General features: G+C 53.1%; 5 protein-coding genes across 10 annotated transcripts in view; 3 read left to right on the forward strand and 2 right to left on the reverse strand.

Annotated features, from left to right (window-relative positions):
- The window catches only part of LOC148816676 (zona pellucida-like domain-containing protein 1), a 12582-nt gene extending 171 nt beyond the window's left edge, over positions 1-12411 (reverse strand). Inside the window, exons 1-15 of the mRNA XM_088940143.1 lie at positions 12232-12411; positions 11374-11563; positions 9537-9603; positions 9355-9362; positions 9174-9287; positions 8803-9029; positions 6967-7154; positions 6811-6883; positions 6039-6136; positions 5810-5890; positions 5155-5317; positions 4165-4273; positions 3259-3294; positions 2579-2726; positions 2346-2485 (exon numbers count right to left, since the gene is read on the reverse strand). Coding sequence (XP_088796269.1) covers positions 2346-2485; positions 2579-2726; positions 3259-3294; positions 4165-4273; positions 5155-5317; positions 5810-5890; positions 6039-6136; positions 6811-6883; positions 6967-7154; positions 8803-9029; positions 9174-9287; positions 9355-9362; positions 9537-9603; positions 11374-11563; positions 12232-12411 — 1822 coding nt within the window. The remainder of the gene's footprint in view (positions 1-2345; positions 2486-2578; positions 2727-3258; positions 3295-4164; positions 4274-5154; positions 5318-5809; positions 5891-6038; positions 6137-6810; positions 6884-6966; positions 7155-8802; positions 9030-9173; positions 9288-9354; positions 9363-9536; positions 9604-11373; positions 11564-12231) is intronic.
- A 2067-nt stretch (positions 12412-14478) lies between these two features.
- Positions 14479-16609, reverse strand: btg4 (BTG anti-proliferation factor 4). Its single transcript, XM_088940032.1, has 4 exons — positions 16437-16609; positions 15751-15888; positions 14861-15071; positions 14479-14655 (listed from the first exon to the last, which is right to left on the reverse strand). The coding sequence occupies exons 1-4, from the start codon at positions 16607-16609 to the stop codon at positions 14479-14481; spliced, it is 699 nt and encodes a 232-aa protein (XP_088796158.1).
- An 11170-nt stretch (positions 16610-27779) lies between these two features.
- hoatz (HOATZ cilia and flagella associated protein) lies at positions 27780-43373 on the forward strand. Of its 4 annotated transcripts, none has more exons than XM_088939575.1 (6): positions 27780-28027; positions 30527-30565; positions 30657-30727; positions 37619-37678; positions 38550-38602; positions 41316-43373. In XM_088939575.1, the coding sequence occupies exons 1-6, from the start codon at positions 27832-27834 to the stop codon at positions 41383-41385; spliced, it is 489 nt and encodes a 162-aa protein (XP_088795701.1). In that variant the 5' UTR covers positions 27780-27831; the 3' UTR covers positions 41386-43373. The 4 variants fall into 4 exon arrangements, with proteins under 4 accessions (XP_088795701.1, XP_088795700.1, XP_088795703.1 ...); XM_088939574.1 differs by lacking the exon at positions 41316-43373 and adding an exon at positions 41140-41301; XM_088939577.1 differs by lacking the exon at positions 37619-37678.
- Positions 43270-52607, forward strand: layna (layilin a). 2 transcript variants are annotated; one of them, XM_088939571.1, is made up of 8 exons: positions 43833-44105; positions 44684-44704; positions 45749-46046; positions 46428-46585; positions 48439-48483; positions 49583-49669; positions 51283-51385; positions 51504-52607. In XM_088939571.1, exons 1-8 carry the CDS (start codon positions 44030-44032, stop codon positions 51868-51870), a joined length of 1155 nt encoding a protein of 384 aa, XP_088795697.1. In that variant the 5' UTR covers positions 43833-44029; the 3' UTR covers positions 51871-52607. The 2 variants fall into 2 exon arrangements, with proteins under 2 accessions (XP_088795699.1, XP_088795697.1); XM_088939573.1 differs by lacking the exon at positions 44684-44704 and having other exon boundaries at positions 43270-44105.
- A 3349-nt stretch (positions 52608-55956) lies between these two features.
- On the forward strand, positions 55957-105988 carry LOC148816680 (serine/threonine-protein kinase SIK2-like). Of its 2 annotated transcripts, XM_088939578.1 has the most exons (15): positions 55957-56473; positions 67981-68097; positions 70834-70897; positions 85284-85445; positions 92173-92297; positions 93201-93324; positions 94896-95128; positions 96174-96326; positions 96470-96628; positions 99281-99512; positions 99597-99881; positions 101409-101557; positions 102577-102690; positions 103263-103354; positions 103739-105988. In XM_088939578.1, the coding sequence occupies exons 1-15, from the start codon at positions 56336-56338 to the stop codon at positions 104328-104330; spliced, it is 2739 nt and encodes a 912-aa protein (XP_088795704.1). In that variant the 5' UTR covers positions 55957-56335; the 3' UTR covers positions 104331-105988. The 2 variants fall into 2 exon arrangements, with proteins under 2 accessions (XP_088795704.1, XP_088795705.1); XM_088939579.1 differs by lacking the exons at positions 55957-56473; positions 67981-68097; positions 70834-70897 and adding an exon at positions 87341-87427 and having other exon boundaries at positions 85393-85445.
- The last annotated feature ends 19572 nt before the right edge of the window (positions 105989-125560 follow it).

The raw sequence follows: 125560 nt of genomic DNA on the forward strand, positions 1-125560 counted from the left end.
AAGCATGAGAGACCGGTTTTGTGGGATTTAGCAATGACGGCTCCGTTATGAACAGTTACACGTGCAATCAGTTCCACTGCTTAAAACTGTACGTCCGCACGTAGCGCTACAGGTCTAATATGACGATTGTGCTATCGCGTGATCACTTGAAGTACGCGAGCATTCTCGTAATTACGAGATAAGGAACAAGTAATAGGTTTATGAAGGCTCCACGGCCGAAACGTTGCGTTTTGTTTCGTTCCTTTGCATGCTGACGCAGCTACCCACCTGAACTATTACGAGATAAGGGCGAGGATGTGTTTCCGTACTTACTGTGTGTGTTCCAAACTCCAGAAAAAAAAATGTTTTACATGATTTCTTTACCACATAAACAGACAGACTGCGTTTCCACCCTGGCCGCTCAGGCTCAACCCAGTTTGATAACCGGCGGGCAGGTTCCGTGACTACTTACAGTTACCCGAAACACGCGTCTCAAACTACAGGTGCAGGACCGAGTGTCTTCTGGAGTTTAATCCAACCTGAGAAGTCGATTAGACCCAATTATTTATATATATATTATCATCTCCATATTAAATAATATATTTTAGCATATGCAGGATTTTCTCTTGAAACCATTCACTTGAAGTACAGTAATGAATGAAACACCACTGAACCTAATTAGAGGTGCTGCGATTTTGCAGTTGACTACATCATTTGAACACCTACATAACTCTGCGTTCAAGGGAAACAAAAAAAGGAAGCCAATTGTTTTGAGATCTCCGACATCTGTTAGTGTGACCCCCCTCTCCCCTCCGGTGAAGTCTGTGCTTAATTTCTGCCTTCCTCGCGAGATCTCAGGGTCGTCCGCGAGAATCGTGCTCTAAAATGCGTTTGCTTTGCTGGGCGGCTTCGCTATGGGGATCACTCTTATTAAAAAAAAACTCTTCAGAGTTTACCAGCTGCGTTAGATCATGAGTAATGACTCGACGAGTCCTCTCCTTCACGCTCGGCCTTCGGGGGGGGGAGGGAGAGTTGTGTCCGAATGGTTTCGGGGGGGGAGGATCGCAGGTTCGGAACCTGACACGCTCTTTGCGTGACACGAGATGTTTTACACCGCAGCTCGACTCTCGACCGGCCCGACGGCCACACTTTCAGCACGAAACCCGATCCGGCGGCAGGCGGTACTTCTACACTTGACAAGGGTTGAATTCCAGTGAGATGAGTACTCAAAGACGCCCGAGGTTGCTTTGATTGTGGTGAATTTCCATTGTTTGTGTCTCACGTTTCCATGTAATATTTCTATTACATTTTCTCAGCGTATTACCGCACCTCTCTGTGCATTTACCACAGTTTACCGCACCTCTCTTTGCTCTGACCAAAAGAGAAAGACAGCAGGTGAGAAATAAATCCCTCATGACGCAAACTAGACGAAACGATAAAAATAACGTTCATTTTATAAGGATCCTCTGCACATGACATAAAACAAGATCTTTATTACAGGTGTAGCAGGAGAGATCAGCAGTTGTACACAGTTTACACACAGAGCCACAAGCCTGGAGGAAAAGCTTGTCCTTCAGCCCAGAAATCTTCAGCCCAGATTTCCAATAAACCTACAAACGGGGGAGCTGATCATTAGGATAACTGCCTTCAGGATTGCCAGCTTCACGTTGGCCCACATCCCTTCACTGGACGCAGAAATACTCCACCATTTGCAGCGAGAGCACACCCCTTTTCCTGATGTGCAGGCTTCCGCGTACCCCTTTTCCAGCTCAGCAGAGTTCTTTGCTAAACACCCTCCAGCCTATCTCCTGCTCTGTGGGTTTGAAAGCGTCAAGCGGGGTAGTGAAATCTTCGGGCGAGCACTGGCCACCTCCGAGCTGCGCTTGCTGAAGTCTGCCCCTCTCGAAGAGATCCCAGCCCCAAAGCCTGGCGGGACTGCGGCGCCTTTTTCTCCTCCTCCTGCTGTGTCTAGCATCTGTGCAACCCACCCATTTTACACCGTGACCTATTCTCTACTTATTAGAAAGAGACCCCCTTGAACCCAATAAACGTACAGGGCCTGTAATCATTCGGCGTCATACAATAGTTGCCTTGTCCCTAATTCATTTTTCCCCCCTTTCTTTCCCAAAAGTCAAAAATTGTTAGAAAGAAAGAAAATAATAACTAATTCTGGTGTGCAAAGGGAAAGGTGGACAGTAAGATCCAGAAGCCCGGTTCCATGCTGATGTCTACATTCCGAAGGAATAGTTGTGAAAAAGCAGACAGGAGAAAGATGAGAGCAGGGCTCCCACAGCAGGGCAGTACGAGCGATTTCCTGTGCAGGGCCGGGCGCTTGTGGACACGGTCCAGGAGAAACACTCTCTCACCTCCCGCAAGTTCAGTGTCCGCGCATAGACCTGTGAGCACGAAAGGGTCAGAAGCCCACGTTTCTCTGATGGACGAGAGCCAGCGTCTTGCAAAGCCTGGGGGTGGCTCGGGGCTGCCGCGGGGGGGGGGGTCTGATTTCCTGTCCAGTGAGAGCAGAGGGGGGGGGAAGCTGGAGCGGTCTCGGGTTCGAGAAGGTGGGTCCGGGCCCCCAGGCTGGGCCCCGGGCCCTCACTTGAAGCCGCGGAGCCGGGTGTATTTCTTCAGCGCGAACCAGCTGCCCAGGACCAGGACCACCACCCCCAGGGCGGACAACAGGACCCCCACCACCGTCCCGGTGATGTCGAAGTGACCGCCTGCCGGCTGCGCTGCGTCCTGGCTCACTGGGGGGGGGGGATACGGGACACCTCGGACTCAGTGGAACACACCCGGGGATACGGCTGGACTGTGCAACAGCCTCTCGCTCGCCCCCCGCGGGACCTCCTGTCCCCCACACTCTCGGGAACCGACCCGTCTGCCCTTTCTAGACTTTTTAGTGTGCACCCAGGACTCACTCGACACGTGTCGTGTTCAGGGCTTTCTCGGTCACGTCTCCGAATCTGCAGCGGGGACGTGAATTCGAAAGCAATGACATGCCTGTGGCTGGAAGGTTGCCAGTTCAAATCCCGTAGCCCTACTCTGTTGGGCCCCTGCGCAAGGCCCTGAACCCCAGCTGCTCCAGGGGTGCCGTATAAATGGCTGACCCTGCGCTGTGACCCTAAGCTTCTCTCTCCCTGTCTGTGTGTCTCATGGAGAGCGAGCTGGGGTCTGCGAAAAGACACATTCCTAATGCAAGAAATTGGATGTGTCCAATAAAGTGATCTCTCTATCTCTTCTAATAATTGTGGCCCTGAACGGCCACAAGGATCCTCTTACCTTGAGGCTGGGAAGAGGGCTGATCGACAGCGTCTGCTGCAACCAGGAGAGAGAGAGAGAGAGAGAGAAGAGAGCAGGTCAGGTGTTTAATAGTGACTTCTTCAGCACAGACTCATCTCCTCTTACCCGCTCCATCCCAGCAACTATATAAACCTCTCAGAGTGACCAGTGGAGCACAGTGCAATGTGTCAGCTCTGAAGCTACTTTGCTAGTGTAGATAAGCCAGCAGCCGTATCACCCTGCAGCTCCCAGCTGGCAGCCCCCCTGGAGCTCAGCAGGTGTGAGCCTGGCCAGTACCTGGATGGGAGACTCCTGGGAAAGCTAAGGCTAACTGCTGTTGGTGGGGCTAGTAGGGGGTGCGCATCGAGGTCCTGACTATCTGTGGTCTTTAAAAATGCCAGGGCATTTCTTGAAAAGAGTCGGGGTGTTACCCCGCTGCCCTGGCCAAATTTCCCCCTGGCCTTTACCAATCATGGCCTCCTAATAATCCCCATCTCTGAACTGGTTATTATTATTATTATTATTATTATTATTATTATTATTATTATTATAACTATAGCAGTTGGAATCATATCCATGATTGCATTCATGTTCTCCACTGACAGGCTGAAGGAGCTTGAACCCTGTTCGCAGCTCCTATGTCTCTGCTGCCTTTTCAGCCACAAAAACATGCTTAACAACCTGCCCGGCCTTGATGCATTGAAGAAACAGTACCCCAGATTCTGCAGGAGTGTTAGAACAGCGGATCTGTGCAAAAGCTTTTGTAAGCACACAGTCTCATAGATCCAACCCGTAAGCACATTGCAGAAAACAGGAATAACGGCAAACACAGTTCTCGCAGGAATGCTATGGTCGAATTTAACCAGCTTCCACCAAGGCCAAACTCTGAGGTTCTGAAGCTCGTACCGCGGTCCGTGACGTAGAGGGGGCCCGAGGAGACTGTGACAGAGTTTTGAGTTTCGGTCCCGAACGCTTCAGCTGCCCTCCTCTTCCTCCCGTTCCCACTGTTGCAGGTCTGCGACACAGAGGGAGAGAGAGACAGAGCTGCTGTCACCACCTGGCCGACGGCATGACAGCCACAGGACAGCAGGGGGCAGCAGAGCACAGCACGGCTCTGCCTCCTGAGGAAAACACTGAGTGATAAGATCACTTTATTGGCCCTATACAATTTCTTGCATTAGGAATTTGTCTTTTCGCAGACCCCAGCTTGCTCTCCATGAGACAGACAGACAGGGAGAGAGCCTGGGGTCAGAGAACAGGGTCAGCCATTTATACAGCGCCCCTGGAGCAGTTGGGGTTAAGGGCCTTGCTCAGGGGCCCAACGGAGTAGGATTCCTCTGCCGGCTGCAGGATTCGAACCGGCAACCTTCCAGCCACAGGGGCAGATCCTGAGCCACAGAACCACCACACCGCCCCTGTGTGGGCCTTACTGAGCATTTTATTAATCAGGAACAAGTACAGGTTTATTCCATGGTGAAAAGAAACACAGTGTTTCGGCTTTCTTTTCTTCTCTTTTCACCATGGAATAAACCTCTACAGCCTACGCATGCTGACACAGCTTCCTGCTTTATTAATCAGCCTCTCTACTATTAGCGTCTGCTTTTCTGTGACAGGATGGAGTGGCAGTAATACACGAGAATATCAGGCTTCTGTCCGGGCTGCACACTGTTCAAGGGCATTTCCAGATCAATTGTGGAGCTGCCCAGCTTGATATGCTGTCCTGCTGCAAAGCATTAGTTTTTTGGGGATGGAATTTCCCATGAATACAGGGGCAGGGCTGGCACAGGGGCTGGGCTGCTGCAGCTGGCGGAGGCGCGGTCACGCGGGCCTGAGAGCGTGGCCCCCAGCGTGGCCCCCAGGGGCCTGGAGGAAGAGAAGGGGGCGTGAGGGGCTCACCGAGAGCAGCTGCTGGCAGGTGCTGGGCTCGCAGAGACGCGTCACGCAGTGCAGGTACACGGTGGAGTTCAGCTGCTCCCTGAAGCGGAAGGCGTCGAAGAGGAAGCGCGAGCTCTGGCTCGCGCCGTTCGCCAGGACCGTCGTCTTGGCGTCTTTGGTGCACCTGGAAAACACGCGAGCCGTTCAGGGCGGTCCTGCCCCGAGGAGGCGAGGTGCCTCAGCGAGACGTGCCTGGCGAAGTCTGCACCGCTTCGCCGAGTTTATCACTACTGTCGGCAATCTGTCACTTCCCAGCGGCGCACAATCCCACCGCTAACACCAAAATCCTCCAGGGCCGGAGCTCAACGGGCCTAGTTTAGCAAGCATGATCCTTGTAGTTGAAGCAGCTGAATTTATCGGGGGTTTTTTTTTTTTAGAAAATAACACTTCTTTTGGGAAATGAACAGTATTCTGTGCACGCAAAGACAGTTTGAATGATAAAACTGAACTTGCGCGAAAGCAGAACTGTGGGAAGAGATCACTCTCAGACACGGAAGAGAACACGTTCCACTGGAAGCTTGCCCAGTGACCACAGTTAAAGAGTCAGCTGTATCGCGTCTGTGTCCTGTCCCACGACTGCTGTCCCGCCTCTGTGCCCGAGTCCCGGCTGGCCTACCCGATGAAGAAGGTGTGCTTCACAGTCGTCGTGCCGAAAGGCGAGGGAGTGGCGAAACAGTGGTCGAGCAGCACATTGAAGCTGGAAAGAGAAGAATGAAAATTACAGGCAAGGGCAGGTGCTCGAGAAGACCTCACCAGCTCAAACCCATCGTCCCCGGTTTCTTCGCCAGCAGGCTAACAGGACACCCCTGCCCAGGGTCCGAGCTGAGATCAGGAGGATCCCTTACTTGCCGGTGAGGTTTCTAGCGCCCACTTCCACGTAGATTTTGGTCCTCAGCTGAATGCCGGTGTCTGGGACGACCAGCTGAGAGGTGTAGGTGGAGTCCTGGTGTGAAGACATGAAAGGGAGACCCTGGCAGTGAAGGCAGCAGGACTCGGCAGTGGCACATGTGAACAGTGGCAGAACAGGGCTGTGTGTGGCAGTGGAGCCAAGAGTCACGCCTACCTCTGTGAGTTACACCTGGATGATGCTCCGGTCCTCTCCCCACACACCAGCTCTCAGTGGGGGGGAGAGCAGAGTAATGAAGCCAGTTCAGAGATGGGTTTTATTAAGAGCCCATGATTGGGAAAGGCCAGGGGGAAATTTGGCCAGGACATTGGGGTAACACCCCAACTCTTTTCGAGAAACACCCTGGGATTTTTATGACCCCAGAGAGTCAGGACCTCGGTTTTACGTTTCATCCGAAGGACGGCGCCTTTTTACAGTACAGTGTCCCCGTTGCTATACTGGGGCATTAGGACCCACACAAACCACAGGGTGAGCGCCCCCTACTGGCCCCACTAACACCTCTCCCAGCAGCAGCCTTAGCTATCCCAGGAGTCTCCCATCCAGGTACTGGCCAGGCTCACACCTGCTGAGCTCCAGGGGGGCTGCCAGCTGGGAGCTGCAGGGTGACATGGCTGATAAGGGTGATACAGCTTTACCATTCTTAAAGTCTAAAGCCAACAGCAGCAGCAGCAGCAGCGACACAGGCTGCACCCTTGGGTGTCAACACTCACATTGTAGATCTTCAAGCTCAGGGTGCTGATGAAGGAGCCGTTGTTGCCGTTGATCGCTGCCGAGACGGAGGACCTGCGGGAGAGCAGGAGAGAGCCGGTGAGGGCGAGGGGAGGGCCGGGGCAGGACGCTGGGCGGGGTGGCCGGCTAGCACTCACGTGATGAGCGGCACGTTCTCCAGCAGGTACTCCAGGGGGTAGCGGCAGTTGAAACGGTAGAACAGGTCGGTGGAGTAGGTGATGATGCCCTCGGAGGTGTCGGAGTTGTCGATGTAGCCCGTGACCAGGACGGACTGGACGTTGGAGAACTGGGTGAAGGGCCCCGTCCCCGGTCCCTCGTCCACCACCTGCAGGCGAACAGGGAAGGCGAGACCCCCTGAGCGGCGCTGGTGGAGCCCTGGGTCTCCTTCCTGTTTCTGCCCCGGACGCTGACGCCAAGGCAGGCGCCAGTTACAACCATTTTGGCCTGCCAGGTAGATACATCTGTTCTGACCAGACTATCCTATTCTCCTCCCCACATGTCCGGATGGCGCCTGGGCTGGGCACCATCTGAGTTGGATGCTGCATCATTGCCATGGATCCCAGAGGGACATCGTGGATATAGCTATCGTTTAAGAGGATTTTGCTGGTCTACAAAGATCTGCATGGAGTACTGGCACACAGAAGGACATGATGGAAGGCTTATTACTCCACATTAAGTACTTTTTTTTAATTGTATAATGTTAGCATGCCCAGAGGGGTAGGGCAGCCAGTTGACCTTGGACCCCTAGAGGTTTCTTTCTCTCCTTACAGGGGAGTGTTTGGGTAAAGTTGGCGGTAACGCCTTTAGTTACAGGGCCCATAGCTTATGGAACAGTCTCCCACCCCATGTTCGGGACGCCGAGTCAATCTCAGTATTCAAATCCAGACTGAAGACCTATTACTTCAGCCTAGCCTGCACACACCTTACATCATAGCCTGCTGCAACCATGGCTGCTGGTGCTGCTGTACATGCCATTGTGTGTCTCTATCTTGGCCCACCAGGTAGATACATCTGTTCTGACCAGACTATCCTATTCTCCTCCCCACATGTCCGGATGGCGCCTGGGCTGGGCACCATCTGAGTTGGATGCTGCATCACTGCCATGGATCCAAGAGGGACATCCTGGATATAGCTATCGTTTAGGAGGATCTTGCTGGTCTACAGAGATCTGCATGGAGTACTGACATACAGAAGACATGATGGATGGATGAATTAATACCCCCATTAATTGTATAATGTTAGCATGCCCAGAGGGGTTGGGCAGCCAGTTGACCTTGGACCCCTAGAGGTTTCTTTTCTCCTTACAGAGGGGTTTTTGGTTCCTCTCCTCTGATGTCTTCTGGTTTTTTCTCATTCTGGATTGTAACGTCATGTACTGTCACACAACTTTGTTTAGCGCCCTGGGGCAACCTTGTTGTGGAAGTGAATTGAATGTAACTTTGTCCACGCGCGAGGGACGCAGACATGCTCATATGAGCATCTCCCTCACCGTGTGGGCAGAGCTTTTCCCTGGAACTTGCAGAAGGAGAGAAAAGTCGAACGGCACTTTCACGTCCCCCCCCGCAGCGGTTATGGTGGTAATCGACACGTCGCGTTTGCCGTTGTGCTGTGTCTTCCCTGCTGTTACCTTGCCTTACTGCGCAGGTTCACAGGCTGCACTGCGCTCTGCTGCCAAGAGCCAAGGTTCGGGCGCGTTTCTGCACCCCTGAGCCCTGCTGCGACCCGACCTTCTCCGACGTTAACGACTAAACCGCCCTCCTGCTCCTCAGCTGACCTCGGGCAGCTCATCCCCGGGACCAACCAGGTTCGAGAGAGACCAGCGACTTTAAAATTTGCATGGATCGGATTTCTGAAGGTCAACCCCTGCGGATTGTCAAGTCAGACATGGGATGGGATCCCGAGAGGACCGGGAACCCCAGACGGGCCCCCACTCCCACCCCCACCCCCCTCAGAGGGTCACAGAGCCCACTTGCCTGGAAGGTGGTCCTGCAGGTGTTGTCCAGGCTGCTGTTGACCGGCAGGCGGTAGCGGATGACGGGGGGGCTGACACTGGTGTCCACGGTGCCATTGCACTGCGAGTTGTTGTGCTGGCTGTTGAGGGCGAGGCGCTGGGGGTCCAGGCCGGCGTACAGGGCGGTGCACAGGTTCACCGTCAGGCTGATGACCTGGGGCCCGCAGTCCACCGTCAGGTCCGCGTTCACTGGGGGCCACCAGGGGGCAGCGTGAGCACGGGCGGGGAAAAGAGAAGACGCCCCCCCCCCCCCCAACTGCTTCTAAAAGCCACCTGCTGGTGGGGGAACACGCTCAGCGTGAAGGAAAGGGGGAAACGAGGGGCCCGACTCACCCGGGATCCGGTCGTAATCAGAGGAGCAGTTGTACTGAGCCGCCATGACGGGGCCCAGGAGCGCGACCACGAGAGCAAAGCACCGTGGGAGCATCTTGACTCTCCGGAGAGCAGCTGTCGGAGAGGGAGAGAGAGAGAGAGACAGACAGCACTCGCACGGAGCAGACCTGGAGGTGCCGACCACCGGACCTGCACGCGGCCAGCGACTCAGCGTCTCGGCACACCGGTGAATTAACGAGCCACTAATTGAGCCGCTTAACGAGCCGGTCTGGAGATAATCTTGCGGTTGGGATTGGAATTGCATGATCAAAGCCAGAGCTGGCCCCGATGCTCCGAGCTCGGATGGTGTTACTACTGGATTACCGCAGCAGTGGTCCTACGTGGCCGTACCTGCAGTCCCAGGTCCTGTAGGTCACCAGCCGCAGAAGACCTGGACACAAGACAGCAAAGACAAGGCAAGAGGGGTGAGAGCACTGGGAGACAACAGCCGTCTCTCTCGGAGGCTGGGGTTTTAAAGCAGCTCAGCGCCTCCTGACCCAAACGCTCCCCCTGAAACCACCATCCTCACAAGGGTCCTCTCCTCGTGACCCCCGCAGGGGGAGCAAAGGAACAAGGCGAGGTTCAGAAACACGACGGCCAATTTCTCACTTTTCCAACCCATCGATATGCACATAAGGAACAAGCAGAGGTTTATTCCGTGCTGAAAAGGAAAGAGACGCAACGTTTCGGCTGTGGAGCCTTCTTCAGCAGGGAATCAACCTCTACTTGTTCCTCTGCAGCCTGCGCGGGCTGACGCAGCCCCCTACGAGAACATCTGTATATGTAAATGACAGCTATGCAACCAAACTCAACACAACTATAATATCTTTTAACCCAACACCCGATGTTATAGAGAGCGACTTGCCTGCCCCGCTGTCCAGTGGTCAGTAGTGTCGTCTCGCTGCACTGCGTGGAGGACTGAGAGAGTCTTGTGCAGTGGGACAGTGGCACGGGTATTTATAATGTCCCAGTGGGGGGGGGGGGGGGTGGCACCTGGAGCCCAACAGGAATTCCCTTCACAAAACCAGGAGGTGTCAGTTACAGCACTCCAGGATAGCAGCTCTTCCCCAAGTGCCTTCCCCGATCTGTCCTTTCATTCCAGGCTTGTTGAGAACAAGAGACAGCCAGCGCAGTGATATGTCGTGACCGCAGGGCTGATATCACAAAGCCTAATGAATGAATGTGACCGAAGCATCGCATCACCGCAGCTGAAAGGACTCCACAGTGAGTCACAGCGCTGTCGGGCACGGGGGACCGACAGCAGGAGCCATCCGCGTGCTATCAATCAATCAACGAGAAGTTATATAAAACACCCGCACATTTCATCAAAAATGCACAATCCAGCTCGTATGTTCGAGATCACAGATTCGGATTAACTTATCCATTTCAAAATTTAGTTCGATCAGACTTTATTGATCCCGAAGGGACACTGAGGTGTTACAGCAGACCAGCCTGAGACGAGCAAAAACCGACGTCAGAACAGATGAAAAATTAAAACAAGTACAGCAAGACAAAATAAATATACAGTGAGGCGTGTGCAAAATATGCTCATAGTCACTGTAAAACAATAAAAGATGTGCAAAATGTGCATAGGTATATACAGGTTGAGTGTCCAAAAAGTACAATAGTGCAACATGCGGTCCATAGATGAGCAGATGAAGGGCTAACAGTCCTAGCCTAGGGCAGCGTTATACACCCTGACGGCCGCCGGGAGGAGAGACCTGAGGAAACGCTCCCTTGAACAAGACTGAAATGTTAGTTAATCCAGTGTAAGATTGGCATTGCTTTGCGTTTTTCCCCCACAAAGGCTGAGGTCTCGTACCCAGCCATGCCTGCTTGAGAACACGTTACAGCACGGGCTCCTCACCAGGGGGCGACTGTGTGTCAGAGCCTCGTTTCAGGCCCCAGACTCGTTTATCCAGCCGAGTCGATGCAGAAAGAGCAACGATCAGAAGCGTCACTGCCAGATTGCCTTCTGCACACCAGTGTGTGATCAGCGCTCAGTAGAGTCCTTGCTCAGAAGTAGCCATGCATGAAGTCCAAGCGTGCGTCGGCCGCAAAGGAAGCAGAAATGGTCGATTTCATCCCGGAAAGACAGGAAACCAATGAAGGCTCCACAGCCGAAACGTTGTTTCTTTTCTCCTCCGGAATAAACCTTTACTTGTCCCTTTGTGGCCATGTATGGGCCATCCCAAGCGGCTCGGCTGGCTGAGCTCTATTACTGAACTCTGTCGTCGGATTCGGGTCTGGGTCACGGGATTCCCAGAGCAGCGACACACAAGGGGCAGCTGGGAGTGGCTGGCCTCGTTTCTCTCTCGCCCTGGGGCCTCCCGAGCTCTCGTGGGCTGGCACTACTGCTCGTGAGGGACGGTCAGTCAGCGAGGGGCCGGGTGGCCAGGAACACGTTTAAGGACGAGAGGCTTAGCCGAAACCTCCTCATTCCCCTGCGCGTGGGAGGTTTCCGGACCAAGACGCGAGCACAGTTGGCGCTTCCAAATGGAACAGGTACAACAAAACGGGACAAATTTCCTATATTTCACTATAGCCAAAGCTTCTGCCCCACCGTGAGCTCTAGTTGTGTGGCTTACTGGAGCTCTAGGCCCAGCCCATACGGCAGCTCGAACCTGGATTTCTGCACAGGCTGTACGACTGCAGGAATCTCGCAGAGCAACAGCAAGGGCACGAGTCAAGGCAGTGCCGATCTTCCACACCTGTATACTAGCTTGAAAAAAGGCACTCGGATGTACCTTCATGTGTTGAAATTGCACTGCACGCAAGCAACTGGTTCGGCTTGATGGTCACTGTTTCTGGGAAGGCACACGGGCCTCAGGTTGGAAAACTGGCTATGGCCGAGATGCACCATGGGAGATTCATGGCGATTCTTCCACTTGGTGCCAAAAGGACACTTGTGTCTCCAGGGGATTAAGCACTAACAGGAATGGGATGATACACTGAGTTCCCCAAAACAATGTCATTGCTAACCCCCCCCCCACACACACACACACACACACACACACACACACGAGAACCTCCTGCGACACCAGAACTGCGCCATGCTTGTCCTCGGATCAGCTTTCGCTAGAGGGGGGCATCTATCCCTGGAGATGAGCAAGGGTGTGTGGCTGGAAATACAGGGCAACATCTCGTACTGGTCGGTGCCGAAAAGCCTTCGGTGAAGCAAGAAGGCGATGTTCAACATACCGCCATCGCCATTTTAACCATTCTGGGTCTTTTTGTGTTGCTGGGACTACTTAGGAACTACAGGAACCATGTGAAAAGCAGGGTGTGATGTGTGGTTGGATGCATTTATCAAGATCTGGTTGGTTGAATAGCAATCATCAGAAACACCACTGCGATACTGCTTTCTGCACACTGCCTGTGCAGTGACGGCGTGTGCGTAGTAGATTCCAGAGAATCTACTTGGAGAGGTGAGATGGGGGCTGTGGGTGTCCTTATTCTGGGAGAGAAGGGCAAAAGAGGCTACCAAAACTCAAGCCCAAGAAAAACCCATAGCAAACTGGACTGTGGCTCTACCGTGAAAAAGACAATGTATTGACTGCCCCTTAAGTCATCTCTCAGTTTAACAAGAAGCTTGCACAGAAAAACAAATCTTGCCCTATTTGTACTAAGGATCATTTCCATGGGATCTTGCTGGCCGGTGGGAGGGGGTACTGTAGGTTGCACCACACTTGGAAGAGGAATGGTTTACTGGACTGCACCTCTCCAGGATCACTGTTATAAATCCCATTGCATCAGGGCCTGCAAAACCACAGACTTCAGCCTCCGTCTAGTACTCCAGCCCCACGAGCAATTTCTCAGCAGACAATAGTGGCAGAAACTCAATGCATTTATGGAGTAACTAAGGGCAACCGTGCCGATCCAAAACAGGGACCGGGCTATGAAAGAAAATACTCTGGGAATACCGTCCAAGGAGGAAGAACAAGACAACAGCCCATTCTGCAGGAAAAATCAATTGATAGGTCTTGACCTGGGGGTCTTACACCTTATCTGGATAAGCACTAGGGCGGGACGTATAATTTCTCCAGAATAATACATGTTCCATGCCAAGAAGGTGGGTGTACAGTGGAAACAAAGCAGAACCCTCTTGGCTATGAGGAGTACAATAGCGTGCTTCCCTTAAGCTACTGGAAGTTAGAATTCTATATGTACTGGAGATATTCAGCTTGCACGTTATTGCGTCGGTTAAGTCAGGAGGGAATGTTTCAAGTTAAGGGATTTGGCATGTCTGGGTTGCAAGAGAGTTACACAGTACTCATTACCCCAGGAGGACTGAAGACATGGAATCTGCCACAGGCCCCGGCTGAGCCCGCTCTCCCCACTAGGACCCTGGCAGCAGTGGGGTGCCAACCCGGTGAACCCCCACTTCTATCCCGCTGAGCTCCAAGAGCTCTCCCCCTAGTCTGAAATTAAAGACACCAGAGTCACTGCACCTAAGTGCCCTTCAGGCAGGCATCTTCCCCATCAGCTGTGACAAGACACCATAAAAATACCAGCCATAACCCACCAAGATGTAAAACTCTGTCCAGCTGAACAATGGCACCCTCCAGTGGGGAGGCAAAACAGGCAGGCGCTAAAGTCTTCAGATGCTAATTTCCAATGCTTCTGAACCACAAACTGCAAGCCTTTTAACTCCCAACATAGCGCTTTCCTGGACACTCCACTCAGAGCGCTTTACAGGTCATGGGGATCCCCTCCACCACCACCAGTGTGCAGCCCCACCTGGATGATGCTCCAGTCCTCTCCCCACACACCAGCTCTCAGTGGGGAGGAGAGCAGAGGGATGAAGCCAGTTCAGAGGGGGATTATTAGGAGGCCATGAGGAAATTTGGCCAGGACACCGGGGTAACACCCCTACTCTTTTCAAGAAACACCCTGGGATTTTTAATGACAAGGGAGTCAGGACCTCAAATAAATAGCTCACTCGAAGGGCAGCTCAGATCTGGTCTCGTAACTTGTCAAGTACTGGGAGAGCAAGGTCATACCAACAAGCCATGCCGAAATGCATATTAAAAGGCTTTTATTTTGAAAACTCATTTTCAAGTTCACATTTCCCAGGAAGTATCTAAAAACTCACAACATTCAGTCACAAAAATAATAAAACATTAAAAGTGCTATGTAAAGAGATTTAAAAGACGACTGACACACAGGCCACACAGTGGCGGTTGAGTGAGCTACAGCTCTAGCGCTGCGAAGATGCCCAGGTTCGAGTGCAGAAGGGGGGGGTGGGAAAACCAGCCAGCCCGGACTAGGAACGGTTCTTGCTGACCCAGTGGTACCGGTCCACACGCGGCTCGGAGAACCCCGACGAGGGCCTGTAGCTCTTGTGGGCTTTGTGAGGAGGGTAGTAGCCATCTCCCTGGTAGGCCTTCCTCTTGGGATAAGGGGCCCAGGGCTGAGCAGGAGGTGGACCGAAGTCTCCAGCCTGCAACACAGCAGAGCAGACCGATAAGGCAAGGAACACAAGAATCAGGCCACACCCCCACTGCATGGTGGGCCAGGCCTACCTAACCGCACCCCCGCGTCAAGAAGTTGAGGCTTGTACACAGCCAGCTTGTCTCAGAGGATACCAGCCACCAGACGCCCTGCACCCAGTCACACAGTCCAAACCTTGGCCCTGGGCTTCTCACCTGGTAGATGCTGTTGGGGTTGCTGACCGTGGGGATGGTTTTGGGCTGGGAGACGCTGGTGCTGCTGGTCCCCTCCTCGTCGGAGGAGGTGCCGGAGTAGTAATCAGAGGTGGCCCTCTCCACGGCACTGTTGATCCGCTGGGAGAGCTGCTGGTTCTCGCCTTGGCCTTTTAGCACGGCCACGCTGATGGGCTCGTTCTTCTCCCCATACCTGGTCAATCAGGGAGCCGGTGACACCCCAGGGCTGCACACTAAGGCCCCCCCCCCCCCCACCAGGATCACACATCTGCTTCAATCTACATTGTAGAATGGCCAGCAGCCATATCACCCTGCAGCTCCCAGCTGGCAGCCCCCCCTGGAGCTCAGCAGGTGTGAGCCTGGCCAGTACCTGGATGGGAGACTCCTGGGAAAGCTAAGGCTGCTGCTGGAAGAGGTGTTAGTGGGGCCAGTAGGGGGCGCTCACCCTGTGTTCCATGTGGGTCCCAATGCCCCAGTATAGCAATGGGGACACTATACTGTAAAAAGGTCTCATCCAAAGGATGCTGCATAAAACAGAGTCCTGACTCTGTGGTCATTAAAAATCCCAGGGCGTTCCTTGAAAAGAGTAGGGGTGTTACCCCAGTGTCCTGGCCAAATTTCCCCCTGGTCTTTCCCAGTCATAGCCTCCTAATAATTCCCATCTCTGAACTGGCTTCATCACTCTGCTCGCCTCCCCACTGAGAGCTGGTGTGTGGGGAGAGGACTGGAGCATCATCCAGGTGGGGCTGCACACTGGTGGTGGTGGTGGAGGAGGGGATCCCCATTAGCTGTAAAGAGCTTTGAGTGGGGTGTCCAGAAGAGCACTACAGAAGAGACTAAAGAGCCTTCTGCCCTTCCCTGGAGACACTCACCTGCAGCTCACCTCCCCAGGGTCCACCCAGACTGTCATCTCCCGGGGCAGCCCCAGCTCCTCGTAGTCCACGTCGCTCTGCTGACAGGCCCGCTCCAGCAGGGGGTCCCTCAGCTGCGCTTTGTTCATCCGGAGACACCTGCAGGCAAACACAACCATCAGAGAGGCAGGAGCCCATCCATGTCCAATTTCAATCAAGACCTTTGTCTTTTCACAAATACTGTGAAGTTCTCCTCTCTTGTGCATATACAGTATCATACAGAAAAAAAAACACATCTAGATAGGTAAGCCAATAGATTTACCATGCATGATTAGTGCATGTCATTTGAAATTGTTCAGACATTAAGATAATGTAAAGAACGTAAGTCATCAACGTCACAGGATTCTGCAAGACAACCTGTGGAAAATGGAGGGCAGAGGAATTTCTGCCTCCTCCTTCCCTTCGAGGCCACCATTACCTCATAACAGACAGAGCCAGACTGCCTGCTTCCTTGACTGGGACCTCAAGTTCTGCAAACACCCATCCCATGGACAGGAAAAGTGCTGTGTATGTAATGAAGTCAGCAGTCAGGGCTCGTAACCAGTCCTGAAACTGGGCCCAGAAAGCCTTAGCAAACTGGCAGGCCCACAGGAGATGGGGGGTCCCAGTCTCCTCCTCACCACAGCGAGGGCCGGGAGAGAGCTTACCGGAAGGCCTGGCCCCTGGCGGCGCACTCCGGGTACCAGTGGTTCTTGTAGGTTTCAAACAAGATCGCCGTCAGCTCCAGGGCGAGCTTTTCGGAGCGGCGTTTTTCCAGCTTCCCGCGTTTCTTGGCTAGCCTGGTGATGAAGAAAACGGTGGCGGCGATCTCCTCCTTCATCGGTCGTCTAAAACGTTTTACGAAATAAAAACGGTTCACCGAAAGACCGCACACGTCACCGCCCAGCAGCCGGACTGCACGATCCACTTCTACGGTATAAGAAACCAGCGCACTTGGGGGGGAAAAAAGAAGCAGCAGTATTTTGTCTTTAATTAAAACTATCGTACAGAATATTTTCCCCCCACTATTTTCTTTTTGCTGCACTGTTTAATTTAAACGGTGAAATTGTACCGCACTCGAACACCAAATTCACTTTTTCTTTTCTATATAATACGTTATGATACCGCTTCTACACCAACAGCCCGTCCTGCGCCAGTATATAGGTCTGGGGGGGGGGGGGCGGTTCAGGATAGTTACTGACCGGTGTGTGAACAGGTGCGCGGCATGAACTTATCACAACTTAAATGATCTGAAATCGCACCAAAGTCTAAAAACGCCCTCAAATACGCCTCCAACTGCCTTAAATAAAATGGGTGATCATTGAAATAAATTATTCAATTGAGGGTGCTGTCTGGGGGCGTGTAGTTCCCGAAGTCTCACGTGGAAATACAGACTCCTGCGCGACTGCACTGCTCACAGCAGGCGCCGACATGTATTTCACTGACAGAAACTTGAAGAAGTCTGTGCAGACGAAGAGACTCTCGGGGACCCCGCTCTGAAGCACGTCGTGCTATTGGAATGGGCCGCTAGGGGGCGCTGTTTTCTGCAGGCTTGTTGGTCGCTGGAGTCCTGCGGCGCAGCACGAATATTAAACACATCGTAACCGAAGGGGTTCAGGCAGAAACTGACTGGCTGCACGGAGATCCTGATTTAATTCTGGGGCGTGTGAAACACGTGGTGATGACTCTTGAAACAGCTCGCACACAAGGACAGTAACACCCTCCCATCCCTAGAACTATAATAGTCAGCCCCGCTCTAACCGGCGATAACAGGCTGTACCGTGTTCGTTGTTATGAATGTCATGTCTCCCTTAATATGTTTGCAGGAGAACATGCTTATTTTGGCTTCTGTGTCTTAAGAAAACGATGTTTCAAAATGCAGGAATACGGGAAATGCATTGGATGGATTGCAATTCAATTCAAAATAATTTATTCGTCCCCGGACGGCAATCTGAGCAGTGAGCCGTGTTAAGTAATTAAAATAACATTACTCAGAAAAAAAATATATATAGGTACATAAATTAAAACAGCCTGCAGACCATAAAAATGATTGAAAGTCACAGTGTGTAGTATTTAGGAAGGTGTTAAAGTGCATGCGCATTTGTTGAAGGGGCTCTATCCAATACACATCATATTGATCAAACTTCTTTCTGCTCAGTGTTTGCAATCCCACTGGCCTCTGGAACAAAGCTAAATGTCCTTTTCCTCGTCTTGCACTGCGGCAGCGAAACCGTCTTCCTGAAGGCAGAAGCTCAGCAGACTGGTGAAGGATGCGGGGGTCTCCAGTGATGCCACGGGCCGTCCTCGGGGTCTGCTGGCCATAGAGCTGTGCCAGGGGTCCCGAAGGCTCACCACTGAGTTTAGAGCTGAGATTTACAACATTTCGAAGACAGTGTTTGTCTTTTTGACTGAGTGAAGTGAAGCCACACATGCAGCAGCCAGCAGCCATATCACCCTGCAACTCACAACAGGCAACCCTCTGAAGCTCAGCAGGTGTGAGCCTGGCCAGTACCTGGATGGGAGACCTCCTGGGAAACTATGGTTGCTGCTGGAAGAGGTGTTAGTGGGGCCAGCAGGGGGTGCTCACCCTGTGGTCCATGTTGGGTCCATGTTCCATGATGGGGACACTACACTGTAAACAGGCGCCGTCCTTCGAATGAGACGTAAAACCGAGGTCCTGACTCTCTGTGGTCGTTAAAAATCCCAGCACGTTTCTTGAAAAGAGTAGTGGTCAAATTTCCCATTATTTCCCTAATAATCCCCATCTCTGAACTGGCTTCACCACTCTGCTCTCCTCCCCACTGAGAGCTGGTGTGTGGGGAGAGGACTGGAGCATCATCCAGGTGGGGCTGCACACTGGTGGGGGGGGAGGGGATCCCCATGACCTGTAAAGCGCTTTGAGTGGAGTGTCCAGAAAAGCGCGATATAAGTGTAAGCAATTATTATTATTATTATTAATTATACAGGAAAAAAGCTCAAATACTTTCAATAAAAGAGCTATAGAAATGCGAAAGAATTCTTTTTTGGACTCCAAAAGAATCTCTGCCCTCCACCAGCGCGAAACACAGGCTCTTGTTGCCAACGGGCCTAAGGATGTACCTGCCTGGTGTTTAGCAAACGTTCAAAGGAAGGTATCTGTCTGCCGGGGCTTTGATCTCTGTGACACGCTGTCGAAGCTGCAAGTTCGAACAGGCCGAAGCGCTGCTCAAAACAAAGGCCCGGCAACCTCCCAGCTGGGCAACACCTAGCAACAGGGAGAGGGCAGCTCTTCGGCTGCAGGTACAGGGAGGCTGGCCAGCCAGGCGACTGCGTCGTGGGCGTCTTGAGCAGGATATGTTGCACTCTGGCCAGCGAAAGGAATGGTAACTAGTAACGATCTGACAGTGGTTTTCCCAAGAGCGGGAATGTTATCCGTCACCCATGTTAGAGGATGGAGTGAATATTGGCCCTCAACAGTTTCTGCTGCTTTCAAATCCTGGGAACTTCGAAGGTGGACAAACCCCCTTTCTTTTTCTTCAAAACCCATATTTAAGCTTGGGTTTGAGTCTTGGCTGCATCTCCACTCCCAGAATGCTGGTGTCGCAGTGTTGTGACATTACAGTTAACTGCCCAGGACCTCGAGTCCTCTCTCTCTCTCCTTCATAATTCCTGACTTTTTTTTTTATAATAATAACGTCACTTTATTAGCCCTATACAATTTCTTGTATTAGGAATTTGTCTTTTCGCAGACCCCAGCTTGCTCTCCATGAGACACACAGGCAGGGAGAGAAGCTTGGGGTCAGAGCGCAGGGTCAGCCATTGTACAGCACCCCCTGGAGCAGCTGGGGTTAAGGGTCTTGCTCAGGGGCCCAACGGAGTAGGATTCCTCTGCCGGCTGTGGGATTTGAACCGGCAACCTCCCCCCCGCTCCGGCCCTGGGTTCGAGACAGGCCTGCCATCCCGCCTGCTGGCCTGTCCGCGCCGGGGCTGTGCTACAGGGCTTCTTTTCTGTGCAAAACTCAACCCACAATGAAAACGGGGAGCCATGTCTTTGCAGCTCCGCCTCTCCTTCCACTGTTACACAACAAGCGAGCGCTGTGCTTTGCCAAGCGACGCGAAAACAAGCCAGTGCATTCTTAATACACAATGCACTACCATAATCAATATTGATCCACGCAGCAGACAGGGGCTGTGTCCTTCCAGTGTTTAACCGGGTTCAGCCATTAAGAACAGCAGATCCGGGAACTGACCAGCAGTTGCGCTATACAGGTGGCGAAGGCCTTGTCAACAAACCCTACGTTACACAATCACACAGTCCATCTCACGGCAGCACAAAAGCTCCCGACGTTTGTTTGTTTGTTTTCTTGCGCTCAAAGCCTGACCTCAGCCAGTGCCCGGACACGGGCCCGGCCTTCTCTGGGATCTGTGGGTCCAGTGCGTCCGGATCGGGGGATGGAAGAGGAGTGCGGGGTCCCAGGGGACGCGGGGTTAAGAGCTAGTGACTGTGTGCAGGCCGGCGTCGCCCCGCAGTCACAGAGCGAGAGAGAGATTAAGTCATGGGCTGCTGGTAGGCCTGGTTGGTTGGTTGGTTGGTTTGTTTGTTTTTTCTGATGTGCGGGCATGTCCAGGCATGACCCGGAAAAAGAAAAGAGCCTTTGAACAAGCGCGGTTTCTCTGGAAACCCCAGGCCAACATAGCCGCTGGCCGTCTGCAGGCGCGGCTGTCCTCCTCCGCCCGCGGCGGAACCATCTAGAACACCCGCTCCGGCGTCACGGCGAGGTCTCTTCGGTCGCCGCGTCACTGGAGGCCATCGTTCTTCCTCTCTCTCTTTTGTTTTTTTTCTCTTTTGCCCCCTCCCCCCCCCCCCCGGGAGGACGTGAGGAGGCGGCTTTGGCAGCTAGTGAAAACCCGGGACGGTTTGGGCCTCCTGCCCGCCGAGGTAAGACGCGGCACGCTGGGGGGCGTCTGGCGCTCAGCGTGAGACGGACACGGTCGGCTCGGGGAGCGCCGGCTGAAGAGTTTTGACTCCTCTGTCGCTAGTTAGGGTCGGGTCACTCAGTACGCGAGAGGACAGCGCTGAGGTCGCCAATGTCACGGTCCCTACCGCCGGCTCCATCCCCTATTATTTAACGGCGGAAGAGTTAAATAGAAGACTTAAGAGTTTGTGTCGCTGGTGTTCGCTTTTGGGCCGTTGTGGAACTGCGTGTTATTTCTGAACAAAACCACAGGAGCTCCTTTCGGCCTTTCGTCTCACTGTCCCTTGCCCCCCGACCCCTGACCCCCGACCCCTGACCCCTGACCGGCCAGCCAGCTAGCTTCTAGTGCCCCTGGAGCTACAGCGCCACGAGAAACCGTTCCCCTCTTCACCAGCACTGCAGCCCTGCCCGAACCCAACGGTGTCTGCCGCTCGGCTTGTGTGTGGGCACGGGGATCTGGGCCTGGATGGCGGACCGGCGCCGAGGGCACACTGCGGCTGTGCCCGTGACGCCTTCACACCTGCCCCGTCCCAGAGCCGACCTCGACATCAGCTGCCCCTGAGCCGGGCACCGCGGATACACTTTTCCAGCACCGTGTTGATTATATACACATTGTCAGTGTGTTGAATTTCTCTCCGCAGTTTACTGCAAGCTGCCGTAATCACGGGGTTATTGAGGAGCATAGCCTGTGGCTGGCGGAAAGGCGCCAGTGTTGATGCTGTTTGTCTCTGCCAGCGCTGCCTGGGAGGGTCGGGGCCCCGGTGGTACCCCGATTGTAAGGGCCCGCCCCTCTTTATAGGACAAGCCGATCGCTCGGGGCCCCAAGAGCCTGGGTTCTGCCCGGACTCCCACAATGCCCTCCCTGATCGGACCCTCAGCTGAATTGCAGGAAGGGGGATCTGCAGGGTGGACGGTCTGCACGCAGACGAGAGACCACAAAGGACACTCTCGCACCGTGGGCCAAAGTCATCTCTGGTACAGAAGACAGTATCTAATTTCTCTGTGGATGAAAAATGTAGTTAGTTGTTGTTGTCATTTCCAATTATAATCTCACAACATTAAACTGTTTTCTCTAACCAAGTTATTATATTTGAATGTTGTGTCACTACTACTACTGCTACTCTACTGTTGCTGCTGCTACTACTCCTACTACTAGTGCTGCTACTACTACTTATACTGCTACTACTACTGCTATTCCTACTGCTGCTACTACTACTGCTACTCCTACTACTTATACTGCTACTACTACTGCTACTCCTACTGCTCCTACTACTACTACTGCTGCTGCTGCTACTACTACTGCTACTCCTACTGCTCCTACTACTACTACTACTGCTGCTGCTACTACTACTGCTACTACTACTTCTGCTGCTACTACTACTACTATTACAGCTACTATTACTGCTGCTAATAGTCCTACTCCTACTACTCCTAGGCTCACACCTAAAGAAGGCTTCACAGACTAAACCTTGTGTTCTCTCTTCTCTTTTCAGCTGGAATAAACCTATTACTTGTTCCTTTACTCCTACTACTGCTACTACTATTACAGCTACTATTACTGCTGCTACTATGACTGCTACCAGTGCAGCTACTGCTGATACTGGTACTGCTACTATTACTGCTGCTACTACTAGTGCTACTCCTACTACTGTTACTACTCCTACTGCTACTCCTACTACTACCAGTGCTACTACAACTACTCCTACTACTGCAACTACTCCTACTACTATTACAGCTGCTACTATGACTGCTACTACTGCTGCTGCTGATACTTGTGCCATTTTTACGGCTACCTCTACTACAGCTGCTACTATTACTGTTGCTGTTGTCCTGGCTGCTACTACTAACAACAACAACAATAATGATGATAAACACTCCTCATCACTCCACAGTTTTCTTTCCCCGTGACGGGAGAATCGACGGCTCTCGCTGCAGGGAGGCAGGTCTGTACGGGCTGAATCCGGTGGTCTCTCTCCCCGCCAGCCCGCCTGCCCGCCCCTGTGCCGCGGCCCCCGGTCCCGCCGCGCCTGGCGCGGGATTCGAAAGTCTGTTGAGACGCGACGCCGCCGCGCTCCGTCGCTATAAAGCCTGCGCGCCCCGGGCACCCTCCTGCCGGCCCTGCGCCCTGGGGCGGGCTCGGAGCCCAGTCGGAGCCCAGTCGGAGCCAGGTGTGTATCGTCCACTTCTCTTCTCCTCTCTCTGCCGGTGCGATCGATTTCTTTTTTTCAGAATGCACGAGAGCGTAGGCAAACGTTTACACGACTTCTTCAGGGAACAGGAAAAGTCATTTACGCAGTTTCATTTTTCTGTATTTTATTTTATTTATCTTTTTTTGTATTTGGTTCTGTCTGTTTGGTAAAAGCAACCTCGGACCGTAAAGTGAACACTATCTTTTATACGCGGGGCATTATAGAGCTGAAAAGATGAACCACGAGCGTTATTCGCCTGGAGGCTGCTTTTATAATCGAATTAGAAACTAAGGCGCGTTTAAAAGAATGAATTTTCGGCCGAAGTGACTCGTGGAGACGGCATGTCGTCGTTTTATTTTTATGGAGAGGTCTTGCCACTGCTGCTCCTGACTTGTGATCCAAACGTTTGTTACGCAAAACCGTATTGTGTGCAAGACGGAAAACGACGTGAACCTAAAAAAAGAAGTGTGTGTGTGTGTGTTGGGGGGACGACAACATTTTACCATCCTCAGGACGAGGATGCAGACCGCGCAAGAGGCTGTCTGGGCGACGGCTCCCAGCCCTCGCGATCCCCGGGCTCCACCTGGGCTCCGTGACGTCACGGCGGCAGGTCCATGACTACCCCTGTACACACAGGCGCTCCGGGAGACGCCGGAGGGACGCGAGTCGCGCCGTCTCTGCTCCTCGGACGTTTCCAAAGCCTCTCTCCCCCCAGTCTCCCACTGTAAAACAGAAAGCTGTCTCTGGGGGGGAGCTGGTAAGTATTTTAATCACTTCAGCAAAATGAGGAGGCTGGGGGGGATTTTTAGCGCGTTCATATACGTGGTTCTCCGGTTGTGAGATAACATAATTAAATGTTCCGAAGATCAACGTTTTTAACTTTGAACGTTAGTTTTTTAAAAAAAAAACTTTTTTTGGTCTGTTTTGTGTGATCACAAATGATTATTCCTGCCTTTACAACCTCAACACGGACTAATAAGAATAACAATGACGGTAGTGTCAACTCAATTGTACGTTTAAAATTGCTGCACGTTAGTGTCCACTCCGCAATTTCTCTAAGAGCGTGTCGCTGTCTGGGTGGTTAGCATCACGATACATCTACCGCATACAGCCTGATAATTAACTGAAAATCTTCTTTATGAACAACATTTCCTCCACTCCGATCTACAGAGGGTCCCGTGATTCCAGATTAGAAGAACTGCTTCTCGGCACCCAGATGCCACAACAGCAGTAGGAAGGGAGGCACTTTTTTGAAATTGTCAAGGACACCTCAACAACAACAAAAAAAACCAGTAACTCTTGACCCTTGACCCTTGACGGAGTGAGTTTTCTGTACCGCTGCCTTGTTCGTGGCTGTCTCATTTATAGCAGGAGTGTGTCGGCAGCATCTGGAGATGGTTGTGGGTTCGAATCTCGGGTCCACTGCACTGGTGGGCAAGAGGCTTCAGCCGGAATGTTCCAGCAAATGGATAAAACGAGTGACCCCTTGGTCCTCGTCTGTATCTTTGGTAACTGAAGTCGCTGGATGGCCCCTCTGCATAAAACGTCCGACAGTCTATTAACGCGACTCATCTGGTCTCCTCCAGGATCTGCCTGTGCTGTACATCGGGGCCGACCTGCTAGGGCCTGGTCTGTAGGCAGTGTAGTTAGCTGATTGTTCTCCTGCCTGCAATCACTAACCACACTACCAACACAACAGGTGACAAGAAGACGCAACCCTTCTCCTTCTAAACTCCAGGGCAGGGGGCTGATGGAATTCGGCTCCCGTGATGTGGGATGTCTTGTTTTGTCCCTGTGGATTTGTGGAGAATTGTTCAAACTGTTGTGCTGCATCTATTTAGGTCATCAGTGGGAGGAACATGCAATGAATGTTGTGCTAGTGAATTATTTGCTTCAGTTTGTTTTAATGGGGTTTCTCGAGCTGGTAATTTTTGTTTGAACAATGCTGTAAAAATCTTAAAAGAAGCTTCCAAAGGTGACGCTCTTGGACTACAGAAAACTCATCTGAAGTGATTGGTGGTGAGCTGTGAGCGTTGTCATTTTGACCCCTTCAGATGACATCATTGCTACTCGATGCTAGTTCCTGTCCAAATGTTGTCCTGGCATTTTGTTGCTGCACTGAAACAGGAAGTCCAATATTCACAAACAGGAAGTGCAGTCTTCCCAGCATGCTCAGTTGGCGTTTTTTTCCTTCATGGGAAAACCAAATCTCCTGCACGTCCTGCCAGAGTGTTATGGCCCTGGTACAGGCCTCGCCCGGGTACCCTCCTCTTCCTCTCGGCTCTGTCTGGTTGCCAGGCAGTGTAGTTAGCTGATTGTGCGAGTGGGTAATCACTAACCACACGGCCAGGTGAACTGACAGGAGATGCAGCCTGTGGGAACCACAGACGGACTTGCGGAGAGTCGCAGGCCGCACCGCTGGCCAGAACCGGCCCAGCTCGGAGCAGAGCAGGATCTTCATCGCGCTTCGCCGTTGCCATGTTCCAGATGATAACCAACACAATAAATAAAGTGAAAAGGCATCAGCTTGTGGGCAACTTTTTTTTTACTGATGAAATTCATTCTAAAACTCTTTCAGCAACTGGGTTAGATCCTAATGAATGTGATCGAGGGATGAAATATGGTATGTAGAGAGGAACTGGGGCCGGGGCGGTGTGGTGGCTCTGTGGCTAAGGATCTGCGGCCGGCAGAGGAATCCTACTCCGTTGGGCCCCTGAGCAAGGCCCTTAACCCCAACTGCTCCAGGGGCGCCGTATAAATAGCTGACCCTGTGCTCTGACCCCAAGCTTCTCTCCTGTTGTGTGTCTCTTGGAGGGCAAGTTGAAAGATAAATTCCTAATACAAGAAATTGTACAGGGCCAATAAAGTGATCTTATCTCAGCTAGGCAGTACTGTGAAAAGGGGCCCCAGCGGATCATGATTTGCACATAAACTACTATCAGCAGCTCCCAACACAACCTTATTTTACTACTTAGAACAAGAAAAGAAAATAATGATATAACTAGAGAACTTGTATTAACCAGCTTTGTAGAACACATAACTTATAAACAAGGACACAAAGCACACATTTTACAAGGATGAAGGTTTTTCGCATTGAAAGAAATAAAAAGGATCATCAATGCCAATAATCAACAGGATCTCTGTTACCTCCAAATTTTAGCAAATGGGAACTTACAAATGACTGCATTGCAACCTTTGGAGAAATGATTGGCAGAAATAAATAGGAAATTAAGTAAGAAATAAAAAACGTGCACTCAATAACAAGGGAGGTGAGATCAGTAAGGGTGAGCATTTATAACAAAAAAAATTGCATCAATTTGCCTATATTTTCCACCTCAGGTATGTTTTCATCAATTTGAGCTCTGGCAAGCTCTGTCTGTCACTGGCAGAGCAACAGCAATCCGAAGGTCTACAGCTTGAGTTCACAATACCCCCCATTTCATGAAATACAGGAGAAACCGCAAGGAAAACACGTTTACCGTTCGCTAGTTATGTGGATCTGACAGTCTCGAAACCACATGAAATACAAATTATTGATGCATTATTACAACGACTTGAGCGCACCTCTGTTTTCTTGCAACTTAATTTTTATTTTTTTTCTTTCCATTCGCAAGCCCACCAGCAAAAAAACAAGTTACGAAGATGTCTGAAACATTCTTGTGTACATATATTTATAGATACCTCACATTCAATTCTCGTGTATGTACATTTTCACTAGAGATACAAATGATTTCATTGATCGCCGTTCATTTCAATCATATTACAAACCTATCGAGAAAAACAATGCGTTTGATGTACAGGTGAGCTGGATAATGCTGCTGGGCTTCCATTAGGACTAGGATCTAAACTTCCTGCTGAACTCCCGTGACGAACACCATCAGTTAAACTGGGAGGGCGAGTCAGTGTCGAAATAGAATTTGTCATGGAGAGACTGCTTCATTTTGCCCAATTTGTTTCTACGGTTTATGACGTTCTCCACGTAAACTCGTGCCTATGTGTGGATAACGTGGATGGGAAAAAAAAAGGATTTATTTAGGTCTTTTCCGCGTTTGCCCGCTGCTCTCCTGTCGCTTTCCCCTGGTGTCCAGGACACAGAGCGGAGGGTGTCTTGTCGTGGGGCGTGGGCTCTGGCCCCCGGTTCTGAACGGAAAGTCTGTGCGGGTCCGGTGCCAGTAGGCAGACAGCTCCTGGCCCTGCACAGGGCACAGGCACACCGGAGAGCCTCACCTCCCGTCCCCACACTGTCCACCTCGCACTCACAAGAGCCCAGTGGGAAGGACGGCCTCCTCTGACCCCACGTAGCGCCCTCAGCCCTAATCCCTGTGCCTGTCTGGTCTCGCCTCTCCCAGCTGCCAGGAGAACAGACTCCTTCGCACTGTGCTGGGTTTTGGTTGTGCTGAATGGACACCCCGTTCGGAGCGCAGCCCTTGTGCTGGACTCCGGCGGGGGTGTCCCCTCCGCAGCGCCGCTGAGTCTGGTGAAAACGAGCTGGTGCTATAAAACCAAGGTGCTTTCGCCGGTGGGTTTCTGTTGTTTTCTGCATTGCTGCAGGTGCTCGTTAACACACTGCCTGTTCGACGTTTCAACGCATCCGATAGCTGAGCCTGTGGACTCGAGCATCTAAACCGTTCTGGGTCCCGCAAAAACTGGAACCGATGAACACCACAAACGGCGCTCCGACTATTTTTTTCCCCCCAGTTTGCGAACCCGTGAGGCCATTTCTCATTTCGCCTGACGTCTGTGCAGTGGGGATGAAGGGGTTCCCTCTTGTAAGAGTATGTAGAGGCCTATAGAAACGCAAGTAGTCATCGCGACCTGCCCCCCGACCTGCGGTTGCCGTGGCAACAGGCCAAGCTTCCGCGCCGGCCCGGCGAGCTGCCCCGAGAGCCTGTGTGTCTCTCCCCCGTGCGCAGGGCGACATGTCGGGGCGTCAGGGCTCGGGAGGGCCGGCCGAATTTGAGAAGTACTTCACGGTGTTCGCCGGCTCCTCGGCGGAGGACGTGTCCTACGCCAAGCTCTTCTGGAGCTCCGCGTCGCTGAACCCGCCGCTGGAGTCCCGCCTGGTCTCCGGGGACACAAGGCAGCGCCTCCGCACAGCCGGCGGCCCGCAGCCCCGTGAGTCCGACACGCCGCCCCGGGATCGGGGGGGTATATCCTGAGCAGGACTCGTGAACAGTGCCGGTGGCCTCTTAATTTCGTCCTTCTTTTAATTTCGTTTCTCGCAGTTCGAGGGAAAAAAAAAAGTTTTGGTCCCGTTCTTTTAACTGTTTTGATCGTTTTTGGAAGCTGTGAAATACTTCATAATTTAAAAGCCACCTTAGGCGCTCACGATACGCTTGCGTAGTGTTGTATCGTACCGTTCCTACGCAATTACAAGTGATTGTGTTTTACTTTTTATTGTCGTGGAGGACCTTAAACACACCGAGGCAGGCGGGTTTGTGGTTTTGGAAATACTGCCCTCTGCCGGCCGCCCCGGATAGCGGGCGCTTTCGCAAGACGAGTTTCGTCTCTGTAATATCTATTGCGACAGCGGATTTGCTATCAAAAAGTTATATTACAGGAAAACAATTTTTTGGGGATGAACGCCTTATAAGGCAATGAACCTTCCAGCTCTGTACAGGTCTGTATTGACCCACCTATCGGTCCAAACAAAAACATAACAAAAGGTTGCAAGTGAGGCCGTTGTGTGCATGTAGCTCACTTGGTCGCTGTTAGCTCATCACCCTGTTTTTCTTTTCAGCAATCAGCCTATGTTCAAGTTCCACCACTTGGCTGGGCCATGTTCCACACTCCCGCCACCCTTTGTGTAAAGAAAACCCTGTTCTCAGTTGTAAATGCACATCCGTGTAGTTTATGCTCGTGTCCCCTGCTTTGTTTCGCTGTTCATTCTGAAGAAGTCCACGGAGGACGTCTCAGAAAGTTAAATGCCTGCAAAGCAGCTTTTGTAATTTGTCCCCATGCTGTTGGAGGAGTGCAGCAGACAAGAGATCCACTCCAAAACCAAACCTGTTTAGCACTTCAGTGGCTCCTTCGTTATATAAACGTGTGAGTTCACATTTAATTTGTTAAACACCTCCCTCCCAGACACGGTTCAAAAGGGCTGAGGTTTGAGTGACGGGTGTAGAATATCACAAATATCTTACACTGGCCCCCTGGGGATGAATCAAGTGTTTTGACTTGAATTGAATATGATCAGGGTGTCTGATTATTCAGACATCTCTCTAAGAGTGAAGAAGAGCTCATCACAAACTCGCTGAACTTATAATTCTCCTAATTCAGCTGTTTGAGATCATTTTCAGTTGCTGGCAAGTTGCAGATCTGAAGTCACTTATCAAACGCAGTAACTGTTATAAGACCTGTAACGGTTTCAGACTGAAAAATGCTGTTTTACTTGCACTTAATCAAATTATGAGTTTAATAAGGGGCTCAGTTATGTAATAAAGAGCTAAGCTCAGCAGGCTGAGGCCAGTGAGAGCTGCTGGAGATAAATCACACTTTCAGACAAGAAGCCCACACTATAAGCACACTGCGAAGGAACACACTATAAGGCTGTAGTCAAGAGCGTGTTATAGGACTTTTTTTTTCTAATTTCAGCATTTTTTCAATTGTCGGCAGCTATATCACCCTGCAGCTCCCAGCTGGCAGCCCCACTGGAGCTCAGCAGGTGTGAGCCTGGCCAGTACCTGGATGGGAGACTCCTGGGAAAGCTAAGGCTGCTGCTGGAAGAGGTGTTAGTGGTTAGTGGTGTCAGTAGTTAGTGGGGGGCACTCACTCTGCGGTCTGTGTGGGTCCTAATGTCCCAGTATATTGATGGGAACACTATGCTGTAAAAAGACTCAGTCCTTCGGATGAACCGTAAAACTGAGGTCCTGACTCTCTGTGCTCATTAAAAATCCCAGGGTGTTTCTTAAAAAGAGTAAGGCTGTTACCCCAGTGTCCTGGCCAAATTCCCCCCTGGCCTTTACCAGTCATGGCCTCCTAATAATCCCCATCTCTGAACTGGCTTCATCACTCTGCTCTCCTCCCCACTGAGAGCTGGTGTGTGGGGAGAGGACTGGAGCATCATCCAGGTGGGGCTGCACACTGGTGGGGGTGGAGGGGATCCCCATGACCTGTAAAGAGAGCTTTGAGTGGAGTGTCCAGAAAAATGCTACAGTGAAGTCCATAAGGATTTGGACAGTGACACAATTTTTGCTGTTTTGGCTCTGTACTCCAGCACATTGGTTTTGAAATGGAACAATGACTATGAGGTTAAAGTGCAGAATGTCAGGATTTGCAAACATGCCAAATTTTATTTAAGATTATATTAATGTGTCCAATTACTTTTGGTCCCATAAAATGGGAGGACTATGGATAAAAAGGGCTGTGACTCCTATATGGTTCACCAAATATAGACATAAATACCCTCAAATTAAAGCTGACATTCTGCACTTTAACCTCATAGTCATTGTTTCATTTCAATCCAAAGTACTGGAGTACAGAGCCAAAACAACACAAATTGTGTCACTGTTCAGATACGTACGGACTGCACTGTATGTACAGTAGGTGTAAGCAATTATTATTATTACACACTGAGCCAGCCTCGACTGAGGAAGATTGGGCTTTGTCTTTCAGAAGCGAGTGCCGTCCATGGGCTCCAGACAACGGACACCAGTAAGTACCCCCCCCAGAAGGCAGGAGGTCTGTGAGGTGAGTGTCCATTCGCATGCCCCCCTCCAGCCTGACGTCAGGGCCTGTGTTGCAGGATGCGAGGAGTTCCTCCATGAAGCCTACCTGCAGCAGAAGGCCGAGGAGAAGCAGCGCTACCTGGAAAAGGTGAGCACAGGGGCCCTTTCTGTGTGTTTCTTGGGAGTCTCCCCCCGGCGCTCAGTTTGCGCCACACAACAGCGCTCTTCCTGTGAGGCAGTGGCATGCGTTCTGTGTTGCTTTGGTCACTCTTCAGAAAGCTCTTCAGAGTATTGGGATGGAAACCCAGACATGTGTCATGTCATTTGCCATACGGTGTCGCGAGAAGCCGGAGCCTACCCAGCAACCAACGAGCACAAGGCAGGGTACACCTTGGATGGGATGCCAGTCCATCACAGGGAAAGTGCAAGCCAAACATACATGGGGACAATTAGGAGGCCATGGTAAAGGCAGTGGGGGGAAATTTGGCCTGGACACCGGAATAAATCCCTACTCTAATCAAGAAATGCCCAGGAATCTTTAATGACCACTGAGACTCAGGACCTCGGTTTAACATCTCATCTGAAAGATGGCGCCCACTACAGTATAGTGTCCTCGACACTATATCAGGGCATTAAGACCCACACAGACCACAGGGTGAGCACCCTCTGCTGGTCCCACTAACACCACTTCCAGCAGCAACCATAGCTTCCCAGGAGGTCTCCCATCCAGGTACTGACCAGGCTCAACCCTGCTGAGCTTCAGTGGGTAGCCAGTTGAGAACTACAGGGTGATATGGCTGCTGGAAGCCAGACATGAAATGATGAAAGCTCCCTTTTGGCTTGCATCTCCAGCACCCTGTTTTCCAAACATCCCCAACCCCCAAAAAGGCTGCCTGGAGCGATAAAGATCATTGTCATTATCAAAGCCGAAAAGCCCCTTTTATATTGGTGGCCGATATCTCTGTCCTCGACCTGCACGGCTCGCTGTAGCTTCTGCGTTGATCCTTATATTTCCAATTATTCTTGTCATAAACAGAAAACCAAAGCCGGGAGTTTTCTTTCGAGGCCAGTTGTGAGAAATTGTGTGGAGAGAGCAAATTAGTGCCGCACAGTGTTCTGTATCCTCGCAAAGTCTTGTGCCCTTGCAGCACAGGCACAGGCCTGTCATCTTGTGTGACACATGAGCGGCCTCACTGTCGACAGCCCAAGGCAATAAACCTCGGAGGAAAGTGGTTATTGACAGCCTTCACAATTTTCCTGCCTCCGAGATGGACGCCGATCCGATACTCCGTTCCTGCGCTCCGGTGATTGATGGTGACGGCTGGCCGGATAGGGGAGGCAGGAAGCGAAGGGGCCCGATGTGGTTTTCCGGGCCCTCAATCACCAGGCAGGGGTATTGACACACTCTGACAGACCGATCGAGAGACGTATCAATCGCGTATCAACGCTCAATCAAAGAGCCGGCTCCCTGTCTGCCTCGCTTGAGGCCTGACGTTAATAGCCCACGAGGAAGGCTGGGATTGTTAAACATGGGAAGTTCCCCTTTGACGTGTCTTTACCCTCAGGGATCCTGGAGCTTAAGGGTGTCACACAGAGCAGCTGGCCCCAAAGCCGACACCCAAGTTTAAAGAAATCCGATCCCTATTTCATATTATACACTTCTTTTTCCTTGTTGTTGCACACAGTGTTTGGGGACCCATCTGTGCTGTAAGCATCTTCCAATCAAGCATTGACCTGTTTGAGTAGACTCTTAACGTGACTAATAGAGCAAACATTTCTGGCGAGTCGCTCAGTGGAGAGCTCAAGTTGTCAAAACCCATATCCCCTCCCTGTTATTTACAGCATTCACAATTGTCCTGTGGATTTCAAGAAGGGCCTCACAGCTAGCGTAACACGCAGAGCAGGGTCTCACGCAGGGCAGCGGCTGCTGTCAGGCCGGAGTCCGGGTGTCACGACCGCCAGCCAGCAGAGATCAACGCGTAAGCGAGCTAATCGGCACCAGCAGCGGGCTACTATTAACACTCCTGCAATCGCTCTACCGTGCGGCACGCCGGGTTATTTATACTATTCTAACCCACTTCCCGTTGCTCGGTATTGAGTTCACTTCTTGTTGCTCTGCCTAGCGTTTCTTACCCTTTTGCCTTCCTGGAATTCTGTCTACACCTTATGCCTTCGGACTACGGATCTCGTCTCGCCCCTTGGATCGTTTCCTATCTGTGCCTATTTCGGATTTGACCCTGCAGCTCTCTTTTCGACCACGATTCTGTCGCACATTTTGGATTGTTCGCCACCAGTGCCTTTACCGGATCTCGACCTACCTTACGCCTTCGGACTACGACTCAGCTCCTGGTTTTGCTCTGTTCTTACCTCCCAACGACTCCTGCATCTGCATCGGATTCTTTTCACCTCTACAGAGCAGTGTTACACCCGGCTGATTTCCCTAATATCCCATCTTGCCCAACACACTCTGCTGCCCCCAGAACGGGCCGGTCAGGCCTGCTCTCTGCATGTGGAGGCACTTGGATCTGGCTGCTCTCAGCAGGCCTTTTTATCACACAGTGTGGGCTGAACCGAAGTCCTGTAGCCTGAGTGTTATTATCAGATGTGTTGGGCGATGTACAGGAAAACCCTTCCTTTTTGTTGTCACTTCAGAAAGTTCTTTTTTTTTTATACAGTATAAAAAATACAGCAGTCCCATGACACGGAATACGAGGAAAAGATTTGTTTTTCAAATCTTTCCCAGCAGTGTGATTAATCAGATGCCTTCCTGTCTTTGACCGCTGACCCACTGTGGGAGGATACAGCATCACAGAGCTCCAGCTGGAAGCCTGTCCATCTTGTTCTTTTGAAGAGTTGCAGAAGGAAAGCCACAGTACGTGTGGCTCATTCCTGCCACTGGGGCACTTTAGGAAATATCAGTAAAACAGCTTTGATCTGCCCTGAAAAACTCAGAATTTACTGTAAGCAGGAGCTTGAACACAAGAGTAGAGGAGTTTATCGCCATATGTACACAAACATCGGAGTTCTTATTCGTGCTCATCTCTCGGGATATACACAGTCCAGCAGACGACACTACACAATGTAGACAGCACATTACACACATAGCCAGCAGCCATATCACCCTGCAGCTCTCACTGGCTACCCACTGGAGCTCAGCAAGGTTGAGTACCTGGATGGGGGACTCCTGGGAAAGCTATGGTTGCTGCTGGAAGTGGTGTTAGTGGGACCAGCAGGGGGCGCTCACCCTGTGGTCTGTGCGGGTCCTAACGCCCCAGTATAGTGGCGGGGATACTATACTGTAGTGGGCGCCGTCTTTCTGATGAGACGTTAAACCGAGGTCCTAAATCTCAGTGGTCATTAAAGATCTCCGGGCGTAGGGAGTTATTCAGGTGTCCGGGCCAAATTTCCCCCCTTGTCCTTCACCGTGTTCTCCAAATTGTCCCCGTGTATGATGGGCTTGCACTTACCCTGTGATGGACTGGCGCCCCGTCCAGGGTGAACCCTGCCTCGCGCTCGTTGCTTGCTGGGTAGGCTCCGGCTTCCCCCGATACCGTACGGTATAAAGTGGTTTGGCAAATGACATGACATGACCATTACACACATAATAAATAATAACAGCAGGCACAATGAATACGTTCTGGGACAATAAATATGAAGTAGTGAGGAAAACAACATGGCAGATCATGCAAAAAGTATAGCCCTTAGTGTAGATGTGTACTGAGGCCCTGCAGTTAGCTGTTGTTGAGGATGTGTACTGCAGCGGGATAGAAGCTGTTCTTGAGTCTAGTGGTCCTTGCTTTAATAGTGTGGTACTGCTGGCCAGATGCAGATTGCCCACAACTGAGGGGCATCCTGATCCTGTCTTGACAGGTGCTGTGACAGCGTGACAACAGCACTGCTTGGGCTTCAGAAGGGCTTCAGTGTGTGTGTGTGTCAAAAAAAGGTCACAGGCCCCTAGCAGACACGTCAGCTGACTCAGGCACTCACCCTCGAAAGCACTGTTGTGTGGGATTTCTGTGCAGTAATTGAATTAAAGGTCTCTGGTTTCTAATCAATTGGAGCACCCTGGCTCCCCGCGGGCTGCTCTATAGGGATTTCTCAGAGTGTCTGCGGGAGCAGCACCTGGCTGCAGCTCAGGCAGGGAGTGATGGTGTGCGCTGCATGAAACCGAAGCCACGCTAACTGGAGCATCTCCGCCCAGCAGACAAAATCAGGGTGTCTCTCTTGAGACTGAAATCTAAGGACGGTGTATTCTTTAAAAAAAAAAAAAATCAACAGTACATTTCCCCAAGTAAAAGTTTTGTACGGATGATGAACACAAAAGCAGACCTCCTTGTGCAGGAGGATTGGAAGGTGTTTCCAGCGGGGAGGGGAGCAGAGCATGTAGTTGTCGGGTTCGTTTTTTAACTGTGGTCCTAAAGGAAATGTGACTCAAACTAAAAGCAGGCGAGACACAAACAGTGGAGGTGGACAGGAAACACGTTTCCACCTCCTGGCCTGGTTTCCTGTTCCTGGGAACACAAGTCACGCAGAGCAGCAGGCTCATCCCTCAGACCCCCGACACTGCAGCAGGGAGATGGAAAAAGGCAGTGATGCTCTTTCTTCAAAGGGCTTTATGCGTGTCCCTTTGTCCGACCGGCTCTTCCTGTTAACCAGGCCTGCAGGAGGCTATGAAGATATATAGTTGGTGAGGAAGGCAGCACTGAGAAAGGCCTTCTACAGCGACAGGACAAGCGCTTTCTGCAGGAGCGCCTGTGAATGCCAGAGTCATACTGCTGCAGGATTACCCCCTGCTCGCTTTGCCCCACTCAGTCCCTGGTGGTGTTGGGCTGATCTGGCCCCACTGGTGACGCTGCCAGGAAGACGTGTCAAGCGGCTCGATCTGGTTTTCAATCCCGGTCACCATGTCGAAGGGCCCATTGTGGGTGCCGGGCAGGCGGCTGCCGTGACCTAGACGCTTCTGGTCTTAAACAGGGATCCCTTCTCCCCGTTAAGATACTCGCATCATGAAAGCGTCCGGGTGTTTGAAGAAGGAGCAGAGACGGGAACGGGAGGGAATTGGCCACAGTCCCGCCATCGCCCCCCCCCTGAGGAGCGCAGGAAGTGGTTAACGCTGTGAAAGCAGCTGAGGTTGGCATCTCTCCGCTCAGCCCGGCCCCGTTCGTCAGCAGTAACCGGCGCTGATTAATGCCACTGCAGCGCCTCTCATTCATTAGCCCCCCACCCCCACCCCCTCCTCCCCTCCACCTCCACCTTTACAAATCTGATTAGCGGAAGGAGCTGCCTGCTCAGGGATCAATTCATTTTAAAGGAGTTATGATAAAGGGGGGGGGGAGGCTGATTCATTTTGCTGAGGAGCAGAATACAGCTTGCCAGGGAATCTCGCCTCATCTCCCTATTAGGACGATGTGACAGCTCAGGCCGTGCAGCCGTAAGAGCCTGATTGCAGTTGTGCAGTTCTTCCCAAGCCTTGTGCACGGCCACGCCAGAGCGCAAGTTGTAAGAGGCCGGAACGCCGCTGGTCGAGCCCGTCCATGGGCGTCTTCGGTCACTGGGAGTTTGTAAGGGAAACCTCCACAAGCAGGAGGCTTAAATGACGCCCGTGTCTTGAGGTCTTTGGCAGCTCCGCAAAAAAAGGATCTGTTTCTATCCTTCTGTTACTATATGGCCAAATAAACAAAAACATTAAAAAATACGAGATGAATAGAATTAAGGTTGGGATCCACTTCGTCTGGCATCTGGATTTTACTTCCCTGATGTTCTTAATATGTCTTATTGCATGAGCGTTCATTCTGCTCAGCTGTTTTTTTTTTTGCTTAAATTGCTCTTTACCGTCATCCGTGTATTACGGAAAACGAGGGGGATACGAGATTATTTATGTCACTCTGATTGCTTCCCCTTCCCCGGGAGAATCATCAGCCAGGAATTGTGGCTCCCTGGGGGAGGGGGTCAGTGCAGCAGGAGTCCTCTTAGCTAATTAACCTCTTCAATCCCCTCCCTGAAATACCATCTGAATGACAGCTCATTGACTAGAAACTGCCACAGTATGACCAAGAACCTCCTTGCCATAAGTGCACGGCCATTCCCTATATAGGCTACAGCAAAGACACTCCATAACTGTAGGTAAAACCCTTATTTGCTTACAGGAAAAACACCATGTGCAAGATGCACTGGTGTGGGTTTTCTGCTGTTGACAGGTGCACTACTTTTTGAGGCCTTTTTAGTGATCATAGTTCTGATTTATTCTGTGCTGGTGTGGAGATTCACTGTTTAAACACTGGGGTCTGACTGGTGCTTAGCCTACCACACTAGTGTTCAGATTTACAGACCAGTTTTCAGTCACTCTGACTGCTGCTTAGCCTATCAGAGTGGTGTTCAGGTTTACAAACTAGTCTTAAGCCTCTCAGACTGGAGCTTAGCCTATTACACAAGTGTTCACTCCAAAGAACTGGTGGTAGTTTCTTTCTTTTAGCTTCTCACACTTGTGTTCAGATTTACATACTAGTGTTCAGCCACTCTGACTGGTGCTTAGCCTATCAGAATAGTGTTCAAGTTTACAGACTAGCGTTTACGCTCTCAGACTGGTGCTTAACAAATCAGAGTTTACAGACTAGTGTTCAGCCACTCCAACCGGTACGTAGCCTATCACACTAGTGTTCATATAGACTAGTGTTCAGCCACTCTGATTGGTACTAAGCCAATCACAATAGTAGTTCAGGTGGGCAGCTGCGCCAGCATGCGTAGGCTGCAAAGGAACAAGTAATAGGTTTATTCCATGCTGAAAAAAAGAAGTGGTGCTCACACCTGAAGAAGGCTCCACGGCCGAGACGTTGTGTTTTTTTTCAGTATGGAATAAACCTATTACTTGTTCCTTTGCTATCACAGTAGTGTTCATCTCCAAGAACTGGTGATCAGTTTCTTACATATGTTCAACTTCTCACACTACTGTTCACCTGTCTTGCTGCCAAACAGGGAAGACAGATCAAGTAGCCACCTCGTGTTTGTAACCTTTCTTATTTCTTCTGTCTTTGTGCCCCAGGCTAAAAAGAGGGAAGAACTCCTAGCACTTCTCCAAAAGCAGAGGGCGGAACGCATCAGGGTAGGCTTTTTACAGCGCCTAGGCCAGGGTTCAAGGCCATGTGTGCTGGTTCTCTTCATGTGAAGAGCACACAGCTGGAATGTGGGGCGCAGTCAGGACCCCACTTGAGAGCCAAAGGCATTAGAGCAGGGCCAGATCCACCGGGCCTCTGGGCTGCTGTCTAGATGTGCAGTCATGCTGAGATAAGAGGTTGATTCAGCAGTATCCCTCTTAATGCTGCTATTTCAAATAATAATAAAAGCAGCCCTAATTTCCCCTCTCTGGAGCCAAGCGCTTTATTTTACGCCTGTCCATTAGAGGATCCCCTTCGCTGCTCCGTGCCACTGGTCAGCAGTTTTTCCTCTGGGCCTCAGCGGTTTCTGCCACGATCCGCGGCCCGTCTCTGCTGCCCCGGGCAGCGCGGGGAGGTCAGGCTGGCTCAGGGAAGGCCTCAGGGAAGCTGCTCTGTTTCCCGGCCTCTCCCTCTCGCCTCCTGCGGAGCCTGGGATTCTCCTGCGGTGGCTCGGGAAGTGGCAGGGGATGCCTTAAGCCGCAGGGAGGGAGTCGCTCGGGAATGTTGCTCCAGTCCGCTTCACAGCAAGTCATTGTTTTTGCCGATAGTGCCTCTTAACACCACCTGGAAGAGATTTATAAACTGAGATTGAAATATAGGGCTGTCAGTCAGGTTCCAGATGTAGATTAGACTCGCCGAAGTGAAAGCAGAATGAATAGCTTTTGGGACAGGAGTCTGGCACAGCAGACAGGTGTGACAGTACCGAAATACAGATATGATGTCAGAGTTCCTCTTAAGAAACAGGCAGTTCACCTACTGATTTATTACCTATATAAAGAAAAATCTAAATTATGCTTTCTTTTTTTTTTCTTGCTTCAGAAAGAGATGATATCCCAACCATATAGGCCAAAGAACTCTGTGGAAGCCCAAAGGTAAGATTTCCTGGAAAGCCTGTCCGTTGTATCTCAGCCACACAGTGGTCTCCTCACCCTGTCTCTGTCTCTCCTGAGTGAGTGATGAACACCTGTCAGAGGCGGCAGTCGGTGAACTCCAGTTATCTGTGTGTTAAAAGAACACTTTTCTCACCTTGTCCTGTGAGGTTGTTGCTGGAGTGTAAGATATGAGGACTGTATTCCTGCATCTTGGTTAGTAATGAAGCAACACAGAGACCCAGCTGCCTTTATACATGTTGATTAATTCAGGACAGTGAGTTTTTAAACACAGAGCAGCCCCAGTCCTGGAGAGCTGCTGTCCTGCATGTTTTACAGACATTTTTAAACGGCCAAAGAGCACAGATCTGGAAAGCACGGTGTACCTGGGCACTAATGTATAGAGTAGCAACTTCTGTTGTTTCAGTTCAGAACAGGGTTTGCCCTGTACCAGTCACCATGGCCCCAGCATCTTCTGGTATATGATTTAGACGTCCTCTTCTTTCTTAATTAAACACTTAATTGCTCAAAGCATTAGCTGAATTAGGCCTTTGTTAATGTTCTTCGGGTCCTGAAAAAAGCAGACTCAGTGATTTACTGTCGCAATCGTACAAGTCTCTCTAAATTTCAATCTTCCTGATTCTGGGAAATAACCGAACCGCCCGCGTGCTTAGGATGACAAATCGTTGAGCAGCCAAGAGGTCTGGTGGGGTGCCGAGGCGCTGTGTGGGGATCTGCATGAGTGAGGAAGGAGTGTCGGGATTAGCAGTGCCCTGGGTTGGAGAAATGCAGAACAGTGGCTATGGTTTTTGAAAGGGATGAGGGGGCAACCTCCACCCATTTACTGGCACTGTGACTTTTATTTTCTTCCTGTGCAAGAAGGAAGCCGAAGCATCACCACAAGGCACTTTGATGGCTCTGTAGAAAACATGAAGCTCAGGAGGGTCTCGCTGCAAACCCAGCAGGGCCCGAGAAAGTGGCTTACACCGGAAATTACTGCCTGGTTGGGCCACTTTGGTCCTGCAGTGAAATAGTCAGCACGAATCACAGGAAGTCAGGGGCAGCAGCTGAAGGGAGCTTCCTCTGCAGCTCCTGACACAGGCTCATACAACAATCCCGCTGTTTCCTGTGAATCTGCCGCTCCGGAATGGTGGAAAACGTCTGCCGGCCTGCAGTGGCATGCACGAGACTTAAGGGTGTGACCAGAAGATGTGCTGCGGTTATAGCGTGGCACACACTCTCCAGGGCTGCTGCCAGCCAATGATGGGGCTGCCAGCTGGCCCAGGTGCATTAGAAACGGACTCGTTCGCAGTGCCGGCAGTCCAGAGCAACCCAGCCCCCCCCTCCCCCCCCCCCACGCAGAAAGCCTAGATCTCCAGCACTGCACCTGGAACACAGGGGGTTAAAATCTCAAGTCGGCTCCCCCACATTGTGGCAGTGTCTTAAATACGGCAGTAAAAATGATCAGGCCAAACTCTGCAGGGTTATTGCAGTGTGTGTGTGTGTTGTGTGTGTGTGTGTGTGTGTGTGAGGGAGAGGGGGAAGAGGGGGACATCGATCTGAAACAGTTTGGGCTGGGATTCCTGGCGTCGCTCGCAGCCCACAGCCAATTCCGTTTGTCTTTCCTAAAAAGGAAAAATGTACCTGTCGTTTTTTAAGAGCCCGTCAGAAGAAGCGAGGTCGGGGGGGGGGGGGGTAAGAGACTGTTCACGTCAGGAACCAGACAGGCACTTTGTAAGAGGGAAAGCACTCAGAGCTGGGCCGGCCGTCCCCCTGCTACATTCCTCTTACCCGGCATCACTGCTCAGCTAATGAGGTTTGGATAGATCGGGCTGCCAAGCAGTTGGAGAGGCAGGGGCTTGATGCAGTCAGTCAGAGGCTTTCGTTCGGGTTGGGGAAGACTGTAATAAAACAAGCCCGACCCTGCAGCAGCTCCCAGGGAGACCGCAATGAACTGACTATTGAGTTAGCTTCAAACGGGCTGGCTGAGGCCTATTGATTTCCAGACCCGTGTATTAAACAGCAGCTGTGTCAATTAGACGCTCCGCTCTGCTAATTTCATTGCATTCCAGGGACTCTCTCTTGTCGGTTATTCAGCGCAGAACTGCTGCACAGAGATGTGTGTGTGTGTTGGGGCAGAGGGGGGGGGGGGGGCAGTCTGCAAATACACAAGTCACAGCTATGACAGGCTATTCATTTGTGTCTGCCAATGATGAGGAGAAATTGTTCCATGTTAAAATAAACTGTTGTGGCTTCTGAGCGCAGATGCAAAACTGTCTTTTTAGGGAATGAAGGAGCCACACAGTCTGTTTCCCGGAGGCTCGCGCTGCGGCCACCAGCATGTGTGTGTTTGAGCCACCTCCAGGAACTCACAAGCCCGACCTTGTGCCGTGGCCGGGGGGGGCTCCACAAAAGCCAGCTGTCACCGCTGACTCTCGTGGGCAGTCTCATAAAGTTTAGACCAGGGAGCCAGGGAGACTCAGCCCTTAATCTAATAATGACATCTTTCTCCTCTGTGCCGCATTCCTGTGGGACGGCAGACACCACCATTCCCCAGGACGCAGCACGTGGTTCCTAGAGGACTGTGACAGGTGGACAGGCGTGATCCCAGCTCCCAGCAGAGGAGGCCACCACTGCCTGTGGTCCTCATCGCCACATTAACCTCCTCCTCCCTGTCCCGGGCCGCGGCTGACTCCTTGATGTGTTCTGCCTGCAGCCCTCTCCGCCCTGGCAGCCCCGGAGACCAGCTGGAGGAGGCCCTGGCCCAGGTTCGAGCGCTGCGCTGACTCCCTGGGGATCGGACGACCCTTTGCCCTCGCCCCGCTGCCCGACCTCGCAGTGCCAGGTTCTACCCCCCCTCCCCACTCACCATTAGAGGCGTGCACGAGCCCGTTTCTCTCTGTGTTTCGTTACACTTGCTAAAGGTTTTGCCCTGAAACGGGCACCTGTAACTTCACGGGATTGAACGCCCACTGTAGCTCGGCTCTCAGAACGGCGAGGAGTATCACAGCTGACCCCCCCCCCCCCCCCCGGCCACTCTCTCCTCAGTTTGTCCTGCCCCTGTCAGGGAGAGGGCTAGGGTGTCAAAAACCAGTAAAAGCATTTGTAAGAAGTCCTTTTGCCCTGTACCAAAACTGTTTAGTAAATATAATTAAAAGTATTCCCCCCTACGTCTCATTTACTCATCAGTCAAGTGCTGTTTTTATGATTTTATTTTCCTGTTTGTGTTTTATGTGACTTTGTGTGGCTTTTATGTTTTACTCTGTCTGTGTCTAATGTTTGGTGTCCTGTACTTCTTCTGGGAGAAGACAAAGACAGCTGTAGACAACAAAGTATCTGTCAATAGATATTTTTGAACAACACTCCGAGCCACAGAGGCCAGACTTCTTTTCTGAACTGTCCTACGGTTTTTGTCAAGACGCCCTTGTCCCCTGTTTAATGAGTCACTACTTTACCCTGGTTGGGGAGTAAAGTGTCTCTGGAATGCTCCCGGTCGCCTATAGCTATCCCATCATGAAGGACATCATGCGACAAAGAGCTTCGCATGAATGTTCATATAATAATAATATTTTGGCCAGCGAGTGTGTAATGGCTATAGTTGCTGCCATGTCTGAAGTTCTTGGGGGAAACGGCGCTCGGAACAGCAGCGGCACAGTCCTCACGTCTGGTCTAACAGAAACAAGCTGATAAAATTATCCTACAGTATGTGTAATTGTCATAACCTGTTCAAGTGTTGTGAATTTAAACGAGACACAGTGTCAAGCCCATCCTTGCGTGAACGCTTCAGCATAGATTAATTCTCCTGCAGTCGCCGGCCACCTGTCAATCAGGCCGGTTGCCATAGGAACAGAATCAGCCAGGAAGCTTGCTGTACCTGGGGATGTCACCAGCCACGCCTCTCCCACCTGTCAATCAGGCCGGTTGCCATAGGAACAGAATCAGCCAGGAAGCTTGCTGTACCTGGGGATGTCACCAGACGGCTGCGCTGAAGCGCCCTGGAAGGAGAACAGCCCGAAGATGGGAGTGTCTGCGGGACTCGGGCCAGTTCGCCCTGCGGCGGCCCGGGCGCTTCTCTGGCGCGCCGCCGGAGAGCGCCCAGTCCAAACCCGCCGCGCCGAACCTGCAGCCAGCAGCCAGCAGCCAGCAGCCAGCCCGCGGCTCGACCGGCTGTGGAAGAAGACGAGCAGATGCCGCTGTCGGACAGGCCGGCGGCAGTCCCGCCCGTGCCGCCCTGTTGCGCCATATTAACATTAACAGCTTGGCTCTGCCACCAGTCAGCCCAGCCTGGGAGCTCGACCGGCGAGATGCAGGCCGGAGTCACGATGTACGTGAAAAACCGCTTTTGGCTTTGGTGCTCAGAAGTGCTCTTCTGTTTTGTGTCAAAGTGTCCCTGTATCGTGTTTAAATTATTTTTGGATACGGAAATGCTTAGTTCATTTCCAATCCCCTGCTCTTTTTCATCCTTAAGTGTTGATTTTGACAAACTACTTATAAGCTAGAGTACTTAGAGTAAACAACCACATTTTGAACATATTAGCATTTAAATTTTTAACATTCCATTGATTTCATGGCTTGTGTTTTCTTAAGATGAATTTGTACTCCCCCAAATCGCAAATTTTTTTGTTGGTTTGTTTGCAGCAGTTATAAATTAACTGGCGGCAGCTACTGACTGCGTCAAACACGGGAGCCTACGTCTCCCCCAGTAGGCAGGGCATTCACGGTTATTAATATGAACTGCTTTTTTTTTGCCTAAAATAAAAATGACCTTCCACTATTTTCACGAAAGTTTTGCTTGTGTCAAGTTTGCAAAGACAGCAGCGAGCCGCGCCTACTACCAGTTAACAGCGACAGGGGGGAAAAAAATAACGAGGAAGAGAGCAAGTTAATTCAATATCTCAGACAAGAAAGAAGGCATTGTGTCAGGGCACACAAAAAAAATCCACTTGCAAAACGGAGTTAATCACAGTTCGGCTTCTTTGCAGATTAATCTTCTGCCTTTTTTTAAAAAAATAAAACGCCCGCGTGTCTGTAGTTTGCTCCGCCCGGGCTGGCAAGTCGGATTTAAATCGATCGCCGATATCGATCAGCCAAGAAGAGGGCTCAGGCGTGATTGAGGCGAGGCTCTCGCTCGTGGGTGACGTTGTGCCTCGTCCCGCCGAGCGGCGCCGTGTCACTTCCACAGACTCCCGCGGCTCCAGCGGGACATCCGCAGGACCAGCTGCCCACTTCTGACAGCGGACCGAGCTGCTGCGCTCCGGGCGCCTCGCCTTCCCTCCCCGTGTTCTCGGGTCGGGACGAGAAACTAGAAACCGACGTGCGTGGGCTTGCGTGCGGGGGGCAACAGTCGCGGATATTTAAATGGTCTTTGCGCCTCAGTTCGATATTTCCTCCGCTGTCGAAAGTTGCTTCCGAAGCTGAAATTATGTCGAAATGGATTTTATGAGGCTGTTCGGGACTGTTCTCGCTCTCTGGATCTGCCCGGGCTCCGCATCCAAACTCTTCAGTGGTAAGTATGAGGAATGCACACAAAAAAAAAGGTTTTATTGTGTCTGTTGCTGCGGTCTTTGGTAAAACTTTCATTCCCTCTGTGGTGGGGAACTGAACCGTTAGCCCGAGGGAACTGCTAAGCAAGAAACGTCTTTTTCCCAAATAAGAAATTACCCGGGGGATCACGGTTGCAACGCCACAGTGGTGGTTGTTCATGATAACTTAAATGTTGTCGTTTTTAAAAACGATCAAATCTGTGGCATATTACACGGTTTTGCGTGAGGGGTAGCAAAACCACAAACAAGTTCCTTTCTGTTATTTTGGATGGTTTTTCAGACAGCCAGGCGAACCCGACACCCGTACTGTCAAGGGTTTATTTTTTACGCAGCGGTGTTCAATTCGGTATATTTGCCAGTTCCTTGAAATGGAAAATTCCAATGCAAAGTGTTCCCCCCCCACCCCTACCCTCCACATTTGCTTATGTAATTTCGGAAGGAAAAGAAGCCAGAGGAAACGCGGGGTTTTTTTTTATCTGTCGCTGTGTCCGCCTTGTTCACGCCTGTGTGTCCCTCTTATCTCCCTTCGCTTTCCGTGCAGCGGATGGCTACGAGCCCCGGGGTAAGTACGGATTCCGCCGAAACACGGGTTGGCGAAGCCTGCCGCCAGGTGTTGAGCGTAAGAGCAGCTGGCGCTCAGCAGAGCGGGCCTCTGGATGCAGGAGTCCAGGCGAGCTCACGGGAACTGTGCGCACCTTCAGTTAACGGGCGCGGGGAGTGACAGTCTCGGCAGCTCGCTGCGTGCGTGGGGTGGCGGTGTGGAGCTGCGGGTGGGAGTGGAAGGTGGTGGGTTTAGGTCCCAGGTGAGACACTTCGCCCGAAGTGCTGCCACAGAATATGCCCGGCTGTGGGCGGCAAACGGGCACACGCTGTGGATAAGAGCCGAATAAACGAGTAGATACAGGAAGCGCCGGGGCAGTACTACACCAGTTCACAGAGCCAGCCCGCAGTCCTCTCCGGGCTGCAGCTGTCGAGGTGGGGTGCTTGCTCATCCGGTGTTGCATCATTAGCCAGCAGCCCCGCTGGAGCTCAGCAGGTGTGAGCCTGGCCAGTACCTGGAGGGGAGACTCCTGGGAAAGCTGAGGCTGCTGCTGGAAGAGGTGTTAGTGGGGTCCGTAGGGGGCGCTCACCCTGCGGTCTGTGTGGGTCCTAATGCCCCAGTATAGTGATGGGGACACTACACTGTAAAAAGGCGCCGTCCTTCAGATGAGACGTAAACCCGAGGTCCTGACTCTCTGGGGTCATTAGAAATGGACCATTACCTGTAAAGAGCTTTGAGTGGAGTGTCCAGAAAAGAGCTCTAGAAGCGTGAGGAATTAGTATTACTATTAATGGGGTGACATTTTCTGAATTTGTTTTATGCCCTTGTCAAACGGCGCTGTGATTTAGGTCCTAAGAGCGGACTGATGCCCACCTGAATAGCGGGGGAGTCACGCTGGGCCTGTGCTGGGTGTGAGAGCCCAGGCCGGGCTACAGCAGGTCAAGGAGAGCGCCCCTGGGTGGGACCTGTCTCTCCGTAGTCGCCGCGGTCGCTGGTGGCGCTGTCGAACCCCTGCTGCCTCCTGCGACGTCTGCGGCTCAGCCTCTCGTCTCCCCCCCCCCCCAGGCCAGAGGATCTGCCGCAGGGGCACAGAGCGCCCTTGTTACAAGATCGCCTACTTCCAGGACAGCTGGCGCAAGGCGAGCTTCGAGGAGGCGCGGCGGGCCTGCCGTAGCGACGGCGGCGAGCTGCTGAGCGTGGAGTCGGAGAACGAGCAGCAGCTGGTGGAGAGGTTCGTGCGGGAGCTGCGCGCCTCCGACGGGGACTTCTGGATCGGGCTGCGCCGGAGCCCGGGCCACCGGGACACCAGCGGCGACTGTCCCACGCAGTACCACTGGGTGGACGGCAGCCAGGCCACTTTCAGGTCAGAGTGGGTGGGTGGGGGGTGGGGGGGGGTTGGGGTGCAGTCGTTGGGGACCTGAGAGCAGCCCCCCGGTTTTGATCACCCCCAAGCCGAAGGGATGACGAACACCAAAGGGGTGGATACGAGGTGCATTTAAAACCACAACCAGGAGAGACGTCTTTACACAAAGGGTGGGGGGAGTGTGGAGCAAGCTGCCCGGCTCCGTTGCTGAAGCCGCTGCCCTGGCTTCTTGAAAGAAACGAGATGCTTGGATCACTTTACTGCTAATTACAAAACGGGCCCAGCGCCCTCCTCTCGTTTGTAGCCCCTCCTCGCGGGGGGAATGATCCGTCCAGCAGAGGCGAACTCTCTGACCGACGCCGCGCCCCCTCTGTGTTCCAGGAACTGGCACTGGGACGAGCCCTCCTGCGGGTACGAGGTGTGCGTGGTGATGTACCACCAGCCCTCCGCCCCGCCTGGCCCCGGGGGGCTCTACATGTTCCAGTGGAACGACGACAACTGCGACACCAAGAACAACTTCATCTGCAAGTACACGCAGGGTGAGCCCCCCCAGCCGCCGCAGCCCCCTCTCTCTCTCTCTCTCTCTCTCTCTCTCTCTCTCTCTCTCTCTCTCTCTCGCGCCCGCGGCGCGCACACGGGCATGTCTGGGGCACGGGCTCGGTCAGCCCTGCGATGGGGAGAATTCTGGAATCGATCTGCGCAGGAGGCTGAGCGACTGTTCTGTTCCGAGACGCTACTGCTGCAGGACAGACCTCTGATTGCTGGCAGCCGACGGAGCGAAGACACGTTCCCTACAGGAGGGTTTCCCGCAGGAAAAAGCTCAGGCCGGGCAGGAAACTCCCTGCCCCACCTTCAGTAGCTAGATTACTGTACTAGCTTGCAGGCTGACGAGCTGTCTTACTTATTCCATGCTGAAAAGGGACGAAAACAAACACAACATTTTGGCCCTGGAGCCTTGTCTTCCAAAACCGAAACGGGAGTTTCTTTTCTTACAGCTCTTGACCGGAAGCAGGCTCCACAGCCGAAACGTTGTGTTTCTTTTCTTCTCTTTGTGGCAGGGAATAAACCTGCGCTTGTTCCAGCCTCCGCACGCTGACGCAGCTCCCTGCTCGAACTGCTACTGTATATGGTGGTCTTTGCTGTTTTCGGCGTCGAGCCCCCCCTTGTTCCTTTTGCTTTTGTTTAATAATTTGGGGTCACCGAGGCAAGAGAGTCTTCATCTCGTTTTGAAAACTTAAGTGGCAAGTGTCGAGGAGAGCTCCTCACTCAGGTTAGGTGTGGTCAAGCAGAGTCCTTTATTCATGCGCAGGGGGAGGATATAACCATGCAGACCTGAGAGCAGTCTCTCATACAGATCTCTGAGTAACCTCTCCACCGAGATGGTAAGTGCAATGAGTTTTATCCCGCAAATTCACACAGGAAAGCTCATTCCACACGCCCATATTAGGAGTCGTTTTTCTCTCTACAAGCATTTCTTTGTAATTGACCGCGTTATTCTTAAGAAGCAATTTTGCCTGGTACGCAGACAAAATGAAGTATATAAATAAAAGGTGTGAAATTTAGCTAGACATTCTGCAGTTTCTAGCGTTGGCATCAAAACATCAAATTATACGCTTGCAATAGTTCTTTCATACTGTCGCTAGGTAAAAGGGATTTTTCAAAGCCAACTTGTCACTATCTTGTACACTTACAAAAAGGTAAATGTTAAAATTCTTCCTCACAAGCAATGAAGGGACGTGACATTTGAGCTGCGAAGAGACCCTGTGTTTTTTCGTCTTACTGACCAACCTCTCAAGGGTCCTAATGGGGGTGGTTTTCCTGATTGCGTACTGTTTGTGTTGATGCTGTCTTTTATTCATGTACAGAAGCCACACTGGTTCGTTAACAGAATCGCACGTCTTTACAACAGTCTTAAAATTGGACCTCCATTCCTTCATTTTTTTTAACCAACCTAGACTTGACACAAATACGGGAGATTTTCAGGCCAAGCAGTAAGACTTGAGAGCTGTGTGGTTATGTACCATCACGGCTGTCGGCTGACGGGCGATCATGAGCTTTATCACTATGAAACTTATTTAATTAAAATCCAGTGTGGATTCCTGTGTGCATTTTGTCCGCGTTCATGCGTTCGTTTGGCCAGGTGGCCAGCATTTTTGGCCAGGAGATTCGCCTATCCTGTATCCAACTGCAGGAAACCCTGTAAGGTTCTGTTTTCTGAAGCTGTGTGTCAGTAACTCTTCACCTCACTGGGCAAAGGTCAGGGGCAGAACTGAGGCTGGGCTGGTCAGTGTGTGCTCCCTAGGCTTGCATTTCTGCTTCGTACCCATTGCATTCGCTCACACTGGAAGGGGTCGTGAGGTATAATCTCTACCTGTGTTTCTGATCTTTGCAGAGAAGGGGCCTGTCTCTACACCCACTGCGAATTCCACTCATACTGGTAGGTGCACTGACCCTGCACTGGGGGAGACACCAGGGGGATGGTGGGATAGCACTGGCCGCAGGGGTTGGCAGCTTGTGTGAAGACCTGGGCTTCGCGGCGAAGTCAAGGGGCTGTGCTCCGAGGATCGTATCATTCTGGCGTGGATGCAAAGCAGCATTCCAGTGCTCTTTAATGTCACTGGGGACATCTAGTGGGGGGTCAAGGAAATCGCAGTTTCATTCAGCTCCAGGTCGCACACTGAAGGAGTCGAGCCGGGGTGGACATGGGCCAAGAGCGTTTTGTTTCTGTGTTTGTGTGAGTGCACTTTCTCATTTTAAATTTGATCTGATCATGTCCAACCCAGTTTAAATATGGTGATTGTGTTATTTAATATGAATATATATATATATTTATAATTATGTATTCATAATGAAATTAATGTTATTAACATAAGATATTATAATATCATTATAGCCAGCAGCCATATCACCCTGCAGCTCCCAACTGGCAGCAGCTCAGCAGGTGTGAGCCTGGCCAGTACCTGGAGGGGAGACTCCTGGGAAAGCTGAGGCTGCTGCTGGAAGAGGTGTTAGTGGGACCAGTAGGGGGCGCTCACCCTGAGTCCTAATGCCCCAGTATTGTGACGGGGACACTACACTGTAAAAATGCGCCGTCCTTCAGATGAGACATAAACCCGAGGTCCTGACTCTCTGTGGTCATTAAAAATCCCAGGGCGTTTCTCGAAAAGAGTTGGGGTGTTAGTCTCCAGAAAAGCGCTCTGTAAGTGTGAGGAGTTAATATTATATTCTGGGGAAGCTGGTTCAGCTCATCGTATCCAGGGAATTTTAAAATGACCCAGTTGCAGAGCCCCAGGTTGCTGTTGCTCCAGTCTTATCCCCGTGGGGCACAGCGCCTCCTGCAGGGCGGGCGGACATGCCCCTCCCAGTCTCACCACTTCCACCGCAAACTGTGGGGGAGATGGGAATGGGATGGGAAGGGGATAGGAGTGTTCAATACAGGCACAAACGGTTATTTCAAGAGAAAGGAGGTCACCCACTGGCCGCTGTGTGATTCCAAACCCTTACCTTCTTCTTCTTCTGAAACGCTCGTCTTGCAGAGGCTCCAGCTACGTCTCCAAGGCCAAAGTACCCTCCGGTCACGGACAGGGAGGAGAAGGTCGACGTGCTGATGACTAAGTCAAAAGGTAAGGGGCCATCCTGTTGCAAGGAAGGGGTGTTTAGCTTTACGGATAACGCCCAGATCCTGCCCTGGCAGATCTCCACCGACCAGGCTCGGACTCACAATGCTGTAGCGAAGCTGAAAAAGGCACAACAGCGCCTGCGCTTTCTGTGGTGCTTAAAGCAATGCGGAAGCAGCTCCTCATGAACTTTTACAACTTTTACGCACTACAGAGGGGGGTGGCAACAGCACAGAGGATCATAGGATGCGGTTGACCATCAATCGGTGAGATCCACGCCGTCCTCTGTCGCAATAAAGCCCCATCCGTCACTCAGGACCCCAGCCATCCCGGCCACAAACTGCCCTCCCCCCTACCCTCTGGCCAGCAGTACCTCACTAGACTCAAGAACAGCTTCTATCCCACTGCAGTACACATCCTCAACAGCTAACTGCAGGGTCTCAGACCCGATACACATCTGCACTTTTTACCTAGTCATCTCGATCTCAATACTTGTATATCTTTATTTTTCCACAATTTGATTTATTGTTCCTGTCGTCTACAATGTGTGGTGTTGTCTGCTGTGCTGTGAATGTCCCCAGAGGTCAGCGTGATTAAGAGCTCCAATGTACGTGTACGTATGGCAATAAACTGCTCTACTCCAGGGCTCCTTTACCATGGACCAGACCTGGCCTTCAGCAAGCTTTGAGCTCCAGCACAGTGAGCAGGCGAGTGGGCGCTGCCACTCGGCGAGTGGGTGCGAGTGGCAGCGCTGGCAGGGGGGCACGTTTCTTGCTGATGCCACTGAGTCTCACCCACGCTGAAGGCTGAGGGGTGCTCGGGTGGCAGCAGGCAGACCTCTGCTGGGGGAATCCCAGTCCCAGATAACTACCAACACAGCCCCGCGCAGACCAGTGACATCTGGGCCCGAGGGGTTCAAACCTGCAATCCCTGCCAGCGCCTTTACTGGGCTGAGATCTTGGGTTCAGGATGAAATGCACAGCCCTGCAATGAAATTCAATTGCCCTTATTTGGCTTTTTATTAAAAGGGGTTATTAAACATAAAAAGGTTTTAGGTGTTGCGATTCAGTCCCAAGGGAACCTCTGCATCACCCTTAGTTTTACTCCAGACGAACTTCAGATTCAGCTCTTCGCGTGCCAGGCAGGTAGTGCGGTGTGGGCTGGTTGACGAGTCCGAGGCTGTGGGGATGAAGGGAGTATCGAGGCCAGTGATCCAGTTGTGCACAGTCCTCGTGGTTCGACCCGCACTGCTGATCCCCGGCTCCACAGACCCTTGTATCAGAAGAGTGGTTACACACTAGCAGAGACCCTTCAGCCCAGCAAGGTCGCTTGGTTTGCTTGTAAGCTAGTCCTCTTGAACGATCTAAGGGAATCAACTTCGACTACATGGCCGGGTAGCTTGTTCTGGACACCTGCTACCCTTTGTGTAAAGAGACTCTCAGTCCTGTGTGCTCTACCTTTTAATTTCCCCCCTGGAGTCCCCGGGTCCTTGTTTCCCGAAGCTGTAGATTGACTTGGTCCATGCCTTTTATACTCCTGAGTCCCGGCATCCAGCCCCTTCTGTTTTCCTTCTGTAAATGACCGGAAAGATTAAGCTCCTTCTGATGCTTCCCTCGCAGACAACATCCTCAACATCGTGTACATCGTCATCCCCACCATCCCCCTCCTGCTGCTCCTGCTGGTGGCCACCGGCGTCTTCTGCTTCAGGCTCTTCGCCAGCAGGTAAGAGGCCCTCCGCCCTCGTTGTGTCAGTCCCGCCCCTCCGCCCTTGTGACCCACGAGCTCCGCGACCCGCGCGACCCCGCCCGCTGACCCCGGCGCCTGTCTGTTTGCCGCGCAGGAGGAAGGAGCGCACGGAGGCGTGTCACAAGGAGCCCACCCTGTGGATGTCGCCGGACCGCGGCAGCAGCCCCAGCCTGGACGTGTACCACGTCATCCGCAAGCAGCACGAGGCCGACCTGGCGGGCACGCGGCCGGACATCAAGATCACCTCGTTCAGGGGCTCCTCGCCGGCCGGCGGCGCGCCCGACGACCAGCTCTCCAGCGACTACGACAACATGGGCGGCAACAACTCGGAGAGCGGCTTCGCCACGCTGGCCAGCACCGAGAGTGGCTTCGTCACCAACGACATCTACGAGACGTGCCAGGGCCGCGGGCGGCCGAACCGGGAGTCCGGCTGGGTGGAGAACGAGATCTACGGCTACTAGGCCCCGCCCCGGTCCGCCGCCCCCCCCCCGCCATCCCGCCGCCCCCCCAAACCAATCGGATCTCGCCCTCGCGCGTGCGGGGGGGGCTGTCGCTGCGCAGAGCTTCCTGCTGGCTTCGTTATCTGCTGTCCTGCTGCAGATGCAAGACCTGGAGAAGTGCAGAGGAGCTCAGACATTTTCCGACGATCCAGACTTCTGGCTGTTCTCCCTGTCTGCAACTCATTGCCCAGAGTGTCGGCCTCAACAGCCCCAACAACCTCTGTCCCCCCCCCCCCCCCCCACCTCTGCAGGCGCCGGGAGATGTTCAGCTCTTCCGGCCTTTTTTATCAACAGACCCGCCAGATCCAGACGCAGTCGCCAGCTGATGGAGAAGAGAACTGCTCCTGACCGGCAATTGTATCTCCCCGACTGCTTGATCCGGACTGGAGTACTGCCCCAGAGGGAACCAGACACGCCCATCGCTCCTTCGACAAATACTCGGCTGCTTCCGTCTGCAGAAAACACGGAGAACCCCTGATGATACAGTGCTGGCAGCCGCACCTGCCTGGGTTTGCACTGGAGGGTCTAAAGACTCGCGCGTGCGGACCCCTTGCGCAAGCCCCCTCCCAACTCCGGCCTGGCGCTCCCAACAGTCCGCCGGTGCCCGACCGCGCGCCCTGCACCCTGGAAGTCGGGAAACTGGAATGTGTTTGCTGTAGCCAATCATGTACACGGAACTGAAATAAACAATGAGAACGACCCAGTTGCCTGGTGGTGGTGTATGTGCGTGAGCCGCGTGCGCCTCTGGTGTTTTGCAGGGCCGTGACCGGATGCCGGCCTGCAGGGGGCGGTGTGTCGCAGCTGACGGACCGGGCAGAGGACGTCGTCACGCCTGCCCCCACCCCAGATCAGTCAGGTGACGATGCACATCTCTTCAGGGGGCCAACAGGTTGGGTGGAGGCCCTCTGAGGAGGTACGTTTCTAAACCAGTTGCGTAGACGTGCACAGAGACCTGAGCTGGGCCTCTTCTGAATTCTGTGTGACAGCTGAGTAGCCGCAACACAGGAAGCGCCCCTGCCTGCAGAGACAGGGTGCTGCGGGTTCGAACGTGGGCCTGCCATGTGAGGCAAAGCAGAGTGAGGGCCAGAGGGGGTCCCAGGGCCGAGGCCTGAGGGAGAGAAAGATGATCAGTGCAGGCATGATAAGAATTAGTGGGAAAACCTCCCGGAGGGATGATGTGTGGCCCCAAGAGCAGGTCAGTGATGGAGCGATGGGCTCACAGCGCCCTGCTCTGTGATGTGGCACAAGAACAGCCTGCTCTTATAATAATAATAATTAATAATTGCTTACACTTATATAGCGCTTTTCTGGACACTCCTCTCAAAGCGCTTTACAGGTAATGGGGACTCCCCTCCACCACCAGTGTGCAGCCCCACCTGGATGATGCAACGGCAGCCATAGTGCACCAGAACACTCACCGCACATCAGCTATCAGTGGGGAGGAAAGCAGAGTAATGAAGCCAGTTCAGAGACGGGGATTATTAGGAGGCCATGATTGGTAAGGGCCAATGGGAAATTTGGCCAGGACGCCAAGGCTACACCCCTACTCTTTTCAAAAACGCCCTGGGATTTTTAATGACCACAGAGAGTCGGGACCTCGGTTTTATGTCTCATCCGAAGGACGGCGCCTGTTTACAGTGTAGTGTCCCCGTCACTATACTGGGGCTTTAGGACCCACATGGACTGCAGGGTGAGCGCCCCCTGCTGGCCCCACTAACACCTATTCCAGCAGCAGCCTTAGCTTTCCCAGGAGTCTCCCATCCAGGTACTGGCCAGACTCACACGGCTGAGCTCCAGTGGGGCTGCCAGCTGGGAGCTGCAGAGTGATATGGCTGCTGGCAATATCCTGGGGGGCTGTGATGGACCAGCCTGAATGGAGAGAGCTCGTGGAGCAGAGGGGCGATCTGCACGCAGCTTGTGTGTGTGGAGCACCCGGCGCTCACAGCCTCTCCTAATCAGGGGGCTGCAGACATTCTGGGTCATCGGATTAGATGCTCCACATTGACACCTCTGACTCTCGGGCTCCTTTCCCTCTCCCAGTATCCCTGTCCTCTGAACGGAGTTGAAGCTCTTATTTATCAATTCAACGGAACGATTTAAATCTGAATCCAAATGCTGCTTCTTGTTAACTTGGGCAAGAAAAGAACACATAGGTGGGAATTATGGGGAAATGCGGTTAAAAACAATACGCAAAGGATTGTGGGAGTCTGGAACAAGCTGTCCTGTCCTGCTGTTGAGACCAGTACTCTGGGTTCTTTCAGGAAATGACTGAATGAGGTCCTGGGACCAGTTACTGTAACTACTACCTACCAGGTGGCCTAACGGGGCCGGTTGGCTACTTTCATTAGCTGTTCCTGTGTTCTTCTGCTCACAGCAGAGCAGAGCAGATTCAGAAGAACTGATTGGGCAGTGTTAGTGGAAAGGCATCACCAGAGGGGACTTTGACAGGCAAGAATGTCATTCAGTTCTGTTGCAAATTGGGGGAGCATTAACAGCTATTATGGTCCAGTGCTTTTCAATAGGCTTGATTAAATGAATATTTGATTTGCATAAACGTTAACAGCTAGGGAGGCACAGTGCTTAGCACTGCCGCCTCACGGCGCTGGGGCCCTGGGTTCAATTCGAGACCCGGGGGGCTGTCTGTGTGGAGTTTGCGTTTTTTCCCAGTGCTCGTGCTGTGCTTTCCTCCCACAATCCATGCTGGTAGGTTCAGTTGCTTCTGGGAAAACTGGCCCCGGGTGTGAGCGCGTGTCTGTGCCTGTATGCCCTGCGATGGTCCGATGTCCCCTCCAGATTGTACTCTGCCTTGTGCCTGTTTCTGGCTGGGATAGGCTCCAGCTTCCCTGCTGAATTGGAAGAAGAGGTCAGAAAATGGATGGATGTTAAGAGCCGGTATTTCTACATCAGAAGTGAGAAATACTAGGAACTGACCCTGTGTTCTAGTTTCTGCCCTGAACTGCATTCTTACGTAACTGAGCTCAGTAACTTATCCATGTGGCCGCGAAACAATACACAATAAGGCGTTTGGGGGAAGTGACTGTGTGCCCGAGGCCGCTGTCCTGTTCACAGGAAAAGCGATTCCCTTCATCTCGCCCCCCCCCCCCCGCTCACTGCCTGCGCTCTGCTTGCAGTACCCGCCGGCCGCCGGCAGAGGGCAGCGCTTCACCGCCGAAGCCGAGTGCGGGATCGCTGAGAGAGAAGACCCCGCGGTGGCCCTGGCCGTGTCGACAGAGGCTGCGGCTCAGCGGGTTAACAATCAGACTCTGCACGAAACAGTTCCGAGTCTGCGGGTCTGGGGTGCGAGAGGGAGCGCTATTCCGAGCGAATTCCATTGCGTTCTGTGTTTGGAGATACAGGCATAGATAACAGTGCACGTTTCTTATTACATCGTTTTGGCTGGCGCTTTTCATATAGGCTAAGGATCGCAGGTAACTCGGAAATACTCATTACGGCGGCCTGAATAATTTAAGAATGCAGCAGAAACCCGGAGCGAAGCGCGGGGTGCAGGGAACATTGTCTCCTGCGTGCTTCAGTGCGGAGCACAGTACGAGCGTGGCAAAAAAAGACGTCGTGAGATTAAAAAAAAAATCACCGTATAATAAACTTCCCCACGATAAACTGTCATTATAGCACAACAGGTTGTAACTACAGCGTTTGCGACCAAGCCGGGCTGCAGCCAGACGGCACTTCAAAAGAGCGGGACTGCCTGGCGGACATGCTTGAGATGGTCTACCTCGCACAGAGGCACAAGGTCAACAGTATGTTGACAGCTTTGAAATGCACATTTTAAAGCCCCTCCCCTCCAAAAACAAACAAAAAAAAAGCCCCGAGCCGCTCAACAAAAGGTATTATCACAACTCCCATCTGCAGAGCCGCGGCTCTCTCTCCCCAGCGCGCCGGCCGAGCACGCAGATTGACAGCTTTTAGAATAGCACTCGCCGGCGTTTGACGTCAGAGGTGGATCTGGTCGTCTTGGAGACGAATTGGCACCGGAGTGTGGAACGGCTTCAAAGGCCCGCCCCCTGTACAAATACCCCCAGCGGCTCTGACGTCAATGGACGTCAACCAGGGAACACGATGCCTCCTGCTCGAAGTCAGCCCGTGCAGTCTGCCCAACAGGGCTGAAACATTATAGCCCTTTTGTATTGGAAAGGGCGGCGTGACAGATTCCTGTCCCGCCGGTAAATGTCCTGTCTCCCTTCGGCTGGACTGAGGACGCTGTCAACCTTCAAGCTGGCTCGGGAAGCGGGGATTTTACTGCACTTCTTTGTAATAGACATTTCCTAGCGCCCGGCTGGGGTTTTTTTTTTCCTCCTGCTTCTTCGTCCTTTTCCTTGTGGCTCAAGCCGTGCGGTACCCCGCTTTTCTCTCTCCCCCTCTCCCTTTCCCCCCCGACCCTCGACCCTCTTCACCCCTTCGGAACAGCATGGTCATGGCGGATACTCACCAGAAACCGACGCACCGCGGTCCGGTCCGGGTGGGCTTCTACGATATCGAGCGCACTTTAGGCAAAGGGAATTTCGCAGTGGTGAAGCTGGCGAGACACCGCATCACCAAGACCGAGGCAAGTACTGTGCAAATGGACTGCGGCTCGGCTCGGGTCCGCTCGGGTTCGGCTGTCACTGCCCGGGCACGGGGCTCTGACCCCGGCGGGCGGGCTGGCGCTCGGCTGCAGTGTCGTGAACTGAGCCAGAGCCGGAGCCGGAGCCGTGCGGGGCGAACTCTTTTGGACCGGGTCATCTCGTACACTGGCGTGCTCAGAAACCCATTCACACCCCGCCTCTTCCCCCCGTCGCCAAGCCGGGGAATAAGGGCTGCAGTTTTTAAAGTGGAGGTGGGGAGGACTGCCGGAGCCGGGGCGCCCTGAAACTGTCTCGGAGTTAGTTCAGGGCAGGGTGAGGCGAGCCCCCCGGTCTGGGCGCTAGAGTCGGCGGCACAGCCGTGTAGAAGTTGCATTTGCTGGCGAGCATTTGCACACAACACCCTGGTACTGTCACGACACAGCCGTGAAGAGAATGAAAGGTTGATAATAATACACACCTTGAAGTTTTAATTTCAGACTATGAGACTCGGCGTTCGGAGCAGGTCACTGTAGATTATTCGAAACTGTTGTTTTTTTTTTTGCACGACAACTCACAAAGGTGGGAAAAAAAGGCTGCACTCGTTCGCCGGCTTATGCAATGTGACACGGCGATGTAAACAGCCGCGGTTTTGGGGGCATGGTCACTCCGAGCACGGAGTTACATAATGCTCACGAATGATATCAGAGGGACAACGCACATTTTCTATCCGCCCCCCCCCAACGCCTGTGCTGGCGGCGGCGGGAGTCCGACAGGGGCAGCCCGGCTCCTGTCGGGGTGTCGCGGCCGGTAGCGGTACCGGGGGCGGCTGCACACAAGCGCTCCGGCCGCAGAAGCGTCCTCATATAAAGCAGCACTTTTCCGTCTCCCTGGAAGTTTGTTTTTGCGTTCCGGAGAAGCCGAACAGACCTCTCAGAGCGCGCAGACAGTCGACAGTCACACTGAAAGACGTGTATTGTGATTTCTCACGCTCCTCGTCTTGTTATAATTATCGTTGTTGTTTTGTTTTTGCCGCTCCGGGTTGCCTGCCCGGCTCCTGCGCAGTTTGTCGTCACCTGTGAAACAACTGGTTGTGTTGAAGTTTCCCGTGAAGAAGATAAAAATACAGTAAATACACAGAAACCCGATTGTATCACTCCAGTGGTAATAACAAATTCGCCCTAATAAGAACTCCGCCGTGACGCCAGGAATAATAAAGAACTGTATTTATATAGCGCCTTTACAGGCGGCTTCTCAAAGCGCTTTACAGAACGACGACGACAACAAAACGCACAAGATATGCACAATGCAAATACACAATGAGAGGAGACAGTAGATGGGGGGTACTGAATACAGCAGCAGCAGCAGAACCAGTTCTGTTCAGTCCAGTCCTGTTTAATTCATAAAAACGAATTCGCGTATATTTAATTGCTTCTTAGTTGTTGTTTTTTTTACAATTCGGATAACTATAATAGACTATCAACCTTTTTGTTTAGAACATGCAGCTCGTGTAAACTATTAGCAATTAATGGCTGAATTTGAAGGAATATTATATATTGTACGTAAAATGTCAAGACTACTCTTGTTACACGTGTCAGCAGGCAACTGCAAATTTGATTATTAATTGCTGTCTTCTTTAAGCTAATGAATTTCCGTGCCCTGTGCTGCTGGCTGCACTAACAACCCCAGGCGAGGCTCTTCGTGGCGGCGTGGCTCATTAGCATTCCCCAGGGCCGAGGTTAAAGGTACCCGGATAGCAATGTAGGACCGGGGTGAGCTTTTAATTAAGAGATGTTTTCTGTATGTTTCGGGGTGGGATTTTTTTTTTCTGGGCTTTTCCAGAGCAAGCGGCGATCGCCTTTTTTTTTTTATTTGTACGCGGTCTTACACTTTCGCCAAAGGACGCCCGTCGTCTACCCCCGGAGTGGAGAAGGCAAATATGACCGTATTGGGTGCGTGAATTTGCCCAGAGACGGACGACTTTCCTGCTCGGTGCCGAGCTGTGATTGTTAAGTGTCTGTTCTGTGCAGCCGGAGGTTGTTGACTTTTTCAGGTTTGCGGGATTAAGATCACGCTCAGTCGACCGTGTCAGGATGCTGCTCCGGGCTCCGTGGGGCGCAAACTTGGTTTAACATCCGAGATAAAAGGTAGAGATATGGGTGTAATTTGTTTTTGTTCCAGGCAAAATACCGGTGAAATATGTTTTTGAAGCGACACCTGGCGCGATTGAAGTGTTTTATCCCACAAGTGTGTCCACAGCCTGTAGCGCCTCCGCTGCGTCACAAGGGCGACATTACAACGGCGGAGTAGCCGCCGGCGTTGAGATGGCGGTTTTTTTTTTGTGTTGATAACCCAATAAATAACCTCCAGTGAAGAGTTTAATGCGCAGCTATAGACACCGTGAGGATGCAAAGGCTATTCGAGAAACAAGAGAAAATGATTTTATTTCATTTCTGAAAGCACTTCATGTCTGAAGCACACGAACGAAGAGAAATGAAGGGTTTCCAAGGAAGTCATTCGGTAATTATCGTTATTATTATGTAGCCGTTTTAAAGAATTGTTTGAAAAGAGGTTGTTTGTGACGATGGTATTTTCTGAAAACGGCAGATATTGATGGAGAGAACAGCTGGCCCCCACCGTGACTGTCCTGCTTTGCGGTCCTGAAGTATCTTGATTACAGAAGTGACTTGTCTCTACCCAGTCCCTCCCCAGAGCAGTATGGTCGGCCAGCGGCCTCTGGTCCCTGTGGACTCGCCATCTGTTTGGAGAGGAGAGGTTAGGGAGTGAGGCCTTTTGAGGTAGCTGAGCGAGAGGAGAGAAGGGGTTCTGTACTTTGGGGTAGATGGGTAACCACACTTTGTTGTTGCCCTGTGCTGTACTGTAGAGAAGCAGACGGAGCTCCTGTTGGCCTGTGCTGTACTGTAGATGCACAAAGCTTGTGTTGCCTGTGCTGTACTGTACACACACAGACAGAGCTCCCGTTGCCCTGTGCTGTACTGTACACACACAGACAGAGCTCCTGTTGCCTTGTGCTGTACTGTAGACGCACAAAGCTTGTGTTGCCTGTGTTGTACTGTACACACACAGACGGAGCTCCTGTTGCCTTGTGCTGTACTGTACACACACAGACAGAGCTCCTGTTGGCCTGTGCTGTACTGTAGAGACACAGACGGAGCTCCTGTTGGCCTGTGCTGTACTGTAGACGCACAAAGCTTGTGTTGCCTGTGTTGTACTGTAGACACACAAAGTGGAGTCCATGTTGCCTGTGCTGTACTGATAATGCACTTCATGCAGTGTAATCCTCAGTTTTCATTATCAATCCATCCTCGAATATAATATAATATTTGGCAACCCAATTGTAATAGTACTGCTCACGCTATTTTACATACTGTATCCGTTGATTATAGAGGATGGTTTTTTTTTCCATTGGAAACTGAAATGTGTCTTGTACTCGGATTTCTCAGCTTTCTCAACCCTAATGGCAGCAGAGGTGGGAATTGGAGACGTGCATTTCCTGGTAACTCTGTGACCGTGCCGGACTGCTCTGTTAATGGGGTGACTGGACAACTGGACTGTAGGGTCCTGCCTGGACAGCAGTGTCGGTCCTGACTGCTCTTGAACAGCATGTTGAGCTTCTCCAGGCCTCTCCAGCTGCGGGGTGGTATTTCACATTAGTGAATTAGTGCAGCTGCAGGTTTGCTCTCATGCTACAGCAGGAGAGCTGGCACAGCTGGAACACCCTGGAAAGTGTCAATGCTCCTTCCTCCCCCATCGTCGTGTACCCATTTGAGCCACTTCCCAGCCCAGTTCCCAGCCGGCACCTGGCTCGGAGCACCAGTGGCCGAGAGCGATCCAGTGTTGCAGCTGTGGGCCTTTGAGTTGCAGGGTGGGATGCTGTTGGAGCGCCTGCAGTCCTTCCAGGAAGACTGTAAACACTGCAGTTTGACACAGTTCGTTAGTGAGACATATTTAACCATCTGTTCGTGCTGGAGAGCCCGATTTCTTTTTCTGGAGATTCACCATGAAAGGAAGTCGACGCGCGCTGAGGCCAGCTCCAGTTTACTGTACGGGTGTCTATGCAGTGTAATCCGCTGGACATATTTCTCACCCACTTTCCACAGTCAGGGGCTTGGCTTTGTGCACTGCAGCGAAGCCCTGTATAGATGCGCCAGCTGGGAGGAGGCCACTCAGGATCCATTACGAGCGACTACGCGGAGTGTCCAGCTGTTGGCAGGCCGTCTTGGAGGTATCTGCTCCCGCAGGCCCGCTGTGATGTGCCAAGGCAAGTGCAGGGCCATGTGTGTTATAGCACAGAGTAATGGCAGACTGTGGCAAAGCAAGGCCGTGTGCCCCTGATGAGTATGATCAGACTCCAGTATAGCAGGGAAAATGCAGATGTACTGCAGCAGACCTGCATGAGGGATTGTGGTCTTTAGGAGTCGTTTGTTTCTCTAAAGTGGGAACACAGGAGTCTAGGTTTAACTGTCCAGTGAAAGGAATGCTGGTGTTGATTTGAGAGCAGTTTCAGAGTTGTATGTTTCCAGCGGAATGTGTGGCGGGTTCTGTGTGCGCGTGTGCATGTGTGGGTTTGTGCGTACGAGCGTGTACGCATGCGTTTGTGGGCGTGCGTCAGCGTGCATGCTTGTGTGTGTGAGCTTGTGTGACTGTGCTTGTTTCCACACGCTCGTGTGTGTGCGTGCACATGTGTGCTCGTCAGCTTGTGTTTATGTGCTTTCGCAGGTGCGTGTGGTTTGCATGTAGGCATGTAGGATGCGTGTCCGTGTGTGCTTATGTACCCTGCGTGCGCATGTGTTTGTGTGCACAGGTGTGTGTGTGTGTGTTTGCATGTGGTTGTGTGTGTGTGTGTATGCGCTTGTGTGTGTGAGTGTGTATGCGCGCGCACATGGTCAGGAGCAGTCAGGGAGGTGGGTCAGGAGGTGCTGCAGGAAACCATGTACAGAAAATCAGAATCCTTCTAATATACAGGAAAGTAGCTCGTCATCTGAGGACAGACCAATCTGCTGTTCTGACCCTTCCCTTCCTAGTTTGTTCCTTAGCACTCGCTGTTCCCCCTTCGAGATCTTATTGGGTTGATTTTGCCAGCAGATCCTGTTGGGCCCGGGCTCGAGTCTCGAACCGGAGAGTGAGCATCACCGTCCAACACCGCGACCGCCAGTCAGACTTCACCACTCGAACTCCCTCGGGAAAAGACGATCTTTGTCCTGTTCCGTTCTGTTTTACTGGGAGAGGAATCGGCTCTGCGCAGCTGACGTGGGTTTCTCTTCACGGGTTTATTTTCTGTCTCTGGGGTGTTGACACGTCGCTGCCAGAGAGGTCTGACCTGAGCCCGACAGCCCAGATCGCTCTGCTCTGTCACAGTTGAAGGGGAACAGCAGTCCAAAGTCCTCGGACTGGTTATTAAATCTGGGTAACATAATACATTTCTGGACGGTATAAAAACATTTTTGAATTCAGCACAAAATCGTGAACTTTGTGAAAGTTCCCCATGCTGTTGCAAAGCCCTGGTCTCGCCACGAGCTAGAGTTCACAAGAATTCGAACTTTTGAGCTGAAGCAGCCCTTCCTGCTCACTAGTCACTGTCATGACTAATGCAGTGGGATGTATGAACGAATAAGTACTGGTTGTGCAGCAGATATTTCCCCGCAGAAAAGTTAACAGTGTGATCTGCAGGCAGAGTTAACATGTTAGTTGTACTTGTCGACATAATCGTCTTGAAGTCGATAGCGATATTTCTGTCAGATTAAAAGAGACATATGCACAGGCCTGCTTGTTTCCAGTGTAATGGGGCCGCTTCGTGTCACTGGAAGTCTTGTTGCCTCTGATCATGGCATTGCGCATACCTGGGAATTTGAATCTATTTTGATTGTAATGTAAATTGGAGGTTTTACACATGACTGTGTACATTTTACTTTCATTGTGGTTTGAAATGCGCTCATCAACGCTGATTGTCTCTAACCACAGAATTTAAAAATAGCTTTGCAGTTCCCCCTTATTGATTGCCGGTTGTCGAAAAAAGGCGAGCGCGCGATTCTTCCTGATCCCCTGCGCATTCGTGCCAGCGAGCGTTAGCTCAGGTCCTCGGGCGAGTCGGCAGTGTCGGGAAGCGTGTGCTGGGGGGGGGCCCCCGGCTGGAGGCCTCGCAGAGCGAGGGAGCTGTCAGCCTGTCGGCTGTGGTCTGAGCCAGGGGCCTCCCGAGTGAGCTCATTGCGCTGTGCCCTGGCGTCCTGTGGTCCCACTGCACCCCTCCCCCCCAAAGGAGCTACACCCCAGGCCGCGCTCGCTGATCCCGAGAACCTGCTGCCGTGGCAACCGTGCCCCCCTTCCCGAGAAGAGCGGGGAGACTCTGTGTGGGTCGGCCGGTGCGCTCATTTTGGATTATCGGGGAACCGGTTTGCACGCAGAGCGGAGACGAGCGGCAGATTCACGCCAGCCTCTCCCCTCCCTCCTCCGCTGGCTGGGAGTGACCCCGGAGAGGCTTCAGGCTCCAGACTGGGCTTCAGGCGCAGTGCGGGGTCCCGCGGCAGGAAGTGGCGCTCCTCCGGGCTGCTCTCGTCCCAGTGAGTCGACGGAGAGCTCCTTCGACTTGATAACGCATCCCATACGCCTACCGCTCCCTCCGCGCTGGCTCACAAATAGGAAGGTCTGGGAGTGGGCCCGCCGTGGCTGACCCCTGTGTGCGCGCGCGCGCGGTCTGAACTTGTGGCGAACGGCGCCAGCTCAGTTCAGAATCCCTCCCACGCCCCTCTCCGGACCCGCCTCGAGCTCGAGCCCTCTCTTTCGGTCCCCCACCCCCCCCCCCCCCCGTCTGTGGCAAACCCCCGATGCGGTAAGGTGGGCCCTGGCGCTGGCCCTCGTGCTCAGACTCCTCGCTCAGCCCCGGACCTCCCGCAAGGTTACCCAGGCGCCAGCCTTCTCGGCGAGAAACTGTTATAATGCCTGATTATCTCGCTCAGCCCATTAATCTCCTCCTGGCTGAGGGCTCACCTCGGGCTCAGCGGCTGCTATCGGCTCGCCGGCTCTCGGCCTGTGGGAGGGGCAGGAGGCCCGAGGGTGCTGGGGGGAGGGGCAGGAGGGGAAGCAGGGGCAGCAGGGGCAGGAGGCCCAAGGGTGCTGGGGGGAGAGGAAGCAGGGGCAGGGGCAGGAGGCCCAAGGGTGCTGGGGGGAGGGGCAGGAGGCCCAAGGGCGCTGGGGGGAGAGGCAGCAGGGGCAGGAGGCCCAAGGGTGCTGGGAGGAGGGGCAGGAGGCCCAAGGGCGCTGGCGCGAAGGGCAGGAGGCCCAAGGGCACTGGGGGGAGAGGCAGGAGGCCCAAGGGTGCTGGGGGGAGAGGCAGCAGGGGCAGGAGGTCCAAGGGTGCTGGGAGCAGGGGCAGGAGGCCCAAGGGCGCTGGGGCGAGGGGCAGGAGGCCCAGGGGCGCTGGGGGGAGAGGCAGGAAGGGCAGGAGGCCCAAGGGCGCTGGGTGGAGGGTCAGCAAGGGCAGGAGGCCCAAGGGCGCTGGGGGCAGCAGGGGCAGGAGGCCCAAGGGCGCTGGGTGGAGGGTCAGCAGGGGCAGGATGCCCAAGGGCGCTGGGGGCAGCAGGGGCAGGAGGCTGCTCCCTGCTGTGATGCTGATGCGGGGAACAAAGCCACTTGCTGCCTCCTGTAATGAGCACTGCCTCCCCCCTTGCAGGTGGCTCACTGGAGACCTGTTCTTATCTGATCCAGTGCAGTTCCACTGTCCTCCACGCTCCAGCAGCATTCCGCAGATTTCCCTCTGAATTGGACCTTGCGGCCAGGAGCAAGCTGCCGGGCTGATGGGCCTGTCCTGCTCACTCTCCTGGTCCTGGTACCCATGACACAGGCTGCACACCCTCGGCCCAGAGTAGAGCCCTGTCTCTCCGTCTACCTTGAGCTCGGCACCCATGTTTCTGGTGTGCGCTGGTGGAGTACAGCGTGCTCCTTTCAGCCTCGCCTGAGGACACTGACCACCTTGGTCTAATCTGGGACACGTGTCCAGTGTGGTCACCTGTCTGTGGAGGTTCTCCCAGCTCACGGCCACTGGGGCTCAGCCTGGGTTTCTGGGCCTTGGAGTCTGAGTCCTCTGCCTGAGTCCTGGCTGTGTAAAAACACCCCCGTGTTCCTGAGCAGAGGCCGGTCCGCGATGTTTGTGTTTGTTTTTAATCCACACTAATTACTGACTTTAGATTAGAAGATGTGCAAATCAGCTTTCCAGCCGTCCATTCTCATTACGCTACATGTGGCGCGGACAGACAGCGTGTAATTTTCAGAGTTGGGCTCTGCAACACGATCCCTATGGAGCTCTGCAGGGGTGCTGTCCCGCGCCTATTAGGGGTGCTGTCCCGCGCCTATTAGGGGTGCTGTCCCGTGCCTATAGAGGGGTTCCTTCCCGCACCTATAGAGGGTGCTGTCCCGCGCCAATCAGGGGTGCTGTCCCAGGCTGGAGAATGGGCTCAGGACGCAGCGTGAGGGTCAGGGCTGAGGTTCTCCTGGAATCAGCACCGATCAGGAGACGGATGTCATAATCTCCCCGCTGAGCTGACCAGTGACACTCGTTAAAGCGGTGCTTGAGCTCCCTTGAGGTCAGCAGTAATTAAAGTGTTCCCTTGCAAACGACCAGGCAGAGTCTCGTGGTATTAAAGGCGTTTGGCTGGGGATGGTGTAATAAGCCAGCCTGTAATTACGCTGCCCTCATGGGACGCGCTGTGCAGCAGAGCGGGCCGCAGGCAGAGATCGTCCGAGCTGAGCTCCGTCAGCAGAGGCAGTGTTCATCTGGTGTGCCGTTTGTATACAGTCCTATCGGCGTACGTGCTGTTTCCAAAGCTCGGGGAACAGAAGAATAAACAGTGATAAACAGCTGCTGAATGTGGGATGTTTAAAAGCTGGAGCCCAGCAAGGGGAATTCTGAGTGCTCTTTGTGCCAGTGCAGCAGTTTCTGCTTAGTTTGGGAAAGCAGCTGTATAAGCTTGTAATTGGAGGCCTTAGAAGGACTCGCAGCGCATTTGGGGAAAAAATGCAATTCTGATGTATTTTTCATATTGCATTTTAGTCGGAGCTTGAAAGAAGTGGAGCAGATTTTGCATTGGTGCCAGACAGTTTTTGAAATGTCCTGGAAATGTCTTTCGTCATACTGAGTGTTTCCTGAAGAAGAGATAGCTGTCCTCTCTCTCTCTCTTTTTCCTGAATACTTCTCCCTCTTCGGTGGAATTGATTTCATTAGGAGTTTTTTATTTTAATATAATTGCCAATTTTAATTTCTCTACAGTTCCTTCCCCTTGAAAAAGTTCCCGAGAATGGAACTTGTTTTTTTATTGCTGTAGTGTCTGCTCTCTGGCTTCCTGTATGATAACGGCTCTTCAGTGTTTCTCAGGAAAAGCACCAATTAAAAAAGGCCTGATGGGGCACTTCTGCAGCGACAGCGTTGCACTGTTGATGCTGTTTGTTGCCAGCGATGATGTCAGCTGGGAGGCTGGAGCTGTTAACCCCTTCACAGTCTCTCTAGCGCCCCCTTGGCTCTGTCTGAAGTCCCCTTCGCCTCCCACACCTCCGGCTCTCGGGAGAGACGGAGACATGCGTTCGTGCAGATCGCTGAACCTCATTCCTCCCGAGACCGGCTCGTGGGCACTTGCTTGCAGCGCGTCCCATCGGCAAATGAAAGCTCGGAGGGTGAAGGCTGGGATTGGGCAGGTGAAAGCTCGGACAGGGAAGGGGAAAGCTGGGATTGGGAGAGTGAAGAGTCGGGCTGGGGCAGGTGAAAGCTCGGACAGGGAAGGGGAAAGCTGGGATTGGGAGAGTGAAGAGTCGGGCTGGGGCAGGTGAAAGCTCGGACAGGGAAGGGGAAAGCTGGGATTGGGAGAGTGAAGAGTCGGGCTGGGGCAGGTGAAAGCTCAGACAGGGAAGGGGAAAGCTGGGATTGGGAGAGTGAAGAGTCGGGCTGGGGCAGGTGAAAGCTCGGACAGGGAAGGGGAAAGCTGGGATTGGGAGAGTGAGGAGTCGGGCTGGGGCAGGTGAAAGCTGGGATCGGGCAGGTGAAAGCTCGGACAGGGAAGGGGAAAGCTGGGATTGGGAGAGTGAAGAGTCGGGCTGGGGCAGGTGAAAGCTCGGACAGGGAAGGGGAAAGCTGGGATTGGGAGAGTGAAGAGTTGGGCTGGGGCAGGTGAAAGCTCGGACAGGGAAGGGGAAAGCTGGGATTGGGAGAGTGAAGAGTTGGGCTGGGGCAGGTGAAAGCTCGGACAGGGAAGGGGAAAGCTGGGATTGGGAGAGTGAAGAGTCGGGCTGGGGCAGGTGAAAGCTGGGATCGGGCAGGTGAAGGCTCGGACAGGGAAGGGGAAAACTGGGATTGGGAGAGTGAAGAGTCGGGCTGGGGCAGGTGAAAGCTCGGACAGGGAAGGGGAAAGCTGGGATTGGGAGAGTGAAGAGTCGGGCTGGGGCAGGTGAAAGCTCGGACATGGAAGGGGAAAGCTGGGATTGGGAGAGTGAGGAGTCGGGCTGGGGCAGGTGAAAGCTGGGATCGGGCAGGTGAAGGCTCGGACAGGGAAGGGGAAAACTGGGATTGGGAGAGTGAAGAGTCGGGCTGGGGCAGGTGAAAGCTCGGACAGGGAAGGGGAAAGCTGGGATTGGGAGAGTGAAGAGTCGGGCTGGGGCAGGTGAAAGCTCGGACATGGAAGGGGAAAGCTGGGATTGGGAGAGTGAGGAGTCGGGCTGGGGCAGGTGAAAGCTGGGATCGGGCAGGTGAAAGCTCGGACAGGGAAGGGGAAAGCTGGGATTGGGAGAGTGAAGAGTCGGGCTGGGGCAGGTGAAAGCTCGGACAGGGAAGGGGAAAGCTGGGATTGGGAGAGTGAAGAGTTGGGCTGGGGCAGGTGAAAGCTGGGATCGGGCAGGTGAAAGCTTGGACAGGGAAGGGGAAAGCTGGGATTGGGAGAGTGAAGAGTCGGGCTGGGGCAGGTGAAAGCTCGGACAGGGAAGGGGAAAGCTGGGATTGGGAGAGTGAAGAGTTGGGCTGGGGCAGGTGAAAGCTCGGACAGGGAAGGGGAAAGCTGGGATTGGGAGAGTGAAGAGTCGGGCTGGGGCAGGTGAAAGCTCGGACAGGGAAGGGGAAAGCTAGGATTGGGAGAGTGAAGAGTCGGGCTGGGGCAGGTGAAAGCTCGGACAGGGAAGGGGAAAGCTGGGATCGGGCAGGCGAAAACTGGGATTGGGGAGCTGAAAGCTCCGACGGAGAAGCTTCTCCTCTGAATCTCGAATGTGTGTGACTGGCGTTCACATCCCTCCCCTGCTGGCGCCAGGGCCAGCGCAGCGGTGAGCCCAGCCGGTGGGGAGTTGACGATTCGAAATTAGGGGGGGGTATTAAAAACCAGGCGAAAAATAATCGCAGGCTCCGAAATCTAAATCGGGATAAAAACAAGCCACCCCACATCAATCCGAAGTGACCAGCCGGCCCCTCTTCCTCCCCTGCGAAGGTGGGCCTCTCATCTCATCCTCTCCCTGCCTGCCCCCGCAGGTGGCCATCAAGATCATCGACAAGTCCCAGCTGGATTCGGTCAACCTGGAGAAGATCTACAGGGAGGTGCAGATCATGAAGATCCTCGACCACCCGCACATCATCAAGCTGTACCAGGTAATTAATAACCCCTTTACTAAAGTGGACCACCATGCTTTGCGCTCTTCATTGCCTCTGTTTTTTCACAGTAGTGGAGAGGAGCCCTGTGCTACCCGTCTCTTCTCCCTGGCCAGAGAGATCTAGCGCTTCCGTAAAAAAAAAAAATCTGAAGCAATAAAAGAAATCGATAAGGAAACCGTAGACTGGCAGCGGAGGAACTCTCTGCTGAACTCTCGCCTCCGAAAGACGTTCTCTCTGCAACGGGTTTGGAGAATTCCTGCGGGGCTGGGATGACTTCACCGCGTTACATAAGGCTGTAGGTCATTTTAGTCACCGGGAATGCGCGGAGCTGCTCACTCATTACACAACTCGGAGGATCTCATCCAGCGCGCGCCGTGTAATCAGACCGTATCATTATTTCCAACAGCTCAAGCGTTCAGCTCCACGGGTCAGTTAGTCATTTCCTTTCAGGGGCTCATAAACAAAGCGCAGGCCCGCGCGGCTCCTGGGCGCAGACATCACCCCAGCCCGTTCTCCTCACAGCCCTCCCCCCCCGCGCCCCCAGAACTGCAGTCGCTACTTTTCGGGCCTCGCCCCCCCCCCCCCCCCCAAATTCGCTCCATGTTCCTTAGAACTCTTGTTCTATTGTTGAAAAAAGCCCAAGACAACGCAGGAAGAATAAAAGCTCTTTTTTTTTGGCCCGTGCGATGTGCTCTTTTGGGCCCTGCTCCAGAATCTTAAAAGTGCTAAAAAAAACTGATTCTGGTTTTGTCGAACCCTCAGCAGAATGCAACTGCAAAGCACTTGAGCACACCATGGAACTGGGCTGCTCTGTGTTAATGTTGTTCTCTGCAACCTTGGTGCTGTTTGTGCTAGGAGTACAATGCGTATAGCACTGAAGACATAAGAACAGCTCTGCCTGCACACTGTAACTCATGCTTTAACTAGGGCACTCCGGATCGGTGCCGTTATGTGCGCTGGTCCTGGTTCTTCTGCGGTCCAGTCTCGTGGGTCTGCGCTGTGCTTGTTTAGCACCATCTGGAGCTCTGTGCTAACTGGAGTAGGAAGACGTACCTTTGCCCCTAGGTCAGATCAGACGGAGCCAGATTCCAACTCCACTGAGTTCCCAGCATTCGAAAGAGTTTTATCTCTGATCAGGCAGGATTTGTATGAGACAATTCTGTTTGGTTCCAAACATTTGCCTGCGGGGACAAAGTACGAGAGTTCATGTGGGTGAGCAGAGCGCAGAGGTCTGAACGCTGGCTGGCAGGCTGGGGTGACACATCATCTTCATCTTCGAGGTAATCTGAGGAAGCAATAAAGCAGGCAGATAAAATGGTAGGATAAAGGGTCAAAAGCACAGCATTTCAATCGGGCACTTGGCGGTCACCGTGTTACAGCCAAGAGCATGAGGCACGCCTTTACACAAAGAGTTGTGGGAGTCTGGAACAAGCTACCCAGCCATGTAGTTGGAGATGTTACCCTGGTTTCTTTCAAGATCCTTGGACCAGTTAGCTCCTAGCCACCGAACAGGCCAGCCGGCCTGAAGGACTTCCTCCCATTTATGCCCACGGGGCGCGAGTGTTGAAGAACGCTGAACGAGGAATGAAGAGATCTCCATGCTGTTGGAGGCAAATAAAGCCTGTTTTCACTCCGGCCGATCCGTGAGCGGAAGCAGGGCGAGAGAAGTTTCTGTGAAAGACAGATGTCTTTAAAAATAACAGCTCTGTTGCTATTCTGGATTTGGCAGGGAGCAGCTAATAGAACTGTAGGTGTGTTTTTACAGCCGCCTACAGAGTTAACAGGTCTTTTGTGAAAATGGCAGACAAGGGGTATTAATAGAGGAGAGGCTTTTGTGCGCCGAGGCTCTCTGCTCTCTGCTTGATGTGTTCTGGTGTCTCTTGACAAGCTGAGCAGGCGGGAGAGTTATGGCGCTCTGTCTCCCTGCCTCCCTGGGCTCCCGGGCCATTATTTTCCCCTCAACGCGAGCTGGAGAAGGAGGAGGGAAACAGGTGGGCTCTGGAGCTCGCAGAGCGTCCGGGTGACGAGACCAGGACCGGAATAAAAAAAAAAATAGATCCCGCTCTCCCTCAGTCCCTCCTCCGAAATTCATAGCGACTCCTTGCTCTTCCCACACGATAAGCCTAACCAGATGATCTGTCCGTACACTGCTCTGGGCTGCTCACTAGGACGGGGTTCAGGTGTTTTTTTTTTGCTATTGGATGTTCAGTAGAAACTCATTTGGCCCTGGCAGGAGATCGGGGTGCGCAGGACCCACTAAGCGACCTGCCTCTGTCTGAGCTCCAGTTTGCACAACAGGCTCACAGAGCGAGGTTGGGGTTCGCTGGCTCTGTCTCCGGAGCCCCTCTTTGGGCCCCGTGCACCCCCGGGCAGGGCAGGAGACAGCTGCCAGCACAGGCTCTCTCCTCCAGGCCCAAAAGCAGATATCCACTCCGTCTCCCTCTCTCTCTGCACTTCCCTTGATGCTGATTGGCCGAGTTCAGTGTCTTCCCCCTCCTGTGCTCGGGTGTGGTGCCGAGCCGCTGTCACAGTCACAGGTGTCCTGCTGTGGGTGGGCTGGGGAGGGGGGGCAGATCTGTCCTTCCTGTCACATCTGCAGAATGAGCTGGGGTCACCAATCTCCCCCCCCCCCCCCCCCAGCATGATTTAAGCCAGCTGGAACGGCCGGACCCTGAGCTCACCGCAGCAGAGAGGCGACGTCTGACCGCGAGCTTGTTCTTCTCTCCCCGGCAGGTGATGGAAACCAAGAACATGCTGTACCTGGTGACGGAGTACGCCAAGAACGGCGAGATTTTCGGTGAGTCGCCGGCAGGGGCCCTTGTCAGGTGCCGGCAGGGGTTCTCCCCTGTGATTGGGGTGCTTTTCCTGTGGCTGGATCGCGGTTTTAGCACAGTGTGGCTCTGGTTTCGACCTTCGGCTGGCGCAGAAGGTTGCTGGGGAGCACGACAGCCGTCAATACGTCAGGCCCCTCCCGCGGGGCCTCGTGCTGAGGCCGGGCTGGAGTATCTGCGGGTCCTGCAGGACCAGGATCAGGGATGAATCGCGCTGCCGTTGTTGCTGCTGATGAGATTACCGGGGGACTTCAGCGAGGCCCGGGCTGTGGTGTGTAGGGCAAAAGGTGGCTTGGTTTCGCTCTGTTGTGACAGCGAGTGTCATGCCCAGACAGAGGTGGCACGAGACCGACTGAACATGCCACACTGCTTTCTCATCCTGAGAGACTATGAGATCTGAAGGGCACTGCGGAAAGGTTTTAAATTCGCGCATCGGGAAAAAGCTGTGTTTGTTTATTTAGGAGGGAACAGAAAAATCTGAGGAAATCCCACATTGATACTACTGGTGATGGAAATGCTGATCCCTCACACTTATATAGCTTTTTTTCTGGACACTCTGCTCAAAGCTCTTTACAGCTAATGGGGATCCCCTCCACCACCACCAGTGCAAAGCCCCTCCTGGTCTCAGTGGGGAGGAGAGCAGAGGGATGAAGCCAGTTCAGAGATGGGGATTATTAGGAGGCCATGACTGGGAAAGGCCAGGGGGAAATTTGGCCAGGACACCGGGGTAACACCCCTACTCTTTTTAAGGAACACCCTGGGATTTTTAATGACCACAGAGAGTCAGGACCTCAGTTTGACATCTCAGCCGAAGGACGGCGCCTTTTTACAGTGTAGTGTCCCCGTCACTGTACTGGGGCATTAGGACCCACACAGACCGCAGGGTGAGCGCCCCCTACTGGCCCCACTAACACCTCTTCCAGCAGCAGCCTCAGCTTTCCCAGGAGTCTCCCATCCAGGTACTGGCCAGGCTCACACCTGCTGAGTCTCCAGGGGGGCTGCCAGCTGGGAGCTGCAGGGTGATACAGCTGCTGGCTGTCAATCAGGAAATGCTGGAAATCGGAGCGAGAGGCGTGAGGGGTGCCGGGTCAGAACTGTCTTGTTTCCGCTATCCAGGCCCGGCTGAGAGGCACACCTGGCTCAGGTGCCCAGTCTGAGGCTGGAGCAGGCGCCTCCATCTGCTCTTTGCCCCTCTGACGCTGACCGACGCTGGCTCTCGCAGGGGTGTAGCCGACAGGGGGACGCCAGCAGTGGCCATGCCTTGCGTATGGCGTGAAGGGCCACACATGTCCCGGCTGGGCTGCCTGTGGTGAGGGCTCTCGTTTCGCGGGTGTGCACAGCAGGGCGTCGGAACAGAAAGCAGAGCTCGCAGGGGGAAGCCAGATCCCTCGGGCAGGAGGGGACGGACTCCCAGCAGGAGCCGACAGCGGCCGGTGGGGTCGCGCAGGGGTCACCGCCAGCGACGGTGACGTCCTCCCCTCGCAGGGCACCGCCAAATGCCGCAGCAGTCTTGTGGCCCAGAGTGTTGGAGGAGAACGGGAGAGAAGGGGGGAGGCAGAAAAGGCAGCACGAGGGGCAGAAAGAAGGCTGCGCTCCTGGCCCGTGGGACGACTCCTTCCGACGTTCCCGTTTCCAGCAGGGTAGGGCTGCAGGCAGACGAAAGCGCTTTCCCCAGCACAAAAAAATGTCTCCTGGGCTCTTGGCCTGCCCGTCTGCCAGGCCGCCGCCACGCGCACACCTAGAAACAGGGTTATTTTGAAACCAGTTGGCCCTCAGGCAGCGTCGTGCTAGGGGGAGAGCCAGCTGCCTCCGCACGGAATGAGAGAGACGGAAAAGAAAACTACAGCACGCAGGATGAAAGGCAGAGCTTTGCAGGCTGGGCCTCAGGTCAGGATTGCAGGCGGCCCGGTCGCCCCGGTAACCAGCTGCTGTCGGGCTGCGGCCTGCAGGTCTCGCAGCTGTTCGTGGGCCAGAGCCGAGCTCCCAGTGGGCGGCCACTGGCGGTCGGGCACGACGCCGCTCTGCCCCGGCGCTCGGACAAGTGCCCGGGGGTTTCAGAGGCACTGCGTCAGTGATGTCGGGTCCGCAGCCGCCTCGGCGACCTGGCGTCATCAAGGCCCGAGTCGGGCTGGCCTAGGGCGGCATTCTAATCAGACACGCAGCCCGCGGCGTGCAAGTCGAAGTCCGCTTCCGGGCGTGTGAGCGTCTCGGCCGTGCCCCGCATTTTTCCGAAGCGTGCCACCTTCCCCTTTCTGGTGAGCACCTGCGGCAGTCCCACACTGCTGCCTGATCCACGCCAGCCCTGTAGGGGGCGCATTACTGCGGCGCCGCATTCATTGGCGGGGACACTGTCGGGCTGCCCGCTGGCATGTCGCAGAGAGGCTGCCAGCACTGCTCCCCCCACGGCCCTCGAAGGAATTTGACTCGTCTGGCTCTTTTTTTCTGTCTCTTTGGTTCAGGAAGCGCCTGTTTGGCCCAGGGAAGAAAGGAAGAAAAGATTCGGATTTGCAATCGGCCCATTACTGCTCGATAGCGACTTGCACTACGTTTTAGTGCCAAGAGCAGAGCCTTCTGTTCCTTCTTCTCCTCTCTCTATATTAGTGTTACTTCCAGTTCCTCGCTGGCAGGTTTGTGTCCCAGGCGCGGGCCAGCCCTCGGCGTGTGCGCGGCATGCTGGGATACTGGAGGTGGCCGCAGCTCGTGGGCCGTGTGCGACTGGCCTGACGGGCAGGAGAGGCCGATGGGCGGTTGGCGTGTGTGAAAGCACAGCTGCCACTCACGCTAGCGCGCAGTCGTCTGCTGGCTTGGTCTCTCCTGCCCCCGGCAGTAATGTCGCGAAGGGTGGTCTCCTGCGCTGTCCCAGACTGGGGCTCGGGAGGAGGAGCACTGCGGGCATCTGTGTCAGCACCGGAAAGCGCCCTGGGACCACACGGAGACTGCGCGCCTCTGAATCGGGCCGCTCCTCAACACGCCGCGCAGACACGTGCACTGCGCAGCTCCTCCCTGCGGAGATCAGAGGTCGAATCGGTGTATTAGTATTGTTGGGTCAATGTGACACAGTGCCAAGAGTGAAATGGCCGAGTGTGCTGAGCGAGATTCCAGATTGACGCGTCGTGCAGGGCCTGACAGAGATGCTCAGGCTGAAAGTGGCCTTGAGGCTGTCCTACGGGCCGGGGGACAAACCTCCGAGGGGGTGGAGACACTGATCATCCTGCCCCGATTTGGGTTAAATAACTTTCTTTCTGTAGCGTATTTAGCAGGCGTGTGAGGTGGTTTCCTTTTTCAGTGATCTGTCATTTGGGAGAGCGGAGGTGCTCGTTTTAAAAGGGCAGGGCTGTGCGGCCTGAAGCTGGACTGAAGGGGGGTGTAATGGGGAATCATTACAGTGCTGCACAGTGCGGTGAAGCCCACGTAGGGAACGATTCTGCCATTTTCTCAAGGCCTTCAGCTGCAGCAGCATCTCCAGCAAAAGAGTGTTTTACGCTGCGTCACGCTTTTCATGTGGTGAAGTGCGAGTTTCTGAGAACCGTTTTGTGGCCCTGAGCAGCAAAAAAAAAATTAGTAGCTCAGCACTATCTACGCAAGGGCTCGGAACGTTTTAACGTGCCGCTAGAAAGCCCCTGCAAAACGCATCGGTTTCAAGTGTGATAAAGATCAAGGCTTTACATAACAGTCCTGTTTGAAGTGTTTCATTTTTGTTTTCAGTTATTTCATTGTACTTGCAAGACGGTGTTTCTCACAGGTAATGCGATCTACGTATCTTTTAGAATAGGGGAATGCGTTAAGTGTTAGGTGCTCTATTAAGTTTCCAGCTGATGGGGTAGCTTGTCAGTCTGCCCCTGACCTCTGTGTGCAGCGTCAGGTGGGACTGTACTTCTGGGATGGATGAACCGAGTCCCTTCCTGTGTGTAAGGCACCCTGACCCTAACGGAGCCGTGTAAAAGCAGGAAATATTTCATGATCGTGGCCAGCGCAGCGTTCGAGAAAGGGAGAAATGCGCTGGGGTATTTCAGTGTCGGACACGATGTGGGGAAGTGGGTTTTGAATGGCCGGTTCTCTTGAGAAAACGCGCTGTGCTTTCCCAAGAGCCTTTTCAGTCTGTCCGTTTGCTCCTGACTTTGTAAAGGCCGTTACCGGGGCAGCGGTAATGTTGCTGTTTGTTTTCGGGGTTGCGCATTGAGGTTACAAAGTCAGCGGTGAAAGCTGACCAGGCGCAGATCGGTTCTCTGCGATTTGTCCCATCAGTCACGAAGCTACAGGAAAGCCCCCGGTGAGGCAAGAGGACGCCGTTGGTGAGAGCCGTCTGTCTGCTGGAAAAACTCCGCAGCACAATCTGCTCCAAACCCCGAAACTGAGTAAAAACCAAAGAGGAAGTTTGAACAGTTCAGTTCAATTCAAAATACTTTATTCATCCCTGGGGGGGGTGAGGGGTGGCAAGTGGTGCAACATACAACACTACTACAAAAAAAAACCTCCAACAAATGGACAATAAAAATGACTGAAAGGATACAGTATTTAGGATGGTGTTAAAGTGCATGCACGTTTGTAGAAGGGGCTCTATCCAGTACACATCGTATTGATCAAACTTCTTTCTGCTCAGTGTTTGCAATCCCACTGGCCTCTGGAACAAAGCTAAATGTCCTTTTCCTCGTCACCCTGGGCTAAGTCAGGGGGCGAGGGGCAGTGATAATGCTGGCGCTCTGGGATCAGGGGACAGTAGGAAAGTGGGAACCAGCGGCAGCAGAGTGGAGAGAGCGCTTGACTGTTGCCCAGAAGAGGCTGGAGCGCAGGGGACTGGACGGTGCTGTCCCAGGAGCCGGAGAGGCTGGACGGTGCTGTCCCGGGAGCCGGAGAGGCTGGACGGTGCTGTCCCGGGAGCCAGTGAGACTGGAAGCAGGAGAGGCTGGACGGTGCTGTCCCGGGAGCCGGTGAGACTGGGAGCCGGAGACGCTGGACGGTGCTGTCCAGGGAGCCGGAGACGCTGGACGGTGCTGTCCCGGGAACCGAAGGGACTGGGAGCCGGAGGGACTGGACGGGTGTTGTCCCGGGAGCCGGAGACGCTGGACGGTGTTGTCCCGGGAGCCGGAGACGCTGGACGGTGTTGTCCGGGGAGCCGGAGAGACTGGACGGTGCTGTCCAGGGAACCGAAGGGACTGGGAGCCGGAGGGACTGGACGGGTGTTGTCCCGGGAGCCGGAGATGCTGGAGGGTGTTGTCCCGGGAGCCGGAGACGCTGGACGGTGTTGTCCGGGGAGCCGGAGAGACTGGGAGCCGGAGGGACTGGACGGTGCTGTCCCGGGAGCCGGAGACGCTGGACAGTGCTGTCCCGGGAGCCGGAGACGCTGGACGGTGCTGTCCAGGGAACCGAAGGGACTGGGAGCCGGAGGGACTGGACGGGTGTTGTCCCGGGAGCCGGAGACGCTGGACGGTGTTGTCCGGGGAGCCGGAGACGCTGGACGGTGTTGTCCCGGGAGCCGGAGACGCTGGACGGTGTTGTCTGGAGACCCGGAGAGCAGCCGACCGCAGGAGGTTCACCTGTATTATCACAGTATAGCCCTCTCTGAACAGGCGCGCTGAAACAGAATCGTACATCTTGAAGACAGCCAATTTTACGCTTCAGGGAAGACTGAACACAACACAGATGGTTTTGAAGAATGTTTTTGAATGGATTAAAAAAACATTATGGTTATTAAAGCGAAGCCATAAAATACAGTCCTCTAGGGCACAACCCCACGTAAAATGTTCATTCTGCATTGATGGCAAGCGACTGGGGGGGGGGGGTGCTGCTCAACGGCCCTTCTCTAGCATGAGCCCAGCTTCTCCACTTGATCGTGCAGCTTGAAGTCCCTCGTCATGCTGACGTGATGCGCCACAGGACTTTGATCTCATCTCTGAAAGACTGTCCATTCATTCATTTTCGAACCGCTTCGTCCAATCCAGGGGGAGCTGGAGGTTATCCTGGCAAGCAACAAGGCACGGTACACCTTGGACGAGATGCCAGTCCATTACAGGGCACACACTCGCACGAGGAGGTCGGAACACCCAGTGGAAACCCACGCAAACGGGGGGAGAACATACAGACTCCACACAGACGGCACTCCAGGCCAGATTTGAGCACAGCACTGCGTGGCAGGAATGCTAACGGCTGCGCCACGATGTTGCCCAGCCGAAAGTTTCTAATATTTTCCTAGCTCTGCCGATACGGCTTCGTAAATTCATGTTCTTTGCGAGGACGGTTTTGGTAGAATCGGCAATCCCAAGACTCAAAAGACTTGGGTTGTTGGAGAACTGGTGGTCGCGTCTTTTTAGAAGCAAACGTTTCACTGTCTCTCTAGCCAGGCTGGGAGCAGATCAGGCCGCTCTTTTTGTGCAGGTGAAAGAGGCGGCGCACAGGCGACGCAGGCCCGCTCCGAGGAGAAACTGGCCACGTCGTGCCGGCGCAGAGATCTCGCAGCAGAAACAGGTCAGCGCCGAATAATCAGAAGGCAGCAAAGGCACGAAGAAAAGCTGAAACCGAGAAGGCGCCGGGTGAGAAATGTAGGCCATGCATATTTAAAACCTGCACACGGACCTCCGAGCGTGAGCAGAAAGCGAATAGCTCTCTGCAGCAGTCTGGGAAGCGTCTGGGGCTGAACATCTTCTCCCGCAAGGAGCAGAGCTCCGCAAGCCGATGCAGCAGTTTTGGGGGTTCTCTTGGGGGTTCCCTCGGCGCATGTGCCAGCTGCCCGCCGCTCGCTGTCCCTGGGAACAGGCTCTCCAGCCAGCCGCGCACGTGACTCTGTGCGCTCTTACTTTGGAGGTCCTGGGTTGAGGAGCTACTTCCTCCCCCCCTGTTTCCAAGCGCTACGGCCCTTTTCCTAGCTGCCTGCAGGGAGGCGGGCTCTGAAGAAGGCTGGATCCTCGCTCTTTCGGGGTGCCAGAGCTCCGGATCAATGAGTGCAACAGCTGCCTCGGTGTTTCACAGTCCTCAGGGCACTGGGCCTCCCCGTACCCAGCCTTGAGAAGGAGATCCAGGTTTGTTTTCTTGCTCCTGTCGTTGTTGCTGGGCTCCTGGGGCAAAGCAGGAAACGGCTGAAAGGTGGGGCAGGGGTCAGAGGATCTCGTAGTGGGGTGGGCTAGCAGGACTGGATCTGGGCGCTCGGGGATGTAATCCACAAAGCGGCTTCGACCTCAAGCTGACCTGAGGGCTCAGGTGTTAGTTCAGCGTTGAGGCCTGAGAGCAGGAAGGACGACTCGACACAGAGTGTCATGGCGGAGCCAGACTGCTGGGCTGAGCCTCCAGGATCAGACAGGGAGCCTCTTGACAAGGTTAATAGGATCCTAGAGAGCAGCCAGACACACTGGATACAGGCGTCTGTAACACTTCCTGAGAGAATGGCGCGGCACTCAGCAGCACAGGTTGCGCAAAACGAGAGAGAGTAAAATTGCAGGAGACTGGACCGCTGCCTAGTCCCAGACTCGGGCTCGACACGCTCCTAAAAACGCCCCTCGGCCGACACGGCACGCTTGATAAAAAGATCCCGCCCGTCTGGCCCCCGGTGAAGGCGTGGCGGGTTGCGGCCCCCGGGCTGGGCGACGCAGCGCGATGACATCGCGCCCTCCGGCAGCTCCCCGGCGCTGAGCCGATGCCCCGTGTCCGCGGGTCGGCAGAGCAGGCTGGCCGGGCCGGGGAGGTCTCAGCGGGCAGATAGCACGGGAGGGGGAGGGCGGGAATCTCGGCTGATTTCCACCCGGCAGACGTTGCTGCATCATCCTGGCCAGGAAACGGTCACCTCTGTTCCCCGGGACAGCTGGAGGCCGTTCGTAAACTGACCTGGGGATCTGACTCCCTCCCTCCACGCTCCCGGGTGTCCCGGCGACGCAGAGGACCTGACCTCTCCCAGCGAGCGCTTCCGATGGGTCCCGGCAGGAGCAAAGACACGGAAGACCACAACTGTGTGATCTCGTGCAGTTTCTTGGGAGACAAAAAAAGCAAGCAGGAGCTCTCTCAACGTTGGGCCTGGGCCAGCAGTGGAGAGCCGAGCTGCGCTCCCCGTCTCTCTCCCCGTGGCCCCGTGGGGATGGCGCGGTCTTGAGGGAGGGCCAGCTGCGAAACTTACTGCTGAGCCTCGGCCAGCTGCGCACAGATCCCGGCTCTGCTCGGAAGCTGACAGGGCCTGCGTTTTGTGGTCCTGACCCCCCACCTTCCCCAGATTCTCACTCCTCTCCCATCAGTCGCTCTGGTGTCTCCCTCGGCTTTGCAGGTCCATTCAAGAAGCTTTATTGGCGTGACCAGTGAATTTCAGCGTGGCCGCCGCATGCAATGAACACAACAGCTACATTTGCAATGCAGGCGCATCACAAGACGTTTACAGACACGCGTATGGAGCACTATGGAGAGACGGGCTCACTGTTCCTACAGGAAATCACATACCGTGTTATTATTACTCGGTGTTCCTCGGGCTGGGACAGGAGACGACGTACTGGGCTGCCCCGTCCACCTGCGTTCCTCCCCCCTCTCCCTGGAGGTTTGGGAAGCTCTTCTGACTGGGGCAGGTGCAGTGCCGATCTTCGCCGAGGCCCAGTCTCATCTGCGCTCGCAAACGGCTTGGCGCCTCCCGTGTCTGAGAGAGCGGGAGTGAAATCGCCCCTTCGGCGGTACACGATCCCAGCCCCGATTTCTGTTTCCTTTCCTTGATGTAAACATCGTTCTGGCACATCGCACGGCAGTGATTCCGCTTCTGTGTCGTTTTGGCAGTTATTTGGGATTTTAATGGGATGTAGAAAACGCATTGCGCGGTTTTTTTGTGTGGGATTGGTCCTGCGGCGATTTCTTTGTGTAGCAGCGACTGGGAGCTTTCCCTTTCCTCCATCGGGGAAAAACGATGGAACAGGAAGATCTTCGGTGGTGGTGGTGGGGGGGGGGGGTTGTACGAACCTAGTCTGAGAACAAGTCCTCATTCAAGAGGACGCACAACTCCAGATTGTTCTAGAATCCAAATGGCATCCCAATCAAAGAGACCTGGAATGGTTTGTTTTGGGCCTACTGTCGCCCCGCGCAGAGTTTCTTTGCATTTCAAAGAAGAGGAGAGTAAGAGTCCCCCCCCCCCCCCCCCATATGCCTGGCAGCTGGGGGGCACAGGTTTCGAGATAATCTTTTCGCCTTTAACGGAAGGAGCCGCTGACTGCAGTGGGGTCAGGGGGTCCGCTCTCCAGACGTCTCCTCCCAGCACCGCGCAGACGCGCTGTACGAGCCGGAGCTGGAACAGCCACAGCAGGCTTCTTCCATTGGGAACAGCCTGCGAGATTCCAAGCTGACACGTTTCCCCTCCCCCCCCCCCCGCTTTATTAGCAATTAAGGTTAAGGAAAAGTTGAAAAAGAGAAGTGTCATGGGAGATCTATTCAGGAATGTCGCACCTCTTGACTAATCATTATCACATTCGTCTCTCTGCCTCTTCTCCCAACTGGCAGGCGTACAGCTCGTGCTTCCTGCAGCCCCTCATGCCTCTGACACTCCCCCTCTCTCTGCGCCTCGGCCCACGAGGTGAGGCGATGACTGGCTAGGCTGGGTGTTAATGACACGCAGGGAGCAGGAGAAGTTATTCAGATATTTCTATCCTCAGTGCTGCAGATTCCTAAGGTTGTTTCTTTCTCATACAGCAGTCTGTATTCCTGTCTGTCTCTCCTGTACTCTGCTGCACTTACCTGTCTGTCTCTCCTGTACTGGGTGCTGCTCTCACCCGTCTCTCTCTCCTGTACTGGGTGCTGCTCTCACCCGTCTCTCTCTCCTGTACAACATTGCTCTCACCCGTCTGTCTCTCCTGTACTGTGTGCTGCTCTCACCCGTCTCTCTCTCCTGTACACCATTGCTCTCACCCGTCTCTCTCTCCTGTACTGGGTGCTGCTCTCACCCGTCTCTCTCTCCTGTACTGGGTGCTGCTCTCACCCGTCTGTCTCTCCTGTACTGGGTGCTGCTCTCACCCGTCTGTCTCTCCTGTACAACATTGCTCTCACCCGTCTCTCTCTCCTGTACTGGGTGCTGCTCTCACCCGTCTCTCTCTCCTGTACTGGGTGCTGCTCTCACCCGTCTCTCTCTCCTGTACTGGGTGCTGCTCTCACCCGTCTGTCTCTCCTGTACTGTGTTCCTCACCCGTCTGTCTCTCCTGTACTGGGTGCTGCTCTCACCCGTCTCTCTCTCCTGTACTGGGTGCTGCTCTCACCCGTCTGTCTCTCCTGTACTGTGTTCCTCACCCGTCTGTCTCTCCTGTACTGTGTGCTGCTCTCACCCGTCTCTCTCCTGTACTGGGTGCTGCTCTCACCCGTCTGTCTCTCCTGTACTGTGTTCCTCACCCGTCTGTCTCTCCTGTACTGGGTGCTGCTCTCACCTGTCTCTCTCTCCTGTACTGTGTGCTGCTCTCACCCGTCTGTCTCTCCTGTACTGGGTGCTGCTCTCACCCGTCTCTCTCTCCTGTACTGGATGCTGCTCTCACCCGTCTGTCTCTCCTGTACAACACTGCTCTCACCCGTCTGTCTCTCCTGTACTGGGTGCTGCTCTCACCCGTCTGTCTCTCCTGTACAACACTGCTCTCTTGTGATCCAGGTTAATGCCATTTCTTCTGATTCCCCCCCAGCCCTGTTTGGACTACACAGATTCTGAGCGGACTTGCTGTTCTGTTCATGAGTCATTCACAGACCCCCCGCCACCCCCCCGGCTGACACACTTAGTTCTCCTTAGTGGCTGCTTGTTCCTGTGTGAAGAAATCTAGGGCACTTCTGGCGGTTCGAGGCGCGCTCCCTTTTCTGTTTCCCTGCCTCGAGTCCTTCATTCAAATTCAAGGAGGCTTCGCAGATTTTTAAAGGGATCCATACTCCCCGTCTCTCCCTGCTTGCCTGCATCTCCTCTGCCCCCTTTCCTGTGTGGCTGCGGGCTGAGAGGAGAGCCGGCTGCCTTTGTGTTCGGCACCAGAACCAGTGCCGACGCTGACCACTGTGCGGTTGTCAACCCGACCGAAAGCCGCAGGCGACACGAGACCCACACGCCGGGGTGACGCTTCGGCTCTGCGCCACCCAGCTGCCCGGGCCCTGGTGGCCAGTGTCCGCCAGCACCGAGCCCACCTTGGCCAGTTTAGGGAGCTATTGTGGGCTTTACTGGGAAGCTGCCGCACCTAAACGCGCTTCTCTCTGCTGCTGTGGAAACCCATGAGCTGTAAATGTGTCGGCTAATAAGACACACATGCCAGGAGGGCTGGGGCTCTGTAATTCGTCAGCTTCTCATCAGGCAGGGCTCGGCGGGCCCCTCTCCTGGTGCCAGCGTCAGTATTGCCCTGGCTCCGGCCCCCGGCGCCGACCTCGGGGGTGTCTGAGGAGGCCGGTTCAGGAAAGACGCTGCCCTTTCTGCCCAGTGTTCTGAGCAAACCACGGGCCCGGGAGGGGGGGGTCTGCGGGACCCCAGCCCGCGTACCTCCGCGTGGGGGTGAAAGTTCAGCCCTCTTCCCTCTCCGCAGGCGGTGTTGGGGGGGGGTCGAGCAGAGACGTTCGAGCTGTATAGCCCCGTGACCTCCAGGTGTTTTTCATAAGCCAGCTCTTTTTTACGGAATGGTTTTGTTGTTTGTTTTTTAAATTGAATTGGTTTCAAAAAAACATAGGCAGCGGCTAACGCTGATGTGTTCTGACGGGGGGGGAAGTTGTCAGAGGCAGTTTTCACTACCTCGAGCTCAAAGAGCCTGCCCGAGAGTGCTTTTCTCAGCAGCCATATCACCCTGCAACTCACAACTGGTAACCCACTGGAGCTCAGCAGATGTGAGCCTGGCCAGTACCTGGATGGGCGACTCCAGGGGAAAACTAAGGCTGCTGCTGGAAGAGGTGTTAGTGGGGCCAGCAGGGGGCGCTCACCCTGCGGTCTGTGTGGGTCCTAATGCCCCAGTATAGTGACGGGGACACTACACTGTAAAAAGGCGCCGTCCTTCGGATGAGACGTAAAACTGCGGATTGACTCTCTGTGGTCATTAAAAATCCCAGGGCATTTCTCGAAAAGAGTAGGGGTGCTACCCCGGTGTCCTGGCCAAATTTCCCATTGGTCCTTACCAATCATGGCCTCCTAATAATCCCCATCTATGAATTGGCTTCATCACTCTGCTCTCCTCCCCACTGAGAGCTGGTGTGTGGTGAGTGTTCTGGCGCACTATGGCTGCCGTCGCATCATCCAGGTGGGGCTGCACATTGGTGGTGGTGGAGGGGATCCCCATTACCTGTAAAGCGCTTTGAGTGGAGTGTCCAGAAAGAAGTATACAGAAGTGTAAGCAATTATTATTATTATTATTATTATTATTATTATTATTTTCTGGCGGTCCCAGAAACTCGTGTCTCTTTGCTGGGTTTTCTGAAAGGGGCTTTTTGAAACAGCGGTGCTGTCGTTCGGACTCCAGCTTGCCTCGGTGCAGCCAGTAAGACACCGAGATCGGAAGAATCCACTTCCCGCATCGTGCCTTCCCGGGAAAAACACGCTTTCTCTCCTTTTCTTGATCTGTTTTTCGGTTCCGCGCTCCTGGATGGCTGACAGGAACATTACCACGGCGCTCTCTGACAGTTGCTCTGCTGCAGTGGCCTGTCAGACACACACAGCCCGCTCGCCGCAGGAGTGTTATCAGTGGAGAGGTGGATTGCACAAGGCGTGCGCACACACACACACACATTTAATTGCTGGGTGAGCCGCAGGAGGTGACACTACTGACGTCAGCATCTCTATTGCCAACGACCCCGCAGTTCAGAACATTTCCAGGGGGCCTAAGCGCGTTTATCTAGAGAAGGGGGCGGGGGAGACCGAGCTGCCGGGAGTGCCGGCGCCAAGCCTGTCCACTCCCGCTGGTTGCCTGACTTCAAGTCCCGCGGAGCTGGGGTGGCAGGGCCTGACAGAGACTGCGTCAGCCCGAGAATGAAGCCAGGCACCAGCGAAAGCATGATTTCCTCCTGGAGGGCCAGGTCGTTTGTTGGATTTTCATTGTGTGCACTGGAGACGGAGTCTGGAGGCTCTGCTGTGGTTGGTTTGTGCCGGCTTAGTGCCTCCTGTATGGTGGTATAGAACCAGTATCCCGCATACAGGCACAGACACAAGGGCTGCATTGTTCTTCTGTCCCTAAAGCAAAGTTATTTGTTAATTAAGAATAGAAATGTTTGTCGAACTGTACTGTACGTCTCTTATTCTTCTTCTAGTTTAATGCCGGTTGCTGTTAACACATTGTTAGTCAATGAACTCGTTGATCATTGCCAGCGCTAATGTCTCCTCCTGCGTCTGGAGTACGAGGTGCTGAATGTGAGATCTTCGCTGCCCTGAACCCCCCAGTGTCTGACCACCTCCTGCAGACTGTCCACCCAACGTCCCCGTCTCGTTGGCTGTTCCTCGTTGAGGCAGCGAGGCTCTGGCCGCGGTCGTGAGCTGAGACAGCAGAGTGTCTTTGCGGGGTGTGTGTGTGTGTGTGTGTGTGTGTGTGTGTGTGTGTGTGTGAGATACAACAGCTACATGCAGGTCAAGCCAATGGGAGCTTTGGGGGGACATACAGAAGATGAAGAGAAGGTGAAAATCACACTGCAGCTGCTGTCCACCTGCAGGGCCCCGCTGGGGTTCGAGCTGAGCTTGGCCCGCTTGTGAAGGCCTGATCGTGCAGCCCTCTCGCGGTCAGGTCAGGAGTGCTGTCATCGGCACACACGCATGGGATCCTAGGCGCTCAGAGAGAGCTGCTGCGTATTTGCCTGAGAGCCTGGAGCCCTTCTGGCAATCAGCTTGTGCACAAATCATGTAAAAAAGGCAGAAAAATACTTCATGCACTGGCAGATGGGAAGACAGTAGTCACGGCCGTACAATGGGTCACGTTTTTATTCATATGGGATTCTCTTTCAATGTTTTGTCTACCTCTCTAATAATAACGTCTGTCTCTGTCAATGATATGTGAAGCCATCTTCTAAAAGAGGCACAGGTGCGGTGTAGATTAATATGAAATCAGTTCGTTTGTACAGGTGACAGAAATTAAGTGGGATTTAATGCCAGATCTTGCTTGGCTTCAGGGCTGCAGATGTTGATGGTGTAGAGATGCCCGTTTTGTGCACGTGAAACCCAAACTGGTGACCGTGCAAAGGGCTGGGGCTCAACTCAGGCGGTCTCACGGTCATCCTGGTCGCCCCTCAAAATCCACTGAGCAGCACTCATAGTTTCTGTCAACACGGTGATCACAGTGATCGTCCTAGAGATCCTTTATGAATCAATGTGGGGTTAAGAGTTAGGATTGGGGATTATAGCTGACAGTGCTGAAGTGTGCATGAGTGCTTAGCAGCGGCTCTTGCAGTGGTCCCAGTAACCCGAAACCTCTCCCCTCTCCCCAGACTACCTAGCCAGCCACGGGCGGCTCAGCGAGCCGGAGGCGCGCCGCAAGTTCTGGCAGATCCTGTCCGCCGTGGATTACTGCCACAGCCGCAAGATCGTCCACCGCGACCTGAAGGCGGAGAACCTGCTGCTGGACGGGCACATGAACATCAAGATCGCAGGTAGGAGCCCAGTCCGCCACTTGGGCCCGGCCCGGGGCGGTGCTGCCCTGATCAGACTGGGGGGGGCTGGCTTACCTCATCAGATTGTGGAATTCTCTGTGGCAGCAAGGCAGCGTTTTGCACCTGGGGTACAACACCAGGCACAGAAGGGAGCAGGATCCAGTACAGGTTTTAGTTTGGCCATGGGGAACCCTGCAGGGCCCGACGCAGACGCTCACGTGACAGTGTGGTATGGAGATCCCTGGAATCGAGTTGTGTTGACCGATCGGTCAGCACCACTGGGGGTGGGGGAGGTGGGACTGTTGTGTGGCAGGGCTGTGTTGCTGAGGGGTGGGGAGGGAGTGGAAACAAGGGGGTTTCCTGGGTGCCCTGGGTGACGCCTTCATCCCGGCCTTCATCCCGGCCTCTGGGGGGCACTCTCTAGAGGAAAGCGTACCCCCCACAATTCAAGAAGCTTGCCTGTCCTCCTTTCTGTCGGACACCCTGTCCTCTGCACCCCTCTCTGGGGCTTAAGCGCGTCAAGTTGTGTTTTTCCTTAGCCCAGAGACCTTTCCCTGTGTTCCTGTTCTCGTTCCGCTCCTCTGAAGTTAAATTGGGCCGCGGAGCTCTGACATTTAACGAGGGAGGGGCCCCCCAATTTAGTCACTAAACGTCCCCGATATCGGGGGCGGGGCGCCCTCCCTCAGCAGGACACTTTGGCCGTGGCCTCTCAGAAGCCCAGCGGCATGATGGGACTCAAAGAAAGGTTGCAGGCTTGGCTGTGGGGGAGGAGGGCTTTAATATCCCACTTCAAAGAGCCGTTACCCCCCCCCCCCCGCACTCCTGTCTCGCCGCAGGTCTGACGGGGGGCTCAGGCCAGGGCAGTCTGTCCCACTCCAGGGGTGACAGGAGCGCAGGCGTGGTCCTGGGGGGGGAATCTGTCCAAAAAAGACCCACCCCATAGACTCGCACTCTCGCACCCTGAAGTCTCGGGCAGAGAGACAGGCCTGAGGGACCAGCCCTGGCTCTGTATTTCCTGGCGCGCGGCTGCAAAGTTAATCTCTGTGCGTTTGTTCGGAGTTCAGAGGCTCAAAGACTCCCACAAAGTCATCATCATCACCTGGGGCTCCAGACTCTCCTCAGACTCTCTCAGACCGAGAGACAAATCCCACTGTCCAGGCCGTCCACCAAAGCCCGCCTCTCCTCTCCAGACCTCCCTGCCCGGACAAGCCAGGCGAATGTGTTTCCCTAAGTCCAGCTGAGCTGTCTGGGTGGAAAAGAGACACTGCTTAGCAGATTCTGCCCTCCTCCTCCTCCTCCTCGGCCTTTGGTAGCTTCCTGAAGTGATCCAAGCCCCGAGAGCTGCTGTCAGGATGCCTGTGTGCTGAGAGAGATAAGAGGTCTTTGCCAGCTCCTGTCATTGCCTCAGAGTAAACTCCTGGGGTCACAGACTCCCGGGGTCACAGGGCTCTGTCCTGCCTGTCACTCACACCTGAAAGGACTCCCGCTGCACAGCGGTCAGGGCCCCTTCCAGGTGTGTTCACCTGCAGCTGGCTCTTTGGTGGAAGCCATCGCAAGTGTGCTGGGCTGTCCGAGGTGTGCAGCCCTACATCTACACCCGCACAGTTTGCCCAGGAGCCTGCAGCTGGAAACATTTAAACATTCGTTAAATTAACGAGCTTAATGAGTTCTTAACGGCAAGACGCCCCCGGGCCTGGTGCGCTGTGGGTTTGACACCTCTCAGGCGTGTGACCGTGGTCATATCTCACTGCCCAACAGGCCACGCACTGGCGCCCCCTGCTGGACAGACACCTCCGGCGGCTTAAATGCGCAACGGTAGGAAAGAACGGCTGAATTTTCGAGTCGTTCTTTATTTTATGCTCACACCTGCCGTACTGCATTTCTTGTTGCTGCAGCTAAGGGGCTCCTGGACTGAAAAATGAAGAAGCCGGGGATTTTTGTTTTTATCGCGGGCACTTCCCAGCACCGCCCCCCCCGCGCAGGTGCTTTCCTCCTCCTCCGAGAGAGAGTCCGTTCTTCTCGGGGCCATCCAGCAGAGTCAGACATGGGAATTTACATCTCGGAGTGCGATGGCGCAGTTTGCCTGCGAGTTATGCTGCGTCGGACGCTTGCAGAAGCAATAATCATAAATTACAGGGTTTATACGGCGTCCTGCACCTTCGGCTGAGCTGAGGAGCAGCCCCTCTCCAGCAGCCTGACTTCAGGTCCAATAAAATGAGTCACGCTCACAAAGTGCTGGCTGATCTCAGATGCACTGTAGTACATATTTAAGTGGCGACGCCAACTAGCAGCAAAGCTGGAATTGTATTTTTCGCCAAGGCGTGAACTCATAAACGCTGTTCCCCGTGCTAGAATGGTGTAACTGGGCGTACCTGCAGCACAGGGGGGACAGATCTACAGGCCCCCCAGCCACCATCGGCTGCTGATCCTGAGATCCGGTGCACAGGGTGGTCAGTCAGGCCTTCAGGGGACTCCAGATCACTCACCAGCGCAGGCGTCCCCTGTCTGGAGAGGAGAGGTCAGGGTCTGCAGACCCCCCCCCCCCCCCCCCCTTCTGACCCCGAGTGGGTTCTGGGGAGCCTGGCCGGGGAAGGGGGGGGACTTGTGTAGCCCCAGGGGAGTTGTGCCAGACGGTGTGGCAGGGGGCAGTGAGTGACAGCCGGCTCTGGGCGTGTGTGTGTGTGCGCGCACGCATGAAGGGACTCCGGGAGGCAGGCAGAAGGAGAGACTGTTATTTTGAAAGCAGCCTCCCTCCTCGCTCCCCCACTGCCTCCTCTAGGCAGCGCTGGATCATTGACGTCAGTCAGGCTGCTCAGTATTCAAGCCATGAAGTGGGTCAGCGCAGACGATTAGTCCTGCCTGCTGTCTTGTCTTACCTTGCTATTGTCAGCCCAGAGCTCTGTATCTCTTTCAGCTCTTTCTGCGTGTCCTCTGCATTCCAGCGGGCAACGCTGAAGGATGCTGGGTGCAGAGAACAGGGCAGGCGGGGGGGGGGGGGGGGGTTGTTAATCCTAAGAGCATTATTATGACACAGACATGAAGCCCTTTGTCCTCCGGAGCCAGCCTTGGGAGTTTGAGACGGAACGCTCTCGCGCTGCGTCCTTCCATCCTAAGAAGGGAGGAAAGATTTCTGTCCCTTGTTGCTGTCGAGCTCCCCGAAGAAATTTCTTCCCCCTCCGGCTCGCCCAGGTCTGACGCCTGGCGGTTTCAGTGTCCTGAACTCTGCCCCCCGTGACCTAAACCGCATGTCTGGTGGTCCCGGCTAATCCTTCTCATTTTGGCAGAGCTGGGTTTGACGGCCCCTCATCTCGCTGCTTCAAAAAAAACACACCCCTCGAGCTCGCCAGCCCTCAGCCCCCTCTCGGGACTCGCCCTTATCCCGTGTGGGAGGGGGTAAGGAGAGAAGGGTGAACGTCGGACGCGTGAGTCTGACGTTTCTCTCTAACATTCCTGTGGGCTCTGTCAGGAATTTGTGGACGTTTCTGAAAGGACTCGCCTTTGTTTCTTAAGGCTTCTCTCGCCCTCCCGCCTCAACGCTCTGCTGCCCCGGCTGTAAGCGGGCCTCGTGAAACGGCGTGGTTAGGGGGCGACCTTCATTTCTGCGCCCAGCAGCCAGCTAGCGGGGTGCCACGACTGCCAGCCCGGCCTGCTGTTCCTCTCTTCCTGTGGATCTGTAGTGCGAGTGCAAGGTGCTGCGCCCCACAATCCACGCTCCCCTGGGCCATCGGAGATCTGCCGGCCAGGCCTTGATCCCTCTCTGCTGGCCTGGCGCTGCCGACCTGAGGCGGCACAGCGAGACGTTCACCCGCTGTTCTAAGGAAACGCGTCGGGCGTGATCTCCCTGCTCCCTCGGCCTCCTCCCCTGGTCAGATCCCTCACGGGCCGGGCCGGCCGAGGAGCCCAGCCTCGTTCACGGAGCCGCGGGACTCCCTGGCAGCTGCCTGGTGCTCTTCCATCACGTTCCTCTTCCTCCGCGAGTCCGAAGTGACCCCTGACGTTGGAGCCCGTGGAGGAGAGGCGAGGCGTACCGCCATTTTGTGCGCTTACCGCCGGTTTCTTTGGGGATGATTTACTTGAACTTGAACTTTATTGCCATATGTAACCATGTTCTGGTACAATGGAATTCTTACTGACAGAAAGTCTCTCGATTGTTAAAACAAGTGTAAAAACACAAAGTGCAGACAGTGCATCAAGACAATATACAAACAAACAGTAGACCATATACAAGTAAACAAGTAAACAGTTTGAATGTAAACAATACAGACATGTAAACAATGACTGGAGATGTGCAGTAGATAAGAAATCATAATGAGGTAGATGGTGTAGGTGTGGTCCGAGGGGCATGGCTAAATGTGTTTGCCAATCTCACTGCTTGTGGGTAGAAGCTATTGAGGAATCTGGTGGTCAGTGTCCGTATGCTCTTGTATCTCTTGCCTGAGGGCAGTGGGGTGAAGAGCTCATGCCCGGGGTGCTGACTGTCCTCTGTGATGGCCAGAATTCGACCACGGCAGCGGTCCTCATAGAGCTGTTTAATCTCGGTGAGACCGCAGCCGATGATCTTCTGGGCCACATTGACCATTCTCTGCAGTGCCTTCCTCTCTCGAGAAGAGGTGTTGCCGTACCACACGGCGATCCCGTTGGTGAGGACGCTCTCGATGGTGCAGCGGTAGAAGCTCACCAGCACATGTATTGGCATCCCCCATCGCTTGAGGCACCTCAAGAAATAAAGGCGCTGCTGAGCCTTCTTCATGATAGAGTCAGTGTTCACAGTCCAGGTTAGATCTTTAGAGATGTGAATTCCCCAAAACCTAAAGCTGGTGACTGTTTCCACTTCTGTTCCATCAATACTGAGTGGGCTGTGAGTGTGTGGCCTGTGTCTCCGAAAGTCCACTATTAGCTCTTTCGTTTTCTTTACGTTCAAGTGAAGTGAAGACAGAGGAGGGGCAGTGTGCTGGGGTGTAATTGTGGCTGTGCAGGTTAACGCTGAATTAACACCAGATCCAGGGGTCCCTCTGCAGGGACAGCTGGACTGCGCACCAGGCCCTCACACGACCTCGCCGCTGGCGCCGGGCACAGCTGGCGGGGTGTTCTCTTCTCTCCCTCGCTGCTTCGAAGCTCAGTCCTTCCGAGAACTACCCTCAGGTGCTGCGCTGGTGGAGATCACACTCACTACGGGCTGCGTTCAGGCCGCAGTTTCGCCCGATTGCTCTTCTGCTCCTCGTGGAAGCACGGCGCTGTCTGTGAGGAGAGAGGCGGGCGTGTGTGTGCGCTCGGAGCTGGGCAGTCTGCACCTCAGCCTGACCCTCGGTGTCCCGGGCCTGGGGCATGAGTCAGGAATGAGTTCCCGGGAGGGGAGGGGGGGGGGGGGTGATCCGTGCTGCTGACCGAGCTGCACAGGGATCACGCAGATGGAGGGCATGTGGATTTCCACATGAGGAGTCACATTCCTGGAAGCCAGGCGCTGGGACAGTCAGCTGTTGCTGAAGCAGGAGTCAGGGCTGCCTGCCGTTCTATCTGTCTCTCTCTCGCTCTGTGTGCTCCTGTATCACAATAAGAGGTGGGTTTTTCCCCTGCCACAACCTCGTACCCAGAGGGTACCTCTTAAACACGTCAAGTTGACTCCTACTATTAAAAATCCCAGTTCTGCGCCCTTACTGTACTTTTGCTCTCCGTGAAGTAGACAGTTTAGCTGTCAGTCAGACCAGATTTCAGCGTTTTCGGGGAGGCTGAAATCCTCCAGGGAGGCGTGGAGGGTGTAAAGCCATGTGCTCTGGGCAGGGCCAGATGCAGACGATCATGCAGCAGAGCTGCGCTGGGTTTTGGGTGGGAATGAGGGAAGCAGGACTGGAGACCACAGCGCACGGGGCCCAGACACCACCCAGTCCTGCTCACGTTGGGTTTGTCGACTCGGACCAGCAAGCTGAGCAGTTTGCGAGGCGACGGATCTTCGCTTTGCTGCTTCTGGGTCTCAAATAGAAAACCCTCTCAGGAGCATTAGCAGTCACGTGAAGTCATACACAAAAACAATTAAGAACAAACGTGCATCTTAGACGTTTGTGAGAGTGTAGTGTACTAGACTGTGGTCTAGTACACTAGACCACAGGTGAGCAGGCAGGGACAGGTGCTCAGTGTCACAGCCAGCAGCCATATCACCCTGCAGCTCCCAGCTCTCCGTGGTCTTGCTCTCGCTGCCAGGCCCTGGTTTGTCCTGCCTTGGCCTCTGTCTGGGCAGTTGCTGGGCAGCCTCGTGTTGTGTACCCCAGGGGGACATGCCAGTGAAACCCCCTCCCCCACCTCTTCCCCCAGCCTCTTCCAAAAGTCTTGTGATTTTAAACATTCTGCAGGCTCACATCTAGCAGGAGGCCAGACAGGCGCTTGCAGAGGAGTAGCGGAACAGTGTTTTGTTTGTTTTGGACTTAAAAGAGTTTGGGAAAATTAGCCCTGGGTTTTGCTCTTGCAGTCGGCTGGTTCATGAATGTTAATCGCACTCATTGAGGCCGATGTCCTGCTGTGGATCAGTTGACCATCTCATTCCTCTGCAGCGAAGCGGAAAAGAACAGCTTTTCCTCTAAAAGACCACAGTTGTCGAGGAAGGAAGGACTTCAGTTCCCTGTGAGCAGAAAGCCAACGTCGTCCTTACCGCCGTCCCAGGTGGTCGCTGTGCCCTCCTGCGGGAGAAGGTAGAAGCAGTTTTCTTGTTTTAAAAACTTGTCTTTTCTTCTTGCAGATTTCGGATTTGGAAATTTCTTCCAACCAGGGGAGCCTCTGGCCACATGGTGCGGGAGCCCCCCCTACGCAGCCCCTGAGGTGTTTGAGGGGCAGCAGTACGAGGGCCCCCAGCTCGACATCTGGGTGAGTAAGTGAAGAGTGAGGGGCTGACCTGCCCCTGTCGGGCCTGAACCCCCTTTAGGTGGACTGTGAGTGTGTGTGTCATATCGGGGCTCCCTGTGAGTGTTTGTGTCATATCGGGGCTCCCTGTGAGTGTGTGTGTCATATCGGGGCTCCCTGTGAGTGTGTGTGTCATATCGGGGCTCCCTGTGAGTGTTTGTGTCCCTGTGTGTGTGTCATAGCGGGGCTCCCTGTGAGAGTGTGTGTGGTGTGTGTCCTGTTGGGGCTCCCTGTGAGAGTGTGTGTAGTGTGTGTCCTGTTGAGGCTCCCTGTGAGAGTGTGTGTAGTGTGTGTCCAGTTGGGGCTCCCTGTGAGAGTGTGTGTGGTGGTGTGTCCAGTTGGGGCTCCCTGTGAGAGTGTGTGTGGTGGTGTGTCCTGTTGGGGCTCCCTGTGAGAGTGTATGTAGTGTGTGTCCTGTTGGGGCTCCCTGTGAGAGTGTATGTAGTGTGTGTCCTGTTGGGGCTCCCTGTGAGAGTGTGTGTAGTGTGTGTCCTGTTGGGGCTCCCTGTGAGAGTGTGTGTAGTGTGTGTCCTGTTGGGGCTCCCTGTGAGAATGTGTGTAGTGGTGTGTCCTGTTGGGGCTCCCTGTGAGAGTGTGTGTAGTGGTGTGTCCTGTTGGGGCTCCCTGTGAGAGTGTGTGTAGTGGTGTGTCCTGTTGGGGCTCCCTGTGAGAGTGTGTGTAGTGGTGTGTCCTGTTGGGGCTCCCTGCGAGGGTGTGTGTGGTGTGTGTCCTGTTGGGGCTCCCTGTGAGAGTGTGTGTAGTGTGTGTCCAGTTGGGGCTCCCTGTGAGAGTGTGTGTGTCCAGTTGGGGCTCCATTATCGATGCTGCTGTGTCCGTCTCTGCCTGAATCTGCCCGTGTCTCTGCAGAGCATGGGCGTGGTCCTGTACGTGCTGGTGTGTGGAGCCCTGCCCTTCGACGGCCCTTCGCTCCCCGTCCTGCGCCAGAGGGTCCTGGAGGGGCGCTTCCGCATCCCCTACTTCATGACTGAAGGTACGCGCGAGAGGGGGAGCCGGCGCCCCGCAGGGTGCCCACCTGGGAGGGGAGCAGGTCTCAGGATGCAGGATAACTGCCGTGCAAAGACGTTTTCCTAGATTCCTGTAACTTCCAGCTCATGTTTCTAAACTATGCTTAAATGGGAAGAACCGCAGTCTACCTGTCGATCTGCAGTCTCCCTTTTGGATGCCACCCTCAGACAAGGCCAGTGTCCAAGCCTGTTTTCCAGTGATCTCACACGGGGGGGGAAAAAAAGCACAGGAAGCTACAATTATCACACTGGAGAGGAAGATCCTTTGAAAACGTACCAATCCCTTTCTTCCAGGCCGGCCCTCCTGCCAGCGGGGTGCGGTGTTTCACACAGTGTGGCCCACATCCCAGTCATTTGGCTGGATTTTCCTAGAAACGCGATTAAAGCACCCCTTCTGTCTAGATCCACCATCAGAAGCTTCTAACTGTTATCGGGTTGACTCTGACCTTGATCACAGCCCGACAGCGCTCGCCGTCTGGCTCCAGCTGGGAAAGATCTCAGAAGTTGGGCAGAGATGTAGATGATGGTAACTCAGTTTTACCGTTTTGGAAAAATGGTCCCATCATTGCTTTAGAGCTAAAGATCCAGCCCCCACAGGACGTTGTAGCGGGGTCGGGCTCGTCTGGGACTGCGGGAGTCTGATCCCCTGTGCCAGAGAGGCATACAGCCCAGTCTGGCAGCATCCCCAGCGGAGAGACGGCGCGGGGGGGGTCCTGACGCAGGGATGTGAGGTTAGCTGATCCCACACTAACGCCGCGGAAGGAGAGATTAAGCCCAGGGCTTACATAACAGAGCCTGGGGACGGGCCAGCGGATCCCAGCCCCCGACTCCTGCCAGAAATGACTTTGCAGGCAGGGGGTGCGGTGGAGGGGGATCATTTCGGGGGGTCCAGGGGCCCTTGCCCAGGACCTTGAAGCGGGGTGACCTTGACCTGTAGAGCAGCCTGAGCCGGGCTGTGCAGTGATGATCCTTCGTGCCCGTCTCACCTTTATAATAATAACTGAAGCCCCGAGCTGACATATTGCTGGAGGAATGTCTTTTTTTTAAACTGGGACTGCGAGTTCAGAGTGACGGTTCAAGGTCCCTTTGCTCTGCTCCCTGTAAAACACAGAATAAATTGACTTTCCTCCCACTTGCATTCCCTTATGGAGCCCAGTCATTTCTCTTTTTTGCATTTTGGGATTTACTTTTTGTGACGGTCTCAAACCTGCTCGTTTGTTGTTTTTTTCCCCCCTTTAATCGTGAAATAAATACAGTAAAAACCGATCCAGAAACGGTAAAGTAAACACGCTGGGTTCTGCCCTGCGGGAGCTCTGGGTTGATCTGTGTGGCCGGTTCAAGACTGCAGTTAAAAACTGCTCGTTTGCCAGGCTGTCCGATCTGGCAGTTCTCTATAGCGCGATCGCCGCAGTTGATCGTGCCAGCAACTCTGGGGTGGGAATCTCTCGATCTGCGTGTTGGTTTTTCTGGTGGGTCTGTGTCGTGACCGCAACGGGGAGGGGATGTGACCGGCCGGCCTGTGACCCTGCCCCCGCAGACTGTGAGCACCTGATCCGCCGCATGCTGGTGCTGGACCCCTCCAAGCGGCTGACGGTGGCGCAGATCAAGGAGCACCGCTGGATGACCCTGGAGGTGCCCGTGCAGAGGCCCGTGCTGTACCAGCAGGCGGTGGCGGCGCCCGAGGAGGGCGAGGCGGCCGTTGGCGAGCACAACGAGCAGGTGCTGAGGCTGATGCACAGCCTGGGCATCGACCAGCACAAGACCATCGAGGTAACCGCGGGCCTCGTTAGTTAACGAGCTGGGGGCAGGGGGCGGGGGTTAGTGAAGTAAACAGTCTAGCTGTCAATCAGATCAGATTTCAGCTTTTTCGGTGTTTCCTTTCTGGCGCGGAGGCTATAAAGCCATGTGCTTCGGGCAGGGCCAGATGCAGACGATCATGCAGCAGAACTGCGCTGGGTTTTGGGTGGGAATGAGGGAAGCAGGACTGGAGACCACAGCGCACGGGGTCCAAATGCCACCCAATCCTGCTCACGAGGCGACGGATCTTCGCTTTGCTGCTTCTGGGTCTCAAATAGAAAACCCTCTGAGGAGCATGAGCAATCACGTGAAGTCATACACAAAAACAATTAAGAACAAACGTGCGTCTTAGACGTTTGTGAGAGTGTAGTGTACTAGACTGTGGTTAAGGTGAGCAGGCAGGGACAGGTGCTCAGTGTCACAGCCAGCAGCCATATCACCCTGCAGCTCCCAGCTGGCAGCCCCCCTGGAGACTCAGCAGGTGTGAGCCTGGCCAGTACCTGGATGGGAGACTCCTGGGAAAGCTGAGGCTGCTGCTGGAAGAGGTGTTAGTGGGGCCAGTAGGGGGCGCTCACCCTGCAGTCTGTGTGGGTCCTAATGCCCCAGTATAGTGACGGGGACACTAGACTGTAAAAAGACTCTGTCCTTCAGATGAGACGTAAAACTGAGGTCCTGACTCTCTGTGATCATTAAAAATCCCAGGGCGTTTTTCGAAAAGAGTCGGGGTGTTACCCCGGTGTCCTGGCCAAATTTCCCCCTGGTCTTTCCCAGTCATGGCCTCCTAATAACCCCCATCTCTGAACTGGCTTCATCACTCTGCTCTCCTCCCCACTGAGAGCTGGTGTGTGGGGAGAGGACTGGAGCATCATCCAGGTGGGGCTGCACACTGGTGGGGGTGGAGGGGATCCCCCATGACCTGTCAAGAGCTTTGAGTGGAGTGTGCAGAAAAGCGCTCTAGAAGAGTAAGGAATTATCAATCATTATTATTAACTTTCAGCCCCCCCTCTCTCCTTCTCAGTCCCTTCAGAACAAGAGCTACAACCACTTCGCCGCCATCTACTACCTGCTGGTGGAGCGGCTCAAATCCCACCGCAGCAGCTTCCCCGTGGACCAGCGCCTGGACGCCCGACAGCGCCGGCCCAGCACCATCGCCGAGCAGACCGTCGTCAAGGTAACCGCCTCCGCCGCCGGGTCCCGTGAGGCGCGAGTGCTCCCTCCCCCCTGGGAAGCGGCCGGGTAGGGTTGCTGTGTTAGCCGCCCCCTGGCGGGCGGCAGCACTGAGCCCGTGTGTGTGTGCCCGTGTGTGTGTTCCAGGCGAGCAGCGCCCCCCCTCCGGTCGGCCTCCTCCCTCAGAGCGTGCGGCTCCTGCGCTCCCCGGCCCTCCCCCAGGCCTCTGCGGACTCCTTCACCTTCCCACAATCCCCCTGCGCGCCCGAGCCCAGCCTCATGGAGGAGGAGGTGGGCACGCCTCAGGTCAGTGAGGGGTGGGCACGGTGGGGGTGGTGGTGTGGATCAGTCCGGTGGCCCCCTCAGAGCTGGTTCCCCATCTGCACTGAAACACGCAGCGGCAGAGAGGGGCCTGCCTTTTCCAGCGGCGCACAAGATGAGCGCTAGTCAGAATGCCGATTACGGCTGGCACAGATCAGCGGCGCTCAGCCACCAAGACATGAACCGGAACATCAGCGCAGCAGAGCCCGCCGAGACCGCAGCCAGGGCCCCAGTACAGGATGATTGCTCTAGCGTAATAATAATAATAATAATAAACTTTATTTTATATAGCGCCTTTAAAGGTGGCTTCTCAAAGTGCTTTACAGGATGACGACAACAATAAATGAGAGGAATACACAAGATAAAACACAATTACAATATAGAGAGGAGACCGTGGATGGTGGTAGTAAGAGAAGCAGAGGGGTGAAGAATGGAACCAGTTCAGTAAAGGCTCTTCTGAAGAAGAGGGTTTGGAGTCTGGATTTGAAGGAGTTTAGAGAAGGTGACTCTCTGATATCCTTGGGCAGAGAGTTCCAGAGCTTGGGGGCGCAGCAGGAGAAGGCCCTGTCACCCATACAGTGTAGACGGGCTTGGGGGACAGTAAGGAGACCAGAGTTAGAAGAGTGAAGGTTGCGAGGTGGGGAGTAGGGCGAAAATAGTTCAGACAGGTACTTAGCCCTGTGAATCACTGACAGGGATCAAGAGGCTGGATGCTGATGAGAGGGGGTGGTAACTGGAGGAGTGCTGTGCCGTGAGAAATGGAGTACTAACGTGGCCGACGAAAAGTGGGAGAATCATTATCAGTTCTCCCCTTTTTTTTTTTACTAAGGTGAGGTGATTTGGGCTATTGACTATTAGCAGTTGACAGCGTGAGGGAGTCCCCCTTTGGGCATCCCCTGGTTCGATTCATCAGGGCAGAAGGAGTCGGGTAACTCCGGCCGTCAGAAACCGAGCTCAAACCAGCACATGGGGCAAGCATTCCAGTGGCATTCCGAGTCGGAGGCAAGTGGAGCTCCCCCGCTCTCCCGCAGGCATTCTGCTGCCGTTAAGGAACAGCCTGCTCAAGGTCAGACAGTGGGGAACGCGGACGTGGCGGGCTGATCCCGCGCTGTCGCCCGTTTTCCATTTGGCCCACCTCGGATGCGACTGAAAGCAGGGCCTTCCTCGGAGTGCCCGTGCTCTATGCCCGGTAGCCTCCGTCAACCCACGCTGCCTGCCGGCTGCCCAGCCCCGGCACCCCCCCCCCCCCCCCCCGGCGGATCTCTGCCCGGCCGCCCCAGAGCCAGGAGCGCCGCTGCCCTGTGGGATCCTGAAGAGTTGGGGGTATCCCTGTGGCGGCTCATGCTGCCCCTGCTGGGGACACGGGGTCACCACACAACCTCCCTGGCTCCCCCCTTCGTCCGCTGGCCTCCGCTGGCGTTGCGGGGGCACCCTCCCAGGCCAGCTGCTCGCGGCTCTGCTCCGGCTTCTACAGGGACTTTGAGGAGAACGGGAGCCAACAGCTGCGCAGGTCACCCCAGGTCACCCCAGGCCCCGGTGAGGATAATTAAGTGACGAGCTGCAAAGCAGAGGGGCGAGAGGGCAGGGTCTGCAGTCAGGGCAGCGCTGGAGTGAAGCAGGGAGAAGCAGGCTGGCTGACAGGCTCCTGACAGGAGGCCCAAGCGCCCCGTTTCCCTGGCCGCGCTCCCAGCTGGGCTGTGTCACTGAGAGCTCGCGCTGCTCTCCCAGCCAGAACGTGCTTCCTGTCGCTGCATTCCAGAGCTGCACGTCCTCCCCTCACTCTCCCAGACACGTCTGAGGAGCCGGAAAGAGAAGGAGGGGAGGGAGGGAGGGAGTGGAAGCGCAGCCAGCGCACTTGTTCGTGGACGCACAGCCCTGCCGGGCTGAGAGAAGCAGGGAGAAAGAAGAAAAGGTCCAGGAATAGCAACGCACCCTGCAGTACAGCACCAGGCTTGAAAACGGAGCCGACACAAACACGTGGGCAGCTTGGTGCCAAAGCTACTTCCCAGCTCCCCCGCTGCAGAGGCTGCGTTCCTGGTTCGCTCGCCAGGCTTGTCTTGGCCCAGCGACACCCAGCCGGCATTGCCAAGCAGCTGTGGGTCCCCCCCCCCCCACCCTGTCAAGAGGCTTGGCGGCGGGCGACAGCTGGAAGAGCCATTCATTGCAGAGACAGAGATGCCAGTCTGTCCTGCCGTCTCTGGGCTGGGTGAGCCGGCAGCGCAGCTGGGGATCTGGGCAACAGGCTTGCGGGGACGGTGGGGTCGGTCGGGCCCTGGGGGGTGTCCGCGTCCCCAGGAGGAGGAACTCATAAACCTTGGTGCTGGTGAAAAAATGTGTGTATGGAGGATTTTGTTACACTTTTCACACCCCCTGGTTTGAATACCGCAGCTCTGCCCAGTTTGTGACACACGAGGGGCAGTAAATTTGGAGAATATACAGACGCTCACGCACGTATATCTGAAACAGCTGTGCAGTCTAGGTGAGGTAATACACAGAGTATTAACCCTTGCCAGTTACACTCGTTCATTGTGATGAGCAGTAGTGAGGGTGAAGGAGGCCTCGCACCTGCAGCCGCCGGCTCCCGGGCTGAGTGGAGGCGTGCCAGTGAGCCTCTCGGCTGCCCCCTGTCGTCTCCAGGTGAACGGCTGCCTCCTGGACCCCCTGCCCCCCTCCACCATCCGCAAAGCCGGCCCCTCGTCGCCGAGCAACATGATGGAGACGTCCATCGACGAGGGCATCGAGACGGAGGAGCCCGATTCGGAGGAGGACCCGTGCCAGGCCTTCGCCGCTCTGCACACCTCCCGCTTCGGCCAGCGGCGCCACACGCTGTCCGAGGTCACCAACCAGCCGGGCATGGTGCCCAGCGCAGGTGGGTTTCGCTTCTTAGAACCAGAGTGTCCGCATCAGGTCTGGCGGTCGGCAGGCTTGACCACTCTGTGTCTCCGCGCGCCAGGAAAGCTCTTCAACGTCGGCCACAACCCCTCCCTGGGCAGCGTGGACTCCGAGTACGACATGGGCTTCGTGCACAGTGACCTCAGCCTTCTGGAGGACACCCCCGCGCTCAACGAGGTGGTCCTGGCCAACACCTCCATAACCCGCATGACCCCGCCTTTCATCGGCGCGAGGCCCGCCAACCCCGCCATGCAGGCTCTGAGCTCGCAGAAGAGGGAGGCGCACAACCGCTCGCCCATCAGCTTCCGGGAAGGACGCCGCGCCTCCGACACCTCCCTCACGCAAGGTAACGGGAGTCGGGGGGGAGGTAGCCCACTGTGAGCCTGGTCAGCACCTGGATGGGAGACTCCTGGGAAAGCTGAGGCTGCTGCTGGAAGAGGTGTTAGTGGGGCCAGCAGGGGGCGCTCACCCTGCAGTCTGTGTGGGTCCTAATGCCCCAGTATAGTGAGGGGGACACTACACTGTAAACAGGCGCCGTCCTTCAGATGAGACATAAAACTGAGGTCCTGACTCTCTGTGGTCATTAAAACTCCCAGGGCGTTTCTCGAAAAGAGTAGGGGTGTTACCCCAGTGTCCTGGCCAAGTTTCCTCCTGGATTTTACCAGCCTCCTAATAATCCCCATCTCTGAACTGGCTTCATTCTTCGTGCAATTCATCGGTCAGGCAGTCTCTTTCTCTTGCTGGGCGCAGCAATCCTAACGATTCCCTGCATCCAGCACTTGCTCTCCATGGATTCCCGAGCGCTTTGCAGTGAAGGGCAGCCTCCCCTGCGGACGCACGGCAGCCGTTCGGCACCAACACCGCTGCTTGGCTCGGCGCCATGAGGTCTTTCATGCCCTGGTACCCAGGGACCCAGTCGCGATCGCAGCGTTCACAGCGCCGAGTCCCTGTGCTGGAAAACATGGGACATCAGTGCGGAAGGTCCGGTCGGGAGAGACCACCTACTGATCCCCAGACTGGTTTCCTTGAGAGATCTCCCATCCCAGTACTGACCAGGCAACAGCATTCCATGGAGTTTGTTTCGAAGGTTCGGGAGGGGTGACAACAACCTAGTTTAATCAGAATCCGCAGTCGGTAATTAGCAATCAGTTCCAAAGTCATTTCCATCCCTAAAACACTCTGTGATCCCACCTCCACCTCTGCAGCTGCCCCTGGGTCACTCCTCACTCCGGTGGTCCTGGCCTCCTTGTCCTCTGGCCAGGAGGACAGCACTCAGCCAAGCGGGTTAAGCCAAATTTTCACGAAACACTCCTAATCCTCTCAGGACACTCAATTATGGGGTGTTGTTATTCCTGCAGAGCTAATGTTCTGAGATCTGATGCGCTCAGAGTACAAGGTGCACAGGAGCTGGGGTTGCGATTTCTAGAGCGTTGGAAAGTAACTCTTGCTTCAAAGCCTTTATTGTTTTTGGAGGAACTAGTGGAGGTGTGAAAGTGATGAGGGTACTGGAAGGCGGTGGGCTTGAATCCCAGGTGAGACACGGCTGTTGTGCCCTTAAGCAAGGTTCTTCACCTATACTGTTGCAGTAAAACTACCCAGCTGTGGAAATTGGTGCAAATACAAGCTGCTTTGGAAAAAAGCATGAATGAATACTTTATTTATGGGGGTACAAGCTGCACATGCTAGGCTGCTGATGCCTGGAAACAGACCTGAGGAGGCTGCAGAGCTGCAGCCTCTAGAGGACCAGGACCATGGGGCTGCAGCTGTGTCCCAGGACAGGACAGCAGGGGGTCTCTGCAGGAAGGCCGCGCGCCTCTCTCTCTCTCTGTCCTCCTGGGCTCCCATGTCTCTTGTTCCCGTTCTGTCCGCGCAGGGCTCGTGGCGTTCAGGCAGCACCTGCAGAACCTGGCGCGGACCAAAGGCATCCTGGAGCTCAACAAGGTGCAGATGCTGTACGAGCAGATGGGCCCCAGCGACGAGCCCCCCCTGCCTGACCTCCTGGACGCCCAGCAGCAGCAGCAGGTCGGTGCCGCGGCCGGAGTGGCGGACCAGCGGCAGGCCGCCCTCCGCGCTGCCCCTCTTGCAGACCCTTCCGGGGGGGGGGGGAGCGTGTTCCGCCACAGCCTGCCCTGTCACAGGAAGAAGTAGCTGGTTGTGAGTTGTTTACTGGCGGGCCCCTCTCGGCGCTGAATGCGGCCATTGTTCTGCTCACTCGGCTCGCCCTGCTGGCGCTGTGCCTCTGCTTACATAAGAACCGGCCCGGCCCAGCGAGCGCAGCGCAGCGCGTTTCAATTCAATTCATTTTTATATAGCGCCTTTCATAACAAGGTTGCCCCCGAGGCGCTTATTACTCGTACGCTCACTGGCCAAAATTTTAGGAAGCCCCCCGACGAACTAACCTTTCTCAGGTAACACGGGGCTGGCTTCCCCCACCCATCCCAACCGGGATAGCCCCTAGATCACGAACATCCAGCTCAAGCCGTTCTCGCCATTTGCAGCACAGGGGGGGAAAAATCATTACGTTTCATGAGGAGACAGCAGGTGTGGGCAGAACTGAAAATGGAAAGGAGGGTGAAACAAGCTGCCCAGCCACGCTGTGGAAGCCGCTATACGGGCGTCTTTCAAGTGCCGGCGAGATCCTTCAGTTAAGATGGAAGTTAATACTTTACACAAATGGTGGTGGGAGTGTGGAACAAGATACCCAGCCACGTTGTTGAAGCTCGTAGTCTGGCTTCTTTCAGCTCACTATCAAATTGGCCAGATGGGTCGAGCGGCCTCATCTTATCTGTGACCCGTCTGATGTTCTTACGTGCTGCTGGGAGCCCCCAGATCCCAGCTGAGTAATCCTACCCTACCAGTGGCAGCGCTCGGGCAAGTGTGCACTGCCTCCTGGGGAATCCCAGTCCCTGTCGACTCGGACCCGGGACCTTGAAGCGCCTTAAGCGCTTGAGCCTTGGGGAGGCTTTAGCGCGTTTCCTGCCCAAGCTCGTGGCTCACCCCAGCAAGGAGTGTTGACGTTTGCTCCCACCTCCTGTTTCCAGGGTGACCTGTCCCACCCACAGGACGGCGTTTCCGTGTACCCCAGCGGACCCCACCCCCAGATCCTGTCCCGGCGGCAGAGTCTGGAGACCCAGTACCTCACTCACAGGCTACAGGTGAAGTCGCACACCGAGTGCCACGCGGATGCTGGTTTTGTATAATTTTCTATCACTGCTTTTGCCGAACAGTGTTGCTCAACAGCCCAAAATAGCTGTAGCCTATGGGAGTCTGTACTGCAGAACTAGCTTCTTCAGCTCACTGTCTGACAGTACAGTCGCGGACTAACACGTGGGCATTGTCCGACAAAGACGCTTTCTCACGCCAAAACGGGAGGAAATTCTAAAAAGAGTTCGCAGAAAATACAGGAAGTACAGTTTGAAATGCAAACCCGCAGCAAAATGTGACTGAGCAAAATCAGATCAGATTAAATTTCCTCGTTGATGTAACTCACCACAGGAAAATTAAACCCACTCAGTCAAACTTCTTCTTATTCCCCTCAGATAATGACATAAAGCTTAACGTTATGTTTTCAAACTAAGCCTCCGAATCTTTAAATTCCTGGAGGAAGAACACAGTGGCTTCTCCTCGGGCTCAGCCGCCCCTGGCCCTGCCGAGATACAGGCCGTGCCCTGCGTGTCCGCGCCGCGCCGGACAGAGACGGTAACCGGGCCTTCTGTCTCCCCTGCAGAAAGCCAGCCTCCTGGCCAACAGCCCCACCAGCTGCCAGATGTTCTGCAAGGAGACGCCACGGAGCCTGGAGCAGCAGCTGCAGGAGCACAGGTAGGAATGGGTCCGTCGGCACCGAAATCCACACCCCCTCTGAGCCCACTCCACCACTGGGCACCGCAGGTTGGCCGATCGCCTCACGCGCTGAGGACGTGCATAGCTGTCTGCCCCTGAGGGAGGCTGGTGCCCCAGAGTACGGGCAACACGAGAGCAGGGGGTTCCACCCTGAGGCTCAGCCGAATCAGACGGACTAGCTGGGGACTCTCGAGGCAGGGGACAAGGGGGGGCAGTCTGGCCCGTGCCAGTGCCGTGCCAGCTTGCTCAGGACAGACAACGCGTTGGGGGCGCAGCAGGGGCGTTTTGACCAAGACTTCCAGTCTCCGCGGTCTGGAAGCTGATTCAGTGGGAATTCTGACCGCGCCCTCTCTGTGCCCTCAGGCTGCACCAGAAGAGGCTGTACCTCCAGAAGCAGTCCCAGCTGCAGGCCTACTTCAACCAGATGCAGATCGCCGAGGGGTCCTACCCCCCGCGCCAAGCCCTGGGGCACCACCAGGAGCCGTCGGGGTCCCAACCTGAACAGGGGGTGCCCACACAGCAGCAGCAGCAGCAACAGCAGCCCCAGCCCTCCGCCCCCCAGGCGTCCCCCGCCTTCGCTCGCGTGCAGCCCCCGCTCACGCCCCTGCTGGAGCCCCCCCCGGAGCCGCTGACCTACGAACCTTACCTGGGGCACTACCAGGACCTGCAGCCCATGGGCGTGCCCCCCGGCCTGCCCGTGCAGAGCCAGCCCCAGGACCCCCTGGGCTACAGCTACCCCGCGGGCGACCTGGCGCTGTCGCCCTCCCCCGAGCCCCTCTACCAGGAGCAGTACCAGTACCCCGCGGACCCGGGGCAGCCGCCCCCTATGGGCCGGGCGGAGGGCGTCCCGGGCAGCTACGAGGGGCTGGCCCTGCCCGAGCTGCACAGCAGCTTCCTGGACTGCGAGATGATGGAGACCGTGGACTCCCAGCACGGCTTCGTGCTGGTGAACTGAGGGGGATGCCCTGGTGCAGACGAGCAGTATTACCCTGAGACTGCTGCAGCATTCGGGTGGGTGGGTGGGGGGGAGGAGTGCCTCTTGGGGGGGTGGGAAGCCGCCAGAGGAAGAGATTATATATATATATCAATATAGATTTTTTTTTCCAATTTTACCCAACCCTCCCCGGACCCCCACCGCCATTCCTGACGTCTAAAACCCCAGAGAGCTGGGAGTTCTCTCTCCGCGGGTCCTCGGAGCAGACGCGCGGCTCGCTCGGCGCTGACCCGGGCCAGCTGGGCCAGACGGTACCTGCCCAGATACCCGAGCTGTGAGCCGGGGCAGGCCCGTTTCAGGTGGAGCTGCAACTCTGACATAAGAGCACAAATGGTAACAAGTTCTTTTTCGTTCTGTTGTTTGAATAGGAAATTTTTGGTCTCAACTTCCTTTGAAGGTTTGAGTGCCATTTCATCTAAAAAATAAAAAAAAAAACACAGCTGAGGAGTGCAGTGACCACGAATTTTACGTCAATATTAAAGCAATATTTTCATCCGGAACTGAAGGAAGCCTTAAACAATTTCTAGGTTTCTTAAGGAACATTCTTCTTTTTTGACGTCGAATTAAAACACTTTCTGTTGACTGTAGGCTTCAGGGGGGCATAACGCTAAGTCACATGACACTGGATTCAGACAAAAAGTCCGTTTCGGGCTCTCTTACTACAGCCATTTTGAAAAGGAAGGGGAATTTTTCTGAAAACAAGAAATCTGCCAGAAGCTTCTAAAACAGTTACTAAACTAAGGCTACTTTTCTGGATGATTGGATTTAAGCGTTTACGTTTGAGGAAGTGGCAGAAGTCAGACTAAAGGGAGAAGAGGCGGTGGGCATTACACACCAAGAAGTGATGTCAAGGGAAGGCCGTGGATGAGGAAGTGTTGGCATGGCAACTGTTTTGGGCCTACTGGATTCTTGAGAACGAGACAAGCCTGTTTGAACTGGAGCTGGAGTGATGCCTCGGTCCCTCCACACCTTTTCAATAACCGGCAGAAAAAGAGAGACACTATTGTTTTCTTTTGAAGTGAAAAGATAAACAAAGTATATATATTATTAAAACACGTTGATGGTTGTTCATTACGCTTTGTACAAATTAGGATTTTAGAAATTGTAACAGACACAAGTTGCTTTTTGAGAAACACAACAACAGATGTGTTCAGTGTGATAGTGCTGTGCCTTTGACTTGCGTTTCTCTTTTGTTTTCTTTTAATTTAAAAAAAAAAAAGTGATTTGTTTTGGGTTTTGTTTCCTTGCTGGAAAATGAAAAGAATTAGACCCCTGTTTTTCTGATGGTACAAACCAAAGTCCCTTCCGGAGCACCCTGACAGCCCCACCGTGTGGAGCTGAGGGGGTCAGCTTCCTAGTTCGCTTCTTGACAGTGCTTTTTGGTCAATCAGTATATGCCGTACAGAAGTATTATAGCAATATTTATAAATAATAATCTTAATTATGATGATGGTAATAAGATAGTGAATGTGTTGCCATTTTGTTTGTGTCATTTCGCACTTTGTATCTGATATCTGATCCTTGGGACGAACAGTCTTTAACATCCATACCCCTCATTCTTGTTGACCACACATAAGCTAACGTGCTGTTGAGAATAAAACAAGAAAGGTTTATTGGAACGGCTCGTCTTCTTCTCTCTGTTTAAATGTGCGTGTGCCTGGGAGCCTCTAGTCTTAATCCGAGGATTTTATCCAGTCTTATCCTTAAAAATCCAGGGAAATTGGATGCATCCAGTTTTCTCCGGAACTCCTGTGGCTCTTTGTGTATAGACATGCACCCTGCCTGTGTCGGATCCTAAATGCACTGCTTTCCCAGTTTCCTTGTCCCTTTGTTGCCCCGTGAAGCAGTTTCCTTCAAATCCTTTTCCTGAATCACCACTCAGGGCTAAGAATCCGTGTTTCAGGTCTCCCTGGTGGTCTTCTCTGCCTGCGGCCAAGGTGATCCAACCTCTAGCCAGTCCATGAGTTTGACTTTGATTTCGGGAAGATTTCTGGTCGCCCTTGAAACTCGTCCCGGGCCAGCGCGATGGCGCCGGGGGGCAGGTGACCTCTCTCATTAACACAAAGAGGTGGGAGGAGGCAGAGGGGGGGTTCTGACGCCCCTTTTTAGTCTTTTGGGTGTGGAGTTCTGTGAAATAAGGGAAACAGAGGTGTGTGGCCGCTGTAGAAGGCCACCGGTCATTCCAGCTGATTTTTTTTCTGGTTGAACACAAGTAGATGGAACGCCAAACAGCCAGAGAGGCTGATGGGTTGGTTTTCACTCAGGCCCGCACAGAGACGAGAGATACGGGCCCAGGCTCACAGATGAGGGCAGCAGCTCCTGGACTGTCCAGTGGCAACCCGGAGGGGACAGCTGCCTAATGCCTGTTATTCCAGGACTCTGGAAAGACATCCCTCTGAAAGGAGCTCAGAAATCCATAGGCCAGGTGGGGTGCTGGATGGCACAGGGTCTCCGTCCAGCAGATCGCCGCTCCTAGAGCACAGCTGAACCCAGGGATTGTGGGGTGGTGAGCACAGAATCCCCTCCGTCCTGGGGGTAGGGGTTGAGAGGCTCTGATGAGTGTCTAGTTCCAGTGCAGCTGTCGCAATGGTGTACTTCCTCCCAGCCCTTTCAGCTCACAGCCAGGTCCTCGACACTGGAAACCCAGAGGTTGGCAGCAAACAAACTCTGTACACAGAGACACGGGAGACTGGACCCACACGTTTTCGTTTCAGTTTCCCCGAGTGTGAATCGCAGGAATGAGAACGTGATCCGTGAAAATGCATGTCGAAGAATCTCCCTGTGACCACTGTTGAGAGTTCAGTCTGAAGTGGAAATGTTTTAAGAAATTGTGCCGTCTGGTCTGGGACATTTTCAGACCCGGAAGATGTTTTTTTTTTTTGGCTGGTGGTTTGAGGCGAGGGAGGTATTTGTTACTTTGTGTCATGAAAGCCGAGATGAAGTTTCTTCAAAGAGTAGGCGGTAAAGAAGTCGGGCCAGCAGAGGAGTGATTCATTAAAAAAGTGATTCATTTAGAGACAGAAAAAGCCGATTCATGAATTAAGCGTTGCAATAATGATCTTATTTCTGCAGGAATGCAGAGAGCTGTACTAGGTGAAGCAGTGCAGAATCGATATTGTTCTCCATGGGTGATTATAAAGTTTACTGACTGTAACTCAGAGTCTGGTTTTAATCCGTAGAAAGAAAAGCAATGTTGCCTGAAGAGAAACACAGGGAGACCCATTGTTGTGGTTAGTGCTGGACACTAGAACACGCTTGTCACAGTCACCGACACAATCATCTGTCCCTCTGACACAGCGTGGTCTTCACAAACAGAGCTGGGATTGGCTTCCTCTGTCTCCAGATGTTCTGGTTGACTGTAAAGGGACTCCAGTAACTCTGTCACTTGTTCCTCTGTTCATCGCGGGACTTTCATACTGACAGCCTCGTAATAAATCACTAGACAGGCATACGCTTGGGGGTAACAGCCAGGTCAGGGGAAACAAGGGCCAACAGGGAGGAGGTCTCTGTAGTCATGGAAGATCAGTCAGGACAAGACACACCTGGTTTGTCTTCTGCCATAAGTGGCAAAACGCCCAGCACAGAAGGGAGCACACACAAACACACCCATGTGAGGTAGCTGGGCCTTTGTCTTTAGGCACATGGGAGCTGGCAGAGAGGTTTATCCCGAAGGCGGATCTTTACAGGACAACCATGAAAATATTAAGGGAAGGTTATTATTTTTGGTGTGTGTGGTTCCTGGGGGTTTTGCTGGAGCTTGGTGCTGCTTTGGTGTTCGGGCAAGGGCTGCAAATCAAGAGTCTAGACCAGCTCTCTGATTGTTCAGATTGCTCAGCTGCCCTGCCATCAACGGTGTTGATTACAATCAGGTTGTTTTTATTTCCTTGCCCGCGAAATGTGCCTCGCAGGTATCGCGTAGTCTGCACTTGCAGGATGTGATTAACTCCCTGGCGACGTGGCCCACGATCTAGGCTGTCAAATTACAACTCAGGAAAAAAACGTCCAGAGGAAAAAAAAGGAGGGAGTGCGATTAAGCTTGATCCCTTCAGTGCTTATCAAGAACCCAAGGACAGACGAGAGAGCTCAATTCTCCCGCCCCCAGCTCCTTCCAGCTTCAACCTCTGAGCCTTAGAGCCCCAGCCTGTTTGAGAGTATTTTGCGCCACAGCTAAAAGAGAAACTGTGGCCGAGGTACTGTTCCAGGTGCGTTAAGAACGAGGTGCCTTGGCTGGGTGATTCACCAGAAAGGGAGAGGCACAGTTCTGTCACGGGAGGGGTCATTCAGCCTCTTTTTCGGGCGCGTCGCTGTTTTTCTGACCCTGCCTGACTGGCCGGGTTGCTTCATACGGTACGTGACTGCCGGCTGTCGCCGCGGGCGAGGTGTAGACTCTCTTCTGGCGCAGAGCACAGCGGCAGGAAGTTGGGCGTACGTGCCAGACCACCCTCCGAGATGACCGATGATTCATTCTGCGGGGATTGCGATAGAGCAGCGCGCTCCAAACGGAGCTCGGACGTTGTCAGATCTGCAGGCTCCGGCCCTCTGGGGGATGTCCCCCACATTGTAGAACTGCCAGCTTGTGGTAAGTCTGCACTGGTGCTGTGTGTGTACACATTCCCTCTGCAGGCTCAGGCCCAACGCACCAAGCTTGCCTTGTAAGACAGATGTCTAAAACAACAACAATAATAATAATAATGATAAATTTTATAACACTTTACAGCTTTATAGGTCATGGGGATCCCCTCCACCCCCAGTGTGCAGCCCCACCTGGATGATGCTCCAGTCCTCTCCCCACACACCAGCTCTCAGTGGGGAGGAGAGCAGAGTGATGAAGCCAGTTCAGAGATGGGGGTTATTAGGAGGCCATGATTGGTAAAGGCCAGGGGGAAATTTGGCCAGGACACTGGGGTAACACCCTGACTCCCTGGGATTTTTATTGACCACAGAGAGTCAGGACCTCAGTTTTACGTCTCATCTGAACGACAGCGCCTGTTTACAGTATAGTGTCCCCGTCAGTATACTGGGGCATTAGGACCCACACAGACTGCAGGGTGAGCGCCCCCTACTGGCCCCACTAACACCTCTCCCAGCAGCAGCCTCAGCTTTCCCAGGAGTCTCCCATCCAGGTACTGGCCAGGCTCACACTTGGCTTTTGTCTCTGCTGTCTGGCCTGGGGCTGCAGGCAGGGAAGAGACCCTGCGTGTCGCTTGGTGGAGGACTTGTGGTGTTAAGAGGATGCCCAAGACAGGATGACATCATTCATCTGAGCTGGCTCTTAATAACAAAGACAAATCTGTAAAATCCTCAGGTCTATGACTTCATCTTTCCACTCAATTCCCAATTAAAAACCACATTCCTTTAATACTCTTCTGACCAGTCACCTGAGATGGGAACTGCAGTATATGTCACGGCCTCCACTAATCAGACACAAGCCCCTGCTTCTTCCCACAGACGCCAATGCCCATCCTAATTATCCAACCCTAGTCCTGCACCACACCACCCGACCACCCTCTGCTCAAGGGCTCCTCACCTGCCGCTCCTCGCTCAGTATTGAGTCTGTACTTCTAGAGCTCCCCTTCGTCTGAGAACACCATCGTCTTGCGAAAACCCGGCTTCTAGACCTGCGCATCCTCCTGACCACGACGCGACTTGGCTAAGTAGACCTGGCTTCTGCTTTCCGCTAAATTTCCCTGTCTCTCATCTTTAGCTCAGCACCGCATAGGGTCCAATCCCCTGTCTTTCCTCTCCGGCACGTTACAGTATATAATGCATTCTCTCCCTTTTCTAGAACAGCATTTGACCAGCCCAGCTGTGCCTGTAGAGAGGAGACATTTGTTTCCTCTTTAAACTGAAAACATTCTGAATAAAATACATTTCCTATGGAGCTGTTGTTCAGTATGCTACAGGGCTTCCAACTAGGTAATCTTTAAACAGATTTTAGGTTGCTCAGCATTGCGGGTAATTTCTGAACCAAGAGCTGGGATGCACAATTCCCCCCGCTGTCCTGTGTTTTTAAACGCACAGGCCACTGGAATTAGAGGACAAAGGCTCCAGCAGAACTGAGTGCAGATCAGTATTCAAAGAGTTCGTCTGGGCAGCCTCAAACACGATAACCAGACGACACAGGTGCCCAGTGGAATAAAGAGTTCAGGAACAGGTGCAAGTGAGTTCAGGAACATGGGCCTTTTCAGTCTGGAAAAACAAACCCCTGGGCACTTTTCCGAGAGCAGTCATCTATACATTTGTGAATAAATACAGTAAAATATAAACACGTTACACACATGTATCCTGCATATCACTGTATATGCAAAGTAAAATAACATCATATGTTCAGCCAGACCAACACCTTGTACTAGACAGGCCAGCTAAGAGTTACTTAGTAACTTGTCTGCAGATCTGACAGCATTTAAAAACATAAACTGATGACACAGTTATGAACAGGTGCGCAGCTCCAGAACCCAGACAATAACTTTTATAGAGCATACCTGTAGCTCACCGAGATGTTAGGATTTGTAGGAAAAAACGACATTTGTGACTGTTCTGCAAATCTAATCCCTCAGTTTGTTCAAGACCGCCCTGCTCTGACACCTGAGAAAACAATGGTTTGCGAGTTTATCAAAGCTTAAAAGTGGAACAATATAGAATACACACTTCCTTGTAGTCACATACAGGGATTTCCATAGAAACAGAACCCTCCAGAATTAATCTGATTGGCTCTTTCTCAGCCACGTGATGCTTTGTCAAACGCAAAGCCCTTCCAGGTAATTCCTTTAACGTGTAAAAAACGATTAAACAATAGTTTACACTTGTAATCAGAAGAAATCGGTTTTAAATTTTAGCTGGGTCTGCCTGAACTGCTTCAAAATGCACAACCTGAAGAAGGCCTTAATGATCCCTAAATATTTAAGAGTTCCAAAACGGCATAATCTCCTCCCCAATTATTTAAATCAGTTCAAACCACAACCTTTTTTTGCATATACTGTACATGGCCATAATCTAACTGAATATGAAAGATTTTACCTACCTAAAGGAAAGATTAATGTTAATGTATGCAAATTAGAACAGGTTCATATTAAAGAAGGCAAAGTCCTCAGGAATGCAACGAACATCTCTGCCTGTTTAAAAAAAAAAAATACCCGTATTTTGGAATCAAAACAATGAATAAAATACTTTAAAAAAAAACCATCACACACATTTAGATACAGCCCTGATCTAGAAATGGATCCTTTCAGGATCATTTTCAGTCAGGCACTGTTGCTGCAGAGGTGTGAAAGCTGAAGGGCCCACTGCCTTTCAGGGCCTTTGAAAGAGGTAGGTCAGCGCACAAGCTGTTGATTCCTGACATCAAAACGGCAAAAAAACAATGAACAATTATCACTCCACCGTTTAACAATTCTGCTCCAAAGCACCTTTACCAGAAAGGCGTTGTGTTGTATCTGAAAAGCAGACCACAAACTTCTCAAATCAATCCTGAATGGGAATATTTCAGGCCATCGTTTCTGACGGTAGCATGTAACACTTCTCACATTGACTGCCTTTGTCTGAAAACCTGCTGCCTGCTAATCTGTTGATTTTCCAGGAACCCTGTCTTCTCCAAACACCGGAACATGAGAGGGGCCTGGTGAAATTGTTTTATTTCCTATAAGCTGGTTGCGGTTTCTATCTCAGAGTAGGCAGTTTAAAACACTGCCCTGTTGTGTCCATTATAATGCATTTTCTCTTCTAGAAAAAACAGTTTTCATCAAAGAAGGAGTCTGACCAGCCCAACTGACAGCAGAGTTTCCTCAGCTCTTTAAACCAGTGTCCTGCGGTCAGATTGCTCTGAATAAACTGCTGATTCCTGACCTTCTCCCTGTTGCTGTGCTTCTGGGCTCAGGGGCTCAGTCCTGCTCAGGGTCTCAGTCCTGGTCCTCAGATCTCCTCCTCTATCTTCTGGTTTCCATTCCAGCTGCAGTGTAAATTCCTGAAGCCCATTAGATCCCTCAGTTTGCTGGGGGGGGGGGGGGTAGGAGGGTACAGCAGTTATCTGTAACCGAGTAAAAGTGCTGGAATTCATGACCCCTCTCACTGAGGCTTGTTTCAAACGGACTCATGCAGAACTGACTGCTGGTTTGCGTGCCCAGCTGTCTGTAATTGGTGCATTAAGGATTTTAGACGGTTCTAGATATATAACACTGTGCGCACTGATTATCGGAAGCACCAGAGTCAGGGTAACAGCTAAAGCCAAGGGCTAAGTGCAGGGAACAGTTAAGACCTTGGGGCTGATTGACCACTGCTGGCAGCTGGAGGGCTGAGTGGAGTAGGAATGCAAACCTGGACAGATAAGGGAAGTCAGAGGACAGGACTGACACTGATTCACATGATGCCAAGTGAAATCAACATATACTGTAGAAAATTGTTTACATCTGTGTTATACTTTTACACTTTTCAACCCAAATTGCCCCAAAATGAATAAACTGGGGCATCACGGTGCCCCAGTGGTCAGCATAGCTGCCTCACAGCCCTGGGTTCAATTCCTGTCCAGGGGTGTTGTCTGTGTGGAGTTTGCATGTTCCCCCTGTGTGTGCGTGGGTTTCCTCCGGCTGCTCCGGTTTCCTCCCACAGTCCAAAGAGATGTTGGGAGGTTAATTGGGTTCTGGGAAAACTGGCCCTGGTGTGAGTGTGTCTGGCCTGTGGTGGACTGGTGTCCTGTCCAGGGTGTACCCTGCCCTGCGCCAGTTGCATGCTGGGATAGGCTCCTGATCCTCTGTGGCCCTGAATTGGATGAAGCAGTTAGAAAATGGACAGAGCTGCTGCCCAAGCTGAGCTGCTGCCCAAGCTGGCTCAGACACGTCCCCAGCGCTGGATATACAAATGAAATCCACACAGCTGTGCAGAAACTGCTAATTCCCTCTCTAGCTAAGGTATTGTTACAAATATAGGGTTACAAAAATAGAGAATCCCAGAACTAGACCAAGTGGGATAATCAATTAAAATAAATAATCATAACCCCCCCAGAATGTGCAGAGCAGAGACTGGATTTTGACGATGTTGACCACAGGCAAAAAGAGTTCTCTTCCGTTTAGTGAGCAGCCCAGTCTCCCTTGTTTAGCTCTGTCTAGCTGGCCAGCTCTTCATTTTCACACTCACTGAAACATCCGTCTGCTCTGTCTCTAAGGCTGCCAGACCCTCCCCTGCTTTCACTGCCTTCAGCTCCTGAGAACGCTTCTTTTCAACTACCAGCTTTTTGCAGTTTCTATCCCTTTGATTTTATAGCATTTCTGAAGCTCATAAGCAACTGCGCAAAGTCACTCATATCCAGCTGCCCTGCAGTCACCCCTGTTGCCTTTTTTATGTCCATTCTGTTGCACAAAATGAAATCTGCGCCTGTAAATGATTTTGCTTTGCCAAAAAGCTGCTAACCCAGAGAATCACGATTTTTCACCACGCGTTATGGAGTTAAGAAAACAGAGAATTACAGAAAAATGTGCAGGACATGCAATAATCAAACAATTGTACCCCCCCAAAATTGTAAAGATTATGCCAAGAATATACCCAAGCGGTTTGCATAACCTGAGGCACCTGAGGTTTTGTTTTGTTGTCGCTGGAGTAATAAATCAGAGCACGCTGGGATTGAACAAATATTAATTAAATTATGACAATACTAATCAACACGCAACACAACATGAAACAAACATGCTACTACTTTGTTTACACAGTGGTCTATGTCCTGACCAACCAAGAAAAAAGCAAGACTGCTTCCAAGTATTTAAAATCCTACACAACCTCCAACAGGCCAGCGAGTGAGATTAACCTACCTTCTAAATAAAACACAATTCGACCTAGAGTTCAATCTCTCTCTATAAATCAGGATGCTATGAAGAGCAAAGCTTTAGAATTTCCCTGTTCTAAAAATGCATCCACTCACCAGGAGAGACAATTTTTAACCGAGAGATTCTTTATATAGGAAATCAGAAGAGAGAGGACCTCTTTTAATCCTGTCTTCCCAGACTGTTGATGACTCTTCATGATTTACCCAGAAAGTAAGACAAACTAGAAGATTTCTTTGATCAATGTGTCTATAAGAGCCCCTATAACTCATTAAACACTTCAGTTCCTCTCTTGCTTTGAAGCTCCAAGAACTGCAGATGGTGACAATAGCCAGATGTTGACCAGCCCCTCCATCCAGCTGTGACGTTTTTTTAATTCAGCCTTTTTAATAATGGAGACTGAGCACCTACATGGGACAGTTCTGTTATACATAAATTCACAGAAGGTAAAAATTCCAGCCAACTGCACGTCCTATAGGCTTATTTCCCATTTAAACAGGAACCAGAAAATACGAACTGCAATCATAGCTAAGAAATCAGCACACATTCTCCCCTCAGTAATTAATCAAGATCAACCAGGCTTTGTGTCCAACAGCCAACTATCATATAACGTCTGACGTACATTTAACATCATAAATTATGCAACTAAAATTAAAAAACAAACTGATATTAACTCTGGATGCAGAAAAGGCACTGAACAGGGCATTATGGCCTTTTTTATGAACCTTGCAGACAATGTGGTTTCATAATGACTTTATTGCCTGGCTACAGACAATGTATAAACAGCCAAGTGCACTAGTACAGGCTAACGGAACTCTGTCAGAGGGCTTTAATTTATATAGGGGACCTAGACAAGGAGATTCCTTGTCTCCATTGAGTTTTGTTCGCAGTATACAACCGCTGGCACAGAATATAACACAACAGAATTATATAGAGGGAATTCATACAACAGGAGAAACACACAAGCTGGCTCTTTATGCAGATGATGTCATTATAAGCCACAAGTCCAACCACAATCTCTCCCTGTTCTCGTGGGTGTAATCACAGAGCAGAGTAACTTTCTAGGATATAAATTAAACAAATGAACATCTGAAACAATGGTTATTTTCATCACGGGAGACCAAAAATAAAGCCATTGACAATGGGATCCATTTAGCGATTACAATACCCACAAACCTAGAAACCATTTTTAATTAGAACTGTGAGGTGCTAGAAATTCAGCGTCATCCAGAATTCGATAGATGGAAATTGTTGCCACCCTGGCTTCTGGGAAGGATTGAGAAAATCCGAAGGAATGTACTTCCAAGAATTTTGTTTTTGTTCCAGACCATAGCACAAATGGCAGCATTTGGACAGTTGGTGGAGCGATTTGACTTTCCTAACTCCAGCTACCTCTCACCCATCACTGAGAACAACCCTAGACACCATAAAGACATTTCTTAAGCCAAACTGCCCCTCCACATTACTTGCCTCTTCCAAACTTTGCATTACACGTCTTTGGATTTCTTTAGCTCCAAGACTGACGATATCCGGCATCACATTCTCTCCACAGCGTCTTCCTGCCTCGCTAACCGCTGGTTTCTCTTTGCTTCTGTCACTAAACTGGTTTCACACCACCACCTGCCTTTTCGATCCCATTCCCACTGCTTCACTTCTCCTTACCCCCTTGTCCTCGATATAATGAATTAATTAATATAATTAATGAGTCCTTGAGCACTGGTGTGGTACCTATGGCCTTCAAAACTGCTGCTGTCACCCTTGTGCCAAAACAAATATGGCTCTGGACAACCTGAACACTTTTGAGCCCATATCCAACTTACCCTTTCTTGCAAAAATTGTGGAACATGCTGTTTGGAACAATTCAGTTAAATAACCATCTCAATGCAAATAACCTCTTCTGAACGCCTTCAGTCTGGTTTCCAACAACTTCACAGCACAGCATCTTCTTCTGCCTCCTGATTCTGGTTCAACTTCTATCCTTATTCTCCTTGACCTCAGTGCTGCTTTTGACACTGTTAACTATGACATCTTACTTTCTCGTCTTGCGACTTTGTTTTGAGTTTCTGATACTTAAACGGTTCAAGTCTTACCTCACTGATCGCTGTCACTTTGTCTCTCTTGGTGGTTTTAGCTCTGAATCTGGACTCGTTAAGTCTGGTGTTCCTCAGGGCTCGATACTGGGCCCCCTGCTTTTCAGCATTTACACGTTTTCACTTGGTCCGCTGTTAAGATCACATGGCTTCAACTGTCATTTTTATGATACTTAAATCGATGTCCATTCTAAGCCTGACACTGATGTGATCTAATCTCTGAAATAAAAACATGGATGACTCAAAATTTCCTTCATCTACACTGTGACAAGACTAAAGTCATGCTTATCAGCATGCCCAATCAACTATCTAAAGCCAATGCAATAACCCTTTCTGTGGATGGCTCTGTACTTGAGCTTCAGTCTAAATTGAAGACCTTGGGGGTGATATTTGATCTAGGCTTGACGTTTGACCCACATGTGCAACATATTGTAAAAAAACATCATTCTTCCATCTTAAAAATATTGCCAGATTACATCCTCTGTTGTCACTAACTGTTGCTGAAAGGTCAGTTTTCTTTCCAATTGATTCCTGTAATGCTCTACTCGCTGGGGTATCGAAATCCACCTTGAACAAACTGCAGTATGTGCAGATTTCGGCAGCCAGAATCCCGACCAGGTCTAGTGCAAGTGTTCACATAACTCCTGTCCTGGAGTCCCTGCACTGGCTTCCTATCAGGTTTCATGTCAACTTCAAAATCCCCCCCCCTCCTCACAGCCTTCGCTCTTCTAACTCTGGTCTCCTGTCTGTCCCCCAAGCGCGTCTACACTCTGTGGGTGACAGGGCCTTCTCCTGCTGCACCCCAAAGCTCTGGAACTCTGTGCCCAAGAATCAGGAAGTCACCTTCACTGAGCTCTTTCGCATCAAGACTCAAAACCTTCTTTTATAGAAGGGCTTTTATTTAGCTGGTTCTGTGCGCCCCATTGCTCCTACTGTAGTCTGCACCCCCCTTGTACTACCTCCTCTCATCTGTATATTCATTGTGTAGATTTCATGTGTTCTTCTTTTGCTTTGTTGTTGTACTGTAAAGTGCTTTGACGATGATGATGAAGTTAGGCCTCTGGAATATCTTGTCTGTACATATTGTATACATAGAGTTTAACTTACTGTATGTGTTGTATGTCTATGTTTTATGTAGTGGAATGTTTGTATTGTCATTGTTAATAAACATTTGTTTAACCAAGTTTGCCTGAATTATTATTCTTTTCACCACACCTGTGCCAGAGTATAAAGAATTCACGTGCCTCTTGGGTATATTCTAGAGAAATCACTTACAAGTTGGGGGGGCATGAATAATGATTTTACTTATTGATTAAATAATTTGGCCAGTTCCATGATATGCACCAAAATATAACAATTAATGATATAGCCAAAGATGCAAACCCATCAGATGTATATAAAATCCTACAAAGTACAGAAGGAACACAAAGCATAAGAATAATGGGAAAAGGAGGCTGGCCATTGAGAAATGGGGGGGACATATGCTTACAGCTGCGTAAAACACCTGCTTGGAGACAATTTGCATGGAAATGTCATATTCCTCATTTTTGAACCCCCCTCTCAGTTAAAAGCCAAATCGATAAATCTGTGAGCTAATCAAATCAAACGGTTCAGGTTACATTTGTTAGCTTAAACAGGTTAAAACCGGGCCCTAGAATTTTAGGTCTGGGGCAAACAGCAGACGAGCTGCCATCGGACCTAGTGCTCAAGTGTGGAAGGTCTCCATACATGAAAAATATCTGATGGAGACAATTATCCACAGAGTTAGAAATTAACAACATGTACTTGTAAAAAGAGGCAGGACACAAGTTGAACTTAAAAAGTAATATACAGTAGCTATTATTTTCATGTTCCATGTCCCCTCTCTCCTTTTCTATTTTGTGCTTCTGTGTCGTCTACAAATGTGTGTGAAAAGAGGGGTGTTGTAGGTCTCAACATCACTACAGTAAATAGAAAAAGACATGTCCCTTGCTTCAGGAGAGGAGTGTGGCTGTAGATACTGGGAGACTGCAGTCGTGCTGGATGTCCAAGGTCATGTTCCTACAGCGCCTGCAGTGCTCTTACTGCTCACATGAACTGGAAGGGGGGGGGGTCTTCTCAGACTCTGTTACACATTTGAACTTTCTGACCATAGGCTTTGTTGGCAAATTTTAATTCTCTGGAACATCTTTCCGTTGTAGATTGAAGAATCAATTATGCCACTTAACTCGTTTAAGGGATCTGTACATGTGTTCCTAGTGACTGATGTCCTCAGGGAAAAACATTAGAAACCAATATTTTGTTACCGACTGCTCTCCGTAGGCCAGACGAAGGTATCAATTATGATGATTTTCATGCACATAAATCACTGAGGCAGTAATGGCTTATTTTGTTGTTGTGGTAATCTGGAGGTACAAAAAACTGCGCAGAGCAATCATTTTGTTCCAGCTGGTATTGTTCAGAAGCTGAGATGTAATTTCAGAAGCAGCAGCTTTTAAGTGCCAGCTATGTGTCCCCTCCTGCTTCGCACCTGAGGCTTGCTCAAGACCACACAGGGCTGACTGATGGGGTTCCTAACACCAAGACAAAGCTGCTCAGGCTATCTGTGAGACCTGTGAGTAAGCAGTGTTAGAGCTGGAACAACAGAACTACAATGTTTACCAATCAAGGCCTCCTAATAATCCCCATCTCTGAACTGGCTTCATCACTCTGCTCTCCTCCCCACTGAGAGCTGGTGTGTGGGGAGAGGACTGGAGCATCATCCAGGTGGGGCTGCACACTGGTGGTGGTAGTGGGATTCCCCATGACCTGTAAAGAGCTTTGAGTGGAGTGTCCAGAAAAGCGCTATATAAGTGTAAGCAATTATCATTATTACTAACTTAGCTGTGCATGCTCTGTGATCTTTAATCATTTTTGATTAAAGGTGGGGGTGGGGTGCACTGAGCTGCAAAGGTGTGTGGCACGATTGTCCAAAGATTTCAGTATTGAACTGCAAGTGCAAATGAGAAAATGGCCATTCACTCTGTTAAGCCATAAAAACCTATAAAACAAAAGCAAAAGTGCTGAGAGATCTTGCAGACAACCTTGTGCAGGGAAGGGCAGGACTCACTTGGCCTAAGGTGACTGACACACACACACACACACACACCCCTCAGCCAGAGCAGGGGGACTGCAGGTCATCACCTGTCCGAATCCATTAGCATTCTCACTGCTGCCACGAGAGGACAGGAGAGGTCGGAGTCCTCCAGGGGCGCTTGGGCTCTCCACCCAAGAGGACGTTTCAAGCTGCACAGCAGGAGATAAAAAGAAAGACAAGGTCATGGAAGGGCCTCAGGACAGAAATCCTGGAGCACTTCCTTACCTGTAATTATTCAACAAGATGCCCTTGTCTTGGGTAACAAAATACCCAGCGGTACATCAGACAAAACATTCGGATGCAGTAAAACGGAGCTGGAAGGCTCTGGGTCACGCGGATCAGGCATGCATACCAAGCAGGAGCAGGTCCTCCAAGAAGCGTCACGATGGCATTTCGGGCAGCGGCTGTTTGCAAGAGCCAGGGGCTCGAGGGGACGCTGCTGCAGGCCATCCTGCACAGCCCCTCGCTGCCTCAGCTCCGGGGGGTCTCTGGCTCATCACTGTCAAACCAGCAGCAGGCCTTCAGATGGCTTGAGCGACACAGCCCTTCTCCGACACGCATCCCGCATCCCGGCGAGCCGCAGCTCTGCGGGGGTGGATGTGCGTGGAGACAGATGAGCAACACAGGGCAGGGCGCGGAGCGAGGACGGGACTCGTGACCCAGGCGACAGAGAGCTCCCCTACTAATAATAATAATAATAATTGCTTACACTTATATAGCGCTTTTCTGGACACTCCCACTCAAAGCGCTTTACAGGTCATGGGGATCCCCTCCACCCCCACCAGTGTGCAGCCCCACCTGGATGATGCTCCAGTCCTCTCCCCACACACCAGCTCTCAGTGGGGAGGAGAGCAGAGTGATGGAGCCAGTTCAGAGATGGGGATTATTAGGAGGCCATGACGGGTAAAGACCAGGGGGGAATTTGGCCAGGACGCCGGGGTAACACCCCGACTCTTTTCGACAAACACCCTGGGATTTTTAATGACCACAGAGAGTCAGGACCTCGGTTTTACGTCTCATCCGAAGGACGGCGCCTGTTTACAGTGTAGTGTCCCCGTCACTATACTGGGGCATTAGGACCCACACGGACCGCAGGGTGAGCGCCCCCTACTGGCCCCACTAACACCTCTTCCAGCAGCAGCCTCAGCTTTCCCAGGAGTCTCCCCTCCAGGTACTGGCCAGGCTCACACCTGCTGAGCTCCAGTGGGGCTGCCAGCTGGGAGCTGCAGAGTGACATGGCATAAAGATAAAAGAAGAAAAAGCACAAGTCACCAGACTGTACCCAGACTGGAGGTCTGGCTGCAAGGACAGACACCTGGACCTCATTAAGGGCAGATGTGGACCCCGCTCTCTGAGGGCGCATGATAGACGAGCCAGTCCGTTTTCTGACGCGCCTGTGAGCCCGAGGGGGGGGGGCAGTGGGGAGCAGGGGTATGTGCCTGCAGCACGGCTCACGTGGGCACCCGGCCTGGTAGTGACGCCACTCTGCCAAGCACCCCTGCGGTATGGTCCCTGCTCATCGGACACCGAAAGAAGAGCCAGGTCTTCTGGCCCCAGGATCGATAAAGACAGCCCAGGACACCAACCGCTGCAACAAACAGAAGCATTCCCTTTCAGGAAACCTGCATTGTTTCCTCCGTTCACAGATTATTAGAAAACCTCTGCACTTCCGACCTCTCCTACTCTATCTTTAGCTTTGTGGGCACATTTCTCCCATCATCATTTTCTCCCAAGCATCATTTTCGCGGCTTTGATCACCCCCCCCCCCCCCCCTGCAGGAAGAAAAATGGCCGCCGTGAAGCGCTCTCCGGGCTGTGAGCTGGGCTCCCTCCCAGCTCGCTGCGCTCAGCTCTCTTTCCCTGCACATCTGTTCTTTCCTGTAGCTACACTGACATCACCTGTCGCCATGGCTACGCTCTCCGCCAGGAAAAAAGGTGACGATGGCTTCAGTCCAGGGATAGACGGAGCGCTTTTCCCTCTGCCCTCTGGGGTCATTGGATTACCTTTACCCCCAGACAACATCTGTCTGCAGGGGTAAATCTTCTCGGCTCAGATCTCCAGCCACAAAGGGCCTGACAAGTCACTTCATGGGGGGGGGTCTTGGACAGGTGTTCAGGTGCGTGTGGATTTCAGGAACAAGACAAGAGGAAGTTGCTCAGGGGCAAACGGAGGACAATGTCAGGATAGCAGCTTCTGTTCCTGCCTGTCTGTGGAGGAACTTTTCTTTGAACGCAGCTGTGGCGGGGGGGGAGGTGTTAGGTGTGCGACAGGCGCCGCAGACAACACCGAAAGAGAAAGAAAGGAGCGGGAGAGCGTCTCTCTCTCTATCCCCCTGGTAATTAATTCGATCGCCGAGCGAGCGGAGACGCCGGCTCTTGAGGAACACAAAGCGGAGTCGTGATTTCGTCGCAGACGCGCTAGCGACGAGACGCCCTAGTCAATGACTCCGCCAGGTAGCGGCGGAACGGAAAACGGCGGGCGGGGGGCTCGCTAAAGAGCCGCATTCCTCGTCGTCTTCTGTTTACCTGAGGCCTGCCTCCCCCAGGAGAGCCACACTCCCCGGGTTGTCATGGTGAGGGAACGGCAGGCGAAGGCACCAGGAAGATGTCAGAGCGTCTGGCTGCAGGAGCACAGAGAGGAGCAGACAGACACCTCAGACAGGCTGCTGTTCCTGCCTTCTGATCGTGCTGCTCGGGTCTCCAGCTTAGCTACACAGCTTGACTCAGCCAGAGCAACATTTAACAGCAGGAATGATAAACTCTGTTCTACAGAGGGCCACTAAGGCATTTTCTCAAAAGCGCTTGTCCGGAAAAGACAAATAAAAACCACTTAAAACAACAAAAATAATAAGATAGGAAAGTAGCACAAACAAAAAGGCTAGTTTTAGCACGCTGTAGAAGACGCAAAACAGCACACAAAGGCATCAATTAAATAAAAGCCTTTTTGAGGAAGAAGGTTTTTGAGTCTGGATTTGAAAGTGCCCAGGGAGGGTGGCTCTCTGATATCCTTCGGGACAGAATTCCAGAGCTTTGGGGTGCAGCAGGAGAGGGCCCTGTCACCCATAGAGTGTAGACAGGCGAGTTTGTGAGGTTGTGAGGTGAGGAGTAGACAGACAAATATCGAGGTGCCAAGCCATGCAGAGCCTTATACAGTAGGTGGGCATGTGGATTTTGAAGCTGACAAGACACCTGATAAGAAGCCAGTGCAGGGACTCCAGGACAGGAGTAATTTGATCATTTGTCGTGGTCAGGATTCTGGCTGCTGAACGCTGGACATGCTGGAGTTTGTTCAGTTTGGATTTGGATACCCCAGCGAATAGTGCGGCAGTGTTGCAGTAATCACTTCTAAAGAAGACAAAAGTGTTGACCAGTCTTTCAGCTACAGTCAGAGACAACATAGGACATGATCTGATGACATTTGTGAGATGGAAGAATTATGTTTTTACAATATTTTGCACATGTGGGTCAAATATCAAGCCTAGATCAAATATCACCCCCCTGTTCTTCAATTTAAACTGAAGCTCAAGTACAGAGCCATCCACAGACAGGGTTACTGCACTGACTTTACACAGCTGATGGGAGGAGCCGAGAAGCATGACTTTTGTAGACGGTCAAACAAAACAGGCTTGTGACTCCCAGTCCTACATGCTTTGAATTGTCAAAGACATCACAGGCTCTTCAGTGCATCTTCAGCCTATTCAGTGAAACACAAACCAACAATTAAACATGCAGAACAATGTGGCAGAAAATTGAAACCTGAGAACAGACAATTTCAGGGTTTTGAACGCAGGTAGTAAATAAATACTAATACTGAATGGGAAATCAATACTGAAATAGAATAGGCTAATTTCCTAGATGTTTATGTTGATAATTTTTATATATTCTAATTGATGCGGCTAAGCAATTAAAAGGGCACAAAATGTTAGAATACTTATTTATTTTGCTCACCTTATATTTTTTTTTGTTTCAAATTAAAATATATGCAGCATATATTTTTCGCTCATTAAACTCTTTGCAAAGACTGAAAAAGTTCAACACAGAACAGAAGTTTAAATACCCTTTGGGGGAAAGCCAGCTAAACAAGGGCCGACAATTCTGTTTTTATAACTTCGATGCTTCAAAGAATAATTAGCAAATCATTACAGTGCCCAGATGAGCATAGCTGGTAAAGATTTATCCAGCTCGTGGCTGTAAATTCTGCCAAAGTGGCAATAGTGCCTCTACCATATATTGACTCTGGGGGGGTGAAAACTTGTACAATCAATGATTTTAATTTGCAATTAATTTAGGAGGATCTGTTGAACTATAAAGTGTTTTATGTCAGTCAATGCACACAATCCCAATGAACTACATTATGATTCCATATTGTAACATAATAAAGTGAAAAAGTCCAAGCGAGGTGAAAACTTCTGATATAGACTGGTCAAGTGCAGGAAATCGGTGCCAGGACATCAGCTGACCTTCGAACCTGGTATCTGTCACCGGAGAGTCCGCCAGCTGTACCAGCTGCAGCTGCAATGCCAGCGCTTGTACCGCCTCACGGAGAGCAGCACAGCTGACAATGACCTAGTTATCTGTCAAACACAAAGCGAAGTCTGTAGGTTCAAGGACTACTTGTCCACCCGGCAAAAGACACTGCATGCACATGACCACAGTATCAGCTATACGCAAGGCAACAAAAAAAGCATTCAAGCGTAACACAGCGTTTGTTGAACTGCAATGATTTGGCAATTAAGTGACTTCAAAGCAGATTGGGGACACACTCCTTCACGTGAGCAGTGTGGGCAACAGCTCTCACAGCACTGTGCCGTCACTGTGTGCAGACAGACCGCCGGACCGCGCCGTCTCCATGTGCAGACAGACCGCTGGGCCACGTCGTCTCTGCGTGTTCATACCGCCGGGCCACGTTGTCTCTGCGTGCAGACAGACTGCCGGACCGCGCCGTCTCCATGTGCAGACAGACCGCTGGGCCACGTCGTCTCTGCGTGTTCATACCGCTGGGCCACGTCGTCTTTGCGTGTTCATACCGCTGGGCCATGTCGTCTCTGCGTGCAGACAGACCGCCAGACCGCGCCATCTCCATGTGCAGACAGACCGCTGGGCCACGTTGTCTCTGTGTGCAGACAGACTGCCAGACCCCGCCGTCTCAGCTGCAGACAGACCGCTGGGCCATGTTGTCTCTGCGTGCTCATACCGCTGGGCCACGTCGTCTCTGCGTGCTCATACTGCTGGGCCACGTGGTCTCTGCGTGCAGACAGACCGCCGGGCCGCACCGTCTCTGCCTGAAGACAGACCGCCGGGCCGCGCCGTCTCCGCATGCAGACAGACCGCCGGACCACGCCGTGTCTGTGTGCTCATACCGCCAGGATGTGCTGTCTGTTAGACACTCCGGCAAGAAAACAAAAACCTGTCATTATACCCAACAGGCAACTGGGACTGGGAACAACCGGTGGGATTGGACAGTCACCGTACGAACCGAAGTGTGAAATTTCGTTTGGAAAGCCTGAAGCCTGTTTAACCCCACCCCAACACGCTCATACAGCAGACAACAGACGCCTTCTGCTGTACTGAGCCAACATGAATATTCACTAGCGACCGTGGGGAACCTGCCCTTGGTATTAACGTCCCTATCAGCCCCAGCAGGAAGCACCCTGGGTCCAGCTATAGCGGACACTGCCTCTGCGCGTCCTCCGTTTTCTGCTCAGTGTTGTGTCACAGCTGTTCATTGTGCAAGACCTTAGAGACTGCACAGCACTGTGTTCTGCCGCAGAATGAAGAGATACGCAAGTGAAAGACAAAGCACTTATTGTTGGAGTTTCCACACTCTGGAGGTGACATCGCTGCGGGGGAGGTTGTTGGTGACAATCCTATCAGGAAGTGACCTTGAGGTGCAATTTTCTCAGGTGAAACCCAACAGCTGGCCCAACCCAATCCCCCCTACCCATGCTTAGATCACTAGAGGTACCAAAGGTCAAACTACACCTCATGGGGTCCAGAGCCCCCCTCGAGCGTAGTTGTGGAGGTGACCCAGGAATGTTACCCGTCTTCTTCGAGAATGGGGTGGTGGAGAGGACTCGCCGATAAGCCGAGAGTCTACTGGACTTCAGTGCATCGACAGGCGATTCTGGATTCCACAGCAGCGCCCAAAACATCAGCCCTGCAGCCCATCGGCCTGGGGACA

The sequence above is a fragment of the Atractosteus spatula genome, chromosome 22, assembly GCF_055471065.1.
Source record: "Atractosteus spatula isolate fAtrSpa1 chromosome 22, fAtrSpa1.hap1, whole genome shotgun sequence".
Lineage (NCBI taxonomy): Eukaryota > Metazoa > Chordata > Actinopteri > Semionotiformes > Lepisosteidae > Atractosteus > Atractosteus spatula.

Bases quoted from the DNA above. Each gene is read 5' to 3' on its own strand.
- LOC148816680 (XM_088939578.1), top strand. From the start codon at position 56,336: ATGGTCATGGCGGATACTCACCAGAAACCGACGCACCGCGGTCCGGTC. The intron at 70,898-85,283 runs GTGAGTCGCCGG...CCCTCTCCCCAG, and splicing joins CAAGAACGGCGAGATTTTCG to ACTACCTAGCCAGCCACGGG. The intron at 93,325-94,895 runs GTACGCGCGAGA...CTGCCCCCGCAG, and splicing joins CCCCTACTTCATGACTGAAG to ACTGTGAGCACCTGATCCGC.
- hoatz (XM_088939574.1), top strand. From the start codon at position 27,832: ATGTCGGGGCGTCAGGGCTCGGGAGGGCCGGCCGAATTTGAGAAGTAC. The intron at 30,566-30,656 runs GTAAGTACCCCC...CCTGTGTTGCAG, and splicing joins GCTCCAGACAACGGACACCA to GATGCGAGGAGTTCCTCCAT. The intron at 38,603-41,139 runs GTAAGATTTCCT...GTGGGACGGCAG, and splicing joins AACTCTGTGGAAGCCCAAAG to ACACCACCATTCCCCAGGAC.
- btg4 (XM_088940032.1), bottom strand. From the start codon at position 16,609: ATGAAGGAGGAGATCGCCGCCACCGTTTTCTTCATCACCAGGCTAGCC. The intron at 15,889-16,436 runs GTAAGCTCTCTC...GTTTGCCTGCAG, and splicing joins GCCAGGGGCCAGGCCTTCCG to GTGTCTCCGGATGAACAAAG. The intron at 15,072-15,750 runs GTGAGTGTCTCC...CTGATTGACCAG, and splicing joins CCTGGGGAGGTGAGCTGCAG to GTATGGGGAGAAGAACGAGC.
- layna (XM_088939571.1), top strand. From the start codon at position 44,030: ATGGATTTTATGAGGCTGTTCGGGACTGTTCTCGCTCTCTGGATCTGC. The intron at 46,047-46,427 runs GTCAGAGTGGGT...TCTGTGTTCCAG, and splicing joins GGCAGCCAGGCCACTTTCAG to GAACTGGCACTGGGACGAGC. The intron at 51,386-51,503 runs GTAAGAGGCCCT...TTTGCCGCGCAG, and splicing joins TTCAGGCTCTTCGCCAGCAG to GAGGAAGGAGCGCACGGAGG.